Source organism: Paramisgurnus dabryanus, chromosome 22, assembly GCF_030506205.2.
Source record: "Paramisgurnus dabryanus chromosome 22, PD_genome_1.1, whole genome shotgun sequence".
Lineage (NCBI taxonomy): Eukaryota > Metazoa > Chordata > Actinopteri > Cypriniformes > Cobitidae > Paramisgurnus > Paramisgurnus dabryanus.
In genome coordinates, this window is record NC_133358.1 from 23,531,784 (window position 1) to 23,656,211 (window position 124,428).

Below are 124,428 nucleotides of genomic sequence, written 5' to 3' on the forward strand. Positions count from 1 at the left end.
TTTTCAGCAAGACCACCCTGCAATGAATTAAGATGCAGCTTTATCAGAGTCATCAGGAGCTGATCCCAAGCGTATATCTGGAAGCTGTTGGTGTATGTACTGGTGACGTGCTTAGCGACTGAATGTAATGCATGCAATATCAACCCTGTGTAAAGCTGACAAAGATGGTTGTTTCTCAGCAGAGATATGTACTTTTGTGACAGCTCAACACATGAAGCAGAAGCATTGAAGCAGTTTCTCGGACAGGGTTTACAGGACTAGGCCTTAATTATATTAGGACATTTTAGTTTTTACAAACAAACCACATCTTGTGACAAAACAATGGCACTCATATATGTTGAGGTATGACAGTACAAGGTGTTTTTAAATTATTGTAGCTCAAATAAGCATTTTAGCCTGGGACCAGGATAAGCCCTGTCCGGGAAACCGCACCAGTGTTTTCCCATATCAGATGTAGGTTGCTTCAGGTTGAGTTGTGATTTTAAAGTGTAGTTGTGGTCAGAGACGGATTGATCCTCCCATTGTGTTTCTGCATCACAGTTTAGGAACACGTTGATTGTATATCATCCTCACAGTTGTCCATTGCATCACTAAACATCAATGCATCTGTGAAAATAATTTAACCATAAACATTTTTATGTTAGTATTTAAAAGAAACTTGCATCATGAGAATTAATTTATAAATGACATCCATACTTAAACAGAACAGTGTGTGAGAGAGAGATGCATTAAAAAGAGACAGTAACATTATACACACAACCTCTAACTTCAGTGTTAAATAATATGTCGTTTAATAGGTCATTATCATCAATATCTGAATGAGAAATTAACTGACCTCCTAGCATCTGAAGTCTACGTAACTTGTAGGAATCACGTGGGCTACTGTAAGAATGTAATGTACTATAATATATTGCTGTCTTATCTTAAATATAAAAATACAGGTGGGCAATGAAAATCATTCAAAATAATTGCATTTTATAAACTAACGTTACTGATCTTAAGTTTATTCGTAGAACGGACATCACAAATCTAACGTTAGGCGAAAGAGCACATTAAGCTAAGATAGCTTACCTGAAACTGACCACCTTTTCAACACCCGGCGTGGTTTAAAGTTACCGGAACATCGTAGTCGAACCATTACTTGGGATTAGGGTGTTCCTCAGTCGGCTCCTCGTCCATTAAAATTGGTAAGAAACAAACATAAAAGCGCTTGAGTGAGCTTTTTAAGTTTAACGCGTCGCCTTCAGCCACTGCCTCAGCTGCTCATCATATGCACCCGGAAGTACGTTGACAAAATGAGCGCAATGGCGCCGCCCTTGTTGTCGTGGAAAATAAGGTGAATAGGCTACATTACTCGTTACTAATGTTAGTCTCATTATTCTGTTTCAAGTAACTGTTGCTTACATACAACACTTGCTTATTCCTCCATCATGGTTTTGTTTATGTGAATCAAACTTTTTCAACAGTAGTAGAGATAATTGTATGTATCTCACTTAAGAGATCACACATTTCTTAAGTGTGTATGCACTTTCAATTTACATTTAGTGTAATGAGACCTTCAGATAGCCATTTGCATTGTCTGTCCTGGTCTGTGTTGGCATTAGCATAATGCAAATAGATTCCATTTGACTTTCATTGGTGTCAAGGTTTGCATTTCTATAGTTTAGCTGCTAACATATTGTAGGTTCACACCCTGACAATTGCTTGATCAATCAAGAGGAAACCCCCTTTTGGTGGTTTTATTTCTGTAGGTCTTATTTAGAGCCAATATAAGGGGTATTAGAATTACCCAGAAAGCATTTCCTTTAGAAGAGTATTCCTTTGTGGGTCAGTATTACCAAACTTTTCTTTTAATATTTGTTATTAATATTAGCCACTGAGTGTATTTTTCATGAAGGCAATTTAGTGTCAAGAATCTGGGACTAATTTAATTTAATACAACGTAAAACAACTGTTTTGTTTAACGTATGGATCTCATCTCTCTGCTATTTGACAGGCTGAATTAAAAAGTTCCTGAAAGGGTTCAATTGTTTCTGAAAAGCAATAGGTCAGATACTGGAAGAAAAACAAGCATGTGAGTATACTCTGCTGTCTAACTGTGGGTATACAATTGCCACCAAAGCAACAAATTTATGAAAACTATTTAAAGCAATATTGTTAATGAATTATGTACTGCAGTCACATGTGTTTCTTAAAAACAAAAACTGTTCTGAAATGTCTTTGGAGTATAGATTGGCAATCTGTGCTACAACTGATAATGCAATAGATAACTGGAGGGACTGATTGAGAGAAATTTAAATCCAGTTAAATCACAATGGGAAAGAGGGAAGCGTCATAATGGCTAAGTTATTAATTTATTTGGTCTCCCTTCATGGTCTACCTCTCATTATGTAGTCTCGCTTTGCCAGGCAACAGAACCTGGTTTATATTTTTGGAAGCTTCAAAGCAGACAGCTCCCATACACAGAGGACAAAACAAAGAGAGAAAAATCCTTGTTGCTAAGAAACTGAGGGAAAACATGACACCAGAAGGACCGCTTCCATGAAATAATAGACCAAATTAAACCAAATTACTGCGCTGGGCATTGCAATTGTAACAACAAAATAGGTTTAAGACAACAATAATTTTATCAGTCTTCAAAACATTTTTAAACAAACGGAAGTTTGTGTGCACTGAATATTTTAAACACTTTCATTTCCACATTTTATATTTATATAATTATAAAAACTTTAGTTAACTATGATGGTCACCTATTAAATTATGCACATGGATTAAATCCTTATGCATTTTAATCTAAAGACTATACCTCAAAAAATAATTAATTTGATTTGGTAAATTGACATTTATGTATACATTTTTTGTGCATTTAGAATATTAGAAAATTATCTGAGATTAGAAGCAATTTTTAAATAAACCAGAGAGAAATGTAATATTTGTTTTTATATTATATTTGGAAATTTGGTATTATAACTATTATTAACTTTTATTCTTGAACAGGTGGAGAAGGTTGTAAAATATGTTTTTTAACCTGAAAGGGAGAAAAGAAAAGACATCATCATCATATTTAATGTAATGGAGACCTTTTTATTCACTGATTGTTATTCTGGTCCTACCTGTTTTTGTCTCCTCTTGATTTGCATTTCTTGTTGTTGTTTTGCCCTGACCTCCTCCAGAGTTGAACATCCACCTGGAAATAGACGAGCCATGGTTAAGGCAGGCTCTATTTTTAATCTATTTACTTATTTATTTAGGCATTCAGGTCCTGAGTCACATTTAAATAGTGTTGATTTAAGACCAGGAGCAAAATAAGGGAGGGGGGAAATTGGCTACAGTTCTCTTTCTGGGTTCTGCTGTTAAATATTAGTAAGAAATCATTGTTAGGGGGCGTAACCACATACACATAGTCGACCAATAGTCATTTTTAAAGGTTTATAAAATTTTGCCTATTCTTTATTATATCCCAATATTTATATATGTAGCTCCACCTTGCGGCCATAACACACAACAACACAGAGTTTTTTTCAAAGGAAAGTTATCTTGTCATATTAGTTTTTTGAATTTGAGTTACTAACCCACAGTGCTAGAGATGGAAATGTAACCCATGGCTCGACTCCTCCAGGGCCGCCAATTCTGCCGCTGCCGCTGTACAATTAAAAAAAAAACATAGCGACTAAAATACAGAAAATTAAAATAAAAACACTTTGATTGTGGACAAAATATGAAAATACTTACTTTGCTGAATTTCTTGTCTTTTCCTAGGGTTTGGTGCGAAGACAGTAAATGCTTTTTGACTATCACAAAACAAAAATCATAAAGAGTCTGGAATCCAAAGGAATTAAAAAATCTAGACTACGCTTTATAAAATAAATAACCATTGTTATATTATAGTGAAAATATATTAACACGTTTCTGGTTATTTATAAATCTGGTTAGTCTATTGTATGCTAAAAAAAATTTATTTGTTGTTAAATCAACTTCCCTTCACATATAGTGTTTTTATTTTATACAAATTACATAAGTTAACTATGGCTACTGGTTAATTTTGTTTTTATTACTAGCAACCACATAGTGTATTAATTATAGCTAGTTGTATTAAGATGTTTAAAATGTTTCAGGGGCAAATTGCGCATATTTATAATCTTCCTACCTATTCGTTTTACAAAGCGCACGAGCATATGTTTTTGTTTTTTGTTGTTCCTTCAGTGCAATAGTTGCAGTTGATTTTGTCTCAGACGGTTTCATGTTTTGGCTTGTCCTCTCCGTTGTCTTGGGTTGGGCAGATGGGCAGCTTGGTGCCCTTATTTTTCGGTGACCTGTATATTTTGTTCTGACTGTCGGTTTTTCGGCTGTTGGTTTCTTGCAGGTTTCTAGTCTTCGTATCAGCATTCGTTTCAAGTCTCGGTGGCATATTATACATTTAGCCTATAGATGGAGGCATTCAACTTCTACCTGTCTTCACCGATCTGCAAATTTCTTTATTCCTTGGTAAAATCTTAATGCGTTGAATTCAGTCAGAAAGAGCCAATAGTTTGCTTTATGTAAGAAACAAGTTTTTTAAATACGAGAAAAGTGCCAAATGAAGCGCGGCGCCTGTTGAGTTTGGTGGACAACACTAAACACCGCAACAAGGTGTGATCCGATTACTGAGCGCGCAAGGCACACTGGCAACTGTAACTCATTAACAATATCTGCTACTATAACTCCTAAAGCAGTAATATAATTAATAAAAATAATATTTATTATTATTATTCATCTGCGCGATTAGTAGATAAAGGAATTTTATTTATTGATATAAATCAATGTTTTCTAAATTTGGGATTTGTTTTGACACAATAAATTAAAAACCATCCCCTCGGCAGATTTTGACATTTTAATGTGTTAAATCGATGAGTATGGATCAAGAGGGCAAACTCAAATGACACAATTTGTTGACAGCACTTAATTTTACAAACATTAGCTGTTTTACAGATTTTTTTACTCTGCATCAATCAACCCCAATCCAACTGGCCTCCCCTAAATATCATATAGATATACGCGCAATTAATGGTCACTTATGTGTACATTTTCTTAACATTTCTAGTGACAGCAGCATACACATTTACGGTCCTCCTACACTGTAAGCGGTGCTGTAACGCTCATCGCCCTGATGCGTTGCCATCGGTCTCTACTTTTACCTTTGACGCATTACGACATGACGGGATTGTAGCCGAAAACGGTCAGTGTGTGATGGAAGAGCTACTCCGTTGACTTCGGACAGGTAGGATTACATCTAGCGGTCAATAATAAAGCGTTAAATAATGCATGTTTTGATATAAGTGCTTGAACCGGCTCGGTTGGAATGGAGGAGCGCGGATGAGGGTGAGATCGTGCGCGGAGCATCATCCTTTCCCTTATGACTTTCATTTTGTGCATTTCGATGTTACGGCGATTTATCACCACGCGCGTTTCCCGTGTCACCGTTTTGCTTGATAAATAGCTTACTGTATATCGCACGAGCGCCGTCATTTAGGGAAGTGCGGGTCTGTGGAGACGGACTTGCTGTCACTGCACGAACACACGCCCATTTTCAATGAACCGATCAAAATAATGACTCAGGGAATAAACATTAGACGTGCCGGACGATGCAAAATACGCCGTGGTATTGAAACCAAGCGCAGTGGGCTTTTGTGGGATGTGGATATTTCGAATGAGATTTCAACCCCTCCGGTACAGGCCGTCGAAATGTTATGACAAATACAGACGTGTTGTTGGGTGTTTTTCCAGAAATGAACGTCTCTCGAGCCTCGACGGCGGCTCGCGCATAAACATTGAAAACGCGCGTGGCATTCTGGCACCTGTGTGTGCGGATTCTCCGCGGTGCGCGGCGCTTCCTGGTATGTGTCTATTAATGTCGTTTTGATTTCACGCGCAGTGCAAAAGACGCGATGGTTATAACTGTCGTTATGCTTCTTTAATCTGCTTTCTGGATTTGTATTTCTGTGTCGTATGTTTGAAACAAAGGGGGACGCAAATCCTTTTTATCTTAACGATGTAGGGATGGCGCAATGTCGCGTTATTAATGTCTGTTGGTGTTATTTAGCAGAGACTGTTACTTGAACTGCAGGCCGAGTTGAAAGGTTGCGAGGTTTATAGAAATAATAAAAAAGTAGTATGCATTACTAGAGCTAATGATAATCAAATGTTTCATATAGGCTACTAGTTAACAGTTTTGCATTTGTTTTTGAAGATAACCTGTTTATTCCAGAATTCATCAAGTGGTTGTAAGTGTCCGATAAGTTTGAGTATTTTAGGTACTTTAAGTTTCCTACTACACATTTATGACTCTGTTCATAAATAGGAAACGATTTGGTTGACATTCCTGATGTGTTTTTATTGTGTGACCATTTTAATTTGTTTTATTCATGTTTTAATATTAATAATTAGTCGTTTCACGTGAAATAAATCTAGTTCAATTTCTAATATATGTGCTATGCTTTTATTTATTTGGAGTATTTTTATTGTTACGAAGTTTAAAAAAATCTTTATTTTTTTCTTAAAAAATGTATGTATAATTTGTAGTAATTTTATAATGATATACATGCACATTTAGCCTGTCTATCAAAACAATTATTTTTGATTAGTAATTTTCTCTTTACTCTGGTGCCATTTTTTAACCTTTAGTAACCAAGCAGTTTTTTGTGCATGACCTATATGTCCTTCATGTATGTGCAAACCTCTGAGACTCACCATATACGGCCATATAGAAGATTTTTATGCATTATATCCAAAACAACTTGCTTTCAAAGGCCACGTGTACTAATAATGTCTTTACTGGGAAGGCAAAAAATAATTTGCATGTACGCCTTTCTTAGACAAATAACCTATCTGTGTCAATGCCTATTCCTGGATGTGACAAATGGAAAGAATGTATATGAAGAGTAAATAATCAAAAATGTTACTACACAAACATCATTATGACCAACTTTGTTTTAGCCTCTTGTGTCCTGATTTCTGGGGAACAATGGACAAGGAGTCCCAAACTAAAGCAGAACCTCCAAAGAGCGCAGTCAACACCACAACCACAACAGCGGTGAACACTTCCCATCAGGCCAATGGTGCCCCCAAAACCCCCCCTGCTCTCACAACTGTGACCACCTTCCACAATCAACCCCCCTCCACCGACAGAAAAGTGGTTCAGGTGAATTAGCCTTTTATCTTTCTTTCTTTCTTTCTTTCAATTTTTTACAACTGTCAGTTTAGTTTCTTCCTTTTATATATTATACCGTTCATATGTGAACACTTTCCACTGTCTCCATAAATCATTTCCATCACTTCTACCAGGTCAATCTGTCTGGGGACCGACTGGCTCCTTCTTTCTCACCAAGTGAGAGAGCCAGCCAAGCTTCATCTTCCCAGCAGACCCCAAAAACGGTGTGTGCCAACATAGAAGCACAATATTTCTCTACGCTGTAATGATTGTTTTCATGACAGGTTTTGTGTCATTTCTATCCTCCACTGATTTTATTGATTTTTCCCGACCACTTTTTCTCTCAGGTTTCTCTGCCCAACACACCCGGATCGACGCCCCTTATCAGAGGAAGCCCAAGCACGGCTACAGCCATTCGTAAGATCTCCCCTCAAGCTCTGCTTTTGGGAAAGAGCCCGGGTACGAGCCAGGCCCAGATGCTGCTGAGGGCTCAGATGGTAAAACAACCCTCCTGTCTAACTCATATCCTGTTCTGCACAGGGCCATAACCACCATAGAAATTGCCCCTCCTTAGTATTCATATTAGTGGTTAATCAGTTTAGGCTTCCTGCCTCCCCATCATTTGGTTACTCGGTTCTGCAGTGTGCTAAAACTTCACAATGACAAATGTACACACATAGCTCTTTGAAGCAGAATGGTCATACCCCCATGCTCAGAGAAAAGCTATTCTGTGTTGTACTCATATCTTTATTGAAACTTCAGCTTCAAGTAAATTCACAACTACTGGTCTCTCCTGTGACCCCCTGCTCCGTTTACTTGCAATAGGCAACTTGGTAATATTGTAAGTACTGATCTAGCTGTAACTGTTTCAGAGTGACTTTCACTTTAGGCCTGCAGGTTTAATTTTGCCTTTGGCTCATGGTAAAGTGTGACCAGCAGGCATGTTTTAGTGTCTAGAGGCCTGCACCCTGTGCATGCTTGCATACTTCTGATGGGGACAGATTTTGCTCTGCCACATCAAAAGATCTTCGACTGTGAAGTACACCATCACACCTACACAAAAACAGCACAACAGGCAGGAAATAACAACCTTCTATGTTGCACCAGTGGGACTTTATCTTTATTTCCTTCTCTCTTCTCTTTTCTTTCTTTCATTTCTCTTTATCTTTACGCTTGCCACCTGGCAGTTGATTTTAACGTCTGCTGTACGGCCCGATGTACCTGCACTCTCCTCTGCCTCTTCCTCATACTCCTCTTCCTCCACTCCTTCCTCTTCCTCACCTCGATTTCCCTCAACGCAGGTGAGCTTGAGTATGTCTGTCATGTGAAAGTGACTTCTATTTATCTGAATTTATAGTAAATGTTTTAATTTTATATTGCAGGAAATGTTAAATAAAACGTTTTTTTTTAAGTCATGTATAATAAGTTATTGAATATATGCACATGGATTATAGATCAAGTCTTACAAATTACTTTTATGATCATTTTATGGTACTTTTTCTGTTAAACGTCTACCTTTGTGTCCACTGAAGTCACACATGAGAAGATTTGGCTTTCAATAAATGATGAAAAATCATAATTTTAGTATTAATTCAATCAATCAGGGTTCCCACGGGTCCTTGAAATCCTTGAAGGTTTGTGAATCTGGGGGGAAAAATTCAAGGCCCTGGGAAGTTTTTGAAAATCTACATACATAGATACAGGTCATTGAAAATGCTTGAATCTATTTTATGTAAGAAGTTTCTGGAAAAAAATAAATTTTATTCCCTGTGTAGTTTTTAAGCACACCTGCTAAACTTTGCTTTAAATGCTTATATCTTCTATATGCGAATGTTGATTCATACCAAAATGCTTTTTTGCATAATTGTGTTTGACACATGAGAACGTCTCGGGTTACGTATGTAACTGTTGTTCCCTCAGAAGGGAACGAGATGCCGTGTCCCCCTTGCCATACTTCCTATGTCCCTGTAACGCCAACTGTGGCAATATTTCAGATAGTGATATACTTCCTGGGTCCCGCGTCACCCTGTCTTTGTCGTTTAGCCTCACCATTGGTTGAATTTGATATACACATTCAGACGCACTTATCCCTGGAGGTGTCCCCAAAGTGTCACCGCAGTGACGCAGCGCGAGTTCCCTCGAAAGGGAACTGTAACAATGTATCTTAAAAGGTAACACGATGTAACCTTGCTCTCATCTGAAATGTGTCCCCACATTTGGTCCTTGAGGGTATTGGACCTGGAAAGTCCTTGAAAGGTACTTGAATTTGAAGTTAACTAAGGTGTGGGAACCCTGATCAATGCAAATGTATGGAAACCCATAACCACAAATGCAACATGCAAAAAAATATTGTTTCATTATTTAAAAAATTCATTTTTGAATCTATTCATATGGTTTCTGTTATGGTCTCTATCTCCATCAGCTCCAGAGTTTGACTCTTCGTCCACCTCCACCTGGCACCCTCACCATCCCTCCAAACCTACCGCTGAAGCCAACAACTTCAAGTCAACCCCCTCCGCTTTCTTGTCGATTACCAACTTTCCATCTGAGACCCAGCAAGCCGGCAAACGCTCCGGGGAATGAGGGACCTGCTAAGACAGAAGCCTCAACATCACCGACGACTCAGACAAAAGCACCACATGTGCGTCATCTCACGGTTCCACCTCCCTGTAAGTACCAATATACATAGACACGTCTCTAAAATCCACACTGGAATGCTGTCCCGTTTAAAACATACTACGAGTAACCAATGTGTCTGTTTATGTTTGTGTCTACAGCTCTGTATGCACCTGCACAGGCCCATGCCTTAGCCAAACAGAAGCTGAACAGCAGCAGTCTCAAAAGACCCCACAGTCAGATCAGCATCCCCCAGCACCCTTTCAATCAAAGACACACCCCGCCAAACTCTCCACCCTCCACACCAAAGAAGCCACTTCCAGAATTAAAGCGCTGCCCATCCACCCAGTCGTCCCAAAGTCCGTCTGGTTGTTCTGTACCCATCACGGTTCCCTCTCCCGTAAGATCCCATCTCACACCCCCAACTCTGACTTTACCCTTGAGGTCTCCATCAGCCGGTGGATCTCTACTGGCTACAAAACAGCTGCTGAGGATCGCTTTGTCCTCTGCATCTGCCAAGTGCACCAATGGCCAGTCAAAGGCAGCCACTGTGTCTCCATCCCATGATCCCCACCAATTAAAGCCACATCTCTCACCTGTTCTTGCTAAACCAGAGTGCCCCAACCAGCCAATACGGACTCCAAACCCCTGCCCGCAACTGGTGCAGCTGTCACCGTCCAGACAAACAACAGCAGCCACACCTCTGGTCACCACCCCTCCGCTGGCATCTCCACAAAGGGCATCGCCACCTTCTCCTGTGCTGCCTCTGGTGTCCACCAGCAGCATTCTCGCACCTCCACAGTCCCCGCTGACCGCGCAGAGTCCCACACGAGCAGCCGAGACATCAAAAGAGCAGAAAGACAGGAAGGCCGAGCGGAAGGAGAGCGAAGGATCAGAACAGACTCGTGATCTTAAATGTCCGACACTCCAGAAGAAAAATGCAGGACAAAACCAAATCACCCAGACTGCCACAGTGGATCAGCAGTCCAGCGAAGTTTTTGAGAAGTCAATGGTGAGTTTTTAAAACAACACAATCTGTGAATGCTTCAACTTGGCCTGGGAATGAAGTTTGAAACTTCACTGTTATTAGTGGTGGTTAATACAGGTAAAAGATGATTTCATAATGCTAAAAGAAATGCAAATTGCTAAAATGTTTTCAAAATTCCTGTAGTACAAATAGTAGAGCATTACATTAGCATTTTAAAGGTTGTGGGTTTGAATCACAATAAACATGCTTATTGATAAAATGTATAGCTTGAATACACTATAAGTTATTTTGGATAATAGCATCTGCCAAATACATTAAATGTAACTTTAATATCAAACAAACACCTGTTTACTTGTTAACTCAGTATTGAAAAAAGAAAATGTTTAGGCTGTTTTCTTCTCAACCATAATAAATCAGTCTTTAATTTATGTAATATAGTGATAATAATAAAGTAATTTACATTTATGCATTTGGCAGACGCATTTATCCAAAGCAACTTACAGTGCATTACAAGGAATACATTTTTATCAGTATGTTTGGCTTTTTGTGCTGCTAACTTAATGTAATATTTTATTAGATGTTGATGTTAGCAACCCCTGCATTTCAGGTCTTTAATAAGACGACAGTCTGCACAGACGATTTGAGAACTGACGGCCAGATAAAGACATCACAGAAGAGTGAGACACGCTTACCTTCAGCTCCATCATGGCAGGGTGAGAAAGACGACCAGTGTGAAGAAACATCAACACAGTCCGACAATCACTCAGGTACAGATAATCTCTGATGAATGAACTAAGATATTAGTCCACCTAGGACTGCACAATTAATCAAAAAAACTTATCGGATTACAATTACATAATCTCCAAAAGCATCAAATACAGCTGTGCTCATTTCTGTATGTTTCTGCAATATGTTTGGGCACCAAATACAGAGATTTTAAATTTGATAAGTTGATCTTTAGCCATTTGTTTCAGATTTTTAACTAACAACGTAACTCCCACGATTATTTGTTATTTACATTTATAGTATTTCTTTTTTGATGTTTAGAATTTAACATGCAGCTGCTTTACAGAAAGTTATAACACATTTCAAAACTTAAGTTCAGTTCTATTAATCGGCAAGAATAATTGCTATGCTCAGCTGCACTACTTCCTGAACTTCAGCCAGCTCCTTGTTTGCTGTCTGCCATTATTGGACAAACTGATTAATCCAGGTGTGCCTGACCTCAGTAGTCACAACAACAATAATCAGACACACCTGGATTTATCAGTTTGTCCAATAATCCTTCAGTTCTGTCTGCTGCAATTACCGACTTACCACCCACTGACCACATTACATCTCTGGAAAATTTGGTCTCTTTTTATAATTCTGAACTACAGCAGCTTCTTGACAATCTTGCACCTCTTAAAAATCGTACTGTATCATTCACTCATTCAGCGCCCTGGTACACTCCTGAACTTCGCCAGCTCAAAACTAAAGGCCGGCGTTTGGAACGCCTCTATAAACGAACTGGACTTATGATACACAAAGAGCTGTATAGCGAACATGTTCATCTTTACAAGGATGCTCTTTATGCTGCTAAAAATCTTTTCTACTCACAATTAATTGAGTCGAGAGATGGTAACACTAAAGCACTGTATTCAACTGTAAATCGTATTCTGAAACCTCCTGATGCACTTCCTGCGCACCTGTACTGCACTGCTCAATGTGATAAATTTATGTCTTTTTTCAATGACAAAATAACAATTATCCACAAACAATTGGATTCTTTGCCTACCCTTTATTGTAGTTCACTGGACAATGTCTCAATTAATTCCCCCCTCTCCCTCTTTTCTTCTTTTAATTTGCCATCTGAAGAAGAAATTTCTCAGTTAATTCATAAATCGAATTCTTCCACATGCTTACTTGATCCTATGCCAACTTACTTGGTAAAGGCCTGTTTTTCTCCTCTATCTTCCCTCATAACTCAGATTATTCACAATTCGCTTACCTCTGGCACTGTTCCTTTATCATTTAAAACAGCTGCTATTACACCAGCTCTCAAGAAACTTGGTGCTGACCCTAATAATTTAGATAATTTTCGTCCCATCTCAAATCTTCCATTTATTTCAAAAATCCTTGAAAAAGCAGTGGCAGCACAGGTCCATGCACATCTTAGTAACAATAACTTGTATGAGTGTTTCCAGTCAGGGTTTCGTTCACAGCATAGTACGGAAACTGCACTAATAAGAGTAACAAATGATTTGTTAATGGCTGCTGATGGCGGACTTTTATCTATTCTTGTTTTACTTGACTTGAGTGCAGCTTTTGACACAATTTCACATGGTATTCTTTTAAATCGTTTAACTGACATTGGTATCACTGATGTTCCTTATGCTTGGTTTTTATCATACCTTTCTGATCGCACACAGTTCGTACAACTAAAAAAATTTAACTCCCAACCTTCCCTTGTTAGCTGTGGTGTTCCCCAAGGCTCTGTCCTAGGACCCCTTTTGTTCCTAATTTACCTTCTCCCACTAGGCAATATTTTTTCAAAATTTGGTATTAGATTCCACTGTTACGCTGATGATACGCAGCTTTATATATCCACCAACCCTGACTCCATCCTTCCCCCTCCCTGTCTTACCAACTGCCTTCATGAAATAAATGTCTGGTTTTCTGCAAATTTCCTTAAACTTAATGGCAGTAAGACTGAAGTCCTTCTCATTGGTACTAATTCTACTCTCTCCAAGTCAAGCAGTTTTTCTTTACCTATTGACGGTTCCTCTATTTCTCCTTCTCACCAGATTAGGAACTTGGGGGTTATCTTTGACAGCACCCTTTCATTTGAAGCCCATATTAATAATATAACCAGGTCTTGTTATTTCCATCTCCGCAATATCACTCGTCTCCGGCCATTTCTCACTTCACATAGCTCTTCTATTCTTGTTCATTCGCTTGTAACTTCTCGTATTGATTACTGTAATTCTTTATTATTTGGTTTACCACACAAATCTCTTCGTAAACTTCAGTTGATTCAGAATTCTGCAGCTCGCATCATAACCCGGACCTCACTTACTCAACATATTACCCCATCACTCCAACAATTACACTGGCTTCCAATCAAATTCCGAATTGAATTTAAAATTCTCCTCCTCACGTACAAATCGCTTCATAGCCTCGCTCCACCTTACCTTTCCGACCTTCTGCAGCCCCACACCCCCTCTCGAACTCTGCGCTCCTCTTCATTGGGTCTCCTTCATACTCCTTCTGCTCGCCTAACCACCATGGGCCATAGGGCCTTTAGCCGTGTTTCTCCTCGTCTTTGGAATTCTCTCCCAGCTAACATCCGTATATCAGATTCATTAGACCAATTCAAAGTTAAACTTAAAACTCATTTATTTAGACTTGCTTATCTTTCTTGATTACTTTGTACACTCAAGTCTAGTATTTTTATTTTTATTTTTTATTTTTATTGATATTTTTGTTTGTTGGTACTTCTGATATTATTGTTACTGTTGCTTGTGTTGTACGGTGACCTTGAGTGGTTTGAAAGGCGCCTTAAATAAAATGCATTATTATTATTATTATTATTATAATGGCAGACAGGAAACAAGGAGCTGGCTGAAGTTCAGGAAGAAGTGCAGCTGGGCATAAAGCCTATTACAATTTCAAGGTGAATAAGTAAGGAATAATTGACTCCAGGCCGTTGAATTATTTGAAAAATAATGCAATAATTTTTCAATAATTCAATGGTAAGGAATAATTGACTCCGGGCCGTTGAATTATTCGAAAAATAATGCAATAATTTTTCAATAATTCAATGGCCCGGAGTCAATTATTCCGCTTATACTTCGGTTATTGCACCTCAAAACATGATATATTTATTTATCAAATATATCACATGAAATATTTAAAGGAATACTTCTGGTTTATGTACTTAAATCGCTATTGTGAGTAGGACTATTTCTTCCGCATCTCATCAAACTGCTATTTGCTTGTTCCAAAACGTCATTTTAAAGCTAGCAATGGAGGCTTGAGCATTCTAATGAAGTTATTAGAAAGAGGGCAAGAGCGACAGAAACACAGAGAGAAAAAGAAAGAAAGAGAGAGCGAGAGAGAAAGGGCGAGAGAGAGAGATAGTATGAACAAAGCTACCTCTATGCGTCTCTAAACAGCGCTGTTATTGCCTCGGAAAATCGTCTGTCATGGTGTTTTTGTTATTCCGTTATTACAGTTAACTATGCGGAGTGATATGAAACTGTAATGCGGTAAAGAGAGCTGCCTGGAACTACGTTCGCCATGCGTTTCCCAGAAAATAGTTGCACACCTCAGAACGTTCATCAGCCAATCAGATTCAAGCATTCAACGGACCCGTTGTATAATCGAAAATAATAATTTTTGTCATAATCGTGCAGCCCTGGTTCCACCTGTAGGAAAGAAAAATTATAATGAGGTCTTTTAAATATCTCAGTCACTTCTTTTAGATAGAAGTGAGAGTAAATGGAGACATATGCTTTTTTTAGATAAAACACTACAGTAATCTCACATGTGTCCCTTCAGATCTCACAGTGAGTGTGTTTACATGAACTGAAAAAGTTGATTACTTCACGCATTTACAGGCAAATCAATATACCAGCTATGCAGAAAACTCATTTGTCGGGTTGTATCTCTTCTCATGTTTGTCGGGTTGTATCTCTTCCCAAAGCTCAAGACTTCACCTCCTAAGTCTTGAGCTTTGGTTTTTCTTTTTTCAGATTTCTTCCAGCTATTTGGGATTAGGAAGAACCAAAAAATATAATAACCAAATATTTTTCTTTGAACATGAAGCGGTGTAATTGTCCAACAGCTTCCAGTTAACACAGAATTAAGTATAAAGGTGCAAACAACAAAAAAATAACCAGGTCTTAGGAGGTTAAAGCAATTTCTGAGCAATGAAATTGTCCTGTGAAACCACAGACATAATCACTGCTAAAACTTGTGACTTCCTTCATCTTTCTAGCAATCTCCAGCCTCTCTTCAGACATGTCACCCATCCAGACGTCCATCACTCAGCCACTAGACATGTCCCCCGTCGATAGTTGCTTTCCCCCAAAATTTCACCCAGTATTGGAAAGGCAACTGGTTCAACCTCCAACATTCAGCCAGACAAAGCCCACAGAGGTTCAGCAGACATCAGGAGCGCCCAAACCTGTGGTCCTGACACACCTTGTGGAAGGTTTCATTATACAGGAGGGACTGGAACCATTTCCGGTAAAAAAATGTCCACGCCTCCAAATCACATATGTGACCCGTCACGGAAACCAGGGACTCAAGTCGGCAGCACAAGTTTCGAGAAAATGAGAAACAAAGTTTTTTTTTCGAAATTTGTGATTTTCGTTTTATTGCAGAATCTGTTAGTTGAGATCACGAAGAAGCCTCTCCATGTTTGAGATAGCAGTTTTTGTATATTTAAAAGCGTACATTTTGCGGTTAAAATAGGCTTGTTTTTCCGGAGATTCTAGCGTGCAGCGGGGGGCGTCATTGTCTGTGTGTATATTTACATACTGTATAAGCTTGTGTTTTCGCCTCCGCCCCCAAAGGGAACAGCGTGACTACTAAATAAGGATAGTTCGCCCAAAAATGAAAATAATGTAAGTAATGACTCACCCTTATGTCGTTCTAAACTCGGAAGACCTCCGTTCATCTTCGGAACACAGTTTAAGATGTTTTATCGTTAGATTTAGTCCGAGAGCTTTCCCCTTCATTGAAAATCTATGTATGGTTTCCATGTCCAGAAAGTTAATAAAAACATCATCAAAGTAGTCCATGTGACATCAGTGGGTCAGTAAGATTGTGTTGATGCATCGAAAATACAGTTTGGTCCAAAAATAGCAGAATTACGACTTTATTCAGCATTGTCTTCTCTTCCGGCTCGAGTGTGAAGTCACGTGACTGTAGTGACGCGCTGCCCTGTTCCTCAAATATGTTTGCTAAGTTTTTTTTTTTTTTTTCAAACTTATAGCCTGCGTCTCCCCAGACTGTAAAGCTCGGGCGCACAAAACAAAAGAAAAATAAAAGAAGCTGGGGCGGAACAAATAACAGTCAGCCGCATCGTACGTCAGCCGCGTCACTGACTTTATGCGGCGCCGCAGTCGGAAGACGTCAAAGTACCGCGAGAGCTCTTCAAGAAATCTTACGGAGTAGTTTAATTTCGACTCGCTCTCGCGGTACTTTGACGTCATCTGTATGTCAGTTCTTGCAGCGCAGCATGAGTCCAAACACACAGAAGTTACACAGATATCGTTGTGTTCTTCATATAATTGGCTACATGTTTTGTCTATCAATATTTTCCATGAAGTCATTGGCTGATGGAGGAACGAGCGAGCCATTGGTAACATCTCTAAAGGATGTCACGTTTTCGACGGCGCTGTTTGGATGATCTATTATACTACTTCCCTATTTTAAATACAAACTTTGAAGGCGGGTTCATGTGTTTAACGGAGTGTAAGCTCATATAGCCTTACATGTTACGATTTAAATAGTCTTCAGATTATATATTATATTGTATTACCAGACATTCATGCGAAATCTGATGTAAACAATCTATATTTCACGGATTATACGCATTTGTGGACAAATATGGACATTGGATGATCTGAAACAGACTGGATTCGACTTGTGATCCCCACAAAGGTAAAAGAGTCATGTTTATTTTTGCGGGTTGTCATTTGGTCATAAAATACTACATATGATGCTAGAACATCTCAAAAAGGGTTTTACAGGGGGCATGGCTTAGCTAAATGAGATGTAAATGAGCCCTATTGTCTCCCCCAGCTGAAAAGAAGAGTCCCTTTCGTCTCGATTTTCTCGGTTTGAGTATTTCTGAGTTCCTATATTCAAATGGCCACAACTTCTCCAAATCTTATCAGATTTCCATGTGTTACACATCGTTGGAAAGCTTAGAAACTGCACTTTCAGAATCTGTGAATAACTCAAAATGCCCAGATCCGACTTGTGTCCCTACTTTCCGTGACTGGTCACATATTTGTTAAATGCAAATGGCCTGTTTGAGTCAGAGATCAATATGTCAGCGTGTATTTACTCACCTGTTTCCTTTTAAATCCCACAGGTGAGTAAATCATCTCTGATGGTGGGTCCCATTCGAGAGCCCGGGCTAAATGGGGTGAGAGAAGCAGAACTTATCCCATCCAGTTCAGAACCGCCCGACGACACCACAGACTCGGATGATGAGGATATGGTTACAAACAGTAAGTAGTACACATCAATGCCCTTAAAAAAGCCATCAAATATAAGCACACGTTAGACACCCTGGATACATTTAGGGGCGGTTTCCCGGACAGGGCTTATCCTAGTCCCAAACTGAAATCCATGTTTGAGCTGCCTTTATTTAACTCTTTCACCGCCAGCGTTTTTAAAAAAAAGTTGCCAGCCAGCGCCAGCGTTTTTCATGATTTTCACCAAAGTTTAATGCTTTCCAGAAAATGTTCTTCTTTAAATATATAAACATACAATATACCAAATGAAAGAACAGACCCTCTGCTTTCAAACAAAAAACCGTTTCATCCTACCTTGAGTGGTTCTTTTGCAATCAGCTTTTGAATATGGGTAGGTTTCTGCAAAAACACCACATTTTGAGCAAAAAGCTGAGATAATTCCATTTTTGTGACGGACTTTTCATAGAGATCCCATTCAGAGCGATCTTTAAAACAGACACGGACATGCAGCCGCTTGCCATAGAGCAATACTTCCGGGTTTAAAAAGTTGCGGAAGGGCCATTGTTTTGTTTTTAAAATGAACACCAGTATTGTTTTTGGTAGGGTTTGTTTGTAAAAACAAGGTTTATGTCTGGGAAACTGCCCCTTAGTGTATCATCTTTCTAAAAATATTAAATATGCATTATGCCTTTGTTTTTTCCACTAAAGATAGTGTTGGAGGGACTCGCAAGCTTGTTCTGCAGTGCCAGTTTTGCAAGAGGAAAGGCACTGCCCAAACTTTCCCACGGTCAAAACGTTTCTGCTCCAAATCGTGTGCCAAGAGGTAAAGCACACCATGTTGATACATACACCCATTAATGGGTGATGAATGGCTACCTAACTATGATATGTGAATACTACAGTATCAACTACCTGCATACTAAATACCATTTCCCGCACTTAAACCTCTTCATCTAGAATAATGTTTGAATTGTCTCATATACTTGTGAAAGATTATTTACATCTTCTAGTTTTAAGTCATGCTGTCACTTCTTGCATTGTCCTTCAAAGAGATGCATACTTACACACGTACATAGTGTGACAGGATGTGGTAATGGTTTGTGATAAACACCCCTGACACACATTTAACATAATGCCTTTCTATAAGCTGCAGGTATGGTTTTGGTCAGTGCGTCAGTTTGCCTTTAATGACAACTTTTGTTTGTATTTTCTCCATCTCTCTGCAGGTTCAGTTACACCAAACGTTTCCGCGCACTCAGGCGCTGTGTAAGTGAGGGTGGGCACCGGACTGAACTCAATGGTGCTGGGGACAATAGCGAAGGAAATTTCCACCAGGTTTGTGTGTGAATTATGTTGTTTACACAAAGTGCACTAATAGACATCTTTAAAACTGAGATTGACATATAACTATAAACAGAAGAAATATGAAAGAAGTACAAACAATATCCTTGTTTGCTTTGGACACTCGTTTTATAATGTATGTATCTCTTATTATTCGTTTATTTTATTTATATACATTTTGAGATCAAAGTTTGATTTTTAATCACTGATTTCACATTCATTTCAATCTTTGATATGTTCACAGAACGGTCTTTATATTTTGTAGTATGATTTTATGTTGAAAACCATAAATCACTAAAAATAAATTTTAGCTGCGTTTCCACTGGCAGGTACACCCCAATGTGGTTACTATTATTGTAGCATAAAGTTTTTTACATTTTTATTCCATCTATTTTTGTTGGTAATTTTTAAAAAACAAATGCAAAAAAATCCAGGCACGACATTTCATGTATCACCAGATTTTTGGTTTACATGTATTACTCATTCTCTTTTAACATGACTTCATCTAGATGAGACATGCGACCACAGAGCAGTGGAGAATCCTTCAACAGCCTCCACATGAAGGCGAAGATGGGACAGCCATTCCTATGAAGACGAGGCTTCGCAGGCACACGGAACAGGAACGCGAGCGAGAGATAAGAGCCAGACCAATGGTGGAACTGACAAGAAGTGCTCCTACTTCACCCATAGACCCTGTGTCACCTATCGATGTCTCTCCCTATCCCAAACCATCTCAGTGGTCTGTGGATCAAGTGTCAAGCTTTATATCCAACTTACCAGGTAAAAATAATCATTTACATCACATTTTTATCCAAAGTCGCATTACAAAGTATACATTTTAATCAGTGTGGTGTTTCTTTTTGCGTTGCTAACGCAATGCTCTGCCACTTAGCTATACAGGAGCATTAGGGTGGTCCTTATTTTTCAACTTTTAAAAGTTCATGCTCTCACCCCACCAATATGTTTGAATAAATAAATAAAAAAAATGGGCAAAATAAATATTTAGAGGTTGCTCAAGAACTTTGAAGTTTAACACATTTGCGTATTATGTGATACTTTGTGCTAGCATGTATAATTGTTTACTAATATATACTTATGCTAACAATGGACTTATTTGACCATGCTTCATGCAATTAAAACTCCTGTCTTAGTTGTGATATGTCTTTCAAAGCAAAAAACTTCAATGTGAATGAAGCACAATAGACAATATCACATGTTTTTGAGTTTTACACAATGCTTGATTCTGATTGGTCAGCTTTGAGCCAGACTGTAACAACTCAGCTAATTTTCATCAATGTTTAGGAAGCAAAGTTGTTTTTTGCAAAATAATAAAATGTGGTGTCAATTTCAATATTTTAAATCATTAATTTTAGTATAATAATAAATTTTTTTGTACTATATTCACCAAATGTATAATTTACAGCAGAAACATACACTACCTATTTTTACAATTTTTATGTTTATGACAACTTTGATACTCCTAATATCATAATTAGATTAACACTCTAGCCTAGATTTCACAGACAGATATTTTTGCCTAATAAACTGTATATTTCACCATAAAAAAGTTAACATTTTTCTACATAGTTGTCTCTGGCATCACTCAGTATCATATCAATATCACAAAACAATACAAAACCCTATACCCACATATTGTTATATAAAGAAATTACATTTACGCATTTGTTAGGCGCTTTTGTCCAAAGCAAGGTATACATTTTTTATCAGTGTGTGTGTTTCATGGGTTTCGAACCCATGACCTTTTTGCGCTACTAACACAATGCTCTTCCACTGAACACAAAATTAATACAGGAAATTAATTACTGTATTCATCATTTGAGTATATTTTTTGATAAAGATCAGATGACTGTACATTATCCCTTACATAAACAACCTTTTATACTTTATGACTTAATGTTTTATCTTATAGCTATTCAGTTTTAGTATTAACTGTTGTAACCCCTCAATTGTTTCAGGGTGTCAAGACATTGCAGAATCGTTCCGGGCCCAAGAGATAGACGGCCAGGCCCTGCTTCTATTGACCGAAGACCATCTGATGAGCGCCATGAACGTGAAACTCGGGCCCGCTCTCAAAATATGCGCCCGCATAAACTCCCTGAAAGAAGGCGGAAGATAAAATGAAACAGATAGAAAAAGAAGAGGTATATCTTTGTGGACCATAAGAGCACTTGCCAATAGAATAGAGCCATTTCGTGCACTTTAATCTTCAGAGATTTATGCGATAATTTCAATGTTATGAGAAAGCTTACATGTATTTGCTTGAACTAAACTAGCAAAATCTTACAGTACTTGTAAACTTAGCCTCTGTCTGAAAGCATGGTAGCAATATAATGGTCTCAGTCTGTGAGCGATTTATAGGTTGTTTATTTAATCGGAAACTGTTAGTCTCCTTTTTTTGTATGGGTAATTATGATCAGGGTCACTGATTTTATATTTTTGACTAAAAGCAAAGGAGATCACTTTCTCGCTCAGCGCGGAGAGGCTCGACAAATACGGAAGTGCTGTTATTGTGTGCATGTCCCATTGTATATATTTTCCTATTGTATTCCATATGTATACATGTATAACAATGCAGTGTTCTGTGTGTATAAATTAAAAAAAGAAAATGTTTTGTGAAGGATTTGTAATATTTAATATATTTGTCTTCTAAGGCTCTAGAACGTACAAACGCGAATCGTTTTTAAACATTTTTAAAGGACATTTGAGATACTGAGATAAATTTTGTGAAATCTTCGCAGTGGTACTGTGTAAATCAAACAGCAGAAGACAAAATGAAGGTACCTGAAGGCAATCAAGGCAGTGAAAAGGTGCCTTTTTTCTGAGACCCTATTAAACTACTGTAGGCATTTTGCTGAGGCAAACCATGTACTAGATAGTGTCATCATTAAAGTGTTGTTTCTCATTGTTACATTACTTTTCTTGTGCCACTTTGATTATTTAATTAAACCGACTACATTTTGTTACAGAACCCTGAATCAGTCATTTATTTATCATTTCATTTATCAGTCAGATTTTAGATACATACTCGAAATTGATTATTTAGTATCTGTGTATGATATTATTGATTATGCACCTCTGTTTCATCATATTTAACTTGTGTTTCTTATGTAAATTAAACTACCCATGGCATAAAGACCATGAATAAAATGTATTGAAGAGTATAGTAACTTGTAACCCACCAGATGGCATTCACACCTCAAAATTTATACTGAAAACTTTTAAAAATGATTGTGGTCTTTACTTTAGAATTTTATAAAGGTTCAATTACTTTCGTAATATAAATAGCAATAAAATAAACTTCAAGATGAAACAGAACTTACAAATACAGTCATAAATCAAAGCTGTTGTTTTTGAGGGTTCGAAGGACGACCATTGTGACGTTTATGGCAGGACTTTCCTCTGATTGGCTAAATGTTCTGGAGGGGTGCGAGCCTCTTCCATGTGTACTATAAAAACTAAATTGACCCAAATTGATTGTTGAAGACTCACAGTCCATACCCTGACCTTATACAAAATCTGTGTAGTTTTATTTAAGCTCAGTTTTTACTCATCAAACATTTATGCCTCTAATATCATAATAGTGCTATTTTCTAATTTTTGACTAATTTTTCTTTGCGCTTTTATTTTTAATACACCCTCAGCCACTAGCAGAATGTCACATAGCTGTCGTCTTCTCTGTGGTTTTTTAATGAGCTGCATCGGATGGACAGGTATTATTATAGCGACCTCGACAAACAACTGGGTGGTCACCTGTAAATTCGGGATGGACACGTGCAAGAAGATGGAAAAGCTCGAGACGAAGAGTCTGTGGACCGAGTGCATGATCTCTACTGCTGTCTATCACTGCGCCTCACTCAACCAGATCCTAGAATTACCTGGTGAGAAAACAATCAATTAATCAATGCAAATAAACATCATGCGTTAATTAACAGTGGTTTAGATATTTAATTTAGCTTGCATTAGCATTTTACATAGTTATTTTTTAATTAACAAGTCAAATAACACTGTACATTCATGAATGTAGGTTTGGTCAAAGTTTTAAACTTAAGTAAAAAAATGCCACACCAATTACCTTAAAATATTCCTTAAGTTAAACCGATTATTAAAAAAAACGTATTCTGTCAGGTAAGATTTTGTGGGTAATGTCAGTTTTGCACCGCTGCGCAGATCAGTTGGCGTATGACATTAAAGTACCGCGAGAGCGATTCGCTTCGTTACTCTGATGTCATACGCTACTCTGTCTGCGCAGGGTTGCATGAAGTCGAACACACCTGTTTGCAACTGCACCTGATCTGCTGTCAGCAATGGTATCATGTGTGCGTTTTTGTGTTCTTGTTTTACAAGCTTACATCCAGACGTCTCGTGCTCTGATGGTGACTGCCTCTCTGCTCGGTTTGCCCTCTCTGACGCTCGCGCTGCTTGCGATGCCATGCGTCAAACTGAATCAGGACACCGAAGACACTAAATACAAGCGTGCAGTCCTGGGTGGCATTCTTATACTGTTCATATGTGAGTAAAGGGTCGATCTTGATTTATTGTGAAATGTTATAAAGTAACTTTGAGAAAAGTTACACTCCCCCATCAGTTATTTTCAACATTTTATTATAAAATCTTGCACTCATCCAAACGCTTCGTAACTGTGGAATTACACAAACTTTTTAACATGTATTTAGCATTTTTTCCTAGGGTTTGGACAGAAAACATAAAACGCTTTAATGGTCGCTCAGGGCAGTTATGTGCGCGCGCGCCCGCCTGCTCTGTCGCGCAGAGTTTCTTTAACCAGAGTGCTTTTCTGAACAAAACATGACAACCAAATGCAGAGTTGAGAGTTTATGTACATTTTTTGCTTAAATATCTTGCTTTATTAGATCTAAAATGTGCTTATATATTCACTTAAAAAGTGTATCGTGTACGTCTCCAAGATTGTTTATGATATAAAATCCCTGAAATCAATTAACATGTTGCACAATTTTATATGTACAAAATTTATTTCAGAGATTTATTTAAGTGCAACACCTAGTTCGTAAACTCAAGAAAAACATTTCACTCAAAATCCAGATGTTATGCTTTGGTTACTCATATCCTGCTTTTAGTCTTGCTTTCAACATGTATTTCACCTTGGCTTAAAAAGCCCTTGACCGAAGTCATTTAAAAAGCATACAGAGATTTCCTATATCCTGTTGAATTAAGAGCTATCATGTGCAGCTGTCTGATAATTTTTTGTCAGTAGTTTTAATCAGTTTTCCCCCTTTGCTTTTCAGTTTTTCAAAGTTTGTTATTGACACAATTATATTTTTTATACACTCGGGTGGAGTATTAAATTGCATGCAGAAATGGTGTCTTGTGCTGATATTTGAAAGAAAACTATTATAGACACCATGACCAATCCTCCCTCTCTCTTTAGCTCTGTGTGGGATAGTATCAACCGTTTGGTTCCCCATTGGAGTCCTTCACGAGGATGGTCTGATGTCATTCGGGTTCTCCCTGTATGCTGGGTGGGTCGGCTCAGCCCTCTGTTTTTTCGGGGGATCTCTGATGACTTGTTGTTCAAAGAGCGATGGCCCTAGCCAGAGTCTTGAAAACCGCTATTACTACTCAAAACACAGTGGAGTTTCGTCCCCTCCCATTAACAGTCATGCCAAGAGTGCACATGTTTGAGAGTGAAGACAGACACACAAGGATAAGGACTCAGCTCGTATCTCAAGATGGGATTTGGGCACACACACATGAAAGCTCACACACTTATACCCTCTCCAATGAAATATGTGAAGAATTTGTTTTCCAATGCCATGGTTTGAGCGCAACCATGTGAAGATTTGGAGGGAACAGAGAATTGGTAACTTACTAAAGCTCGCAGACATCGAAGCATGAAATGTTTTGTTTGAACAGACGTTGCAATGAAACCAGGGGGAAACTATAAGCATATTTTTGATGTTTGGAAAGTCAATATTTTTACACAGTATTCAGTTTTGCTCCTGTAAATCTTTTTCTAGTGACAAGAAATCAAATATGTTAACATATTCTTTCATTTCAGAGTTGTTAGCTCTTGTATGCCTTCACTAATGTCAACATTTCGAAAAGCATGTATTACAAAATTGGACATTTTGTAATATCAGACAGACAGGAAAACCATCTGGCCAGATGTCATTTGCACTGTTTTCCTGGAGAGCTCCTCACAGTATCCTGCATTCAAATGTAATATAAGAAAAAATGTTTGGAAAAGGAAAACTGGTGATTTTTCAAGTCTCATTGTACTGATGATTGATTAATTTTAGTAACGAATGTTATTGTATCCTCCCTGTGCTTTCTTTTCCAATATGTTTTTAAATGTATGTCATTTTTTTGGCCCCAGCTGTAGTCTTTATAAAATGCAAAACAGTATTTTGTTAATGGCTGACAAAAAGACACCATTTGTGTTTGTAAAATATATTAATTTTAATATTTCATTTTAAATGCATTAGTATATTCTTCTTCAAGCAAATGTAACTTTAGATCTCTGTGTTTATTTACATGTGTTCTCAATCTAAATGAATTTACGCACAGCTGTAGGGAGGAAATATAAATATACTCACGCAAACCCACAAGAGTAACATATTTCTACAAAGCAGAAAGAATTTCATATCAATGTCCCAAAATGTTTTGAGAACTATTAAGCTGTCGCAGGAAGCCAATCATAATATTTCCCCCAAAATTCTAAGGAGAGCTTGAGATGTTAGATCAAATACAGCTTTGGAGATGGTGTAAGGTTAAAAGGCCACTAAATGCTTCTTTAAACGTAATAAACGGGCGGGCATCATAAAGGGTTTTTAGTTTTAAAACTATCAACATAAAAAGCGATAATGTAATGTTGTAGTTTTAGTGTACCGAAGATTGCATTTCACATACATTAACTGAAATAAAGCACCAGCAGCTAATTTTATGTGTTCTAATGAATATGTAACGATCGGTTTAGTCTTATTAAAATAACAATATGATGGGGTTAAAGGCTCTGTTAAAATCTTAGAAATAAAAGCCAAACGGCTCTAAAGCCAAAACATCACTTTAGATATGTTACATATCTATCACAAGGTTAATATACAGAGCTCAGATGCAAAAGCCGCTAAATGCCACCACCGTCAAAAACAAGAGAATGATATTGAGCAAATGCTCTTCTCACATATTATGTTTATCAAATACTTCACTTCAAATCTGCATTATCCTGGCTTCAGGCCATTCAGAAATAGCGGTTTGTTGGCAGAATCCATTAAACACCACAACTTTTTTAGCAAAGTCATCTAAGTGCATAAAAGAAGAATTGGATGGATGAACGGCGGCACCCGTATATCCAGGTGCAAAAAGTTTTTTACCTGGTTAAAGGTTTACTGAATATATATTGACTGAATTTTTTAGGCTTTTCCCCTTTATTCAGAAAGGACAGTAAAGAGTGACACTTTTTTCAACGAAAGACAGTGAAACTGGTTAAATACCACATTTGTGACCATAAAACACTTCAGCTACTGCCTACTGGCTAATAACCTTTTCATTGCCATTAAAGTGAAATTACTGAACCTGAACATAAGGACCTAAAAATGCTCATTTACAAAAAAACAAGTCAGACGCACTTGGCAGGGTTTTCATCTGAGCTCTTCATATGTATTTGACAAGTACCTGTTTAGAAATAAATAACATTTAAAATGTGTTCACAAAGAAATGCACTCCAAAAACTACTTAGTTTAGTTTAGTTCAATAACTATATAGGTAACCGTGACCATGTTTTGCCAAAGTAGGATATCAGAGATCTATATCACCAACTTATGTTTTTACTGGATCTGCATTTCTTTCAAACTCTACCAACTTCCCTCTGAAGAAATGCTGGGTTATTGCCAACCATGCAGCGTTGGGTCAAAAAGGGAGAAACCCAACCCATTGGATTGTAGTTTAAGCAATAGGTTGTTTGAACCTATGTTTCTTTTTTACTCGATGTTAGAGTTTTAAATCATAAAGATGAAGTATGTTGACGATAATGTTATTCAGTCCTTAACCCTAAACCTGCCTTTAAATCTAGTTGGTTGGTTGGTTGATAAGATTGTTGTCCTAGGATCGACAAGGATGTCCTACTTGGCAAAATCAAAATCATGGTCACCCAAATCTATCCTCCTCTCAGATTTTGTCTATAACGCTCACTCAGGTGAATATTCTTCATTGACCAGTTCTTCAAAGCCTCTATTGGTCCTGCCTTTGCTTCTAGAATGGTGACTGTTAGATGAAGATCTATGTTCATGATACTGCTGCTGGTTCTGGTATTGATACCCTTTATCCTCAGCTGCCCAGCCCTGATACTGTCCCTCCTGTCCATCATCCTGAGAATGAAGGTCTTCTTCCACAGTAAAGCTGTCGTCCACCTCTGTGTCATACCTTTGGTAAGAGCTGGCATGGGCCGCTTCTTCTCTAGCACTGAGTTCAAGGGAACTGTTCCACATCCCGTAACTAAAGTAAATCAGCAAACCTATAGGTCGAAGAAGAGACAGGGCTTGGTTAAAGAAATAGTTTGTCTTTGCTTACCGTCATGTTGTTCCAAACCCATATGCCTTAATTAAATTTATGCATGTGGTAGACGCATTCATCCAAAACAACTTTCAATGCATTCAAGATTTAAATTTTTATCAGTATGTTAGATTTATTATCACTTCACCTTAACAGAGATTTATCTACACTCTTAAACATGATGGCTCCCTACCCAGACAGCAGATGACTTTGGGCCGGATCCGCACCAGATCTGTGCCGAAGTTGGCAGATCGCAGTGCAGGTCCGGCCCAGAGTCGTCTACTATCTGGATAAAGGTTCTTTGTCGTGTTGTGCAGTTCCATAAATAACATTTTACATCTGAAGGACCTTCCTGTTTCACAAAAAATCCTTTGTGGACTCTTTAGACTATTAAAAGGTAAATTAATGGTTCTTCTATAGAACCTTTTGCAGCACCTTTATTTTTGGCTTACCTAGGGAGCACCACACTACGAAGCGCACCCAGGTGATGCTGGACAGCTTTAGCATAAGGTAGATGTTCACCAGCATTGCCGTTACTGGCACGAAAGGCACGCAGGGCGCCATGTAAGGCAGCTTTTTAGGATTTTCCGGCTGCCGAAGAATGGTAACGACAAGAGTTACCATGACAGCAATAATAGTCATTATAAAAGGCATTATTGCCCAGCGAACCCCTCCTGAGATCTGTTCAAAACCGTAGATGACAAGGATCCACAGAAAGAAGGTCAAGACAAAAAAAAGAAGAACGCAGGAAGTGACGGTGCGTCCTGTTGCAGGTGTCGGTCTATCACTCGGGTTCGGCAAGCCCAAACGCACCCGCAGGGTGTAATAGTGAGAGCCCAGGGTGCGTTTTAAGACACCCACCAGGGCGCTATCAGGGCCGTCTGCATCCATGCCGTTCTCTCCTACTCCATATCCAGAGCTTTCCGACTGGTAGCCCCCCGAATCCGACTTTCCGATCAGCGTTTCATCATCACCCTTCGATGGGAGGTTCTTGGCCCCACAGGGGTTGTCGTTGTACTCCTCCCCACCGACGTTGATCTGCATTTCCTTTCCACTAGCTGCCATCATCTCCTCTTTTCTTCTCCTTTCCTCTTCTTCCTCCTCAGTAAGGAAACTGGTAAAGCTGTCTCTATCTGGCTGATACCGCAAAAGCAACACGCACACTGAGACCAGCGTGTAAGCCAGCAGTGTCCCGATGGACATCATCTCAATCAGATCCCTCAGGCTCACCAGAAGGGCCAACAGAGCAGCCAGAGACCCTGATAGAACGCAGGCCACCACCGGGGTCTCCGTATGGGGGCTCACAAAAGACAGGAACCTGGCATATACACAGATACTTTAGTAGTAGACATGCAAAATTGATAAGCAGGAAATAAACGTATGGGCACATCTACCTGAAGAGCAGGCCATCTCCTGCCATGGCATAGATGACTCTGGGCATCGGGAACAGGGATCCTAGCAGGCTCACTGTGAGGCCTGCAACAGCTCCTACTGCTACAATATACTTCCCCGCCAGGAAGCCATGAACCGCAAACATCTCCATAAGGGGGGCATCTCCATCGATTAAGTTGTATGGCACCATCAAGGTCAAAATAAGACTCACCTAAGAGATATATATATATATAGACAGTTTCAGCAGTAACAACATAAACAACCGGCTGTCGTGGTCCGCACGTAACTTCCGGGAAACTCTGCTAAGAATAAATAACAACAAAGTTATTTAAACGTAGTTTATTTATATAACAAGCAAAAAAACAACACATAGATTACCCAGCAAACCAAAACATTTATTATTTTCGACGAGGCATTTGTTCAAGAGATTAGTTTAGCAACTGGTCAGACAATTAAAAAAAACGAAACCGGAAGTAAAGTTCGGATCCAGACGTGTATCGCGTCAGTGCACGTGCGTCAGATGAATATATATATATACCGCCCCTCCTTATGTTCTGAGAAAATAAACCAAAAAGTGCATATTATTTTCAAGGTTTGTATTTGGTTAGCCAGGAAGGTTTTTTTACAGAAATAAAACGTTATGTTTAGGTTAGTTTAATGTTCCCCTAAAGTTAGAATAACGTTATTATACCGTTAGGGTAACGTTAAACTAACCTAAAAAACACAGTTATTCTAACGTTATGAGAAGGGGAATGTTAGGGGAATGTTATTCTTACGTTAGGGGAACGTTATTCTAACGTAAAATAGCGTTCTATTTCTGTAAAGAAAACTTTCCTGGCTAACCAAAAACAAATCTTGGAAAATAACGTTATGGGAACCATAAACTAACGTTAGGGGAACGTCTTGGGAACCAAACATTTTTAGCTGGGCTATAGCATTGAATTTTTGTCAAAGAAAATAATAACAAGTCTTCAAAATCATAATTCCCTTTTCGCCAATGTCATTTGCAACTGACTGCAATTGCAAGATAACGATTTTGCCATTTGTACATTTATAAAATAAATAAAAAGCCCTTGCATAAAGTTTTGTTATTATAATCAGACGTTTTAAAGAGGACTTACAGAGACATATGCTGTGAGACAGGTGATGAGAGAGGCTGTTATTGCGTATGGAATTGAAGTGTCTGGGCTCTTGGCTTCTTCGCCTGTGGTGGCGATAATGTCAAAGCCAATGAAGGCATAAAAGCAGGTTGCAGCTCCCTGCATGACCTGCAATACACAAAGCATGTATGTACTGTTGCCACCCATACAGAAATGAGATGTATGACCATGATGCATGTCATTTAAATCTAGAGTAATGTAGCACAAATTTGACTTAAAGGGATAGTTCACCCAAAAATGTCAAATGAAAATTTCTCCATCTTTTACTCATCTTCATGTTGTCCTAAACCTGTAATAATTTCTTTTTTCTGAGGAATACAATAGAAGATATTTTGAGAAATGATGGTAAACAGACAGCAGATAGTGTCCATTGACTTCCATAGTAGGAATAAAAAAAATTATGGAATTTAATGGGTACCATCATGTGTGTGCTTTCCATCATTTATCAAAATATTTTCTTCATCAATTATCCCAATACGTCCAAATAATGTTTTTCTTACTATGGAAGTCAATGGTCACTACCTGCTGTGTGTTTACCATCATTTCTCAAAATATCTTCTTTTGTGTTCATCAGAAATAAGAAATTCATACAGGTTTAGAACAACATGAAGATAAGTAAATGAGAATTTTCATTTTTGGGTGAACTATCCCTTTAACCATGGAATAAACCAACCGACCAAATGTTAATTTAAACCCATATATATATAAATCACAGCACACCAAACAAACTACACAATCAGAACTCGATACGTATTTCTGAAGGAGGGACTTCATAGAACAAGGAAGACATCGGCCCATTTTGAAGACAGTGAAAACAGCGCTATACAGATAAGTAAATTGTGTGAAAAATACAGCGTGAAACATGTACACATGTTATATTGCGCACTGTAAACACAATCAAAGCTTCAAAAACACAGAAAGATCGGGACCTTTAATTTACTTTTACCCTGTATAATTCTTACCCCTGACCAACCGAAGGGCAAAAACCTCCCATCTTCCCAGTTGGCTCCACTGATAAAGAAAAGTCCGGCAACAACTATGAAGATCCACACTACAAGGTTCACCACATTGAGCACATTATTGAAGCTCACTGAGTTTTTTACCCCTAAACCCACAATTACTGTCACCATCAGTGCGATCAGCAAAGCCAGGAGGTCTGGATAAGATTCTTCTCCTTTACCTGATAGAGGAATCATGGAGTATATGATCAGAAACAACATATGAGATACAGTCGCCCATCCACAATTAAAAGTGAATATTTAATCAGCAATGTTATTTTGCATAAGACATTTTATATTTCCTAAAAACCAAGCTAAAGTCTCATAATCTAATAATGAGAAGCACAGGCCCGGCTCCAGATATGAGATGAAAGGTGGGCCGGGGGGGGGGGTCTTTTATGCTTTAATCTCACATGTCTATAGTTTTAATATCATCTATTTAAGACAATTGTTAGGGTTGTTTGTTATTGTTGTGTTTTCTTCATTTTTTTGAACATATTTTGTAACTATTTAGTAACTTTATATAAATGGTTAACATGTTTATTTTTACATTCTCTCTTTTTGCATTTGTAATATTTTTTTGACCCCTTACCAAATCTTGTTTCAATTAAGTAACTTTAGATTTGATAAAAAGGGGCAGTTCTTTTAAAATAACTATTAACATCAATTAAAACAAAAATGTTAATTTTATCTGCAATGCTGTTTTTCTTAAGAATTATTCTAACGTCTGTTAATATAGTATAACATTACAGATTTTTGGCCAAAAGATTGGCTGTTATGTGGTGATTGGGTGGGCCAGGCCCACTCTGGTCCCCCTTGGAGCCGGGCCTGGAGAAGCATCAAAATTTGATTATAATAATTGATTTCAGATTGACATGCTGTATATGTCAACATTAAAGATATAAAGTTTATATTTTCATATACATTATTTAGGATGTTTTTAAAACTGTAAATGACTTTAGCTGGGTTTTTACAGACAGGGTAACATTTAATTGCAGTGAGACACCCACCCAGACCATTCATTGTTCCAAGATGGTTAATCATGTAGCGGCTGATGGTGTGATTTGCTAAAGAGTCAAACATGCTGGAGAGAGCACTGGCTCCCGCTGCTGTGCCAATCAGATACTCCAGAATCAGATTCCAACCAATGAAAAAGGCCACAAATTCTCCCACTGTGACATAACTGTAGGTGTAGGCGGAGCCTGTTGTTTTGGGTACTCTGACACCAAACTCAGCATAGCAGACTCCTGTGTAAAAATCAGTTCTATGTTGATAAGTTTATAACTTTAGTTTATTAAAATGAATAACCTTTTTATTAGACATTGGTTTTAATCCGGCTCTAGACGACTCAGGGCTGGATCTGCACCGGAGCCGCAGACTTGTGCGCAGATCTGGTGCAGATCCAGCCTGGAGTCGTCTGCTGTCTGGGTAGGGATTAGGGAACCATCATTTTTAAGAGTGTAGAAAAATCTCTGTAATGATGTCATTTTTGTACACATCTAAAAGTTAAAGCATCAACACTGTGTAATTTCAACATAAAATGTCCATAAGCTTAATAACCTGATAGAATTGATGCCACAGCTGCAATGATGAAGGATAAGATCACGCCAGGTCCTGCCATTTCCTTAGCAACAAGCCCGGCAACCACATACATCCCAGTGCCCGCACAGCTGCCAACCCCAAGTGACACCAGATCCACTGAAGTGAGAATCCGGGCAAGTCTGGTGCCATGCAGGTCATCTGAACCCTCCTGCATAGAGTCCACAGGTTTGGTGCGCAGGATTCGCGAATGGAGCCCATACCAGGACGATTCCCATTCAATCCTCCTGGGGTCCAGTTTGGCAAAAACAGCACTCATCCTTCACCACAGGAAGACTGGATAAAAGAAGCGCGAGGTTTGTCCTCTCCTATGTAAGGGTTCCAGGTGTTTCCTGTAAACTTGTCTTGTGTGTCTGTCTCTTGATTTAATTCTCTCTCTATCTCTCTCTCTTCCCCAGAGTGTCTCAGTTTGGATCCATGACATGAGCAATCAGCAGCACTCGATCTGGAATCGACAAATTGTGGTCTTCACAAAAAAGAAGGCAAGCAGATCACATATAAGAGATTATTGTCATCTGTACTGCGTTAGTGTGTGAGTTGCCCGCCAAAGCACATTGTATTAATAGCCTGTATTTTAATATTTACTTATTACATATTTTACACAAGTTTCACTCTAAAAACAAATGGTGCTAAATAGCTCTAAAAGTGGTTCTTTGCTCGTAATCATAGAAGAACCATTTTAAGTGCCGTGAAGTACCTGTGTAGAACCATATTGTGCTATGTAGAACCATATGTGGTGCTATAGTGGTGCTATATGGCCCTCGTATGGTTCTTCATGGGTGCTTCACCAGTGCTATAGCACTTAAATGGTTCCTCTATGATTACGAGGCAAGAACCACTTTTAGTGCTATTGAGCACCGAGATTTGGCATCTTTTATGTATGTTAACATTTTTAAACGATGATAAAAAGAAATCAACAAGTAAAATAAAATAAAATCAACAAGTAAAACAAAAAAGTTTTGAGTAGACTATATCAAAAAAGTAGCCCTCCAGATTGTTTTATCCATTATGGTAGCCCTTGCTCACAAAAAGGGTGGAGATATATATATATATATATATATATATATATATATATATATATATATATATATTTAAAAAAGGACAAATCTTAAAATGAAAATAACATTAATAATTCACTGTTAAAGCAAAGCAATAATAAGGTGGGAAAAAACAGTTAACCAATGCATTTCCAATTTTTACTGTCTGGTCCTACCCACCATTCACCTCTCTACCTCCCCCTGTTGTTGCACCCTGCACTGATAACATCTCCACATCTTGCTATCTTGTTTCTTTCGGTCTAATGTAGGCCTGTCACTCACTCAGATAAGTTCCTGTTGTTGTCACAGATCTGTTAAATGTGCCTGTTGTTGGTAATTGGTAGTTCAGTCTGCAAAATCTCTGCTTTTATCAACAAACAACGGATGCATGACTGATGGCAAAATTATGTCAATAACAAAATTATATTCACATCATCTTTCAAAGTAGAAAGAGAGATAGAGAGACCAGACATCATGATTATGTTTCTCTTCTGTTACAGACATTAATGACATTGTGGTTTTAGTAATCCCCTCATTTTCTCATTCCCTCTTGTTATGCAGTAGGCTACCATTTGCAAATGATAGGACATGGGATGAGTTCAGGGCAAGGGTAAAGAAACGAGTAATGAGGACTGGACACATAAAACTGGTCAGAGACAATTAGAAGCAATGGAGCTCAATTTAGATTTTTTCACTAAAACACAATAAATAAAAATGTTTGCCTTTGTTTTATGTTAATTGCATATACGTACAGGATATAATTGGGTACATAAACAGGGGCATCATTTTTGGAGGTGATGAGGGGGAAGGCAATCCCTCAAAATTCAAAACTAGCAATTATAAGCCCTCACAATACACTTTTAGAAATAAAGGTACAAAAGTTGTCACTGGGACAGTACACCTTTGTACCTAAAGAGTGCATATTAGTACTTCAAAGGTACATATTGGCAGTTCAAAGATACATATTTGTACCTACATGGTACATATTAGGACCTTTTTTTAAAGGTACTGCCACAGTGACAGCTTTGTACCTTTATTTTTGACAGTGTACTTATATAATGATTACATAATCAAGACTTCAACCTCCCCCCAATGTTCAAACCAAATCTATGCCCTTGCCCATAAATGATTATAATGTTCATAGTGATCATTTTACCACAAAGGAGAAAAAAAATCAATTAATAACAATTAAAACCTTTGTGTTAAAGGAGACATATCATGAAAATCTGACTTTTTTCATGTTTAAGCGCTATTGGGTCCCAGTGCTGTTATCAATCTAGAAAATGTGATAAATAACAACCCAGTAACTTAGTTTTGGTAAACCATTCTTTGCAAGCATGAAAAAAAATAGGTAATTGAAATTTGGATCTTGTGATGTCAGAAGGGGATCTTGTTAAAATAATACCGCCCCTTAATTTGCACTATCCAACCACGGCACTGCCCTTTAGTGCAGAGATCAGCTGATTTGCATTTTAAAGGACACACCCCAAAACAGCAATTTTTTGCTCACACCTACATAGTAGCAATTTTAACATGTTATAATAAATGATTTATATATTATATTATAGGTATTTTGAGCTAGAACTTCACATATGTACTCTGGGGACATCAACGATTTATTTTACATCTTAAAAAAGTCTTGCGAAATGTCCCCTTTAAGGTAAAACAGCAGGCTTGTGCATGAATATCAGCACATAAGCACTGTATCTTGTAATTCAGTTTGCTAATAAATACAAGAAGATCAATTCCAGTTTAGTATATACCTTTCCATAAACATTTTAGTATACATTTTAGTATATTATAGTAAATTACTAAACTGTAATAATTGTTTACTGTATTATAGTAGCCTATAGACGGTTTCAGCAGTAACAACATAAACAAGCCGCTGTCGCGGTCCGCACGTAACTTCCGGTAAACTCCGCTAATAATAACAACAAAAAGTACTTTAAACGTAGTTTATTTATATAACAAGCAAAAAACAACACATAGATTACATAGGAGACCAAAACATGAAAAATTTGTTATTTTCGACGAGGAATTTGTTCAAGAGATCAGTTTAGCAACTAGTCAGACCATTAAAAAAACAAAACCGGAAGTTAAGTTCGGATCCAGACGTGTATCACATGCGTCCGATGAAACCGTCTATACACTTTTCATAAACTGTAGTAAATATTGTAGTATATTTTAATATTTACTTTGCATGGATTCAAAAACATTATAGTATCTACGAACTTTACTACAGTGTACACTCTAAAAATGGCTGGGTTAATCTTGACCCATAATGGGTAAATATTGGACAAATTGACCCAATGCTGGGTTGTTTTAATCCAGCTACTGGATTATTATACCCCATGCTTGCATAACAACAACCCAACATTTTTAACCCAGCATGTGTTCTGTACAATATTTACCCATTATGGGTAAAAAAATAACCCAGATATTTTAAACTGTACATAGTAATAAATACTACTGTAATTATTCATGTGGGTATGGCTAAAATTTTGCACAAGACAAAGTTTGGATGTTTGGATTTTTTTAAGCAATGATATGTTTCAAGAATAATTTGTGATAGAAAAGGCAAACAATAGATAGTTTGACTAATATAAGTACTGTGCTCAAGCACTGTAAGTAAATTTGTTTGTCATGTTTAGGAGTTCCTCAGGAGGGACGTTCAGCACCCTGGTCAGTTCCAATGTTTTACAACGCAAATGCGTAAGGATGCTCGTAAACAATCAAGAGTTGCTTACGTGCTTTTATTTATTGGAATTGCCAAAGTGTTATTTTTAAGTACAAAAAAACTTTTCACTTTCAACTTAAAATTCCCTTTTAATATTAAGACGTAATTTTTAACTAAATGTATGCTACATTTCATGTAATCCAAATAATCCGCAATTTAATCTGGTTTCAATAAATCATTTAAATTATGCAACCTGTACAACTTTTCCAGATAAAATATTGATGAGGGTCTTCTGAAATAGAGCTACACGAGACAGACATGAAAGTTTAGGTACGCGGTGCTAGTCAGAAATTCATTGCGCTCTTAAACAGACAAGCAAATACTGTAGTGTTTGCATCAACCTGAGCCAAAATCTCTTCTTCTAAGCAGTAAAACAAATAGCTTTGCGTTTTATCTTTCACTTACAAAAAAACTGACGGTCTGGTATTAAATTGAAAACAGCTTTCACTATCGGAAAAAGGCCAAAAACTCACCGATGGGGATTTTAAAGTGTATACTCCATTGTGTCCAGCAGTAAAGCAGGAATCCGGATAAAGCACGCTGAGACGGCAGGGGAGACAATGTGGAGGGATGTAAATTATTTAGGCGGTTCTCTGTGTGATCAGAGTTCATTATTAAAAGATAAGTCCACCATTCAACAGCTGCCTGCGTCAAAGCATCCCAAACTTGTTTTAGATTGCGTAGTCCACATTCCCTGAGTGGGAATGATGGTGTTAGATTTAAAAGGTATCTGGGTGATATTTTACTATTTTAGGATGCAGATAATAAATATTATATGCTCACATAATGCTCAAAATATCCAGAATGCTAAGAGTAAAACCTGTAAGTTGGTAAAACCCATAAAAAGAAGTTTTATTGAAAATGATAGCAAGATCATATACTGGAAAACAGTTCATGACCAAGCGAAACAAAGTCACAGTTATGCATCAGTCTGTTGCTTTCAATTTATTTTTAATCACCCTGTCACCGAACTTCATTTGCAGAGAGATAGTGTATCTCAGGTTTCACAGGAAACAAAAGTATCCATGGTGACTGAATGATGGGTTGCATCAGTAATGTTTGTAGTGGTGCGGCTACACATCTGCAAACATAACCAGCTTCAACAATAAATGGTCAACATTACAAATCAATTTTACCATCTGCAGTGCTTCTACGTTCATTCATGTCAGATAAGCATCTGTTGCTTGACCCAACCCTATAAATCGTGCTTAAACTTACCAACATTAGTCATCTCATTTAATGGATCTCTTTCAGAATCAAAATGATTATTTGAGAATATTTGTCACAGCTTGCAAACAAGGAGAGATTGAAGCAAAGTATATAGTGGGAAATGGTCCTTGACCACAGGTATTTGCAGTGCCTAGAACGTTGTGCCTATGAAAGTTGCAAACTGTGGTTTAGGTTTGACTATTATGTGCATGGCTCACAAGTTTCGAAAGATCAAAATCAGAAAAAGATGACTCACTGGTGTTTTCCTTAGGCTATAGCACAACTACATCATCTTTTTTGACTAACATCTTGTTCTAACATCACATCAACGCAATGTCAGAGAATAGTGTGCAGAGAATATTTACAATGAAAAGTACAAAAGGTCACATTTTTATGGCCAACATCTTCTCCTCATTTCAGTTTATCAAACAGCATGCATGTGGTAAAAAAAATCATGTAAGATAAAGATTTAAGGTCACTTCAGATGTGTGAAGTAGGTCAAGGGTCATAAAATTCGTAAAACAAAAAAGAGAGAAAATATCTCTATTATTTTCCTTCCAAAAATATTAGTTAAAAGAGACATGCTACAGTCCATCATAGGACATTAAGCTTGTTTAGATCAGTGATTTCACATTTTTTGGAGGGAATAATAATGTGTTTCAAACCTTTAATAAAATCGTGTAGTAAATCGGGTTTTCCCTGGCATGTGACCTGCTAAATGGAAATTTTATTAGTTGTAATGGAAAATATATGGAAAGTCTCTGTGGGTCTCTACTAGTGTACGTTGGGTTCTATTGGATTCGAAATGGTTTTATTGGTAAACGCTATTGGTTCCTAATCATATCTTAATGGAAACCATTAAACTTTCTGTAATGTTTCTATTGTTTTTTCAGCAGGTCAATCTCAGATTACAGGTCCCAACCGGATATGTTTTCCATATTTCTTATCTAAACAAAACAATATTCTAATTATTTTTAGTCTTTAAATCTTACAGACTTCAACATCCACCCCTTATCTTAAATAAAAAAATTTGAAAACACATTATTGTGGTGCTCTGTCCTGTTGACAGACAACATTCTGCCTATCACTTTACGATTTCTGTGAAAACTGCCGGATCCCACAGATGAGGTTTTCACAAGTATAAATCTTGTGTTTTATTTCTCTTTTAACTCTTGCTTCAAGCCAACATTTGCCACAAAGGAAAACATTTCAAAGCTGTATCTTTGCGTGTTTGACCTGGTCAGCGGAAAAATATTTTTGGCACTGAAGAGCAGAAAAATCTTTTGTCTGACCAACAGCACACATGGTTTTGTTAAAGTCTGTACGACTTTAAAAGACGACAAAATTATTCATTATTACAAAAATCCTATTTGTTAGACATCTTTAAAAAATGGGTAAATAAACTAAACCATGCAGTGATATGAAACTTCAAAAACTTTTAAAATAGCATGTTTATCCAAACCTCCATGTGCAACCATTAAGATCTCCGCTGACATCTTGTGGATAAAGTGAGCATTTGCAGGCAGTTTATTAACAAATCATACTATAGCGAAAACAATCAGGTTTTATTTAATTTTTTTTAGCAAACATACAGGTTTAAGTTAGCTTTTCTTGACAATAACAAAGAACCTAGACAGATGTTCTGAACATAAAACAATGAATGCACTACATTGACAAGAACAGCATTAACCTGAAATTATTGTAAGCAACAGTTCCTTTCCAATACAAAAAAAGTGTTTTAAACAAATGTTTAAGCATCTTCAAGGTGATGTTTATGTTAAACAGAATTCACTACAAGTAATATGCCCTTGACTGGTTCTACTGGAGATTGTGGATCATCTCTTCCTTGGCAATGAGATGAGTAGTTTTGTTGACAAGGGACATGAGAGAGTTTAGCTTGTGAGACCAGTCATTGAGAAGATTGTTAGGGTCTTTAGGCCGCTGGAAATTAATAACACCAGCCAGACGGTCCACTTTTGCATAGATCGTCTTATTGACCACCAGGTTTGACAAGAACTCTTCAGACTCATCAATGGAGAGGTCAAGCAGACCCGCCATTCTCTCCATTGTGATCCTTGTGTAATACTTTGCCATAATTCTGATGTTGTGTTCCACAACTCTGTTTTTCAGATTTTTCCACCTCTTCTTTCCCTCCTCGGTGTTGGTGAAGACATCAGTGTCAGGGGTTCCCATAGACCCCTCTCTCAGCTCCTTCCCATAATCGTTCACCACATTCGACCAGCTCATTAACTCCATGGTGGTAAATTTCTTTAGGAGATCTTTGTATTTAGGGATTTCCTCCAGTTTCTTGTCAGTGCTGATTCTTTGGACTAGATCGGACTGTTCGTTGTCATAAGGAGCCAAAATGACATACAGCACAACACTCTTCAGAGCCTGCTGCCATTTGACGCTGTCTTCCAGGATACTGGGAGTGTCGTAAATGGCTCGGTAATGCTTGCATATGGACAGATAGGAGCCCTCGTGCTGGTCAACTTCAATCATCAAATTATAGTATTTAAGCTTTAATTCCTCAGTGCCCTCTTCTTGGAAGAACTTCGTGTTTATCTTTTTGCTGATGATCTGTGTGCGGATGTAATCTTTCACGGCAATGCACAACCTCATCTGCTCCAGAATGAACTCTACCTTCTCCTTCTTTTCCATGGAGCCATACGTCTCTACCTGCAGTTCCTGCAGAATGGCTGCAGCCTCTTTCACGTCTCCGTTTTTTTCTTTGATTTGGGCCAGTGTTTTGGTCAGTCTGGCACGCTCAATTTCCACATATATCTTTCCAGCGGTGACCGTGCGTAGTGTGTCGATGAGTCGGAGTTTGATCGTCATGTCACTCAATGCATCAACGTATGTATAACATTCTTGGACCATCTTGGCAACAGCCTGTTTTAGCTGACTCCTTCTTTTAGCCAGTAGCATGATGTTTTCGTTCAAGGCATCCCAGTCTTTCGCTTCATAGCACATCTTGACTATTCCCACCAAGATTCTGGAAGTGGAGACCATATCTGAGGCGGTTCTCGTTTGCTTTTCCAAAGACAACAGACTTTCAACAGCCTCTTGTAGTCGGCCCGCCTTCGCCATTTTCTCACAATCAGGCAGACGCTGATCTACAGTGGCACTGTAGTCGACCTCCATCTTCACCATCCGTCCATCAGAACGTTCAGCTCTATCCTCAGACATTATTGTTGTTAATAAACGATAAAACGTATTAAGGACAGTCCAAACTGGTTGCTCGATCTGCTGAATTGACGACCTGAAAACAGTCAAGTCACGCTATAGGAAGTGACGTCGTTTTTTTCTTCTTCTTTAAAGTTTTATGGCGGGTTGTGAACCAAATTCATAGGTGCATACCGCCACCTACTGTGATGGAGTGTAAACGCTATTATAAATCCTATTATATAAACCAGCGTGTTCCTAATAAATGTTAATGCTGCATTTATTTGTATTCCTTATTTTAGGACTTCGTATATTATGCTGGTATTATTAAAAATTACTGGATACCTGTTACTTCTTACGCCACCTTTCGAACGCTGGTGAAAGCTAGAGGGGATACATCTACGCCCACATCTCGCGAGATGTTGGGTTTAGGGTAGGTACATCGATTATGGCTAGATAGTATACAGCTACGGCATAATCACGTTAAATTTTAGGTTTAGAGTTAGGTGTTTTTGGAGAGATTTTGGCCGTAGTTTTATCCCCTCTAGCCACAACTGTCTATCCCATAGTATATTTATTCCGGGAATATTGTAAATATGTATAAATAATGCATTTCAGTTAAGACATCAGAAGAATTATAAAAATGTGAAAAAATATTCCTTTTAGATTTTTTGCGAATAGTTTAAATCCTCCATGCTGCCTCTTTTTATTTTCTTTTTTTATTGAATCATTCATATTAAAAAAAATACATTAGCCAGGTTATAAAAGAAAAAAATGAAAAAAATAAATAAAAAAATGAAATGTTTAAATAAATTAATCCATTTAACAGCTTTCTTGTTTATCAGATTATAAATAGATTTTTAGGTATATAGCTAAATTTGGATTAATGGTTTATAATCACCATATTTACATTTATGTATACTAAACTTTGCCAATAAAAGTAACAAATTAATCAAATAATATTCCTTATGTAAAAAAACAAATAAAATATTTTCAAAACAAAGTTGAACGCTGGGAAAAATATGATCTCTAACAAAAGAGCACAAATCTAACAAATATATTTTTCTAATAAGGTCAACTCCAAAACAAACGAAAAAAGTTTCTGTTGACCACAAAAAGTAGGCTACAAAACATGTCAATTTCACAAGTAAATTTGTTTACAATAAATTTTTACTGGGGTAATATTTATAAATGAGTGTAAAAAGAGATTTATTAATTTTTTTCTTTTTTCTTAATAAATATTGAAGTATAAATATGAGGTAATTTCCAAATTCTATGCCATGTCAAACCATCAACACGGCTTTTTCAAAAATATTCCTTTTAGATTCTGTAGGTTGTAGTTTAGGAATGACATTTGAACAGTTGTCACCTACAAAAACATTATATTAACCTGCAGCTGTTTACCATTAAAACCACTAAATTCTTTTATGAAGTGTGTTTTATTCTAATTTAATTATGCTGGTTACCAGTAGAGACCCACAGAGACCATTATAGTTTCCATTAAAACCAATACAACTTAGTAAATTAGTAAATGTATTTTGTTTCTTTCTGCACAGTTTTGACAGGCATTGACTGTTTATGTGCATTTTAATTAATCTTACTTTGCACTGAAAATGTTTGATACAGGATCTGTTTGTGCACGTGTATGAATTTGTATCTTTTATTGCAAAATTGAATAATAGTTTTATCTACATTGGTACAGTTAGATTTTTAGGAATTCAAAATAATCAATGTTGCAGGCAAAACTTGAGTCTATATTTGTCCATTAAACTGCTTTCATATGTCTCTCCTTTGTACTGGTGGTACACGTTCAGTTTGCTCAAAGCAGCCGTTTGACTTTAAGCAACATTTCTATTTATTTATATGACTTTTCATAGCTAGGTTCAGTGAAGGTTCTTTGTTTTTCTGCAGACTTGTGGATTGAAATGAATAGACAGATGATTTGTTTCTTCCCAAAGAGTTGGTGCGGTGCATGTTTCTCTTTGACCGTGACTGTGTCCCTTTTTGTGCAGAAGAGCTTTGGTGTTGAACTTTGACCCGTTTCAAAATGACCTCCTCGCATCTGTGACTGTTCAGGTGCACATCCCTCCAGAGTAGTTTGGATGATAAGTAAGATTTTGCATGGCAGCAAGAACGTTCCAAAAACTTGCAGAAACGAGCAGGGTCCTGTCCTAGCAAAGAGCTTGAGTTAGCAACAGAGCTTTGTGAAAAATGCCTTCCATTCTTTCTCCTGTTGTTCTGGGGGCTGTGAGGAGCGTAAAGTGGACTTTGCAATGCCACAGCGTGCAGCGGGCTCGGGTAGCGATACACTTCCATGCCCTGGTGACTTGGTAGATCAGAACGGTAAGTAGGTTGCAAGACCATTTTAGGCTGAAGTACGTCTGAAACATCTGGCCAGTGTGAGTCAGGATACAGATCCGCCAAAGACAAGAAACCATCTTCAGGAATCACCTCATTTGAGAAATGGGATCGAATCTCACCTTCACTTCGCCTTCTACGTTCCTTGATGTTGTGCAATAAAATGGGTCGTTTTCTTGAAGTTCTCTCACCCATAAAACATTCCAGTTCTCCCAGGGAGTTCTTGGATGCTAAGGAGGCCATAGAGGTGGAGAGAGAGCTGACAGTATCATCACCAAGGGTAAAAACATCACTGTCACAGAAACCTGAACTAGACCTCGACTGACGACCCATATCCATGTGAAGTTCCTGGTGATGCCAGCTTCTTTCCTTAAAGCACTGATTGTAAAGAAGGTCCTCGGAAGAAAGACTAGAACATGACCAAAGCCCTCTGGCTTTAACTGTGTCATGGACAGTCTCCTCAGAAAAACTACGCCTCAAGGTGCCTTTATCCACCCAGTACTGATTCTGTCTTTCCTGGATATTTGTAGATGTATCTTCAAGATGGTCGGAATTTTTTTCAAGGGCTGTTTCTACCATCATTTTGTGCCTGACCCTCAAGACTTCCAGCTCTAGGAGCCCTGCCAAAGTAGCACGAAATCGCTCTCTAATACGTTTTCTTTCTGTGCCGGTCCATATCATTGGTTCGCTGTCTTCTTTTTGCTTATTAGTAGAAAACATCCTGGTTAGAAGCAGCGGTATACCTGATAGTGGAGGAGTTTATATAGTGATGTTATACCAATCAGTGCTAATCCATTTAACTCCTATCTCTACTGATCTACCACAGTATCTATTGGTAAGATTTTCACTAACCTTTGACCTTAGTTGAAGAATATGATGAAAGATAAAATTATCTATAGGAGATAACATTTTAAATGGGAACTATGTTAATACTTAATAGATCAATATTACTCAGGTTTATATTATTACATCAGTGTGATTTTACAATTCAGCTCTACATATTCAAATAAGCTCCTATTTTGACATTAAAGCGTGTACTTAAATATACCGGTATAACCAAAATTGCCTTGAGCAGCTTTAAAAAATTTTTAAATCCACAGCTATTAAATGTTTTTATTTTTGGGGAATTGGTTTTAAAATAACTTTTAGAAAAGGTTTCAAATGTTCAAATGTTGACTAGTGTATATTGCTAAACCAGAAAATGTATCATCACATTTAAAATTGTATTATTTTTCCAATCTAAAGACACATAACCTTACATTATTAGGACAGCCACTTTTATCAAACATTTCATAAATGAGTCATATTGCTGAAACTGTCCTATTATGAGAATTGTTTTAGTTTTTTTATTGGTTCAATTTCATTGCAACTGTGAAATAGACTTTAATGGATAGACATTTATTGATCCCACTTGGGAAATTGAGGAATTATTATTCACCCCTGGTTTCCTTCCCAACTACAACATTTTTATGTAATGTTTATTTGCATACATTTTGTGTTACAACACTAGGTTATTTACTTAAACCATACATGTAAAAAGTAAACTTGTATACAAACATTAAACTGATGACCATAACAGTTTAGAAACTGTGGTTCACCTATATTGGTACTGCCCACTTGTATAACCATTTTGGGAAAATGTCATTCATTTTATTAAGAATATTGATGTTGATTTTGTTTAATTTTGGAAACGTTTACCTTTTGGTGTTTTGAAGAATCATACTACCAATAGTATTTTCATAATAAATCGGATTCTTATGTTAGCAAAATTTCATACACACAAATGTACATTTTCTGGAAAAAAAGTTTCATATAATTTAAATACAAAATGGAACTTTATATTGATTCTATAAGATTCTCTTTAACCTCTTAGGTATCACCCCACCCTATTGAGTTAAATCTACACTCTTGGAGCTTTCAAACAATACAGTTTGTCATGATTAGATAAGAAGAATTCACATTGAAGTAAATGTAGGCGTTCTGCTGGTGGGACAGTGACATTTAGCAGAAAATAAATGTTTTGAGGCGCACTCTCTTCATAAATGAATCAATTACTCTCCCTACATAATTTATTTTATAAAACACTGTTGGAATGTCTATTCTGGAGGACTAGACCTTTCCAACGATATATAGTTTGTAGTGATAGATTAAAATTTACATCAATAATATTGATGCAAACGTAGATGTCCCGTATTCGGGATGGCTACGCTTAACAGTTTAAAGCAAAAGGCTCTGAAAACTTTAAAAATCTGTACTTTATTTAATACTTTATTGTAAATCCCCCCTAGCATACTTTGTATTGTTACTATCAACTTTTGTAATTGTTGTATGTTGCTAATTCAATTTAATAAAAAGATTTAACTGATGACCTACTCATGCACAGAAAGACACTTCATTTCAGTGTGTATCCTTTTATTAACAAAGAATATCAAAACACATGGTCCTGCTTTAGATGGTGACAGCTTATGCAGAACCTCACTACACACAAGCAATTCCAGACAAAGCCTTTACTCATCAGCATCAGACTCTTCATCATCTTGACTAATCTGGAAGTAGCGCAGCTCGTAGCTTTCCTTATCCGACGCCACCACCCTCAGCCAGTCTCGCAGGTTGTTCTTCTTCAAGTACTTCTTTGTGAGATACTTCAGATACCTGAGGAATAAAGTATTATTTTTTGAGCTAAAACATTCACAATGCAACAGAAGTTGTTTGATGAAACAAATCTTACCTTTTAGAGAACTGCTTCTCTGATGTGACGCTTATCTTGTTCTTCTGACGAAGAATTTGCACTACGTTTCCTAGATTCCCTGTTTTGCCATTAACCTTCACCTTCTCTTTCAGAAAGGTTTCCTGTTAGTGATAAAACAACATGACCACACTAGGGAAGATAGCCCTAGGCATTAAACTAGGGAAGGGAACCCTAGTTGTGAGGAACATTAGAGATCCGACTACCTGAATATTTCATGATAAACATTTAGACACTTATCTGAAGCCTCTAACATTGATTATAGGTAAAAAATGAATAAAAGCAGTTAATTTTTCTTTATCAAACTTACAAAATTGGCAGAGTCCAGGATTCCGTCTTCAACAGGGTGAGTACAGTCCAGGGTAAACTTCCAGGAAGCACCCTTCTTGCCTTTTTTCACGACAGGCTGCCTTTTCTGAAGAAACCATGTTACATTTGATTAGTATGTGAAATCCATTCGGTGAATAAAGGTTTTGAATGAAGTATCGCTAATATTTGAAAAGCATGTATGATAATGTTAAAAATGTATACATTTTATAAGAAACGGATATATTCCCGTTTGAACAGCTAATGGCTCTGGCGTGCTAAAATGTCTCTAGTCCACGTGTCTACCGAAAGTCAATGTAATGCATTAATACATTATTATATCCACAAATAAAGACACGGAGTATAACTTTACAATTAAATATCCCTATTCTGATATTTTATTGACACAAAAAAACGCATATTATGCATTTAAACACTAAGCCGGTCTCCGGCTCGATACATACCGGTGCCATCTTGGTGAGGTTAGTTTGAAAGAGGAAGTGACGTAGGACCGCGCGGGGTTAGTCTTCATTTGCTCGGGTATGATTGGCTAGTGATGGGCGATTTCGATGATGCCGCAAACATTTATGAATCTTTTGTTTCGAATCAATGGTTCCGAGCGTATTTAAAACTGGCCAATTCACGTGATATTAACAAATGGGGCTCTTTTACATTATAATTGTTTCGAAAATCCGATGGTTTAATACTATGGGGTGTTGATTACAGTGAAACCATTGACCAGTGGCGAACCACCAGTGTTTAGGTGTAGTCGGGTCAGTTTTATTATTCAAGTTCATAAGACAATCCTGATAACACTGCCATTTGCCTACTTTTTGTTTATAGACAGATTTTTAATCATTAACAGGGTGTTAATGATCTGTTTTGCCCTACATAAAACTAACAACATATAAAAGACTTTTACTTAATTGACTAATGCTGTCGGTGTATGAATGTGTGAGTGAATGTGAGGCAACTTGTAAAGCGCTTTAGATGGCCATAGGTCTGTTAAAAGCGCTATATAAATGCAGTCCATTTACCATAAATACTTTTAAATAACAATTTTTCTTAACATATATTTTTTTTTAGGAAAATCTTGCAATTATTTTGTAAAAAGTGTAAAATGTTTGGACTGAAATCTTGTAGCTTTTGTTTCCGCCAGCAGGAGCCGCCATATTTAGGTGTTTCGATTGCTTCGCTTGTTTCGAGTGAATCATTTTTCGAAGCAATTGATTCAAAGCTTCGAAAAGCTTCGTTTCTCCCATCATTATATGATTGGCTGCCGAGATTCAACGATGATTTTAATAGCCACCCTTTTATGCATATACTTTAAAAAATGCCAAGGTGTTTTGCATTTCTTTTATGAAAGTATACAATAGTTTAACAGTAACTGTTTGGTCGGGATGTTTACTCTTTGTATTACCACAAATCATGTTAAAACGTTGGTTCCTGCATTAAGATAATGAAAGATTTGTGGTTTGTGGGGTTTTCCTAATTTAATAGATACATTTGTTTATGTTAGTATGGTTTTACTGCGAAAAGCATAGTCAAACTATGGTTACTGTAGAGAATAGTTCATTTTCGTAAGAGGCTAACTTATTGTTTCACACACTTATTCATCTTTGCAAATGAGTTAATTTCCTAAATTCGCCATTACACATTTCGCGTACTGATTTAAATACTTTCTAATAATTAAAATTATAGAAAGCAACAGCAGTTTTCGACATCATAGTGCCTCGAGAAAGATTCGAGAACTAGCTCTCGCGGAACTTCATACGCTAAAACGTCATAATCCGATAGCTTTGCGCATCGCTGCGTATGTCACATGCATACGCCAGTATCATTTAACTAACTCTAAGTCCGTCTTTGTTTAAATAATTAACATGATTTATTGAAGCTTTCTAATACATTAATATAACAACAAATATGCAAACATTAATATGTAACAATACAGCCAGGCAGAAACTAAGTGCTGCATGCCTACTAAGGAAGCATGACTCACCCTGGCAGACATACCAAGCAAAATTGGGTGAGGCCTCAGCAGGCACATAAGCACAATTTGGTTTTGCCTGTTATGGGCAGTTTACCTGCAGCACATACACATTTCAACAGAAACCCATTTCTAATATGACTAGTGTCGTATTTAAATTTTGACAAAAGGGCTGTGTTAAAATTAAGTTGCACTGATGTATCAGCAATGATTTCTATATTACGGTTTAACAACACGAGTTAAAACTTTGCACTGTGGCTGATTTATAGTCTGAACAGATTGCAATGCCTCGTGTCAAGACACTGAACTGCACATTTGGAGTGAGCGTTGCCTGGGCACACAGCCATAAAAGGAAAATGAGTGTTGGTTTCAACCTATGCAGAAGATCAACAGCCCAACCCAAAGCTTTCCCTTTCTTTCCTAGTATGTGCCCTCTCTTTCTAAAATAATGATACATTTTTCCCATTAATTTTAGATCCCAATTTAAAAACTTGCATGTGATTGTTACAGGGATATACTCATGAGAGCGTGATACATTCATAGATGTCCTAATAGCTTAAACCTTAGTATCCCTTTCAATTTTTTTAAACATTTTTTTAATCATCATTTAAAACATATTTTCAAACACAACATCAGCTTGTACATTTTTGACCTTGAAGTCACACAAAGTGAATTTTTTTCATTCTTGATTGCTTTCATTAATATTTTTACTTGACCTAAACAGAATCCTTGGCATTGTACAGTGCACTACTGTTTGATATGCGAAAACATGTCCCATAAAACAATAAATATTACCAAGAATAATTGTCTGGCCCCAACTTACCACAGACAGGTTTAGACTAGGTAATCATCCATAAATCCAACCTAAGAGACATTTTCTCTTCTTTTCTAAGGGTGTGACAAAATACTGATGAAGTTTAAAAGAAACGCCTTAACCAGCATTCTAGAGCTTAAATTTTCATTTAAACACTGATCATGTGTTTCATAAAAACAAAAGGAACGGTCATCTATTAAGTTTTTATTTTGTTCTCTCCAGTCAGATGACAAAGGCCTCGAGTGAACAAAGGAAGATTGGAGCTCCCAAAGATTTAGTCCTTAGTGAGAGCCCGAGCTAATTCTGGGGCAGCACTGATAAGAGCCTACCTGGAGACAAATAACAGGCTTCAACACTTTATTTAAGGTTGTCAATGACAGCCAAAATCAAGCTGGCTGCTATTGTGTTACAGAGGTATTCGCACATGGCCATCACATCCTTTCCACTTCTGAACAATTTGTAACTGGCTTTTAAGAATTTCACTGGAGTTTATTTCTCGGTCATAGCGGTTTTACTTGAGAAGGTACTGCTAGTACAAGGAAGTGCCAACTACCAGTGTGCATCTCACTTTTGGGGGGAAAAAGGCATTCAATCAAAAGAAATGAATCAGTGCCAGTATGGCGTAGACAACAAAGACGGTCAAAGTATGGCACCCGGAAAGGGCAAAGTAAGTTCCTGTGTCAGTTGGGACTTTCCTCTCTTCGCAAAACACCTTGCATAAATTCTGCACGCTAATTACGATTGAAGAATACAAAAAGGAAAATGGATCCCATTTTTAAACATTCAGGAATGTAAGTGGTAAAAACTTGAAGGGGGAAAATAAAAACGCAGAGTGGGGCGTTTGGGGGTAAACACACTGACAATAATAAACCTCATCCGAGAGAATGCCAACTGACCCGACAAGTCCAGCACGGTATTGAAGGAGAAAAAGGAATACAATCACAACAAAAACTATTTGAGGTTGCTTGTGAAGGCCATAGCTTTGGTGACATTAAACCAAAAAACAAATACAAGAGATCTGTTAAAGTGTAGCATGTTGCAGCCTGAGCAGCCCAGTCTTTCTTCCTATTTGGTCATGGGTTTGACAGCCACAGCAGATTCTTCACCCATAGCTGAAAGCACAGTAACCTGGAAGACAAACAAGAAACGATTTTAAAAATACAATACTCAGCATTTCCAGAAACTGCTGAGCCAGGTGTGTATTAACGCAAATAGTTGCACTTACCAACATCTCTTCACCAGCTGCAAATTTGCTTTCAATTTCTTTGCCCAGGTCACCGTCTGGCACACGCAGGTCTTCACGCACATCACCGTTGTCCAACATAAGAGACAGGAATCCCTCGCTGATATCGACCAGCTAAAAAGCAAGTGCAAAGCAAAATTGAGAAAATCTTAAGCAAATTCTACATAAACTGGAACAGTTTAACACGAAAAATAATCACTCTTGATTCCCATCAGAAACTCATGTCGCCTTATACAGAATTTCATGTTAATAAACAATCAGCAGGTTAAACATACATAAGTCCAAATAGAGGACCTGGGTCAGCACTTCAATGCAACAGCTATGTTGGAATACTTTTCCTTTAATGTCAAAATTCATTCAATTTTTAGTACAGTACTTAAAGGTATTGGAGAATTTTCTTTTTCCGGCTGGATCATCAAGACTATTGGTCCTCCTAGTTGTCAATCAAGAGTGATGCGCAATTGCATTTTTTTAAAAACCGAAGAAGGCGGTTCTTTTCTAAAATTCAAGAAAATCCTCCGCTATACCTTTAATATGAATAGTTTCATTGCAAAACGAGATAACTCCGGTTTTTTATTTTTCAGAAATCTCATTTTTGGTTGTGCATTCCAATCAATCTCAATTCAACTGCAGTTGTTTTTTTAATTTAAACCTTCATAACTTAAAAATACAGCCAAGTAGCACCATAAAGAATAATAATAAACGTTTTGACAAAAATGTTAAAAACGGATTTCTCGTTTTGCAACAAAACTCTTCATATACAGTATCTTTTGCTACTGGACAGGGGTGATTCACATAATCGCGTCTTTTGCACGCTTAGGCGGGACATGTGAACTAAGTCTGCCAACCAACCGCTTCCTTTAACTTGTAATTTAAGTTTTTATTCCCATAAAATTTTATAATATAGTATTTAATATATAGTATGTTTTATTTAGCCTCTCGCTCTAGTGATTCTTTCTTCCTAGGAGTTTTTTCAACCCCTAGGGAGTCAGCTGACTTTACGCATCTGGTCTGAACTTTACTTCCGGTTTTATTTATTTTTTAAATTGTCTGACTAGTTGCTAAACTGAACTCTTGAACAAATACCTTGTCGAAAGTAACAAATGTTTTGGTTTCCTTGGTAATCGACATGTCGTTTATTTTGCTTGTTATATAAATAAACTACGTTTAAAGTACTTTGTTGTTATTTATTCTTAGCAGAGTTTACCGGAAGTTACGTGTTGACCACGAAAGCCACTTGTTTGTGTTGTTACTGCTGAAACCATCTATCTTATATTAATACTCACTAGTATGGTTTAATCTTAGCTGCTGTATTTGGCAACTTTTGTTGTCCTCAGATTTTTTTCTGCATTTTCTCTTGCTTTATTAATGTAAAGCTGCTTTGGAACAATTGTTAAAAAAAACACTATATAAATACTATTGAACTGAATTGCAATCTAAATGTATGAGTACATCCGTTTAAACACAGGTCAAATAATCAAGAACTGAAAAAGCTTGAAAAAGCTCGAAAAACATGCCAATTCCAACTAGTTAATAAATAAACTAACATATGCAATGCTTTCACACATCAGGGTCGTTTAAGTACAATTAGGGCAAGGACAGATATTTCAATCTTGAATAAACTGCAACAAGTCAACAAGTACTGGACACTCCCTCATTACACAAAACTGTGGCGACATATTAGAAATAATAATACTGACAAATTTAACCTAAACATTAACCCATAACAAAGAAATAAAAGTATACTACCTTGTTCTTTTAACCTATACTAACCCGTACGAAGATATAGGATACTGTAGTCGATTGTAAAAATACTTACTATACGCCAATGCAAAATATAGTATTTAAAGTACTGACTATAGTAAATTAATAAACGAAATATTGCAGTAATAAAAACCATGGTGTACAAGATACTAGTGTTTTTGAACCTTACCATGGTATGTTACGGTACAAGTATATTAAAGTACACTATATTAATTTCCACGTGGGTAAACCACAATCAGCTAATTTGATAAACGTGTCATCCACTCCCGTACAAGGCTATTAAAAGCCTTCTTGAAATGCATCAAGCCACACAGAACTCACCTGGTAATCGTTTCTTTTGATGTTAGGCACGTCCATGTTGTGGGTGGAGGGACAGATATCTTCATACTTCTTATTTGAGAAAATATCAATTCCAACCATGTGAACCTGTTGGGAGACACTTGATTTTAACAAAAATGCAAATACTATAACAGACATGGCACAGAAAAAGAATGTCAATGCTTACCTTTGCATGACCGTGCTTGCCAGTCTTAGAAGTAGACATTTCAACTATTTTGCAGGGGCGACCCTTAAGGACCACGAATCCGTTTTTGCGCAGGGCGCTGCACTGCATGGGATAGGTGGCAGAGGCCCCTGCATCACCGCTGGTGAAATCAAGATCTGGATCTGCCATGATGGGGTACTAATCAAGGGGCACTAAAAAAACAAGGCAATAAGAAGTTATTAGGAGTTTACACTTAAATAAAAACATAAGCTTGCATGTGAAAATTATGGTTACACAAAACAGACACGCGACGTTATAAGTGATCTGAAGTTTCCACTGTCTGCCACCCTATGAGTTTGCCGTAGTGACAACTTCAGTCTCGCAAATATCATGGTTAAGATACTTAAAACTAGTAAAACTGCATTAACCATTTACTAAACTATTTTAAAACCACCGATAGCCATAACGGTCTAGTATATTGGATTGGCTGCAAACCTGCCGCATCATGCTACTCCAATTTCACCACTTGGTTTTACCCAAAAGAAACGATATGACCTCGTAAAATTGTCAACAACAACTTTCATTGTACGCTAAAGTGTTGTTAAAACGCTTAATGTGCGTCAAATGACACCTTACAGTGGTTGGTTTACACACAATGACCACGCCGAGCCAGGCCAGATGGACTCACCGTAACTACGCGCAAATAACTTGCCGTAACAAGTTGGCCTTTAAACGCACATAAAAAGCTTGTTATTATAGTATAATCGTTTACTATTTAACTAGTTAATGGTGCGTAACGTTTCTGTAATAAGAGTTGGCGCGAGCACACCGAGTCAACGTGGTTTCGCCGCTAATCAATGACTAGGCTAGCATGCTAACGCCCATCCTTCCGAAAATAATTTTAAACAGACACAAACGTAAATTCCAACATCTGACGGAATAAGCGAAAAATTCAAAACTAACTGAAGCGATGGGGGAACGGGCCGGTATACGTCAAGTCAAAGTTTCTCACGTGCCTCTGTCTTATTAAATGACAAGTCACGGCGAGAGCGGGGAAAGGCCTCGCGCGTGCGGCACTGTTCGCTCGCGGCCTGCGACAACTCCACACACCGCCTTAAAGCAGCACCTTCACATACTTTCTAAAGACCTTCTGGCTACGTTCGACATTCAGACACACATATACAAGTCCGACATAGAGTTTGGGGAAGAACAATCGAGCGGTAAAGTTCTAGATAATATTTGAACAATTCAAACACGCTCCATGCAGCACTTACTTCCAAGAAAAAAAGGAACGTCAACGCGCAGGCGCGGCCAATTTTAACGCGGCACCCGTACAGTGGGCGGGACTTCTGTTCCTTTTGCGGACATGATGATGACGTGAGATAAATGTGTGTGCTTACTGCCGCTTAGCGCTTAGGATCGGTAGTGTGTTTAAAAATATCTAACTAGTGTGCTCCAAAAATTGTAAGAAATCAAAATTTTCACTCTCCCACGTTTCCCAATACGTATGAACAATTTGTATGACATCAAATTTAATGCTGAATGAAAGGTAAACTAAACCCTATTGGCTATTTAACAAATAAAGATGTCCCTTCTTCTTGTTTTAGTGGCAATTACATATATTGTAACTACATAAGGTTTTGAGTCTTAAGTCACATTTGCAAAATGCATTTTAAATCCCAATCAGAAATAAAAAAACAAACATACAAGATTCAACATTTAAAAACAATATAAACTTTTTTTTTTTTTACAAAAAAAGACAGCACACATGGTTTTGATGTGTCAATTTATTTTCAAAAAAGGTAACGAAAAAATTAAGTTGTTTTAGGAGTGAACACATTGGGTGATTTTGTGAAATGGATTTCACTTTCCATGTCCTCATTCAGAAACTTTTAACTTAATTTGAATAAGATCAAAAACTACTCAGAGATTTCAGCTATATTGTTATACAGCCAAAATAGACATGAAGTCTGACAAAATCCAACATTTTTATTATTGCTAATAGGTTTTTTATAATGATCCACCAGCCTGCTTTACCATCACATTTGATATGCAATTTTCCTCTGTCGATTTAAACAAACAAAAGACCAGAATAATTTTACAAACAAATCTATTTTAAAATATTTTGCAATAATAACAAAGTTGCATTAAAAAATTAAACAAACCAACAACTTAAAACGAAAAAACAAAACAGTTAAAACTATTGTATAATGATGCAGTCTTTAAATGATTTTTGACATTGTAATAGCTCTCGTAGTTCTTTCAGACAAACTAATTCAGAATACAATTCAGGAAAACTTTTTTGAAAAAAAAAAAAAACTGCAATAATTGCTATTTTCTAAACACAATGTCATACCAGCACTGTACAAAACAATAAATAACATGAATCAAAATATTAAGTAAAGCTGTGTTTAAAAAAAAGTTTCAATCCATAAAATATTTCATAGAAGATTCAGTTCTTTTGTGGGTTGGATGACAGGAGATTTTGCTGTTGGTTTGATTCACATCATAAATTGAAAGCAATAAACTACTATGGACTAGGCACAGATTAAATGAGATCAAAGTCTCTTAAAAGTCCGAGCTACATTTACAGTTATGCGGGATAACCACCCATTTTAGTTTCTTAGCCTTAAATATGTTGTTAAAATTACCATAGCCTATCACTTAATATTATCATCATGGAAACATATTTTGAACAAACAAAAATGATATGTTCAGTTTAAGATGAAAAACCCTCACCATTCCTACTCTTAGTGTGAATATTTCCGTTTTGGCTTCTCTATTGGTAGTTTTACAGGCTTCTAAAATGTTTAACACACACATTCTCCCAAACACAAACAGAGGAGCAACCATAAAAAAAAAAAATCCAGAATACTCATTGTGCTATAAATCATAGTTTAATGCACAAAATAATAAAAGAATTATATCAACAACTGATTTAACCTGAATATTAAAGGATGTACTTACTGTATCAACGTCCAGTCAATGTATAACACATTTAAAAAAAAAGATACAATGCAACCACATTGGAGATGGTGCATGAAAGAATGAAATCAACCAACCTCACAGTTAACATGTGTTGATAAATTGGAAAAGATCTGATAACGAATAGGGGAGACAGAAATCCTGCACATACAACCATATGGAGTTCAATTTGCAGGGCAAGTTTCCAGTTAAGTAAATTTTACACACTATTGGCATTCCAAAACGGCAATGAAAATGTATACAAATGCAAGTATACTGAAGAATTTTTTGTTATTTATTTATTCCATATATTTTAATAGAATGCTGTCATTTTAAAAGACATCAAGTCTATTATTGTGAAGTGTAGGCTCGTATTGGGTGTTCATTGAAAAAGATATAGGCTATTGCACCATGATTTAAAAAGATTTAACCTTTTTAATGAAATTTTCACATAGTCCATACTTGAATCACCTCTGCATAAAAAACTTTTTTTTACGTTTACTAATAAGTACGTTTAAAGCCAATTGTTGTATTGATGTAAAATACCTATTCAGATTTGACAAAAAATTTCAAAAAGAAAAAAAACAATGTACTGGTCTATCAGTTGAATTTTAAAAAGATATAATAAACCCCCATAGAAGAAATACTTCCCCCTTAAACCTACGGTCTTGACTATTGCCTTATACTGTGTCACATATAGAGGTTTTATGTACGGCATCAATGTTCATCATCCACATAAAAAACTGAACCGATTCAACCGGTGAACAGAAACGAGGTAGCCAAAAGGGAAGCTCTACTTACAAAACACTACCGTTTGTTCACCGATTCGGATGTGAATCGCACATAATCTTCAAATTGAGTCCACATCTGTGATACATTTGGAGGAAGAGGATCTTATACAGAGCCACGAATAACATCACACAAGACTGTCACACCCTCACAGTTTCAAATGCATTCATTTCAGAGGCAGGATATTTACAGAGAGTGTTGTTGAACGCCCCTCTATATATATATATATATATATATATATATATATATATATAGGAGGAGATTAAAGATCCTTAATTTGAGGAAAAGTGAGGGCTTTACTCACCACGTCTCTATTCCCTTGGCCTTTATTGCACTTTGCTGAGAGTTGTGCGAACATAAACGTCAAAACCGCAGCACATTCTTATCTAAATGACACGTGGAGGGGCGTTTCACCCCCTTCCTCAACAATTACAGACTGCTGGTATGTTGATGATAACACAACTACACTTTTTTGTAATGTTGGTGGAAAGCTTTACATGATTCATTCATTCATATGCACATATCTACACATACATAGTGCACACACTCTAACACAGCTATTGTGAGATATTATAATGTACTTTACTTTTTGATGTTTCAGTACAAAACTCTGTAGTATTTAAAGATCAAGTGCTCGGTCTGCGTTACGCTGCACTGTGGTTTTGATAAAAAGTCATTCCTGCAGTTTAGATTCACTCCAACATCAAAAATGTCTTTTGATGCACGTATAGGATCAATAAAGAGGTTAACCTGCAATACACAACAATGCATTTTGCAACTCTTAAACGCTAAGAGTGCCCCACGAAGTTTCATTGTGTAAGGTCTGAGAAGCACCATTTCCCTGAGCACAAAAAACAGTGCCTGATCACACACTGTAAAAAGTTGGATCTTAACTTAAAAAATTATTTTAATGGGTAACACCTTCAATTTTTCACTTACAGTATTTTTCACTTAAAAAAACTAAATTTTTTAGGTGTTACCTAATTTAGGTGTTACCAATTGAAGTAGATCTAACACTTTTTACAGTGCAGGTTGATCTTAAATACTACAGACCTTTGAAAATGAACTAGGAATGCACATTATTAATGTTTAGGATCAGAGTAGACCATGCATATTTCCATTATACGTCCATATCAATTACCATATTTCCCTTTTTTTACAGAAATACGCACAAACATCAAAATAAAATCGAGCAGCATTTAAATTCATATTTAAGGCATTTTGTGTACAGCCCAAGGTGTGTCTGCTCCAATATAATGTAGTCATGAATCAAGTATCATACAAGTCTTAAATATCATTTAAATTCACACATTAGGCCGGTATCACAAACATCCGTGTGCATTCCGAGCTGAAACATGAAAAAGATTGTGTTTTGTTTTAAAAAGCAAAGTGTGGATGAAATATGCCCACAAAAGTCTGGGGTGTAAATATTCGAACACACAAATCACACCCCACTGGGGAAGTCTCACCGGCGTTGACGGCCACGGTGATAAATTGTGTCAAAAGTGTCTTAACAGTACAAATCGCTTGCTTTAATATTCACTCTTCTGAATCCCATAATTTCAGTCTTTTACTAATCGTCTCCAGAAGAATCTAGATACATATTTGCAATGACAAAAACATTACAACCCCACGTACATCAACGAAAGAGCCATAAAAAATAACCGGTTGTTCTTCTCTGGAGCCTCTTTGCTGTTTGTGGAGGCGTCCAGATTTTGGCTGTGGAGTTGGGTTTGATCCGTCTTTGACTCTTCTGGGAAGGACCCGGGAAAGTTTTGTTCTGCTTGCCGTATTGTGTCTGGCACACCTGGATTTTCTGCCTGTCTTTCCTTTTTTCACACTTTTCAATAAAGCAGAAAAGGTCCACGGATACAATGCAGGGAAGGGCGTGGATGAATTACCAATTCATCATGGAGTTTCTGTTTAAGGTCATGAAGAAAACTTGGCTGCTGCCTCCTGATCTGACCGAGGCAAAGAACACCTGCAACAAAAAGAAAAGAGTCCAGATGGAGCAAGGTCATTATTTAAAGTTTCTTTGTTATATCAAAAACCTGTAGACTATTATAATCTATTGCTTTTTGTTATAGACAATTTTGGATTTTCTATAGCTTTTCATGTAAACTAAGAACATTCTCAATTTTTTACCGATTTAAACTTCCAAAAAACTTTTTTTATGTGCCAACAGTAAAAAAAAAACAATAAAATCACTGAATAAAAACAACAATTAATAAGTAATAATATTGCTTTAGTGCTGAATAGCTTTCGCCTTTGGTACTAATGTTTTAATTTATTAATAATACATGTTTAAATAACTATCTGCACTAGATATTGTTTTTTATTACACATTCGTTTAAAGAGTGCACCATTTTTCTTCAATATTTTACTATGTTCTTACCTCAACTTAGACAAATTAATACATCCGTATCTTTGTACAGCGCTTCTTGAATGTGTTAGCGTTTAGCCTAGCCCCATTCATTCCTATGGCTCCAAACAGATGAATTTAAAAGCCAATTAATACTTCCATGTTTTCCCTATTTAAAGACTGTCACATGAGTAGTTACACGAGTAAGTATGGTGGCACAAAATAAAACTTTTGTTTGGAGCCATAGGAATGAATGGGGCTAGGCTAAATGCTAACACATTCAAGAAGGCTGTACAAAGATTAAAAGTGCACGCATTGAAAAAAGATAGGTATGTATTAATTCATCTAAGTTGAGGTAAGAACAGAGTAAAATATTGAAAAACGGTGGTGTGATCCTTTAAGGTTTTGTGGTCCAGGGTCACATATTCATTAGTAATATTCAATGACATATTTATTTATAATCTGTAACATCCCCTGGTCTCCCATACCCCAGCTCCCAAATACTGTAAGCACTGTCACGCAAACGTACTTTATCGTTTCTCTCTGAAAGGAACTTTAGTCGCTGAGCTCGCTTGTGCATGAAAACTCCGTCGAGGTGTCCCGTTTCCACGGAGCGGATCTCAATGGCTTTCTCTCCCCAGCCCATGATCTGGTTGGAGTGGATGTAAGCTGCAGGAGGGGTGGGGGTGATAAACAAAAAAAGAAAAAACACGTGACAGGAAAGCGTTGACACTCACTGGAATGAAAAGTGCATTGTTATAACACCCCGTTCCTCAACGACTTCTGACGTCCAACAGCAACTTAAAAGCAGCCCAGGTTTATTTAAGAAAAGACCTGCTAAAGCCGCCCCACATCATCAGGAGGCCATTATTGCAGCAGTTTCTGAGCATATTTTTGTTTTTCATGTTATATTTGATGGATAAGGGTATAGTAGCATCTCAATGAATACAATACACGGTCTCCTACGACTTTCTGCGTCTGGAAATGATATGATGTCCTTTATCGAGATACTGATGGTACTGGGTTGTTTTGACTTTCTTTGCTACTGAAATTTATTCTTGTTATGAGCGAAGAATTGACAATTTAGATGAAATTATTATTCAATAAGAACAAAAAGTTGGGCGCCTCTCTACATTTCAATCCCTGTAATTCTTGCAAACACACACAACAGTGACAAAACTAAATCGTAACACATTGTTCGCTGATGAGTAAACAAACAAATTCAGCAAAGCCAAAAACTAACAAATGGCGCACATGATGATTATAAAACATTTCAAAATAATAATGTTGAAAAACAACAATATTACAGTTAAACTGATGGACTCTCAAATCAACATGAAATGGTTTTTGCATCCTACTTTACTTGGGTAAGATGACATTTCTATGTTACAAAATATCCAATGAAAACAAAGACATAGGCCTGGACGTGATTTGGACGTGAACGCTATGGGCCAAATTGGCTATCAAAGATCTACGGTTTCCAATCCATTGTTACTTGTTTATTATCACCTTAACTTTTGTTTTAGGTTACGGTTTTTAAGTAATTTAGCCTTTATAACATCTTGCCAAATCTTGTGCTCGATAACTTTGGCTTAACAGCTATTGGCTGACATATTTATTACGTAATGACCAGAAACTGTATCAGGAAAGTAAATAGGGGCAATCAATTTCATGTTGACTTTAAATGTAAAAACATTTACTTCATGAAGAATCAAAAGGAACTTATTTTACTAAATTATACATGCTTACATTTTATAAATGGGTTATTACCAGGCCCAGGCAGAATCGGTGAATGTTTTTATTTGAACATTTACCACATTGTTAAAAGGCAACCAGAAACTATTGGCATTCTCAAATTAACCAAAACATTTTATGAGCCAAACACCCAAAGGGGAGAATATATATATATGCGATTTTATGAATGGCATATCATGTTTTAAAGAAATGTGAGATGTGTTTGCGAGCACAGATTCGGTGTGGGCCTGGTTGGTTTTATCAACAAAACATCATACAGGAAAATGTAAATGTGAGACATACAGACAAACACAAAGGTTTAGGCAGATAGGAAAGTGTGGAAAGGTTTTCCGTGAGAAGCTTCACTAAAGGTTTTTAGGGATTTCGGGAAAGGTCAAGCGCAATTGCACGGACCAGCATCAGTGCTCTACAAGAAGAAGAGGAGCTTTTGTGTGAAATAAACAACCAAACCTACCAACAGAGGTGGGCATCTCTCCCCACTGGAGCACCACGTCTTTAGTGATTCTGCCGTATGTGTTCACATAGACCCCCTCATCTTCATAGCACAGAAGCATCTCCATACCGTCGGTCTTGGGAAGCACCACAATGGCGTGAGGGGAAACACTGCCCTGAATCTGGGGAGGGAGGGTTGGGCGTACATGAGCCTTGGGGTGACAAAAACGAGGCGTAGTGCAAAACAATCCCCACCAGGTGACGCTTTCTTTCCCACCCCCCTTCCCGGTCCAGCCCTGACATTTATGTTTCTGCTCCACTGTCTCTGCTGTGGGTGGCCAGAGTTTGGGGTGGAAACTGCTGCAACAATCAAGACTCCTGCCCTCCACTCGACCACACCGACACACCTGGGCAACCTGACCCAAAACCGCCCACTAACACTATTGGGGCACTGGAACACATAGGTTCGACTTTTTGCATAGAAGTTTGGTTTGTCAAAGGTCGTAGATCGGGGAGAGGTTTTCCCTCTTACAGTGGAGATATTTTTCGATCACATTTAATAATATAATGTAACAACAACATCAGTTACTTGCAGTACAGTGAGACCTTGTCTTATGAAAATTTATTCACCATTCATACACACTGCACATTCACACACACTGCACTTAAATAATCAGGGTCCAAACAATTTGACCAAAACCTCAAATAGTGAGTGAATTACACTGAATTAGAAATTAAACTATTTAGGTAGTTTTGTAAAGGTGACATAGAATGATTGAACGAGGTATTTATCCTTGTTCTGTGATGTGACAAGTGGACAAAAAAATGTTTGTTTGGGTCTGTAATGCCTTAGAAGCTTCCTAAAAACCTCTCTCAGATAGCTCTATTAGGGTGGTGGATTTTAAACAAGTGGTTTTGCACCTATTTGGCTCCCCCTACTGGCTTAACTTGCAATCTCATTACTGATTGGCTGACTTTGCTGCCACTCAAAAATGTAACCAATTATTTTAAAGTGGGGGAGCAGTTAGATGCCTGTGATGTCATAAGCATCAGTTTTTCAGATTGGGCCGTTTTCTGGCCAACATTTCTAAAAGAGGAATTTCTGAGACTGAGATGTTTAGCATGTCTAGCACTTTTTGTACGTTTGTGAATGCGGGTAGACTACCAATATTTAACAAAGACAAGGTAAAAATGGTTTTTCATTCTCTGTCCCCTTTAAGGTCATTCTAAGCTCAAAGTATAGTCTGTTTTTTAAATGTACGCAAACGTAAGCACACGGTCAAACGCAAAGCCTTTTATTTCATTCGTACGTGTATACATATAGTAGTCGCATGCGCATTGCGACAAAATGCAATGCATCTCCTGGGCCACATCACATGCGTGACCCTCGCATAAACATAAAAATGGACCGTACTTTGACCTTTAGTCTGCAAGTACGCAGTTATGCATTATGCTGAGTTCACACCAGCTGCGGTAGAGGCGTCAAGTGAGTGATTTCAATGTTAAGCATCAACGCGTCTCGAGGTCTCACACGTCTGGAGGTCTCACGGCGTGAATGAGGCGTTTAGCACGAATTGAGTTTAAAATATTGAACTTTGGCGGAAAACGCACCGCGTTAACCAATCAGGAGCTTGCTCTAGTATGTGACGTGATTAAAGGAAGCAAGCGTATAAGTCGCAGAAGCCCCTCCCATGACGCGAATTTCCGTGTCAATGTCTCGATGACTAGAATTTCACACATGAATGAAGCGAGTAAACTCAAAATGTTCAAACCGCAAACTAGACGCGGTAGACGCGAATTTGACGCCTCAAACACGGCTGGTGTGAACCCACATTCACACCAGCCGCAGTAGAGGCGAAAAAAAACGCGCTATTTGTGCGTAGTTTTGGGTTTACTCGCTTCATTCGCGCGTGAAATTCTTGTCATTCAAGACATTCACGTGGAAATTTGCATCATGGGAGGGGCTTCTGCGACTCCGCTCGCTCCCTGTAACCACGTCACTACTAGGATTGGTTAACGTGGTTGAATATCCGCCAAAGTTCACATTTTCAACGCTGCTCGCTCCGCGCCTTTGGCCTCATTTGCACTGCGCCATTCGTGCGTCACAGGATGCCTATTCACGTATTTGCATTGACTTAACATGCAAATCACTTTTCCGCATCTGGTGTGAATGCCACATAAGAACTTGTGGCTCTTTAAAAAAATTTTAATAAACAATTTTACTGCAATTATTAATCAGGTTTATGGTCATTTAATCTAGTTAATTTATGGTCACATATAATTTTGTTTATTGTTAATTTATGTTAGTATAATGTAAATTTATACTTAACATTTGGACCCCAGCTGTAATTAGAAGACATACACGATACAAGCATAAGCGCTATGTGCTGTGTCCCCGGGGAAGAAATGGTCTTACTAAAAAGTCCAATGGAATCAGGGTAAGGACTAGGAGGGAAGGGCTGCCTCCGCCCTGCGCATCTTCACTTACGTGGGACGGAATGTAGATATCATACGGGTTCCCGGAATCGACGTCTATCACGTGAAAACCGACGCTGGAGCCGTAGATGACCTTTAACCTCTGCCCCTCTTCCACTGTGAGGTCAACCAGCTGGGGCTTGTGCTGTAGATCTGTGAAAGACTTTGGAAAGATGCAGATGCTGACAAATTGAACGATAGTGTTGTACGTAAATGTAATGATGTTAACCAAGATATATTCTCCTTGCAGGTGTTATAATTCTCTGAACACTCACGGCGGAAGGACAAAAATAGCTACTTAATTTGCACATTTTGTGCCAGCCTGCCAGGTTGAAGTCTACAACCTACTTTCTTTTAAACTAATGCAATTTAATACAAAAAGATTGCACAGCTGCTCTTCCTAAAAGGGGGTAAAAGGGGTCTATCTGGACCAGACCTCTCTCTTACCTTGAAAGCCATAAATTTGTGGTAGGGTTTTGGAGCCCAGGCGTAAATCTCCACTGAATTTTTCAAAGCAATCACCAAGAACTTAATCCTCTCATATTTGACTGTTAAATAAAAAAAAATGTAGATATATTATGCTTTAAAACAGAAGGCATTTTCAGTATCACTATTAGTCGTAGATTAATATATTGGGCCAAGCAAATAGTTGAGGTTAGTAATGTCTAAAAAAAGCAAAAATAATGACTCGTCTCCCATTTGTCATGAGAATTTTTTTTTTTTGGATAGCTGACCAAATAAATACAGCAATGCTAAAAAAGTGCTTAATTTAACTGGGATATCAGTATTTTAACCATAACCAACCAACCATATTGCCTGAAAATGTTTATATAAATTTTTTGTGCATATTTTACTAATGTTTCGACAGCTTTGTATATTTATTATATAACCCATATCGGTTAACCCTTAATAAATACACATTTTAGTGTTTGTTTTGTTTTTCATAAAATTGCATCAATTATTGTAGTATTAAAAAGAGTAATTAGTTAAATGGCCTAAGGTGACATACCGACTTTATAGTGGACACACCCCTCGAGGTCCCCAACCGTAATCCAGCCTTGTTTTTTCTCAACCTCGGGGTCATTGTGAAGTATCCTGTTTCTGAGCCATGACAGGTAATAGACCCTCAGTTTATTCTTTTTACCTGTGAAAGAACAAGAGGAAGAGTGATGATCCGATACCAAATCTGTATGTGACACACAATTAGATTTATTGCAAATGAATTTACCTGATATCGTGACCAGGACATTGAGACCCTCAAGCACATCCATCTGCTGAAAGCGTCGACGGCTGATCAGATTGTAGACTTTCCCCTGTCCACTGCGATCTAATAACATAAGTCCATTCTCCGTTCCTACCAGCAAATTTACACCTACGGGAAACAAACACAGGCATGTGTGATCCAGTCTGTAAAAACCCAGCTACAGTCGTGACGTTTCTACATAAAACCAATGAAAAGAATGAAAATATAACCTTAATATCTTTAATATTGACTTGAGTAGGTTAATGTCAAAAATTGAAATTATTGTTGTTATTATTGCCATGGCTATAAGAACTTTGATAAAAAGGTCACATAAGTATTTGTATCTTAAAAATATGTATGCAAGGTCCGTAAAGCAGCATAACGTGTTTAGACTCACCCCACAATGCCGCACATAGGATCTCGGAGTTGAAACGCTTCTTGTACTTGCGAATTTCCGGGGTGTCAGTGTGGGGCCGGATATTGGTGGGATTGACATTGACGACGGAAATTTTCCGTGCCTCGTTCAGCCGAGCTTGTTCCTGTTCCTGCTCGTGCCGCAGGAGTTCATCCGCAAAATGAGCTGCATACAATAAATGGGACAGCCAAACGTTCGTATGAAATAACGAACAGAAAAAAAGACCACACATGTAAAAGGTACAAAATCTTATATGTTCTTAACTCTTTCTCCGCCATTGACGGGAAAAGTAAACTCTCTCATCAATTATGTAAAATGCTTCCCTGCCAATAAAGAGTTTTTACAGCAATCCATATTTCCGCTATTATCGACTAGGTGGCGCTCTTATCCTACTTATAAAACACTAAAGCATTCATTGGTTTTTCATCATTCGAAATCTGATGTAACCTTTAGTGAAAATTATAAAAAATGGCGCTGGCTGGCAACTTAAAAAAAAAGTGGCAAAAGAGTAAAAACAAGTTTATGGGCAGGTCTACAGTTTGCACGTCATTATTGAAGCAAAGGTAAATAGCAGTGGCACATTGTTAAAAAAAATTTGTTGGTTCAACTTAAAGTAAGTTACTTGGTTTCCTTAAAAATTTTTGTTAATTCAACCTAAAAATATTAGTTAACTCAAAAAAGTTGTGTTAAAATAGTTGGCAACTAATATTTTTCTCAATTAAATAGACACTCCACTTTTTAAAAACTATGCTAATTTTCCAGCTCCCCTTGGGTTAAACATTAGATTTTTACCATTTTGTAATCCATTCAGATGATCTCCGGGTCTGGCGCTAGCACTTTTAGCATAGCTTAGCATAATCCATTGAATCTGATTAGACCATTAACATCATGCTCAAAAAGTTTAAATATTTTTCCCATTTTCCCAATTTTCTAGGCCGATATGGCTATGAACTATACTCTCATTCTGGCGTAATAATCAAGGACTTTGCTGCCGTAACATGGCTGCAGGAGGCGCAATATTACGCAGTGCCTGAAAATAGTCCCCTGCTATTGAACATTACCAAGGCGACTATTTTCGGCTGCTGCGTAATATCATTTCGCTGCTACACCCATGGCTATGCTAAAAGTGGTAATGCCAAACCTGGAGATCAGTTGAATGGATTCCAAAATGGTAAGAATCAAACGTTTAACTCTGGGGAGCCGGAAAATTTGCATATTTTCAAAAAAGTGGAGTGTCCCTTTAATGCAACAAGGTAACTTGCTTTTTAAAGTTTATATTTTTTTCAAAAGTGTAGGTATATAAGTTAGCCTACCTGAGGCAGGGTTATCTTCATCATCTGGGGATGTCTGATACACTCTTGGGTCCACAAAAGGAGTGAAGGAGGCTTTGGATCCGCTCCCCATCCCAAACTGCCAATATCGAAAAATCAGCATTTTGGAGAAACAAGCATCCACACAGCATGCAAACTTAGAGGTCCATTATATCTTTAAACGCTCACGCTGATTGACTATGTTAGGAACAGCGTACTAGCCTACAACTATTACTATTACCATTTCTGCATTATAGTATGCATTAGGGCTGGGCGATATTCGCCTAAATTCATATGAGATGTCAAGATCACCTTTATTAAAACAGCATATGAAAAAACTTAAATCATAGATGAGGGCTTTCTCCCTTTTTGAAAATGTACACCTGCACAACATGGACGGTTCTTATGTCTGACCACAGTGTTTTTCGGTTGCAAATGAGGGTCAGACCATAGATGGTTTTGTCTTTTCCATATCGCTACGGGAAAAGACAAATATTTCCAAAACTCGAAATATTGCCCAGCCCTATTGTGTGTACTGCGCAAACTGTGCCAATATGACTTTGTATTTGCAAATCTGTGTAGTATACGACAGAGCACAGTGGATAAAAGCCTGTATCCCACAATGCAATGTGCTTGACCTTTCAATTTCCACATCGTGAAGAACTAACAGACTAGAGACATACTTTATATCTTCTTTTTAAGCATTTTACAATTTGAAACTATAAAACAACACGTTAATCTGGATAAAATTAAAGTATATGCATACTGTGCAGTCTATAGATTAAGATGTAAGCCAGTGCTTTATACCAAACATAGCCATTTGTACTAAATATATTTCTAGCATTAACTAATCAAACATGCACGCATGTCTACAGTTGATACGTGTGTTAGCAGAAAAAGCAATTAAGCAGCAAAAGACGGACATTTAAAAGGGCAAAATGTTACATAGTGAAAAGCATCTTATTTAAAGGGTACTCTGTTCGAATATCTCATATATGTAAGCTTAAATGACAGCAAATTAAATACTAAAAGCATGAGAACAAAGTGGCAAAAATGGAAAACAAACTTAAAATAAATGTGAGTTTTTGGGCTTTTTGAAATTACAGCCATAGGACACAGCCAGAAAAATTGAACAGGGATTGATTAGATGTTTCAGGTTAGAAATTTTAAGGTTTGGGGTGCAAAGTGGCTCCACCAGGCTTTTTCGTCACCTACTTCAGCCACAGAGTCCAGGTCCTGCCCACTAGATTGCCGCCCAGTGTCAGGCGTGGCCGAGGGGGAGTGGCTTTGCCGTACTAGATCAGGCAGATTGAAGTTACCGGGGAAACCATTGCGCTCGGCATGACCGAGCTTTCTTTCCCCAAGCTTCTGCAGAGAGGAACAGAGAGAAGAGTAGGGGCTACACTACTGCAATGCCCTTGAACCCAAACCCACGTCTATGCCGCCTTGCAGAGACTTTTGGAAAAACGCACAGCAAGTGCCTCTGTCGGCGAGCGTTTAGCAAATTTTTGGGGAAAATTCAGAAGCAAGGATGATGATGATAAAAATATAAGCAAAATATCTAGCTAATCAAAAAAATAAAAACATGAATCAGTAAACTGAAAAGAGAAACAAAATCATGGCACAATAAATGAATGAGTTTAAGAGGTTTGGCTAACAGAAGAGGAACCTGACGAGTATACCTCTCGCATCATCAGGGAGCTGTCTTGTGAATTTTTGCCAAATGAATCATTGGGATGAAAATCTTCCTGGTTGCCCAATGAGTCATTGCCACTCTGGCCAGCAGAAGGCCTGTTGGGAAAAAAGGAAAATGGTAACACATTACCTGGTTTTGATTAAACTTCTGTAAAAAAAGATCTTAATTTTCTTTTCTGTGTTGACCTTACTATCGAAAGAAGAGTTTGGGACAGTACTGTTTTAAAAAAAATATACAATAACCTTTAGTCAACGTCACACCCACCTAATATATAAAATATTTACATATTTTTTTAAACTTAAAGACTGTGAACACTGTATTGTTTCTTAAAAATGCAATGTACGATTTTTATTTAAAAAAAAAATCGTACAAGATTCATGGCAATTGTTTAATTTGGAGTTAACATCCCGATTCCTGACCACTAGATAGCATTCATCTTATCTCATCTTAGCGCTGCAAACCAAGTGCTCTTTCGCCATACAATATACTTCTCATTTTTTATCCGCTTAAAAAAAAAACGCCACATTTTGTTTTGTGTCACCATACTTGTATAACTACTCTTGTAACAGTCTTTAAATTGGGAAACATGGAAGTGTATGGTGGCTTCTTAATTTATCCCTGTTTGGATCCTAAGGAAATGAATGGGGCTAGGCTAAATGCTAACACATTCACGGTGCGCTGTACAAAGATTAAGTGCACGCATTGAATAAAGATAGGTATGTATTAATTTGTCTAAATTGAGGTAAGAACACAGTAAAATATTGAAAAACTGTGGTGTTTTCCTTTAAACAGTGACAGGAGGTACTCGCATAGGAGTGCGCCACAAATAGTTTTTGCTACGATTTGCATATGGTGGTGCGTTCTCAATAGCAGCATTCCTAAAATTATATCCTATTATATTATGAAAATAGAAAATATCCATATATATTGCTAAGCTTTACAGTATTAGAAAGTAGCGCAACACAGTGTATTGTAACCCATGTATTGTGATATTCTTACCAATACAAAGGCCTAAACTTGTTCAATATACCCCTGAACTGAATCTAAATTGTATAACAGGATCTTTTAAGATCTCTGATCATTTAAGATCTTATCAATATTGTTGGTCTACATTTTAGAAAGATATTTTAAATATAAATATTAGCACAACTTCTAACAACATAACTGCATTGGCGCAAACAGCAATGACTGACACATACACCTCAAAGCTAACAAACTCTTTTTGTAAACACTTTGGCATTTAACTCACAAAATTAAAGAGCATATATGTTTTGCGAGAACATGCATTTTGCATAAATTGAGGCAACCAAATTAATTAAAAGGTCGCGTTTAATGACGTCAGTTTTTTGACTAAACTCAGCCCACATGAATACGTCCTATCGAATCACAACATACTAAACTAGCTACACAATCAGAACAAGGAAGACATCAGCCTGTTTTGAGCACACTGAAAACAGCGCTTTAAGTAAATTATGTGAAAAATAACGTTTTTTTACACGTGAAACATGAATGCATGTTATATTGCGCACTGTAAATACAAACAAAGCTTCAAAAACACAGAAAGAATGGGACCTTTAAAACTGAAATGCTTACATGATACGAGGAATATCGCTAACTGGCACTGTCCCATCGTGGGCCCCGCCTTCTCCATCCTCTTCCTCGCTGCTCTCAGAATCTTCACTGGACGACGAGTAATCAGTCACCTTCCTGGGTGGGCGATTGGTGTCTTCATTGGTTCGAAGCTCTCGGAGTTCTTTGGCCAGAGCAGTGAGGTCCTTCAGGGAGCGGCAGGGGGAGAAAGATACAAAAAACCTGTGTGAGGTTTCATTCATTCCTTCATATTAAACAAACAATTCACCCGATATAAAGTATTTTACTTCAGTTTTAAACTTAAAGGGATAGTTCACCCAAAAATGAAAATTCTGTCATCATTTTCTCATCCTCATGAGAAAAAAATAAGAAGACATTTTAATAAATGATGGTAAGCACAGGGCTAATTGTAACAATTGACTTCTATATTAGATGGGTACCGTCAACTGTGCGCTTACAATCATTTATCAAAATATCTTCTTTATCATTTATCACAATACTTCCAAAATATTTGTTTTCCTACTATGGAAGTCAGTAGTTACAATCAGCTGTGTGCTTACAATCATTTATCAAAATATATCTTATTTTGTGTTCATCAGAAAAAAGAAATTCATACAGGATGAAAAAATGATGGCCAAATTTTCATTTTTGGGTAAACTATCCCATTAAAAACTGAAAAGCATACACTACATTGAATTGTTAGTAATGGATTAAATTTTGCTCTGAGCAATAAGGTCACGTAAAGGCACCGCTGAGGCTTCAAGGCTTGTTACGAACAAAATAAGTAAGCAATACATTCCAAAATTAACTTTTAAAATGTCTGCCATCATTTCAAAGAAATGATGCACATCTGCATAAACCAGCACGTGCACAGGAGAACAGAAAAAGAATTAGGGGTCGTTCCCGAGGCCTGTGCCCTGCATGCAGGAGGGTTAGTAGGAATCGAGTATTTCAGCTCTTTGTCCGTCTTACCAGCTCCTCCTGTCGGCAGACCACCAGGCAGCCAAATAGAGAGACAATGACACTGAGCAACCAGAATTCAACTACTACAATCTGCTATAGTTACTACTGCATGAGTAAATCAACTTGCTAATCCCTTAAAAATTATGGTGTTAATATGGTCAACTACTTGGTTTGTCCCTTAATATCTGTAAACTATGCAATTGAATGACTATTAAACTCTCAAAGTACATTCACAAGCAACCATCAGGCATCCCCTTTTTCAGACCTAGACCAGCTGTTGCTTAGGTAACGGTGAAAACTCTGAATGGCGTGAAGGATTTCTGACACTGTGAAGACTGTGACAAATTGGTGTGATGGAGAAATATGTGGCTAATGACGGTGACTGACACGACGTCTGAAGCTTTGAAAGAGAGCGACAGACAGAAAGATCAGAAGAGAGTTTAGGAATGAGAGGCGGCGCGAAATATTGATGAGAGAGACTGAAGACATGAGAAGTGTTTGACAGAAATAGATGAGACAGAGACAGTAAATGAGTAAGAACATAGGCAGAGAGGGATGAAGTGGGCAGATGTCACTAACCTCATCTATGGCTTTTTTATAACCCTGGAGAAGGGGGAATCGAAAACGAAGCGAGCGAATGAATAATTGAGCGGATTAAACAAGATGTTCAATGAAGAAATGGTTATTAAAAAAGCAACTTCCGGTCAAGAAGAGTGAATAATCCATCAAACCAGTGTTGTAGTCGAGTCCAACTCGAGTCCACATCCAGCTTTATCTGGACTCGGTTTTGACTTGGACTTAAAGACCACCTATTTCATTTCTAAAAACAACGTTATTTTGTGTATTTGGATTGATACAATGCGTTTGTGTGGTTTATGGTTCAAAAAACACATTATTTTCCACATACTGTACATTGTTGTAGCTCCAGATTTCACACTTCCTGAAACGTGCAGATTTGAAAAGCTCTGAGTCCCTGATTGGCCAGCTAATCTGTACGTTGTGATTGGCCTGAATATCTCTGGTTTCAGCAGGAAATGTGACACTCCTTACCATGTTTTAAAGATTCGCTCACAATGCAATGCTAACAGGAGTTAACTTACAGGCTGTGAGTCCAAGCGGGAGGAATTATGATAATGTCGGTCTTGTCTACATCACCAATCCGAGGAAGTAAACTGTTGCCTACGATCCGTGTGTTTGTTGTCGTCCAAGAAAGAGATTTACGTTGGAGACGATAACTTGCGTCATCGTTTCCTTTGGGGTTTGTGCCTTTTGCATTTTGTTAACATGTACTAACACACACTTACACGCCAAAAGAAATGTAAAAACGTGAATCGGACAATAGGTGCGCTTTTACACTCTATGTCTATGGTCTTGATTTGGACTCAAGTACAACACTGCATCTAACCTGCTAAAAGGACTAGTACATAGCTGTTTACCCAGCATACTGCATATTGAGCTTTGAATGCTGGTCCTCGGTGTGGGTGGCTTGACCCCACCAACTAAACTTTCTTCGGCTGACCAGCGTCTCCAGAAAGACTGATGGTCAACTGGCTTTATTGCCATTACAGTATGGCACAGTATGTTGGTAAATCCATTTAGATCAGATTGGTTTTATCCTGATCTCAGAAAACAGTTCTTTAAGAGTTAAAAAATAACTGTAGTACAGTTAAGACTTTGACCATCCCAATTTTGGGAAATAAGTCACTGCTTACCGCTGGTCGGCTGGGTCTGGTCACCTCCCTGTTCTCCTCTTGGGCTTTAGGCTTGGACTCCTGGGACACCGCTGGAGATCCTTCAGGCTTTCCAGACCCTGTCAACCAAATACAGAGTTTGTTTTTTCTGCAGTTCATAGACTAGGGCTGTAATTACAGATAGCACGTTTCAGGTTTATTGTCTCTAGAGGTCTCTCACCTCCCAACCGGTTCCTCTCACTGGAGCCACCCTGAGAACTGGGCGTACTGGAGCTGGATGAACTCCCACTGCTGGTTCTCGGGAGGGCCGACTCGATGGGAATCCGCAGGTCTGGGTTACTATAGAAACATTAGGACACGTGGAAGATGTGGAAATGTTCGTATAAATCACAGTAAGACTTATTAGAAATATGAGACATCAAAACTTTTGGATTGTCAAAAGTCAACTCAAAAGTCTCTCGTTAGTCCATTTATCATCGTGTCTATAAAGTATAGTTGTGACATTACAACTGTGGACTAGTGACACCCATTTATTTAGCTACCTGTTTTACCAAGTTACAGTAAAGCAATTTACAGTATAACTTTTTATAGGATAGATGCTAGCAATACTAACGCCATGACATAATATGCTTTTCCACTTGACAACAGATCAGAATAAAAAGTAAAGAAATCATACATTTATAAAATATCTCAAATTCTAGAAGAGGGACTAGTAAATGTACGTACCTAGCTCGGATCAGATGTGCGCCGGTTCTTGGCCCCAGTCCACCAGGCCCATTACCTGGGGAATTTTTCCTCACCAGCGCAGGTGATATGGAGGTGGTCCTTTGAGGGACCTGAGGATGTAAAATGCAAACCAGATATAACAATACCCCACTATAATTAAGTACTATTTACACATCAATTAATGGACGAAATCAATTTTCATTATATGACACCACCTTTGGTGGGACATCATCTTCTTGTCTCAGCCAGGAGCTGCGGTCAAACTTATCATCTCGACTGGTGATGCGAGGCGGTGGAGCTGGGGTTTCTGACGTGGGGTCAGAGTTCTGACGGGGCATCGGGGGACGGTGTGGAGACACACCCTCCTGGAAGGCTGAGACGCCCTGAGATGACTGATCGTGGAGCGATTGAGATCCAGTCATTGAGGAGCCATGAGACTTCACCGAAACAAGGTGTGCCATCTGAGAGATAGATATGAGGTCAGTTACTAATCGATACATCTGTACTTAGCTGAGATTAGAAGGAAATACCTGAGGTATATCGGATACCTGAGGTTCTACCGTGCGGTGCATTGGGGGCGTTCGGGCCTGCTGTATGCCTCCACTGCTAAAGGACTCGGACCGTGGGGGTAGGGATGGATCGGAAATCCGATTGGCTACTTTGTGCTGAAGAGCTGGAGAACTCTGTCGGTTCATCTTGGAACGCTCTTCAACCTGACAGACAGACAGACTGAGTGTTAGTAGCCATATGACAACAAATCTGTTTCCTCTTTGCTTGAGTATCATAATAATTGAATAATTGGATTAACATGTAATATTGTCAGGTCTACAATATATTTTTGGGTCAAAGTGAATAATCTTTGATTTTGCTAGTTCATTAAAATGACTTAAGCAAAGATTAAACATATTTTGATAATTTAACTCTTAAATATTTTTGAGGTTAAACACCAAAGGGAAAGATTTAGACATATGTTAAATAAGACACAGACTGCGCAGAAGTCCAATTCTGAAATCCCAACATTGAAGAGGCTGAAAATCATGCACCACGTGCGAGCATGTTCAAATATGAAAACATTACAACCATTCCTGAAGTGACAAAACAAGCCTTGTTAGTGAGAAAAAACATGTTCCTCTGAAAATAAAAAAAAAAGATTGGAGAAAGGTTTGGATCTGAAACGACACATCTGCGCCTACTGTGTAAAATACAACCCATTACGCCTCACCATTACAGAGATGTCTGAAGCTACAACACATCCAAACCTCTCCCACCTACCCACAAACCCATGCTTCTCAGTCATAATCTTTTGTTAGGAGAAAAGAAATGACGGGTGAGATCAGAGAGAAGATAACTCAACATTACAGAAAATTAGAGCAAGACGACAGGAAAGGAAGAAGCTGCCGGACGGAAATCCATTTAGATCCCACAAACAAACCTAGACGACGAAACCTGTGAGAATTCATTCACATGAAGAACAAGAGGAGAACAGAAACAAGGCAGCATCCGAAATACGGAGAGTTTTCCACATTCATTTACGGAGTAGAGAGCATGACCAGATCAGGCATCTAGGTCATGACTGAAATGAGATTTAAATCCAGAAAAAGTTCATGCTAACGTAAGCAGACCTTTGAGACAATACTATCTCTTTCTTTTTCAAGCCCTTTGTTGGGGCGGCCAGGACTGTTGCCTCTGGACTCTTTGTCGTGGAGCTGCTGGGCCATCCGAGCTAGCTCGGACGGGTCTGGTTCACAGGAAAGGCGGATTCTGGGAATATTAGGCCCGCTTTTCAGCCTGAGCTGAACCCCAGCCATCTCCATGTCTCGGGATTGAGAAGAAGATGCTGCTGGAAAGGAGGGAGGCCTGGAGGGCTGATAAGGGGGGATCTGGTCAAGTTGGGGGAGCTGGTCGACACGCTTATCTCCGGGCTGGTTAAATGAATGGTGCTTCTTGGGAGGGATTCGAGGGGAGTTACCCTCAGCTCTCTTCATGACCTGCGTTCAGATAAGCATAACAAAAGTATTTATGACCCACAAATCCAAGAATGCAAAGAGGGACGAGTTAAACTGGGGGGCTGATATCCGAAAAGCCTCCGGTGGACAGAAGCTTGTGTTCCAACCTGAAAAATGCTAATGAAACATGAACATAGCATTATATAATGTCTGGTAGAGCTGGTTTAGTTAACTGCAAAGTCTAGTTTGATTTGTGGAGCACTTATTGAATATTTGAATTGTTTGTTAAAGTCCATCCTCAACTTGACTGATGCTTTATTTTAGGATGGACTTGAAAGTCATCCAAGTTATCAAAGACATCTTGCAGTTGACTAACATAACTCTTCTAGACAAATACATGATAAACCTCCACAGATAATACTGACTAACATGGCATTCATGTCTCTCTCTGTACCTCTTTGGCCCAAGCTGGTTTGTCACTGGGATTGACTGAGTCTTTGTAGTGGTACAGTTGTTTTTTGTCACCGGGCCGTGGCTCTTGCTGCTGTTGTTGTTGTTGTTGCAGTGAAACAAGGTACGCCCGCTCCTGCTGCAACTGTCGCTGCAACCGCTCGGCCTGTCGCTGCTCCTCCAACTGCTTCCGCTTATATTCCTACACATAACAGAGATTAAGATGTGAGAAAAATCTGAAAAAGAAAGAGTTTGAGGGATAAAAAGCAGATAATTATGCGGAAAGACTAATTAATATGGAAAAACAAAAGTGGAAGTGAAGGTTTGTGTGTTTTGTTCTTATAAAAATAACCAGAGACTATCAGAAGTTTAAAAGATCAAGTTTCAAACCCTACAGCTGTCTTTGAATATCTGTGAAACTTGGTTCTAATTTTGGTGAACAAAAAACAAACAGAGCTGCTACAGAAATGCCCAAAATCAACATGGTACACCGCAGATGGTACACGAGAGATGCCACGAGAGGAAAGATGAAAAGAATGGATGATGTGAGGTCAGGACTGAAAGGTGAAATTTTAGTTTACCAGGAGGAGAGCCTGTTCTTGGAGGAGCTGCTGTTGTAGGATCTCTAGCTGCCTCTGTTCCTCCTCTAATTGCCGACGGATATACTCCTAACCCCAAAACGCAGCACATCAAGAGAAAAACAAGAAAGATACCAAAGAGAGAAAGAGATACAGTCAGAAGAAAAAGACAAAGCCTTTAAAGTGAGTGGTTACAAGCAAAGCAGAAAGGAAGAAAACCTGATGATCTTACTGTAAAAGTCTACATATTTTCACATACAAATTACCGGAAATGACGATAATCTGAGATTTTGTGTGACTACATCAACACTAATATAGAAGAAATAAAGCAAAAAGACCCAACAGAAAAGATATCTAGACTAGGGCTAGACTAGGATTAATCGTTTTTTTTACGTGGTCGATTTAAAATCGATTCTCAAAGGCCAAGAATCGTTTTTTTAATGAAATAACCTGATCCTGTTTAATTAAGAAATGCAATTGTTCTGACTTTTTCAGAATAAATTTTTCATCTTGCATCAAAATTGTGTTGTATTTAACATAATTGTATGCATTTAAAATTAGAGATGGGTTCTGTTTAAATGTACCCAAGTGTACCTAAAATAAAAGAGTTTAATATTCAGGCTCTTAATTTCTTTCTATTAATTACCCACTTGTAAACTTATGTTCACTGTTCTTTTTTATAAATATAGTATTTGTATTAAATCTATATTCATTGAGTCGAATCGAGAATCGAGCATAAAAATCGATCAGAGAATCCGAATCGATTTGATAGCTTGTGAATCGAAATCGAATCGATCTGGAACATCTGAATCGATACCCAGCCCTAATCTAGACAGATAAAGGGTATGTTAGAAGAAAAATCCCGATTATTGATAGATCATATGCATTTACTAACCCCAGTGTAAAAAGGAAAATTGCCCCACACAACCAAGGAGACAAAGAGAAAAAAAGCAAATGTTTTAATACCAAGTGACAAACTGGGTGTGAATGGCTCATCCATCATTTGGGTCTCAATCATTTCCCTAGCTCCCTAGGTCGTGAATCAGTATATCGTGTACAGGCGCTCGGGCACTGGTAAGGACACTGGCTCACTATACATAGGGACACTTGATGGCTTATTTTCCGGTGACATGCTTATTAAAACAAGAAATCACAACTGATATTTATAAGCATTACGCAAAATGGAAATCTCTCTGATTAATTCTTAAAAAACCTGATTAAAGGAAAGTTTAAAAAAACTTTAATTATTCTGCTTCATGTACAGACATAATAAGTCCAGTAAAAAGGTTGTGCTAGTACAGTATTAAGATTAAATAGATAAAAAAGGAATCTATTTAGTATATAAATATATTAGTAATGGAATTGATGCTTTATTTGATGTTTATTGTACTGTGTTGATTTGCTTTTGGTGAAAAGGACAAGGGTGAAAGAGTAGGGGAGGAGATTGCATGAGGACAGAAATTTGCAATTTAGATTTTATAGTAAACTATAATAAAATGTTTAATAAATGTGATATAGTTAATTTGTTTTTTTTTGGCTAATAGAAGTTCTAAATGGCCAGTAACTTAATTTAGTAACCTAATTGGCTGGTGGGTGAAAAAGTTAATTTCAAACCCTGTTTATGATGAAAAGCACATCATGTTTAGGTATCTCTTATTTATATAAACTGCTAGAAACCATAACCTAAGTTATTAATGGGACATTCCTTATTCGGCACCGACATGCACACACACACACATTCAAGAGACATCCCCCTTCAGTACTGAACAATATTGGGTGTGTTTTAAGTATGCATACTATCCTGCAAAAGATTTCCCACTTGGAGGAAGTGAGTCATAGACTGGAGTGAACGCTTTAATGAAGTATTCAGGCATGTAAGAGTGTGATATGCATATCTGAGTGGACAGATAAACCGGACTGCTTGAAGTGCACATCACATTACACGTATGATTAACAGTAGGGTGCAAAATGATTCAGATTCCCTTGTATTAAGTGAAATGAATTATGGGCTTATTTATAATCACAGAGCCAACTGTGGTGCTCATGCAGGCTATATGATTGACTCCCTGTTCATTTTATTTATACAGACAATTATAGATGCTATCATCTGTCTTTTTTGTGGTTGTGTCCATGCGTACCTGCTCTCTCTCGGCATGCCTTCGCTCCTCCTCCCTCCTTAGCTGCTCCATTTCTTCATAACGCCTCCTCTGCTCTCTCTCCTGCTGTTTTCGGAGCTCCCTATCCCGTCGCTGTTGCTGTGAAAACACAAGCAAAAGTTTTGAGTATAAAACATTTTAGCTACAGCTTCACTTTAACACATGCAGTTCTTCTCGTAACCATTAGGTGGCGGTATAACTAGCATTGTTTTTTAGCTTCCAGTTATGCTGAAGGGCCTTTCAGACAGAAGCGATAGGGAAATGAGACAGCTGACAGTGGAACATCAGGGGGTTGATGTACTGAATGAGAGGTTGACGACCAACCGGGCGACCCGATTCATCACTGCAGGTCCTCTGCTTCCTCCCCTACTGAGAAAACCCTACATCACAAAACGCAAGACTATCTATGCTAGCGTTTGAAGAATTCCCAACAGCCATTCCAAAGATATTGGCTATCCTTGCCGTAGAATGATCATAGGCTTTTTTAAGGGACATTTAAAGGCGGCACTCATCTCTCGGGCCATTACACACACAAAAGAGTACAGGAAGTTTTTTTTTTTTCAAGTGTGACTGAAATTATATACTAAAGCATTCTTTGCCACTTGCACTTTGTACAAGAAAGAAGATCAGTGGGTAAAAGTTTAGTTTAGTGCTAAGTGTTAACCAAAAATGGGTCATAGGTTTGTTTTAATGATGTTGAACCCCCCCCCCCAAAAAAAACTGTTAGTTAGGATTAAAAAATGAAATTTTTTTAAAAGTTATTAAAAAAAAATCGACTTTTCTTGGGCTTATACAATTCATGTTACTATTAATAAAACCTATAAATGTTTAATTTTTATTAACAGTTATTTTACTATAACAATAAACAATTTTGGTACGGTGTCTCAAAATCCATTTGAAAAAAGACATGTCAGGAATAGAAATACTGGAACACACTAAACCGTATAAAAAAAAAATTGAATTGTCTTGTACGTGTACTCAAACCATTAACGAATGCGGATTGCAACAAAATGCAATGCATCTCATGGGTTACATACTACACTCTCCAGTAGGCGCATGTGTGACCCACGTGAACAAAAATCCAGCGGTGCGTGTACAGATTGTACAGATTGTACAAATTGTCGTCACCCGCACTGTTTGCAGACCCTCGCATGTGCGTAAAAACAGAACTAGCTTAACCAACAAAGAACAAGTTGCGGATTACTGCAGTTTTTCTGTAATCAATTATACTATCAATTATTAACGGGTTAATAATCACATGTCTGTTTTACACGCAGCTCATCCATTTATCATCCAGTCTTCTTGCACTTTAATATTCTCCTTTCTCTCACCTCCTCCAGTCTTCTCCTTTGCTCCTTTTGCTCCTCGATTCGTTTCTGTCTCTCTGCCAAAAGTTGCCGCTTGTGTTCCTCATTCTGTTGCTGTTCTAGCTGTTGTCTCCTCAGTGCCTCCGAACGCTCCTTATTGGCCAGTTGCAGGCGCAGGAAGTCCCGCCTCAGGGTCGACTCACCCGGGATGTTTATAATGGAGCTGTGAGGAAGACACGAGCTATCTGTTATATATTTCCTTAAAAAAATACAAACGTGTATGCGAGTTTGCGTGTCCACGTACCTTGGCTCTCCTATATCTCGCTCTTCTTCCTCCTCTTCACTTCCACTGTATTCGTATTCAGTCTCATCTGAAAGAAAGACGACCAGTGAGGAGCATGTACTTAAAATCAAAGATTAAAAGATTATGGGGCACTTTCCCAGGACAGGGTTTAGATTAATCCAGGACTAGGCCTTAATTATATCAGGACTTTTAAGTAGTTTTTACAAACATACCTTACAATAAACATCACTGGTGTGCAACTCGAGACAAAACAATGAGACTAATACATGTTAATATATAGGGGTGTAACAATACATTTATATGGATCGATTTTATTTCTAACAATCTGATGCATCAGTGCCACACGTAAAAAATCGATGAGGTACCTTTATTTTGACACTCTCCACATTCCATCTACGCATTTCCGCAAAAGCGTGCATTTTTGTTTATTTTCATCTGCTAGTGTCCACTTTATTTTTTTAGATTAATTTATTTTTTTAAATTTAATTTATTTTTCTAAAACTACCTCAGTGATTTTCACTATTGCACATTTTGGCACAAAATACTGAAAGACTCTGACTGTTGCCATCATAAGCTTGATTTTATGTGTCCTCAAAATTTTTTTTTTATTATTTAAAAAAAGTGTATTTTTGTTAGTTTTGAAATTAAACAAAGCTGTTGCGTGATGTGATGTTTGCAAATTCTAGGGTCTCCCACTGATTGACAGGTGGGCGGGGTTTTCTGGGGTGATACGTATAAAAACCCTTGAAACCTCAGCTGGACCTGTAATCGGAAAAAACTTTCCGAAACTTGTACGAACCCTGGCGAAGTGCATTCGGCATAGAAATACTATGTAACATGCCCAACTGCTATTTTGACACTTTGCCTACGTTTAGCATGAGGAAACAACTCTATAACTGTGTTAATAAGTCATAATGCATGAAATACCATTGAACCACCCCTTAAATATTCTAATTGGGGCAGAGATTGTGCAATTTTCAAAGAGTTTAATAAAATTTTCATGTTATACATTTTGGTTGCATTTGTAAGAAAAATGTAACTGCATAACTAGGCACGCAAGATTAAAATATCGTTAAATCAATCAAATCAAATCGTGATCGCATCGAATAAAGTAGAATCGCAATTAACCGTCTAATTTACACCCCTATTAATATATGTTGGTGCAAGATGTTTTTAGCTCTCGTCTGGGACTATGATAAGCCCTGTCCGGTTGATGTCCCCAAAAGATGTATCGTTTAGTATGCCAATATGCTAAAACCACTGATCTGAGATCAGCTCCCAACCTACCGCCCATGTTCTTCACAGAACACCAGCAGCAGAAACTGATCCTAAAACAGCAGGCGCCAAAACAGAAATCTGTAAAAACCCACCTCTCTCTCCCCTCTTCTTCTTGGTCCTGTCGATGTGATCTTTAAGCTGAATTCGGACCTGTCTCTCATTGGGGAGGTCTTTGATGAAGGGATGTTTCATGAGCTGTTCAGTACTCGGTCTCTGATTGTGATTCTTCAACAAACAGCTCTCAATAAACGACTGGAACTTTTTGGACCTGCAAAACGACAATAGGTTTTTTCAACCTGTATCAAAATCTACTGAATGCATCTTTATTGCTTTTACCTAAAGCAAGTCACTGTGCCACTGTATATTATAGCATACAATAAATGTTCTGTGAAGTCCAAAAAAGGATTTTCATGAAACACTTTTCCTAAACCCTACCATATAAAACCCTTGTTCTAGCTAAATATATCACTAATAGATAAGCAGGCCATCCTTCACTACATTTAGGTATTATATTACATTTATGCATCCATCCACTGTCCACTCACAGTGCATTTAATGTATACATTTTATAAGTATGTCTTGAAATCAAACCCACAACTTTTTGTTCTGCTAATGCAATGCTCTAAAAATTGAGCTACAGCAACCATCAGGGTGGGTTTATATTTGCAATGCTATAATACCAGGTGCTTTGATGTAGATGCTTTGTCTATTTATTTAACTTTGAATGCAGAAGGAAACCTCAAACTGCTCTCACAGCAACCAAGCCATAAAGCTAAATCAGGCTGCAAAATATCACATGCAGGTGCTACTTCGCAGCTTTATAAGCGATAGGTGCTGACTGAGCTCTGAAACACCATTTTAAGCAGGGTTAATCTCCCTTTTCACTGTTTTACAAAGCTAAAACCACATTACATTGCACAACACACATTCAAACTTAGCCTCAAATACAACATAATGGGCAGCCACCAAAATATTCATGTAATTTACCGAAATCTGATTAAGATGGGAAAAAAAAAGTGAACAGATTTCCAGTGAATACATTTATTTAAGTGGCCAGACTAAAGGGTCTGATATCTGATGACAAATTGATCTGCATTGGACAGCCATTGTCTGGTGCGCTAATATAACTGTATAATGATGAGGGATTGTGCCTTTATAAATAAATTACAATGAGGGATGTTTGACTCTCACCATTTCTTGGACTTGAGTCGGGGCGCTGGGTTTCTGGGTATGAGGAAGAGAGCACGCATGGGATGCATGTCACACAGTGCTAAGAGGAAAGATTAGCATTGGTCAATCACTGTGTTCATGAGATTAATCGTTTGTTATACATCTGTAGTGGACTTACGAGGGGCTCCTTCTGCCATTTCAATGGCCGTAATTCCTAGAGACCACAGGTCGCTCTGTAACAAAATGAACAGAAGTGTATACGGTAATATTTTTCCACCCAAACAAAGATTTTTGTATTGGGATTTGTAATCCAGGTTCAATTCAAGTAAAACTCAACAGCCCAACACAAATGCTATGGTGTGAGCTTAACTTGCACTGAACCCAGAACATTCATTTGAACCAAACGAAAAAAGCAATCAGCAGTTGTGACAAGAAAAGTAACTGTGCAATTGAGCGACACTTGATATACCTTAAAGTCATAAGTGGCATCAGGGTTCTCATCACAGGCTATAACCTCTGGAGCCATCCAATATGGCGTGCCAATAAACGTGTTTCTTCTGCCAACGGTGCGGTCCAACTGTGCACTCACGCCGAAATCAACTGTTGAAAACACACACAGACCGGGATGACTTGGCTTTAATGCATCTGCGTGCTGTAAGGAGTGAAGAGGTCTTTGATGAAGCACACGCTGCCATCTGCCTCTATGCCACCCTTCCCTCACCACCCGCAGGCAATGTTGTCATAGCAACCGACCCGAACCATCTCTCGAACTCATTGACAAGCCCTAATAACTACGAGCAGGACCGCAGGAGCCCTGACAAGAGCCACTTTGAAACTGTTGGTTACTAGCTCAAAGCTACATTGCACAGGATATGTTGAGTAAGGTTTATTTGGGGTGCTGTCTCTTTAAGACCGAATGCAGGCAAGATCCAATACACTGAACTCTCTTCTAACATTTAGGCTACTTTAGACATAACTGACTATATTTATGAAGATAATCGCGGCACTTTGAGAATTTTCAAGGGCAAGAGAAGTATCAAGGGCAAGAAAAAATTAAAGGATTAGTCAATTTTCTTAAAAAAAAAAAAAATCCAGATAATTTACTTACCACCATGTCATCCAAAATGTTGATGTCTTTCTTTGTTCAGTCGAGAAGAAATTATGTTTTTTGAGGAAAACTTTACAGGATTTTTCTCTTTTAATTGGACTTCAATGGACACCTACACGTAACAGTTTTAATGCAGTTTAAAATTTTAGTTTCAAAGGACTCTAAACGATCCCAAACGAGGCATAAGGGTCTTATCTAGTGAAACGATTGTCATTTTTGACAAGAAAAATAAAAAATATGCACTTTTTTTAAACCACAACTTTTCTTCTTCCTCCGGCTCTGTGACGAGTCAGCGCGACCTCACGTAATTGCGTAATGAAGTCTAAAGGTCACGTGTTACATACATGAAACGTACATTTGCAGACAATTTTAAACAATAAACTGACACAAAGACATTAATTAATATCATTCCACATACAACAACGTCAGAGCAGTCTTTTTTCTCCACACTTGTAAACATTGGGGCGTAGTTGCGCATACATCATCCGTGACCTCTTGACGTGATGACGTATTGCGTGAGGTCGAGATGGCATGTCACAGGACCGGAGATAGACGAGAAGTTGTGGTTTAAAAGTAAATTTTTTTTCTTTTTCTTTTCAAAAATGACAATCGTTTCGCTAGATAAGACCCTTATGCCTCGTTTGGGATCGTTTAGAGTCCTTTGAAACTAAAATTTTAAACTGCATTAAAACTGTTAAGTGTTGGGCTCCATTAAAGTCCATTAAAATTAGAAAAATCCTGGAATGTTTTCCTCAAAAAAAGGAAGTTTTCCTCTTCTCGACTGAACAAAGAAAGACATCAACATTTTGGATGACATGGTGGTGAGTAAATTATCTGGATTTATTTGTTTTTCTTCTTGACTAATCCTTTAACTCTGTATTTTTGCAATGTCTGAACCATTTGCATGAATACGAGATGTCTTGAGATACGGCTTTGTGCTTTGAATCTACTCATACACACATTTTCTCAAACAGCATGTGTAACAATTTCGATCAACATCAAGTCACAACCTCGAACTTTGAATAAAATTTTTTTTATCTTCGCCACGCCCCCCTGTCACGTCCGGTCGGCTTGCCAAGTGGGAAAAAAACATGTGTTGAGTGCTGCGAGTCAACCTTCTCTAACTTCGCTAACTACAGCCAGTTAAAAGATAACATGGCAGATGCAGGAGACACCACGCCAGCTGCTCTTTACCATTACATGGGAAACAAAAAAGCACGCATCTCCCGCCTTCAGCTGAACTCAGAGTGTGCGACCGCGCTTGCACAACAGAACGGCGTCTGACAAAACCGGTCGTTACTCTGAACTGAGACCCGTTTAACTTCACAACAACTAATTTCAGTTGCTTACAGCAATGCTAAAGAGTTTTTGCTCTTTGCTCCCCCGACAGGTTGGAAGCGGAATTGTCTATTACCACTGTCGTAAATAATTTAGCCTACTGAAGCAAAGCTGGCTCTGATTGGATTGTAGGTCTGCCATAAAGCATGTTTTTGTAGTTTTCACTCAAACTACAGGACCGCGACCCAGCGGTTGGAAACTACCTTGGTGCGGTTTTGGCCAATAGAGGGCTGCAAAGCGAAAGTGCTGTTCACCCTATTTCGAGAACTGAAACTTTTTTGGAAACGTTATTTTAAGGTAAAAAAACTCTTTGGTGTTGCTTTAAGAGTTATGAAAATAGCATTTAAACATGACTTATTGGGGTATAGTCTCACAATCTCATCTGACAGTAATAAAAGCGCGTTTTTTAGGTGCAAAATACTCACAGGAATGTTTATCTGACAGGAAGTTTCGTTTTATCAGGTATGTGCGGTTACCATATTTTTCCACTGGCAGCACGACTAACATGGCAGGGCATCTCTGGGTTCAAGGTCAGATATTATATTTCATAAGTCTAGTCTAAAAATGGCATAGCATTTTTTTGTGCTTTAAAAAAAAAGTGAAAACCAAAGATCGAATCGAATCGTGAACCTAGATCGAAATCAAAGATTTGGAGAATCGTGACACCCCTAGTGGAGTAGTGAGTTGTCATCCTTTTTGCGTTGTCTTTTATTGAATATTTAAATTGGCAAAGCCTCAAAACACATGCAAATTATGAACTTTTGTGACTGTGCCAAAGTTGGACCAAAATCCTTCTATATTCTTGTTTATTAATCACAATATTGACTTAATCAAGTTAATACTGAATTATTGTTGTCCATGTAAATGTACTGATTTGTCTACTTGAGAGAAATGCATGTTACTGGAAAAGCTACACTATTTTAAAAACAGCTGAGACATTGTCACACGAGTGGAAAAACATAGTTCAGATTTTAGTATCTCTACTTTTAGTTACTCATTTCTCCCTTGCTAAAAAGACATACATAACATGACTTTCAGGCCAGTTGGGTAAATGCTGTTTAGCGCTTATTGATGCTAATCTACCATCATATCCATGCAACTCACAAACCAAAAAATGAACCGGTGACCAAAAAGCCACTACAAGTATCAGTTGATCAAGGAAATCGGTTTCTGGTTAAACTAGTTAAGAAGCCTGGTAGGTACATCAGCATCCTATGCAGGTCAAAACTCATTCAAAATACAAGCTTCTAAAATCATACCGTTATGACACTACAATTTTTTATTTATATTAGTCAAAGGGTGTGAACTCACCTAGTTTGACCTCCGCATTTTCAGTGAGCAATACGTTCTGACCTTTGATATCACGGTGGATGACCTTATGCTGATGCAAATGGGTCAGGCCCTATAAGAAATAGATCATTCAATGGTTATGCTCATCAATGATGCTAAAATGACACCATCTTATGACCTCTACCACACATATACTCACCCTGAGGATCTCTCTGCAGATGTATGCTGTCCACTCTTCCTTCAGAGAGTTCCCTTTTGTGTTTTTGATCAGGTCTGTCACTGAACCAGCACCACAAAACTCCATCACCAACTATAGACACATACAGGAAACTTAATCAAGCACATGCATGATGAAAATGTTGTTCGCGTCGGGTCCTGATCACACTGTCGGGGCTTATTTCCCGATAACTACCGGCTGCCTCTACATTATCCCTTACTTAATCTTTTTGCATCCCTAATTCAAGGTAACGAAACTCTAAATGTACAAAAAATTTTGGTTGTGTGTGTATGCAGCATTACAAAACACAAAAGGTGCTGCTTATGCAGACAATTTCACACCATGTGACTGTTATAACACCAGAAATGTTTATTCTGCAATTATGCAGCAATTTGCAGCGTTTCACACTTCTGTCCTAATGGCTAATAGACCAGAAGACAGCTACCAGGCTCTACTGTATCTATTTGTAGACACTGTGCTGTTACGCAAGGACAAGGAAACCCATAAATGTGCTATTCAACCAATTAGTGTAAGGAACACAGAGTGCTGCAGAAGTTCAAGTATATTAACAAAAAAACATGCATGCAAGTTTGTTGGTTTTTGAATTACAGTCACTGTGGAAAATCGTTGTTGTGGAAGGAAATATTTGTATAATTTTTTAACACATTTTTGTGCATTTTTCTGTCTTTCTTTTAAATATTCTACAAAGTCATATTTTAAGGTAAATGCATGTATCTTTCCTTAAAGGAACACACAGACTTTTTGGGACTTTAGCTTATTCACCGTATCCACCAGATTTAGATAAATCCATACATGCCATTTTCATCTCCATGCGTGCCTTTACTCTGTCTGACGCACCCACCGCTAGCCTAGCTTAGCACAAAGACTGGAAGTAAGTGGCTCCAGCTAGCATACTGCTCCCAATAAGTGACAAAATAACGCCAACATTTTCCCATTTATGTGTTGTGATTTGTATAGTTAAATAACAAGGTCATATTAGACAGACATCTTTAAACCTTATACATACTGGGAACTATATTCTCTCAAAAAGATGGCTGTTGTTATTTGCATACACTGTGACTATACAAATCACAACACATAAATAGGAAAACGTTGGCGTTATTTTGACACTTATTGGGAGCAGTATGCTAGCTGGAGACATTTACTTCCAGTCTTTGTGCTAAGCTAGGCTAGCGGTGGGTGTGTCAGACAGAGTTAAGGCACGCACAGAGATGAAAAAGGTATGTATGGACATATCTAACTCTGGGGGTACGGTCCCCAAAAAAAGTCCCAAAAAGTCGACGTGTTCCTTTAACAACCAATCTTAGTTCTGCTTTCAATAGGTTTTTATTTGCTCCCAAGACACTCATATAAAAGCGACTCGATTCGCATCAAGAACGCCACTAGCAAAATAAACCTCAATAAATGCATTGCATTTATGTGCAGAACATGATATGTGATTGTCTAGAGGCCCAAAGGAGTATAAATATATCTAGCGTGTTACGACTGCTGAGTTGGCAACACTGTTTTTCCTCTGAAGGAAATTCTTCTCACATGCCCTAGAGTCTAAAATGGGTTGCGCTGACCGCATGTTCTAGTGTGTGTTAGTATATGGTGACAGCACCGCAGTGTCTTAAGCATGTCGCATAGCTTTACATTACAGGGCAAAAACAACAACAAGAGCTCACCACAGAGGAAATGAGATGCTAACATTCAGTGCACAGAGTTGGAAACAATAGGGCCTGGGCAATTTTGTACAATGTGAGCCGTGAGTATCGGATCGGTAATTGCTACTATTTGCCTATATGTAAAGCTACAAGCTATTCATAATTTACAGTAATTAAGCTATATTCATGTAGTCACACTTTAAAAAAAATATTGTGTTATTCTCAAAGCGTAGGGTTAAAAAGGGACAAACCCGACGGGTTGTAGTTCAATCTATGCTGGGTTGTTTTAACCCATTGTTGGTTCAAATATAAACACTTTCTAGGTGAAGTTATCACAATGACTGAGTTTGTCCCTTTAAGACCCAATGCTGGGTTGAAAATAACCCAGCATTTATGAGAATGTAACTAGAAACACAAAAGTACCCATCAATATGTTACTTAAGATAAAGACCTGGGCCCGGTTCCCCAAAACGTTCTTATCGCTAAGTAGTTCTTAACCTATTCCTTAACCACTCTCTTAACTCTATGGCACGATTCCCAAAACGTTCATACGCTAAGTATATCTTCTGTAAGTCACACTTTCGTAAGGTTGGTCTGGACCATTCGTAAGCTCTCTCTTAGCGTTGTTTGAGCGCAAAACGCTATCGCCGCAGTCTTTAGAAATCAGCGCAGCACAAGTCAAACTATGGTATGCTGACAATGATTTTATGTTATGGACATTTTTAAGACTTATAATAAAATATGTTTGCAATGGATACAGGACTATTTATGCAGTTGACTTTATTTGGTATCAGAACTAATGAATCAAAGACGGCGCCGGTGTTTGTTCCTCATTGAAGTCTGTTCCCTCTATGTTTATAGCGTTTTTATCACGTTACATTCATAATTTATTTAGAAAGATTAAAGATTTCAATTGGTTATACTAAAAAGCAATAATATCATGTATTCTATTATACAATTTATTAAATATTTCATATTTGACAGTTTTATGTCTTTTAACATATAGCCTGTATTTTACTTTTCTTTTTTTCTCTACTGTTTGTTTTAAAACTGTTATGTTTCCAAACATAATAAATATATATTATACATATAATATGATTCATACTGTAAAAATAATTGACTTACAATTAAGAACAGTCAAGATACATTACATAAATGCACACATACACATCTCAGTAGCCATTAAAACTGTCAATGTATATAAAGAATAAACGTATAATGTGATAAAAATGCTATAAAAACACTACACTAAAGGGAAACATAGGGGGAACAGACTTCCACACAACACCGGCCGCGTCAACCCTTAAACCTTTTGAAATTTTGCCTGACGTGGCTAAATAAAAAAATCGCCTTCCAAGACAACTCATTATGGAGCTGCTAGATCTTCTCAGACCATATTCTCTATCAAACTAGGTTGCTTTTTATTGAAAACATTAATGTTAAGCAATATTGCATTTAACAGAAATACTGCAGCTGCTTGCCAATCAATTCTGATTGTTAAGTACCTTAACATTCGTATAAAAGTGTATTACATTTTTTTTTTAAAGTCAAAACCCATGTCAAGAAGCCGCACAAGTGGCACAACGGGATAAGGAGGGTGGATAAATAGCGAGGGATACCCGGTTCGTCTATCGGCCCGTATTACTGACAATTTGATCATTTAATTAATAGTCTATATTTTACGGATAACTTAACTCTTTCCCCGCCATTGACGAGATATCTCGTCAATTAAGAGAAAACGCTTCCCCGCCAATGACGAGATTTTTCGTCTTTCCGCAATACCGCTATTATCCACCAGGTGGCGCCCTTCCGCAACTTTTTAAAACCGGAAGTATTGCCCTATGGCAAGCTGCTGCATGTCCGTGTCTGTTTTAAAGATCGCTCTGAATGGGATCTCTATGAAAAATCCGTCATAAAAATGGAATTATCTCTGCTTTTTGCTCAAAATATGGTGTTTTTGCAAAAACCTACCCATATTCAAAAGCTGATTGCAAAAGAACCACTCAAGGTAGGATGAAACGGTTTTTTTTGTTTGAAAGCAGAGGGTCTGTTCTTTCATTTGGTATATTGTATGTTTATATATTTAAAGAAGAACATTTTCTGGGAGGCATTAAACTTTGGTGAAAATCATGAAAAACGCTGGCGCTGGCTGGCAACTTTTTTTAAAAATGCTGGCGGTAAAAGAGTTAAACTATGTTAAAATAAATGTGACTGGAATAATTTGAGTAATGTTCCATTTGTATATAACGTGTTGTCTTTCTTAACGTCGTAATGCACCTTCGCGTGAAGTGGAAAATCGATCCCTGAGTGATCGATCGCAAATAATTCAGCACCTTCACTTGGGATAGCGCCATTGTACGTCGAACTTAGAGGCAGCGTGTTAAGAAGCTTCCTAAGAGACAATTCGGGGAACACACTTAGGAACATCAACAACTTTGGTAAGATATATCTTTTTGAGCCTTTTTAGCACGCTAAGAGTGAACGTTATCGGGGAACCGGGCCCAGTTTGGTCAGGCATGCTTTAAACCATCTAAAGGGATAGTTTGTCCAAAAATGAAATAAAACCCATGATTTACTCACCACCAAGCTGTCCGAGATGCATATGTCCATTTTTCAGACGAACACAGTTTCAGTTATTTTAGAAAATATTTTAGATCTTTCAGTTAATCAAATTTAAAGTTACGTGGTCTACGTCCTTCAAGTCCAAAAATGTGCATCCATCCTTCATAAAATAAATCCAAACGGCTCCACGATGATAAACAAAGGCCTTCTGAGAGTAATCCATGCCGTTTTGAATCCAAATTTAAAACTTTATACGAAAATAACCATCTTCCGGTAACACCGCCATCTTAAACTCCTCTGTATTTATGAGAGAGTATCAGCGTAGTGTACGCACTTTTCTTAGTGACGTATGACAAATTCGGAGGACGGGGGCACAGAGCAGCAGCACAGAAACCTCTGTAAACTGCATACGCTCTCATCTTGAAAGCGGACGCGACCCAGCTGGCGGCGTTACCGGAAGATTTATTTCAGTTTATAAAGTTTTAAATGTTGATTTTCTACAACAAAACGGCACGTATAATCAATCAGAAGGCCTTTGTTTATCATCGTGGAGCCATTTGGATTTATTTTGTGAAGGATGGATGCACATTTTTTGGACTTGAAGGACGTAGACCCCGTAACTTTACATTTAATAAACTGAAAGATCTAAAACATTTTCTAAAATATCTGAAAATGTGTTTGTCTGAAAAATGATGGACATGTGCACCTCAGACAGCTTGGGGGTGTGTAAATTATGGATTTAATATAAATTTTGTCCGAACTATCCCTTAAAGGGACACTTCACCCATTTGCATTAAGCTTTGTATAGTTAGAACCCCAGTCATGTTTTTGAATGGTCGTGCATCATTTCCTCAGTTGCCGCTGAGACAGGAGAAATACAGATTTCAGTGTTGCACTTCCTTCTTTCAATGATGTAAAAATCATCATTTTGCATCATTGAAAGAAGGAAGTGCTATATCTTTGTTGAGGGGGTGAGACTACAAACACCCCTTTTCTTGGTCAAATAGGCACCAAATTCAAAATGTATGTTACATTTCAACTACAAATATGACAAACTTTCAATAAAGATTAATGTTTCTACGGGTGAAATGCTCCTTTAAGCAAACCCTCTCAAGCTGGTTTATTGCGAGCAAGGGAAATATTTTTTTTACAATCTGATCAATACTTATCAAGCACAAATAATGTAGTGAGGGCGTTTGACAATCACTTTAGTTCACCTTTTGAATGATAAAACGTGACCTTTGTAAAAACAGAAACTTTGTAATTCTTCCCTGCTAGTCAGTGCTAAAAGGAAGCTTGTTACTGTAAAACCTAATATATTTTCAAAATACACACACAGTATATAACCCATATAACTCTTTTCCAAGACTGACCCAGAGTTGGTCATCCACACCCGGTGGATTCTTCTTGATGAAGGCACCGTAGTAGGTGGCAATGTTTCGATGATGGGAATATTTTTTGAGCATGTTGATCTCAGCTTTGATCTCCTCTTCCTCATCCTGTCAAAAAAAAAAACACTCAGGACAAAGCCGGAAGATATTGTGTATCCTGGTCCGAGTGTGTAAGGAGATTATTCCCAGGAAACTGTGTCATGTGTGCCATGTGTGGCCTCATGACTTACTTTTGCTATCATTTACAGTATACTGAATTTAGACACATTATTTGAGATATATAATGTAAAAAATGTGTAAATATTATAAAATTGCAGCTAACTTGGATCATAATTTGCAAATAATTAGATTTTCACCACAGTTGTATATTAATAGGTAACAGAAAAAAAACTAAAAAAATCTAAATTAAGCTTAGTTAATAAAACATAAAAAAATCTGACAGTGTTAATATAATGCACTACATTAAGTGGTCCCTAAATGTCTATGCTGGATTCAGGCCGAGAAATTATGGGCCTGAGGTGAGAAGTTATGATTTCCGATTCAACCATACCATTTTTCGAACAAAATGCTGAACGGACGTGAACAGCAGAGTTTCCTGTGAACGACCCACGCGTGTTGTGACTGATATCACACAAATGAAGGGAAAGTGAGACAGTGAAACTGACAAAACCAGAAAGAGTGGGAGTGAAACAGGAAATTGAAATGGGCCGATTGCTCTCTTACCCCAGTGACATCCATGACCTTGATAGCAGCGAGCTGGCCCGTCTTGACGTGGCGCCCCTGTGGAGACAGAAACCATCATTCATGTGTATCATGCATATATCATGCTAGCATTTTTGAACATGCGGTGATGACATGCATCTGTGTCAGAAGAATAAATAGACTTAAGCCACTCTGGCCGGCCGTCGACATAATTATATAACAGCAGAGAGGAAGAAAACACTTCCTAGTACGGTTGAAACTTACTGTTACAGGGGAACTGAATGACTGGGAAAGGAATGAAGGAATGTGGCAATGGAAATTTAGATCTCAGGTCTTCCCATTCAGGGTTTGGCTGGTTAGGGTCGGTTAACCCCTGCTGATATATGCACCACCATCTCAAGTACTGTTTCTCTAATGAAAACCAGTATTCTAAGAATTATACTAGTTAAAGTCTCTACCTCAGATGTCTGAAAGTCTGATGCATCAGACACACAAAATTGGAAACACTTGGAAGTCATCATCTGATTGGTTGAATTAAACAAGATTTCTTGGAGATGCGTGTGCCATGTCTTTTAACAATCAGCCTGAAATGAAAGCCATCATGAAGCCTGACATGACTGTTGCATATATAGCTATAACAATGAACTATAGTGAATGAAGTTCACGGCTTTAACTCTTTAAAAGACATCCAGTAGTTTAAAATGATCTGTAGTTGCACACCTCCATGATACTTCCATTTCTATGCCCCTAAACATTGATGGTGAACAAACCAAACTGTGATTGGTTGCTTTACATGTCAGTCAAACATCCGCTTGGGCAATCCTTGACCAATGAAAGCTGCTATAGAGTCCGGATCTTCTGCCATCAGTGAAGCTCTGGCTACCCAAGACTGCTCAACTACTATCAATTTTACATTGTACTATACCAGATACTAGTTAACCCAGGTTGCTGGCTTTTACATCACACATCAGAGGTAGTAAATGGCTTGGGAGTGTTGGCATTCTTGCATTGCCATCAGCCAATAAGCATTGTTGTGACATCATTTACTCGACTCCAAAACAATTTGTCTAATGACATCTACATCTCAGATGACAAAAAAAATCCACCTAGAATAAAATTTCAAACTGCAAAGATGGAAAAATTCACATACTCATAGGTGGAGCGAATACCATTGAGATGAATCAGCTAGATAGCACAGTTTGCAGTCCTCCTTGCCCCAAACTTCCCTTTGTTTACCTATTAGGCTCCTCGCTGCCCCTGAGCTCCAATCCAGACAAAAACAGACTCATAACAATAAAGAAACTCTGAACAAATGAGGGAAACGGCCATCGTGGACACTGATCATCTCCGCACATGGCAGCCGTGCATCTGGACAATAGCGGGAGACACTAAAACACATCCAAGCGGGAGGAAGTGCATTCATCTGAAGGACAGATATCACCCCATGTGTGTTCTGCACAGTTTATCTCCTCACCCGACACACTCCCACAACTTTGATTTGGAGCAGAGATGGAGGCCGAGAAACACAGAGGGAAAACATGAGGAGAGAGATTCCCATCAGTCCTCATTAACAGCTTTTCAATCATCGGAAAGCATAAGTGAGCGAAAAAGCTTTTGACAAACCACACACTTTATAAAATCGCCAATAGTCAATGCTTAGTGAAAGAGCATTGCGAGAGATCTTCGTCATGTAATTTTAAACAGTGATACTTGTAGGGGACTATCAGTCCAATGAGATGTGCCGTCTATATGTAAGTGATGTTAGCAAGTGATGCCGCAAGAACCTGAGCTTGTGCACTAATCTAAAGATTTCTTTCACAAAACACATAGGCCAATCACGATAATAATGCAATTTACTACTACTAATAATAAATTACGCTGACGTGTTCCTGAATCACAGATGTGGAAATGGAAACTGTGGGCAAGTGTGATGGATTTACAGCCTGAAGGTCCATGTCTCCCGTAATGAGAAGATTCACAGAGCTGAGCGCTAACTGAAAAACCATCTGGGGTCTTTGACAAAGATTAACAGAAAAGTTTTGGAGCGCTGACGTATAAGATAAGAGTCTGTCCACAGCTGCCATATGAATCTAAAAAAGCTGGACAAAGATATAGGAAATATACATTGAAGAAACCCAAGGCTACATTGTCAGAAAAAAATTATCCATTGCTGTCACTGGGGCAGTAGCTAGTGTTGGGGCGATATGCCCCATTTTGAGATTGAGTAGTTTACTCATTTATTTGTTCATTTTTACTTATTGATGACAAGTCACTTGATTGATGGACAAAAAAGAAGCAAGAGTAACACTGTCATGACCGCAACCACCTGAAAACCTGCACATCATTAAGTCCAGACACTCTAAAATTTCCTGCGTGCCAGGGAGTGGGAACAGAAAACTCGCTGGTTTAAACCCTCTGCCCGCCTAACAACCTATCTAGTGCAAGGAAATATTAGAGCCATGCGTATTACAAGTTCAGGTCCGAGCAGAGTCCAAGACACGTGTATTGAGTCCATGTACGTGCGATAAGGAATCTGCGCGCATTAAGTTACAAGCTCTCTTGCGCAAAATGAAGCCCACAACCCTCTCATGCAAGGAAAAGAACCTAATGCGAATGTTAATGTAAAACTATGATGATAATAATAATAATAATAATAACAACAACAAATCGCTAACTATCGTCATGAAAGCCTGCTATTACACTCTAACGGTACTAAATAGCACTAAAAGTGGTTCTTGGCTCGTAATCATATAGGAACCATTTTAAGTGCCATATATCATCGGTGAAGTACCTGTGTAGAACCATATAGTAGAGATCGACCGATACTCATTTTTTCAAACCGATGCCGATAACAAATATTTGGAGGCTTATGTGCCCGATATCCGATATGCTGAACCGATTTTTATTTACTGTTATACTTCTGTTTTTGACATAATAATTACTACTCTACTGAACTGAACAAACCCTTATAATAATAATCATCATTATAACAATCACTCCCTCTTTGCATACAAAGTCATAAATAGAGGGGTCTGAAAGAGTGAAGAATAATATTAATTTAATGAATAATGTAGAAACTATATTCCCAATACATGGACTATTCCAAACACCCCTATCATTTCGTCAGAAATGGACTGATCCAAAGTTCGCGCTGCGGTTTCCAGGTAACGGAGCGGGAGAGAGAGAAAAGTATAGCGGAGTTGGCTGCTTGTTATACATAGTTTATAGAGTAAAACAGGTGGATTAAGTGCCTTTTTTGGGATATAATATCGTTGTTTTGACCAGCAACCTGAGCCTTCAGCAATCCAACCAGTAGTTAGCAAAGAGATTATCAAATAATATCACTGACTGGAATACTACATTCAGGAAAGTCACAAACAAAACGGCTTATATATCATCAAATTTCTTAACTGGTAACATTATTTGATTTCAGAATAATTAATATTTAGTTGTTTTAGCTTATGAAATGGCTGTAGACAGCGCTGTTTATCTATGCATTTACTCGCGCATTAACTGTATCAAACTGTGACCACTTGCGGAGGTAATAAATAATTAATTAATATCCACAGACATTTATTTAGATATTTTAGCAAAATAATGTTTATCTGGTAAATGTTAATAGGGTAAATCTTGTTAAAAGTGGTAGATGTGCCTCCGGTAAGTGATCAGCAATATGAACGTGAATTTACGATGCTAATGATAAGCATAAATAACAGAAAAAAAAATTTAATTTAGCGTTTTTAATTCCACAAAGCATTAATTCATGGCTGTTTTATTCATGCAAAGCTACGTCGTTATTGGGACCGGATTTTATGGATCAGCCAGCGTGACTCTGTGAGTTCGTCTCTATTCTTGGACAAGCTGCATACATTGCTTTTAATATATCAACTTATTTAACATAACATACATTAATGCACAAATAAGCTGTGCTATAAATGCCTCATATGCAAAGTAAGTATACTCAAAGTCCTTTTAATAAAGTCGCGTCACTCCGCCGTCATATTTGCTGTGCACGCTGCTGCTGCTGTGAGCTCCTCTCCTCAGATGCGTCCAGCGCGCAATTTTCTTGTTTATCGGGCAATCCGATATTACAAAACAGATCATCAATACACGATACTAGTGTCTATAGCAGGAGTGGGGAACCCTGGGTCCTGGAGGGCCACTGTCCTGCAGAGTTTAGTTCCAACCCTAATCAAACACACCTGAATATCATTTCCAAGTGATTCTAAAGACTTTAATTAGATTTTTCAGGTGTGTTTATTTAGGGTTGGAACTAAACTCTGCAGGACAGTGGCCCTCCAGGACCAGGGTTCCCCACCCCTGGTCTATAGGCACAACCCTAGCAGTAAAGTACCTTTTAGGTACAGATATGTACACATTTGGTACCAAAATATGCAACTTTTGGTACTAATGTGACCTGTTTAGGTGCAGAGGTGTACTTTTTGAAAGGGTATCGGCCCAGTGACAGCTAGGGACTGTTTTTTGACAGTTTTATCTACAATAAAAATATGGTATATTATCTACTTGAAAAAAACTCGTACTGTATACACAAAAATATATATGCACATTTATTAACACTTACGCATTTGGCAGACACTTAATGATACACAATAAACATTTCAAATAGTATGCGAAATTGTTGTCGGATGACCTCTTATCACTGCTGATAGAGAGACCTTTGCTACAAATATTGAATTTATCAAACAGGAAGGGGAAAATTACAGGACATTACATTGTGGGGTACCACCCTATATAATGCACATTTTCCCAAATGTGGTAATCGGGGCATCCCATGGGTATATAGAGAATTTGCATAGACGATTTGCATACTGTACACACAGTGCATACTGTACAAAAATAGCACAAGTAAAATGGTTGTGTGCTATTACAAGCAATAGCATAAAATGCATGCAATTACTCAAAAATGTTTACCAACAATGCCATGTTTATGAATTTATTTCTATTTCACAAATTTTAGATAAAACTCCAGGCATTATTTAAGGAAGAGCTCTGCCACTGATCTAAACTGGCTACATTGTATGGATTTGTTTCTCTTATGTCTGAAATTACTGTAAATGGCTTTCTGAGCACTTGCGGTATTGCCGTATTGTAACGGTAGCTGCAAAATGCTGTCAGGAAAACATTGCCACACTGTTTCATCATCACAGCTGTTACCAGCCAAATTCGACATCTCTACCCAATCTTATGTTCCTGAGACGGTTTCAGCCAGAGGGTAGGGAAGCTGTACAACAATATAAATATAAATACATATGTACACACAGTATGTCGTCTGCGTAGGCACATCTATTATTGTGCGATCAGGAAGTCTTGTGTCACTGCGAGACTGGTGTATGTTTGTAACGTTTAACGGTAGACGCAGGGTGCCAGCGCAAAAACGCTCAACGCACCACTTCCTCCCCGTAACCTAGCAACAGTCCTGGAAGGCGGAGGAGGTTCGTGATTTTCACACTTCGTAGAGACAGCTCCTCTTGTTCCTGAGACATGACCTAGTGTGACCCCCTCGGCTCAGCCTCGAAGTGCGCTTTGAGGGCCAGAAGCTCCTTACTCATCTTCCATTCAATGGTCTTCACATGGAATGCAGGAAGTTGGCGTTTCATTTAGAGACTCATTGTGAAGACTTCCTAAATTTAACCGTATGATCTGTGTTTTACTGATGATGCATGGATGAAAAGTTACAAATAATCACTGAAAAGCTGGCACTGACAAAATGAGGTCGCTAGGGGGTTGTGGGTGGTTGCTTAGTGGCCCAAGTCAAGAGAGTCAACCACCCCGCACCAAACTCGATATAGATGATAATGATAACTATAAAAAAAAATTGTTCTTAATTCGCGAAAGAGAACAGTGGAGTCCACACCACAATTACAACTATAAAGATCCACAGCAACTCATGCAGTGGATCAGTTTCAGAGATTTTTTTGCCAGATGTTGTTTTGCTCTTGCTAATCTCCTCCTCACAATGATTTCAGGATGCTTTATAACTGATACTGACTTATACATAATTATGAATAAATTGAATTTAATGAATAAAAGATGACTTCCACAACAGAGTGACGGCATCTCCCAACTCCTTTTGTCTTTAAAGAGTTTTACGTACACAAAAAGCATCTGGTTTTCTTTGTAAAATATAAACTAACATCAGGTTGTCTGCATCCATTTTCATGACTGTAACACTGAAGCATGCACTCTTATAATTATCATAACATTTTGTTATCATTCATTTTTTTGAAAATATGCTCATTTTCCAGCTACCCTATAGTTAAACATTTGATTTTTACCGTTTTGGAATCCATACAGCCGATCTTCGGGTCTGGCGGTACCACTTTTAGCATAGCTTAGCATAATTCATTGAATCGGATTAGACCATTAGCATCGCCCTCAAAAATAACCAAAACGTTTCGATATTTTTCCTATTTAAAACTTGATAATGATATTACGCAGTGCCCAAAAATATTGCTGCTACTGAAAGTTACCAAGGGGACTACTTTGAGGCGCTGTGTAATATTGCGCCTTCTATAGCCATGGTACGACAACAAAGTCCTTGATTATTACGCCAGAATGAGTGTATAGTTCCTTGCCTATTGGCCTAACAAAATCGCAACTTTTAATTTTCCATCGGTCTTAGTACACGATGTGACTACAGAAGAGTCAAGTTTTAAATAGGAAAAATATCGAAACTCTTTGGATATTTTTTGAGCGCAATGCTAATGGTCTAATCAGATTCAATGGATTGTGCTAAGCTATGCTAAAAGTGGTACCGCCAGACCCGGAGGTCAGCTGAATGGATTCCAAAATGGTAAAAATCAAATGTTTAACTCCAGGGGAGCTGGAAAATGAGCATATTTTCAAGAAAAGTGGAGTGTCCCTTTAAGTCTAAAGGCTTATAAAAGTAACAGCCACATTATTTCAGATATCATTCATGTCCAATCTTGCAGGGTGAGTTTGGGCGGAAGTTCAATACTTATGTCTTCAGGTTCACTCAACCTCAAACTTTATGACGCTGGACCACAAAACCAGACATAATTTTTTGAAATTGAGATTTATACATCACATGAAACCGAACAAAAAAGCACTGTATTGATGTATGGTTTGTTAGGATAGGACAATATTTGGCCGAGATGCAACTTTTTAATTTAGATATAACTCTTTGAAAACTTGGAATCTTAGTCAGTGGCGGTTCTAGACAAATTTCACTAGGGGGGCCAAGGAGGGGCCAGTGTTTTACCAGAGGGGCACATAAAAAATGGCAAGAAATTATATTTAAAGATTATAGGGGTGGTTACAGGAATTAGTTTAAGACAGGACTAGGCCTTAGTTTAATTAGGAAATATAACTAGTTTTAACAAACATGCCTTACTAAAAACATTACTTGTGTGCATTTTGAAGCAAAACAAAGGGCTCTGATGTATTTTAAGATATGTCAGTACAAGTTGTTTTCAGTTTGGACAGATCTTACATTTATTTTAGTCGAGGACTAGTCTAATCCCCTTCCGGGAAACCACCCCTTAAACTTTATTTTACTTTACAAATTACAATCATATAAATATTTATTTAATACAAGAGTAAGTGCAGATGGAAAAGAGGAGCTGGAATCTTTTCTAAAGCCCTCCAACCGAAGATCATGCGAGCCTACTCAAACTTTATGAAATGCAAACTTTTATAAAGACAAACGTTTGTTTTAGTTTACATATAAACACACATTGCTAGACAGTTAGGGACCACAATCTTATCAATATTTAATATAATATTTATTTTAAATTGTAAACATTTTTCTATGTAACATTTTATTATATTCCTCCAATTTTATGCACGTATATGTAAGAGCATAATAACAGCGCTTTTTACAATGTACTATGTAAAAAGTTAGCGAGATGTTGGTTTTGCCGGTTGTTGATGAGAAACAGCTCTAAATGATCACAACACGCAGCCACGTCACAGGAGAACAAGTGAACACTGTCCCAATGTGAAGTGAGCTAGAGTCCTTACCAGTGCCCAAACCTGCATACACATTCACAACATCGGGAGATTGGGAACGAATTAAGACACTCGCCGAGCAGCACCCGCAGGGTGGCTACAGTGGTTGGGTGCGCCGCTCTAATTTGCCCGTGTAGAATGTTGCGTCGCATTAGTTCCGCTTTTGGCACTCGCCTGTAAAATCAAAATAAATGTATACTTTTTTATTTGGTCAGCACGGGGTGGCCACAGGGGTGGCCAGGGACATGTCTACAGAGGCACGGGCCACCCTTGGCCTCCGTGTAGAACCGCCACTGATCTTAGTAGGGGGAAAATCTAAAAATCTTTAAAATCGCCTTTAAAGTTGTCCAAATGAAGTCTTTAGCAACACATATTACTAATGAAAAATACAGTTTTTAGATATTTACGACAGGAAATGTACAAAATATCTTTATGAAACATGATGGCATAAGAAATGAATAATTTTGACCCATACAATGTATTGTTGGCTATTGCTGCAAATATACCTGTGCTACTTATGACTGGTTTTGTGGTCCAGGGTCACATATATAAGCAATAGCATAAAGCGCACCTAAAAACCTTTTAAAGTGTCTATTGTGAAAAAAAAATCAACCTCACAAGCTATGATAAAAGCTTCTTCGTAGCAGATTACTCTCAAAAGGAGTTTCATATGAATGGGAGATGAGTGGTCCCATCGCAGCACATCCTGACCCAGAATCTATTTCCTCCCAACACAGGGCACATTTTTAATGGCTTTCTGGATCTCCCAAGATGGTGCACCATCGGGAAAAGAGCTGTGTGGGATTGTCTGCAAGGACGTGGAGAGCGAATACAAACCCTGCTGTTCCTGTACCGATCGGCCCATCTAGATTTAGCCGTCAAGACTTCTCAAACGCTCATCTCTTCATGAAGGCCAGCAAGGCCGTAACCTCTGACCCCTGGACTAATTAAAACAGCTTGCGGCAAAGGGGCAAACCAAGAGACCCATAAGATCAAAAACCCCATGTCAATAATAATAAGGCCTGTCACAATCTCCTCTTTCCCCAACAGTGAGGGTGACCCAAACAGACAGGTTCAGATATTGAGGCATGCTGTCAAAATACGCTTTAATTATTAACTTTGATAAGCTGTACTGGAATTGACTGACATGAGACACTTAGAAACTTATTTTAAGGAAGTTCCTACTTGCAAACATAGAATTGGTTTTGAATTCAGTATGATTTTATATTAACAAGACAACAAACAGGAATAAGAGACTGAAGAATTATCATGATGAGGCAATTCAGATCAAAAGTCTGACTCAAAAGAGAAGCTCATAAGTAATCTCACGGAGTCTATCAATTTAACCTTTCTTTATCACAGAAAAATGCCTCATCAATGCAAAAATAACACAGTTATGAATTTCTCTGAATTTTCTTTCACAGCAAGCATTTAGCCAATCATGACTGGTTGTGATCTGAATGCAGCTTCACCAAAGCCACCAGAAAGACATCTGAAAAATCACATTCGGTTTAGAAACTACTACATATATATGGTAATAAACCATGGAGAATGCGCTTGTGTTATCTGCTTTGAAAAACTCCTACACGGAAATAAGCAAGTCTGTTTTATATTCCTTTATATATATTTATATTTGGGTCGATCAGCCCACACAAATCCGGAGCAGAAAACATGACAGGCTGTGCTTGTTCTGTTCCTCACTAACAAAGACACTAAAAATGTACCTTTAAAATGTACATTGAGTCATTTGTTGTTGTTGTTATTAAATAAAGTACTTCCTACTACTGTACTTCAGTATAAACAATGAATATTTTGACTTCCCCAAAAATTGTGGCCCAAAAGCTGTCAACACTATTTGATTGAGAAGATTTGTGCAATGTCAACTTGTTTTACAGTATAAATATAAAAACATCTAGAAAACAGCATACATTGTGAATCGGTCACAAATTCAATTCGATTACAATTATTACGTCAATGATTTAATCAGATATATCTGATGGGGTGTGAATTTTTACTGGTCGCACAATTTGATTAGATTACAATAACCATTATTATGTTGACAATTCAATCCGACATTTTCAAACTGAATCGTTGCAGCGTATTTGTGACTTTTAAAAGTTGAAATAAACAAAACATTATATTTTATAAAGTAGTACTGTTGGTTAGAAGCCTTATTTAGCAGGAGATTTATTTACACAAAATTTACAACGAATTAATGTATTTTAAAAAAAGTGCGCTTTGGCGGAAATGCGTAGATGGACGTTACGTCAAGGAATGAGGACGTGGAGAGTGTCAAAATAAGGGTACCTCAAATCGATTTTTTATGTGCCATCAATGCATCGAATCGATTTGTTAGAAATAAAATCGATGTATCGATCCACATCGATGTATTGTTACCTCTGCACTGTCTTACATACATTTGTAACTGCAGTAAATTGATAACATAAAAATTTTAAAAATAAGGAAGATTGTTTTGTTGTACAAAGCAAGATCTGACCACTTCAAGACCTTTCAAAATGAATACTACATCTAAATAGCACCTTCTTCTTGTTTTCTTTGTAATACTGACTGATGACACTCACAGTTAACCTCATTAGGTTTTGCAATGGCTCTAAACAATACAACCACATCCTCTTTCATTCTTCAAGAATATACAGTATATTCCAATAAATCGTCATGCAGTGAGTGGTTAAACGTGTCGGATTATGACATGTGTTAAGACTGCTACATAGCTACTTGAGAATCAGATCAGAGACTCAGAGATTTATAATGTTTTAAAAAATAGATAACAGATTAATACAATTCTTCTTTTAGCACCTGATCGGTCAGACCAGAAATGACTGATGTGATTGTTGTGGGTACGCAGGAGTGATGTGTGCTTATCATCAAACCAAAAACTGCAATAAACCACAGCCGAATCTTCAGTGGCACAGTAAAAGATTATTTGATAACGTTTGCAGTCTGAATTAAATGTGATAAAAACGCGACAGTATAACAGAAAATAAGTGTCATTCTAATTCATCTCGTTCACTGGCGCATTTACTGTATAAACAGGTACAACCAGCACAGTTTGATTCATGATTCAAGGACTCTTGCGAGTTAATTATTTTAATAAATTGGTGAGCGTGGTAAATAAATTAACTTATGACTGCCTTAATGAATATAGTGTCTCTGTGTGCGTACAGAGTTTGTATAAGTAAAGTTTATTTGCTACTTTTGATGAAGCATCTTCCACAAAAATGGCAAGAGATATGGGAAAACACATGTGTCTTGACACGCCTAAACATACCACACGCATTGCGAAAGAGCTCTGCTGGGACTTTAACAGGTAGGTACAGATCTCAGGGCTAACAGAGAGGGAAACATCTCACCAGAAGAAAACTTTGGAGCAGACAGTTGAGGCAAATGCAAAACAACTCAATGAATCGTCTGTACAAAACTGACACCAAACTGGTTGCACCTGCCTGATGACACAAACCTGAGCCTTCAGAAAACCCTCTCACAAGTGCATCAATTTGAAAAGGGTGTCTAGTTTTTGCATTGCGGTTTGAAAACGATTATGAATTTGTATAGTCGTGACAGTCATGTGATCAATATGGCAGCCCCAAGTTACCACCTTTGCTAGCTAGAAATTACAACAAATCTCTAATAAAAAAGTAATAGTTATAGTGATAGCACATGCTATAGTGGGAATATGGACCTCTAATGAAAAAGAATAACAAATTCTATTGGTTACCAACAAAAAAAATTCAAAACAGATGTTTATTATTTATAGAGCAATAAACCTTTACGTACCTTATACACTTGTCCATAAGTTCCATTTCCAACAAGCTCCACCAGCTCAAATATCCCAGCAGGATCCTGCGAGAGGGAAACATACAAGAGATGATGAGCTTTCCTGTCATTGGAAATAAAATCTATATGCTGAGGTCATCAATTCTCTCACACAAAGAATTTTACAGCTAGTCATTGGGTCTAACAAAGTGTGTCAATGATGGCACATTACATAATAGTTAATTGTTAAACCGGATGTGTTCAATAAGGGCGCTGCCTGGGACACTTTACTGTTTTGAATCACTCTCATAATAACGGCTGATATGATACTGCAAAAAATTTAATTTCATCAATGGACACATCACATATAATTAGTGATGCACCGAAATGAAAATTCTTGGCCGAAACCGAAAACCGAAAAAAGGAAACCAAGGCCGAAAAACCGAAACCGAAACACCGAAATAAATTATTATGCCAATTATTAGTACAATTGCATTTATGGCCATCACTGTGTACTAACTTTACTAGGGGTTTGTGACGGATAAAAAAAAACTCACAGTTCGGATCACATTACAGTTTTTGAGGCACAGATCAGATTATTTTTCGGATCAGCAAAAAGCAGGTGGCAAAAATCTAATAAACAATAAAGAAATTGCAAACATTTATAAAAGAGAACAAAGTTGTACATTAATAAGGTCTGAAATTAGCATTAGGTACAGAAATCAAATTAAATGAATCATAACACAATCAATTAAATATATAATTATTTTTTAGAGCTATTTGGCTCTTTGTCATGGGTTGTTTGATTAACATTAATGACACAGACTTAAGTAGGTTAATCTGACTGTAATCTAAACAAATGTTTTTATTAGAAAAAGAATACTGTGGAGAGAATTTTGTTTATATGTGCCCTGTCAATAACAGCGAGATTTTATGTTTGCTTGTTTTTTTTTAAACGCGTTTCTCTCGTATGTGCACTACCGAGGGCACTTAAACGCATGCACATACAGAGACCGAGGGTGAATCCCAAACAGCGCAACAGTCGCTCCACATAAAAACGTTACGTTGTGTTTCATTGCTTTATTCGCCAAATGTATGTTAATGGATTACAGTATGAGACACATTAGCGCGACTCTCTCTAAAGTTTACACATCAAGACATGCTTAATCTTTGCAGACGCGTGCAAACAGCTCGACCGTGAGTGAAACCTGCTTGAGCACGAAGGGGAGGGGTGGGAGACGACTGATCACCGTGAGTGAAACCCAAGCGCTAGCGCACAGATGGGAGGGGCGCGGTTGACATTCATTTTCGGTTTACATTTTCGGCTGGATTTTTTATTTCGGCCCGAAACCGATAATGCCATTTTCGGCCGAAATTTTCGGAGACCGAAATTTCGGTGCACCCCTACATATAATCATTGGAATCTGCTTTAATATCCGTTTGCACACTGCACATTAAAAGCACAATATGTAATATTTCAGCATTACAATATCCAAAAATCACTACCACAGTGATATACATTTTGTTCACAAGGCACTGCACAGAACGACATAAAAAACCAAGAGTGCTTTAAAACAGGGCTGCATAATATTAATGAAAAATACAATGTGTGAAAACTTGTTAAAAAATGCAGCATACAAAACGCAATGCGATAATGCTTCTGTTTGTATTGGAGATGCTCCGATCAGCATTTTTGGGGCCGATGACCGATTACCAAGATCATAATTTGCCGATCAGTGCCGATCACAGAATGGCAGTGGAATGGGAATCTTTTATCTAAAATCTAGTAGAGTTTGCACCATTTGTAAATTAGGTATATTTTTGGTTTAATAGAGAATCAAATAAATAAGCACAACAAATATTTCTTCTTCCAAAGAGAAATGTAATATGCCTTTAAAAAGGTTTATGTCTGTTAAAAGTAATTAAAATAAAACACTTCACAGTCTTTACTGTATGAATTAAATATACACGCATTCGTATGAAGTACAACAGTTCTTCACTGATGAGCAGAGAGTAATTTTATTGAGAGATGAATTAGGATACTGTAGCTTTAAGACGTGGGAGAGATCGTTCTCTTCACGTGCACTGATGACAGGCTTCTGTGTGTGTGTGTGTGTGTGTGTGTGTGTGTGTGTGTGTGTGTGTGTGTGTGTGTGTGTGTGTGTGTGTGTGTGTGTGTGGCGAGTGTCCGCAAACAAGAGCTGTGAGGAAAATGGAAGTTTAAACCTTCAAAACTTTAAAATGAATGCAAGTAATAAACTTTCGGCATGACGATGCAATTGTCCGCGATAGATATATGTTGTATATGCTGTTTGATGTGAAGATGCATCGCGCTGAGGACCGGAGCGCGTCCTCATAAAAAATACGCACATCTCTGTACAGGCAGAGAGAGAAATCCAAATCTGCATGTCACACATGAGCAACGGGTTACAAAATGCTCGCACTGTGTAAAATGGTCTCTAATTGCAGCCGCATCAGGAACGCTATGATGACTAAATGAGATCGGCAAATTTAGCGAGTGTCGATCGCGTCATTTAATGCCGCTATCGGCCGATTACGATCGACGGCCAATCGATCGGAGCATCCATAGTTTGTAAAATCTATTTAAATTATATTAGAATGAGTGTTTTCGGGTATTGGTCTATCAAGACGTACTAAAAAAGAACTCCACTTTTTTTAAATAGGCTAATTTTCCAGCTTCCCTAGAATTAAACATATAAGTTTTACCAATTTGGGATTCATTCAGCCGTTGTGATTTTCTAGGCAGATATGGCTAGGAACTATACTCTCATTCCGGCGTAATAATCAAGGACTTTGCTGCCGTAACATGGCTGCAGGAGGTGCAATGATATTACGCAGTGCCCGAAAATAGTCCCCTGCCATTGAAAGATGCTAAGGGGACTATTTTCGGGCACTGCGTAATATCACTGCGCCTGCTGAAGTCATGGTACGGCAGCAAAGTCCTTTTGTATTACGCCAGAATGAGAGTATAGTTCCTAGCCATATTGGCCTAGAAAATCGCAACTTTATATTATCAGTTGGTTTTAGTAGACTATGTAATAGGGTTGTGCCGATAGACGATAGTATCGTGTATCGACGATCTTCAGACATATCGGCAATGGCAGGCTTTCATGGCGATAGTCATGACGATAGTTGGCGAATGGTTATTATTATTATTATTATCATCATAGTTTTATATTAACACCCACAATTCATGCTTTTCCTCACATGAGGGTTTGTGGGCTTCACTTTACGTGGAGAGCTTGTAAAGAGAGAATTCCTTCTTGCACGTACCTGCACTTAATGCGCGCGTCTTGGTCTCCTTCTTCCACTAAATCCAGCGCGCCCCGTCATTAGCAGCTGGGCTTCTCTCTGTCTTACGTGCACGCACTCTCGCGTCTGTCCGAAGTCTAAACATAAACTAAAGTAGTAATCCTTATGTATTTGTTCAGTTTAATGCGTTTCATGCGAGCTGAGGCAAACTTTACTTTTTGTTTAAAATATGACCCGCTGCATATTAGCGCCTCTCTCTCGCTCTCGCGTACGTGCTGAAAGCTGCGCTCTGTCCGAAGTCAGATCACTAGGTATTAATCCTGTTTATGATATGCATTTCAAGGAGTTGTAGCAACACGTCCCTCGTGTTTAATATATGATTGTGTTTAAGATATGATCGCGTTCCGCTGGACCGATGCGTTTAAAAGGCACCTCATGAGAGCACCACTGCTTCACACGTGTAGTCTTCTGCAACAGCACTAAACCAATGCATTGAATTGTTTGTATGTGCGCGCACATGTGTGTGTGTGTGTGTGTGTGTGTGTGTGTGTGTGCGCGCAGATGCATGTTTTTACAGTTAAGTAATCATGATAGGGTTTTAATGACGCGCTCGCATTAATGGCATCAGGTTTAAGAAGGTTGCGGTCATGACGCTGTTGCTCTTGTTTTTTTTGTCCACCCATCAAGTGACTTGTTATGAGTAAAAAATTAACAAATAAAAAAATGAGTAAACGTCTGCCCCGCCCCCCGATAATATCGTGTATCGCCGATCTCACAGGCTGACGATCGGACGATCTGAAAATAGGGCATATCGCCCAACACTACTATGTAACTACAGAAGAGTCAAGTTTTAAATAGGGAAAAATACCAAACATTATTGTGCGCGATGCTAATGGTCTAATCAGATTCAATGGATTATGCTAAGATATGCTAAAAGTGGTAGCGGTTGAATGGATTCCAAATCAAATGTTTACCTCTAGGGGAGCTGGAAAATGAGCATATTATCAAAAAAGTGGAGTTTCCCTTTAAGTACCAGAATAACCGCAGAACCAGCTCCACCCTGAACTGATGCACTGTTTGACAGGTAGTCAGTCAAAGATGTAATAGTTTCAAACTTTTCATAGCTCAAAAGAGACGTCTGTATTTGGTTCAAATACTCCATGCTGCAAAAAAGTGTATCAAGAAATATTTGACGCAATGTGAGCAAATCTATCCGTATAATGCTGTAATCATTACGTTTTGTTCATTTTCACAATTCATGACATCTCGAGAGTCCTAAAAGGACTGGATTGGAACTTGGGTGGCAATTTTGTTGATCTTTCCAATCCCGCTTGCCACCAATTACGAAAACTGCTCATATTCCTTTACATGACTAACCTCCAAATATCAATATTGGTTGTAAAATGTTTAGGGTGCTTTTCGCGTTGTGGGATTTCCTTGGTACAAACATTGCACATTGCAGAACTGTCCTGCAAACCGGTGTATGTAGTCTGGTCAGTAGGCGTGTTTGACTTCATGCAGCGCTGCGCAGACAGACAGGAGTACGACAAAATCACAGAGAGAGCAATGCAAGAGCACACGTCACCATATGCATAGGAATCAATCTTGCAAAACATTGCTGTCATACGCCTGTCAATCTGCACGGTGCATCTGATGGGTCTATACAGAGACCCCCATTAAAATAAACCTCCATTTGTGAATTAATGGTTAGTACACTACCAGCGGGGCTAGGAGCGTAGCTCCAAATTTTTAACCCTAAGCAAAGACGATGTGTGGGGGCCCCCATCATCTCCCAAATATGATTTTCAGCATACAATAAAAAAAACACAATGCAACTCATTCCTGTTCTCAATCATCAAGCAAATCTTTCAATAATGTTCTGTTCCTCATGAACAAATTCTCAGCTTGTGCCATTGTGCAAAACACCCTGCAGTTTTGAAAAAGTCAGCATGGTCTGTGTTGAAATCACTTATCTACAAATATCGTTAGCAAAGGTACTAATATTTCAATTTCAAAAATAATAGCACATCACATGGCAGTATGAAGACCTACGATTGTGTATGAGACCTACACAAAACACAAGACTGAAGTCAAATCAGTCTGCTGTGATTCATTTAATAAAACTCATGCAGTTATCGAACCCATCAGAGTAAAATTTGTCCCAGACGAGTATGATGTTCATGAAAATGAGCACAACCAAAAACCAATAAATAATGCAACACACCTGGAACAATAAGCAAGACGTGTTGCTATGGCAATACAACAATAGCTGCCATTTATGTCACCAGAGGGGTAATTTATGAAATATTGTTACTCCAAAAATTACAAAACAGCTCGAAATGAGAGGATGGGGTGAGGATGATGGAACATGGGAGGGGAACAGGTTAAGTAAAATGTGTTAAATGTACAATTACTAAATGGACGTGCATGATGTGCATTTGACTATGAATTCACATAAGACCTCTGCGCTGTTAACTCAATGCTCTACCTGTGGTTAAACTGGTAGAGCATTGCATTAGCGGCGCAAAAGTTCATAGGTTCAATCCCAGAGAACACTAGCAATATGGTAAAACATATGTAAAATGACACAGCGAGAGCCCAGCTTAACCAGATTCTTAAGACCAAGCATGATTTCCAGATCCAAGTAATGTGGAAGAATTAGGTCAAGCTGACCACAGCGCTTTATGTTCAGACAGAGACCTCGAGTCGCTTTGTTTCCAAGTGGAAATCCCATCGATCTCTCCTCTCCGAGACCCCACTGAATACTAATTTGACTAATGAGTTTCACCAAATTACACACCTGCTCCATCACATACCTGCGGGGACAGCTTCCTCCTGTGCTTTTTAAAAATAAACACATCTTACGTAACTTTGTTTGTGTGTGTGCCCGAACCTGCATGAACCTGAAAATAATACGGTGAACGAGTACAGTATTCACACACTTGGGAATATATAATTGATGCAGCGAACAAAGGAAGGGGGCCCAGAATTGTGCAAGTCTATCTATTTTGGGAGCACCGAGATGGGAAGTTTACACTCCCAAACAGACTGTTTCACCAACAAAACACATCCTTACAGATGGAAAAGCATGCATGAAAAATGCTGACCCAAAAGAAAGAGACCACCACAATCTGCTTGCTGCCAGCAAGAACATCGAGAGAGAGATGCTGTAAGTGTAGCATGTTTTCCCTGAGCTACGTGGAATGGTGTTAAATAGTTTAAAATGATACACCATTACCTCGGTTTCTTCAACTGTTACAGGCAAATAACACAACTGAGTCAGACTGTTTCTTGAAGAAGCAAGTTCACGTCCTTCATGGGAACACCACCTCAGGCTTCAGCACAATAACCCCCAGATGACAACACTGCTGTACCACGTCAATTACCGTAATTTGATAGGTTCATTCAAGCCTTTACTTGCTCTCACGTCATCCAAAACCTATGACTTTTCTTAACGAAAAACAAAAGGAGAATGTTTGTCATACACACTACATTAAAGTTGAAAAACGTAATTTTTTGGAATATTATGGAATTCTTAACAAATTACTTATCTGTGAGCGTCATTATTTAAAAAAAAGAAAGAAACACATGTGCCCTCATAATTTTTAATCAAAAATGCTAATCCCATTCTTTGAAACGATCTATCTTCAGTTTCGGTTACGAGGAATGACTCGTGGGTGGGGCCTGGGAAAAGATTGCAGCGATTAGCAACAATTAGCAACATGACTCAATTTCAACAATCCAATCAGTTCTCGATGGATAGATTCGAGTCCCACCTACCTTTTTCTCATTTCATGAGTTTTACTTGGATATATATTAGTGATACACCGATACCGATACTGGTATCGGCCTCGATACCACATTTTATATAGTACTCATACTCGATACCAGGGATCGATACCACAGTCTGAGAAATGTCTATGTTTGAGCGGCGTGTAAGGGGTTAATGCCTCGTGTTGTCCAAAGAGGCAGTGTTTACAACAAACTGGAAAACTAGTCCCTTGTTTTTTTGTTAAATTATATGACTAAAGCTGTTACCTGTAAATTTAAATCATGTTTTTTATTAAGTACTCGGTATCGGTATGGGCAAGTACTGAATTGCAAGTACTCGTACTCGTATTCCAAATAAGTGGTATCGGTGCATCCCTAATATATATTACGATAGGGAAAATAAGACAATCGCTACTTCCATTTCATGACCACTTTAAAGTAGGGATGTCAATTTATGCAATTTTCAATATTTGATGATCGTTTAAATGAACGATCAATCAATCAAATAATCGTTAACAGTATAAGTGTAATAAGCCTTTTCTGCAGTGGCATATAGCCGATGACAAAAAAGTGTGCATAAAACGCCAGCTTCCTCAAGGAAACTGAAAGATTTCATTTAGTCTAAATAACATGCTAGTGGGATAGTAAAATGAGTCAATGTAGTTGGTGTTTTGATAAAAACCATCATTTTAATCTCGTAATGAAATCTAATGACTAACTTAATAGACACAGTATAACTCCCCTTCATATGGGCACTCTGGCACAGTCATATGGAAGTCTGTGTGTCCGTGACAAAATAAAAGTTTCATTATCATCAAGTGTTATTTTTTTAGTTATTCACCTCGCTTTTCGAGTCGTTGATATACCATTTGTTGTAATTATATCCAAGAAGTAACGAAGGGCACTTTTCCAGTCCTCACCTCAGCTTATACCTGTGGCATACTTTTAGCAAAGATGCTTATATTTTGGATATGGCAACCTTCCATTAGAAAACACGCAACAGTCAACTTGGCTAGTGTCTAGCACCTAAGACAGTCAATAATGATCAGTGATATCTGTTGTGGGCATTCTGAGTGTGCCAAGCGTCATGTACAGTTTAAATTTTACAGTTTCTTACCAGAATTTAAGATTACACTTTAATCTGTTCTATTAAAAATGTCTCCTTCCCTGTGTATAGCAGCATTAGCAGCGTTGCTATGCTAATCTTGCAGGCTTCCCTGAAAAGGGTCTTTGCTTTCAGTACCTTAACCGTATTTGCATTTTCTGTATCGGACCCTCTCATATCCAGCCTCGTCTTTCACATGACGTTAAAAAGCCCAGGTTTGACATCGAGCATCGTTGTGATCATGGCTAGTTTAACTTCTGCACGCTCGCTTCATTTTTTTTCTCCAGCTGTATGTGCGTATGTGTCTTGCACAAGCATGATCTTGCTTATTCAACAATCGTTAAGTTTTATCGATTTAATCCTTATCGACAATTAATCGAAGATTTATTCATTGATAACATTCCTACTTTAAATGAATAGTTCACTCAAAAATACTTAATGCCATCCTGGGCGTAAAAAACATTATCTGGATTAAAAATGGCGGCACACTGGCTCCACGTCGGTACGCAAGACAACCACTGGTTCTTGCGTGTCTCATTACTGTGTGTTTTGTTTATGACGCATATGATGAGTAGACACAAGACTTGCGAGAGCTAATAATCAACTTGTGTAACGCCATCATGTTGAACTGCTATTTCTTATCTAAATGTGCTTACAAAAAAAAAAACGATGTACAACATTCGCTAAATTTGCTTAAAATATAAATATCTTTCTCTAACAAGCATAGAGTTGAATTTTAAAAGAAATAAATTAACCCACCCAGTTATATCAGTTCCTTTCTCTGATGAAGGGTGGGCTTCAAAAACTGTCACTATTCAATGCCATTACAAAGATAGGAAGCTTTATATTATTTAATATAACTTGTAATGTATTCAGCTGATTAAAAAGGTCATCTAAACCTGAGATTGCATTATGGTCAGTCAATTATAGACACATTTTAATTATTTGATGAACTATACCTTTAATATTTTGTATACATTCTGCTAAAACTTCTCTTAAGTGTTTCATAAAATGGCTGCACTTCTGGTAACTATAAATAAGATGGTATTATTATCTAGGAGAGTAGTTTAATAGGCATTTCAGAAGGTTGGATTCAATCACACTGTAGCTTCAAAACCCACAAAAACATGTCGTTGGGGTCAATCACATAAGGGCAATAAGTTAAGCGTTGCCATTTTTCGGGTGGCTGAAATCCACTTGTTCTCTTAAAAACAAACAATAAAAAAAGAGCGTATCTGCAAAGCACTTTTTAAGTGCTGAATGTTAAGTACTTGACTTGTACTGTTTGGCTTAAAAGTGCAATAAGCATTCGTGTGATGCAAGTTTCAAATAGTTCATCTGGACGGTAAGGTGTGTTTTCTTTATTGCTAGTATACTGTGAGCTTTGTAGGTTGAGATTCATAAAACTGAGCTCTCCGATGCAAAACAGCATGTAAACAATTGCCTATACAGTAGCAGAGTCATGTGACCCGGCTGACTCAAAACCTGTCTTCAAAAGGTCTTTTAAAAGAACCGTAGAGACCAAAGCTTGTTTAGACATGCCATGCTGAATGACAGTACTCAGAATGTCTGATAAACAATACACCTGTGAGAGGAAGTTGATCCCCTGTTGACCGGGGGAATACGTAATGTAAAACTAGAAAAATACTTTTTTGTTTTCCTCACCCTGTTTATTAGCATGTTGGGCATCAGCTGTAAGTAAATTCAGATTTAAAGAATTGGTTCACCCAAAAATATACATTTTATCATTCACTTTTGTGTTGCTTCAAACCTGTATAACTTTCTTTGTACTGTGCAACACAAAAGATGTTGGACACATACAGCAATCACGGTTGTAGAGCTTCAAAACAGATAAAAATGCACAAAAACGTACCATTGAAGTACTCAAAAGTAATCTCAAGTAATTTCAGTCTGCGTAATTCAATAGATCTCGCAGAGATGACGTATTTTTGTGGGCAAAACCCGGTAGCGAGTTTGCTTTTTAGCATTTCCAGTTCCATTGTCTTGAAGTCAATGGGTTTTTTCAATGTTTTGGTTAAACGCTTTAGATAAGATCTTGGGTTAACATAAGCCCAATATATTTTTAAGTTTTATTCTACGACATAAAAACACACCAGTAATGCCCCCACATTTTAAAGCTTTTTAAAACGAGATGCTACATGGGACTAAAAACTTTGTCAGGAGTTTAAACGTCATCATGCACGAATCTCCCCAAAACAACGCAACATGGGCACAATACCCAAAAATATTCATCCACAGAGTATTTTCTTATCAGGAAACATGTTTTAAATAAAGTTTGAAAGAGCTGTTGCAAGCTTGGTGGTGATGACGTTGACTGGGTCCGAAAGCTCTAAAATGGTGCCTTCTGAGGCAGCATTCCAATGCAGGAAAGGAATCAAGACATGTCCCAATCCAAGTTTGCTTTACTTCCTTCCTTCCTTCAATTCCATGCATTGGCGAGCATGGAGAATGTTATTGGTCGAGCTCGAAAAAAAATTGCGGCCAAGGAGCACAAATTAAGTGTAAATGTGGATTCACACCAGCAGCGTTTGAGGCGTCAATTTCGCGTCTACTGCATCAAGGGAGGGGCTTCTGCGACTCTGCTCGCTTGGTGTAATCACGTCACTACTAGAGCAAGCTCCTGATTGGTTAACACGGCGCGTTTTTCAGCCAAAGTTCACATTTTTTAGCCTGCGCGCTTCCCGCAGCAACGCTCAATTTGCGCCATTCATGCGACCTAGATGTGCAAATGAGACGGAATTGCGTCTACCGCGCCACGCTAAACGTCTCATTCGTGCTGCGAAACCTCCAGACGCGCGTTACCGCGTCTTCTCATTGACTTAACTCGTGCTTGACGCCTCTACCGCGGCTGGTCTGAACACAGCATAAGTAAAGTTAGATTTCACTTTTTACACAATAATCACATCTCTAGCGAGAATTTAGTACTGTAGTTTTCAAATATGGGGTTAGTTATCACAAAGGTCTTCTCTGTTTATATTTCAAACAGAATTTCGTAATGCTGTCTATAAAACCTGTTCTCGGATCTACCTTCATGCTCCCGTAGTCATTGCCTCATGAGGCAGCAAGGCAACAAGTCAGCTGCCTTAGCTTTCGGACGCAGCCGCTGATGTCGAGAGGCTGTGATGTAGCTAGCTTGTAGTCTAAGGTTAGCTTTTAATTTCTAGTAAACGCGATTAGACTTTCACAAAGTTCATGAATGGTGTTTTCTTGTGAGAAAATTATCTTTTTGGACAAAATGTGTACTTAAACACAGAACTTATTTTCTGCGTTAATCCAAAAATCTATGGAAAAAATAAATACGCTTTTTGGCGAGGGAACCAGTGTCCAGCTATCTTTCGGGGTGGCCTAAAAAAATTATACTTCATTCTGCGGCACTCTATTATGACAGAAGGTTCATTTTGTGGTCAAAGTTTCCTTTAAGATAACACAGACAAATGGTAAGGAGTGGCTAACAAGAAACATAAGTTTTAGCTTTTCCAAAAAAAACTATTATGATGGAAAAATAATACAATGAATAATAAATGACAAAAGATTAACTGATTTCGGGACAAACATAGCAAAGACTTTACAAAGACCATTAAAGTCAAATTCTCTCGCTTAAAAATTACCACCATATCTAACAAGACCTTCAATGCCACACTAAATCAAAGTAACCTCATTAGTGTTCCCCTTTAGTCATTCATTATTTTTAATGGATCTTGCACAGAAATCCAAAATGCAACTGTTTGCCAACTTGTCTGGAGTATTTTATTAAAGCAGACATCCGGCGATCATTAAAAGCGTCCTCAAAACTGCATGTCATGTCTCTTACGTTTACTTAGAGATGAGTTTACGATAAACGTTTGTTCTTGCTGATAACAGCAGAGAAAATCCAGATAATCCTTCGAGGTGCAGGAGGGTAAGTATTAGCTTTTCATCTGTGCTTTCATTTTAGCAACACGACTCCGAGGCCCCGGACCCCTGAAGTAACTGACCAAAATCATAAGATAACAAAAACCCTGACTGGCATCCACAGCTGGGAGTCCTCCTCTCACCCTTGACATGACTTTGGGATGTAACAATCTTTTACTCATTAATTAACACGCATTAACAACAATAGAGTAATATAACTATATGCTTGCTCTTATATGTAGATGTCCTTCTATGGCTATATCAGGAAAATGCAAATAAAAAACAAAGAATGTTCCCATAATGCATTGCTCTGGGAACCACCACCAATGGCAAGAGAAAAGCCAGCCCAACAATAGAATGCAAGACACATTTGTAACATAATGTAATGTTAAAACACAAACAAAATCATTTGCAGTTACAAATCTGATTGTTGATTTGACATTTAATTAATTCAGGGAATCCCACAAGTGTGCAAATAAAGGCTCATGAGAAAACATGATGCAAATCCTTTCAGCTGGGATGTGCCCTATATGTGTGTAACACATTGTTCATATCAGTCTGAGCAAAACATACGGTTTCCCTATGTGGCTATGCATGCGCACTGTACTGGGTGACCTAATTTTTAAGCACAAAAGATCCTGAGAGAGCACAGATCTCTTGACAGAGCCACTGTACCGTTTCTGGTTTAAAGACTCTCTCAAATGCCAAACGCCTACTCTGTGATGTAAACCCAGACATGGTCGTTCAGTGCCGAGTGTTTTTTACGGGGCGACCGAACTGAACGTGACAGATAAGAGACTGACAAAGTCTGAAAGGAAACTTAGTAATGCATGATGTGACATGAGCCATGACTTGCCCATCTTGCTTCAGACACTATTCGTTTGATGCTAAATAGCTAAAGACTGCTCAATATAACGGGAACAACATCAAAGTCAGGTGATCAGATCCTCATCTTATGAGGAACGAAGGTTTGCTGTATTCAAAATGACAATACAAGATATTAATATAGTAAAAATCTCTTAACTTCCCTCTATCAACTGATTACCTCACAAATCATGTCTAGGCATGACCAAAGCAAAGCAGGTAGGATCATGTTGCATAACTAACATGCCTTCAATCAGGGTCTGTCATATCCTTCGATGAATCTGATACAAACCCAAAATAAGGCAGAAGTTGCCCAACACACGCTGTCTGTCCATCCAGACAAACACCTTTCAAACTGAACAAACAAACGACAGATGCTGCAATGCAACACAAAATATACTTTACAATAAGGTTTCATTCATTTACATTCAGCTGCACTAGATGACATGAACTAACAATGATTTTCATGCAGAATTTTTACCACATTTTTAATCTGTATGGTTAGTTCACTAACGTAGTTATCTCATAGTTAAATGACACCTTGCTGTTAAGTGTTACCAATATAATAAGTTCACATCTTCTGCACTAACGTAAAACATCTTGATATTGTTATCCTATTATAGCGAATTTCCAATAGGAAACAAAGCTGTCTGCATTGCACATGCTGTTACTTATTATAGTCCTCCTGTCATATGGGATTTCAGTCCGATAAATAACCGATAATTACAGTAGACACGTTAAAGACAGGCCTGTATACAATATCGGTGTAAAATATCGAGCTCTGATTTACGTCAGAGTGTAAACGATAAAAAAACACATCATTGGGACGACGCAAAAAAGACAAACTGGAATAATAAATCGATTAAAAAAAAATTCACCAAATTACAGTATCATGTTCGGTGCCGCTGTAAAGTAACATATTAACGATATTACAAAACCATACGGTGGCCTGTGTGTCAAAAAGGAGATTTATGAGCACCTAAGTGACTAATGGTTATTGAATAGGTTTCTTTATTGTAACTGTGTTGTATATTTACACACCCTTCCTTCATTGCTATAAAACCCAAACGAGCTGTGTAATAATACCAGTACAATTTTCGCGCTATTCCCTTATCACACACTCGAGGACTTGCATTGTGTTTAAAATAAACCCTGACATTAAAGTAATGTGATTTGTGTGCTGATAAACCCCGTTTACGTGCATACACAAAGCACATTTCTGTGCAATAGATGTCAGGTGCGCGCATTTCAGCTCGTGCATTTGCCCCACACCACCACCATTGATGGCGAGATGCTGAACATATTTCAAGCACTGAAAGTCATTTCAATCGCATCCGTCCACTCACCCGCAAAGCAGACAGGTCGATTTCATCCAGACCCCTCGCGGGAGAGTCACTCGCCATGATTATCTTTGCGTGAACCGAAAATTCAACAATATAATGTCCGTATTAGCATGTATACAGAAGCCAAAGGCAGCCGTTTTATGAACCAAACAGGTCTGGATTCGCTTCAATCGGACCAGATAAAGCTCCCGGATGAAGCCCAAGCCTCGGGCGGATTATGATCCACGGTTTCGGATGTATGGAGCCGTCCTCTGCGGTGATTTTGGCGCTATATGATCGCGGGTGAACGAAACATCTCGCGCTCGTACCGACGGTTTGCTGCTGCACGAGTCCAAAGCACCAGCGCGCGAGTGGACGCGTGAATTAGGGATCGTCGGGGAAGGCGTGTCAATCACTGGGGTTTCTAGGGAGTGGTCAGAATGGGGGCGGGGCTAAGTTGCCTTAGATATACGCATACGTTGTTATCGCAGAATTTATGCAATTGTTTACAATCACACGGTGACATTTTATACATTTTAGAGTAATATTTCAGTCACTGATATATGATAGAGTCATTTTTTTGTGTATAGTATGTGTTTGTGAATTTTTTTTCTTCGTTTGTATAAATATTGAATTTAAATCCATTCATAATTTTTGTTATTTCCTTGAAAAAAAACACTATTACTGCTTTTACTTGTGGATATTACATAAATTATAAAAATTAACTTATAAAAAAATTAAACCCACACCACATAAAGGGAGAAATTTTATATATTTTTTATGTATGGTTCATAAAGGTATTTGTAATGAGAACCATAAGTAATTCTCACTACGTATTTGGTTGTTATTGCTACTGTTATGTTAACATTTATGCATTTGGCAGACGCTTTTATCCAAATATCCATACATTTTTTGTACATTCATTGTATGTGTTTCCTGGGATCAACTCCATGACCTTTGCATTGCAATGTTCTACCAACTGAGCCACGGGACACATGTGTCTGTTTTGCACAGCTAATATGTTCAACACCAGCCAGAAACAGGAAGCCACATTTCAGACAGTGAGACACAAACAACACACTTCCTCTCACCTTCCGTCTATATAAGCAGCATATTGAAAAACACAACTTTCCTCTCTGCATGTGCCTTGGCAGAAAACATACCCTCTTTAACAGACACGGCCTATTGAATGCTGCTATTGAATGTCATGAACACACCTTTAATTCACAATAGGTTTTGAAATGGTAAATGAAATGTTTTCCTAGAGCCCATGATTGTGGAAATGAACTAATCTAAATGATATGTGAGGAATTTAGTACATACAAGCATCCAAACTGGAATGACCTCTTTGAAATTATAGCAATGACATTTAATTAGATTCATTAAGAAAGTTCATGTGCTGTGTCTGTCTATCAGTGGCCATACAGAATGCAAGCACGTTACGTCATAATGAATGAAACTCCACTAAGGTGAATTCGTGCTCCATCTAGTGGTGAATGGTCAGTATTATTCAACAGAAAAATGAGATTTACTGTACGGATAGTTTTCCGGAGAGGGTTTATCCTAATCCCAGACTAAAATGCATGTTTGAGCTGCCTTAAATTAAAAACACTTTGTATTGAGATATCTTAACATATATCAGTGCCATTGTTTTGTCTCAAGATGCACACTAGTATTGCTTTTTGTAAGGTTTGTTTGAAAAAAAACAAACCCTTAAATGTTCAAATATAACTAAGGTCTAGTCCTGGATTAATCTAAACCCTGTCTGGGAAACCGTCCCATAGAGTATCTTGCAAATCTCTGCAATTACAAACTGAATGTCTATGGTTCTTTGTCAGGCTGTATGGTTCCATAAAGAACCCTCAACATTTACAGAACCTTTCTCATGCTCAACAGGTTCTTAGTAGAAAAAGGGTCTGGACTCTATACAAAAACAAGAAAGAAATAGTTCTTTTCAAGTATTTAATAGTTCTTTGGAGAACCAAAAATAGTTCCTCTATGGCATTGCGACTTCAGTAATGAAGCTCTCCTGTTGTTAAAGGAACAGTTTACCCCAACATGAAAAGTCTGTCATCATTTAGTCACACACCTGTCATTTCTAACCCACATGACTAAGAACAGATGCATATGAGAATGTTGACAATCTCAGAATCATTTCACATTCACTAAATGAAAAACAATTTCACAATTTTACCATCAACTGATGAAAGAAAAGTTTGAAACAACAAGAGAGTGATCCGTTTTCGAAATTTAGACATTACTTTTTAGTTACTAAGTGTATTCTTACCTTATCCTACACACATATTTTTTACATGTATTATCTCCTGAATCATGTTAATTCAAAGTATATGTTTTAAGAAGGTTGTTTTGTTCGAATTACATTTGGACTTGACAGTTATAAATTTTTTAATTAAATTAAAGGTTAGCAGTAAGACTGACATGGTTATTAGATGAACCCTATATGTAAATATCCCTTTCTTAATAATACAACACTTATATAATTTATAACAAATTTCATGGACCCCTAGCTAAGCATTGAGGGCCACCAGGGGTCCCCTGACCCCACATCGAGAACCACTGCGATACCATACCATTTTTGGATGCTCAAAGAACCATTTAATCAAGTTTTTTTTTAAACTATTTCTTTCTTAGCTGTTTATAATCTGGAGAACCTTTTTACCACAGATGTTAAAGGTTCTTTGGAACATTTATCAAAAAAAAGTTCTTCTATGGCATCAATAAGCACCTTTAAGAGTGTATCGACACATGTAACAAGAATATGTTTTGACGTCATGCTAACTTTTTAAAGCTTTTCCCGTAACATCTTGTATAGAATTCTCTGCTTGTAAAATCCCACGTTTTCCTTGTCAAGCATACAGGCAGTGTAAAGAGTTTCTTACGCAATAGCTTTCATCTTTTCAGAAGACTGTGGTATGTGTGTGCTACATTACTATCATACCCATCTTTCAGTAGGTATATAGCTGAGTCACTTTAACCTGTAAATAAAAAAACAAACAAAACAGATCATACTCCATTCTTACTGACTTCAAAACCTGCTTGAGCTCAAGCATTAAAGCAACACTATGTAGTTTTTTTACCTTTAAATAATGTCTCTAAAATTATTTCAGTGATAGAACAACTTTTAACTGGACAAATTGTACTGTTGCTGCAACCTGAGCAGCCTCCTAGCTGCTACAAGCACACTCTGAAAGTGGCGGTGGAGGGTAGGAAACACAGCCCCGCCCCTCCCCCTGCCTGTAGAAGAGTGTCTGATACCAGGCACTGTTGCGCTTTTCAACCACATGGGGGAGCTGTAAGTCATTTTTACATGGAAACTACATAGTGTTGCTTTAAGCTGCTTCAATGTGTTATCTGTTGCAATAACATTAGCATTGGTTTTGTTTAAGAGAGAGAGAAAGGGTTTCTGCTGACAGTGCGGTTTAGTTTCAGCAATAGCTTCCTTCATTATAAGATCCTTTGTACTTGTGTGGCTTAGCTTGATCACGTTTCAGGCTTTGAGAATTGATTCGATCCTGTTCATCTTGATCACTTATGTTTACATTTGTTGTATAGATTCAAGGATCTATCAAATGCAGATACTGTCTAAGCATCATTGTAGTTTCTGAGCAATTTATCAGGAAAAACCTGTGTTATGCAACATTTCAAAATCAAGCATTTTCATATTGCAAATAATATATATGTAATTTTCCTTCTTTTTCCATCAATATTGTGCAGCCTATTACTCCTGCACCTTATAATATGTATGTTGCTCTAATATTGAGGATACAATTAGGATTCAGTTTGGGTCGTTGTCAGATGTAAATACTGATTTGACTAATGATTAAATTTACAATAAATACATGGTCAGATCTATTGTGTAAGTATGAGTAAATTGTTATCAGTCTTTAGGTGTCTAGACCACACCTAATATTGTGAACCTTTTTATATAAGTGAGAAAGCAAACAACACTTTTACAATTTCCTTTTTTCATCATGACAAGGGACGTGCATAAGTGCACACACACTCGTCTGAGAGTTTTATGCAACGTTCAGACACACAAACCTGAGCATTGGACAACATGCATGAAATCCTACTCTTGATCCTTTTCAGTTTTCAAAAGAAATAAAGCTTTGTGCATGAGCTTTGTCTTTAAAGGAAAACACACTTCAAACAAACTCTAGGCCGTTATTTTAATGAGAGAACTGTTATATTTAAAACCAGCGGGCAATTTGACACAGCAAGTGTGCATTTGTTTGCACTCATTTCCTGCTCCCATGAGACGACCACAGCTACAGCCATTAATACATCAGTGAGAAGTAGGTCAAAAGTCTGGAGACTTTATCAGCGACAATTGTTCAGCTGTAGTTTATACAGACTGCGGTCTGGAGGGAACATGACAGCTGTACATCCCCCAAAGATATACACACACACTGACCACAGACACAGTAAGACACTGTTCACACAGTCAGTCATTGTAAGTGCCCCTAAAGACATACATTCATAGAAGAAATATAATCTTTTATTAAATCATTTGTTTAACAAACCCCAGCAAATCTGAATAACTACACAGACAGACATGTACAGTAAGTGCTTTTTGGCTTTGGCTCTATCGTTCAAAAAAATATTAAAGTTAGATGAATATTTTTTTACACAATCAACACACACACATCTCTGCAACAAATGGACACTTAAAGTTTGTTTGCTGGACCTGCCGTTATCGTATAATTACATTTAAAGTTACAGTGCAAACGTTACAACTTACCCCATAGGTGGGGTTCATTGTAACAAACAGGGGGTTTGTTGTAACACCTGCTAGAATTTTTTTGTAAACACAATTCAATACAATTCTGTCTATATAGGCTATTAAATTTGGATTTTGTTTATATGTCTGCCTATAATATCCACACATTCATCCATCCATGATACTTCATCTAGCTATCATTGTATTATGCATCAATGCATATAAATATTGTTGTTGTTTTTTTCAAAAAGCTGCACAATTAAGACAAAAAAAAAATCATAATTGTGAGTTATATCCCCTGATATTAAAGTTATCATTTTGATTAATAGTATACATTTTTTCAATTCATTATCGTTGTATACTGGAGGGTTTGTTGTAACGCTGCGTTACAACTAACCCCGCTGAGTAAAAATGTTTTCAATCCCAGCTATCAGTTACTAGTAGTCGCTGACATGTTTTAAAACGCTGTTATGTTTAGGTAAAAAGTGATTGAAATAATATAAGGTTGAATTTGGTGAATTACACACCCAACTCAGAAATCGGAAAAAAAAAAACGTAAGATGAAGAAATTTACTTCTATTCTTCCAAAACACTCTGTTCAATTTCTTAACCAAAACACGTCAAAACTTTTCACAAATTCACAGAAGATCATCCTCTGACATTAAGAGGAAAAAGACCAAAAGCACAGATTGCTCGGCCCTGTATAAATATGTAAAGTATAGCCTTGTTACAATTAACCCAGTGTTAGTTTGTGCCCCGCTCAGCCCTAGATGTCAAAAGTTTAGGGTCACCTACTAATCTTTTTTTCGCATTTCAGAGTAATAGGCGTTCAACAAAACTATGAACAACACAAATACAAATATGTGACCCTGGACTACAAAACATAAGTCACATATATTTATATATGAAATAGCCAACATATATCTTTT

The 124,428-nt window shown here is 37.9% G+C and overlaps 7 protein-coding genes across 14 annotated transcripts; 2 read left to right on the forward strand and 5 right to left on the reverse strand.

Moving 5' to 3' along the window:
- The first annotated feature begins 5,107 nt into the window (after positions 1-5,107).
- Positions 5,108-22,316, forward strand: LOC135740240 (uncharacterized). Of its 3 annotated transcripts, none has more exons than XM_065258413.1 (14): positions 5,108-5,257; positions 6,973-7,177; positions 7,321-7,410; positions 7,534-7,683; positions 8,374-8,487; positions 9,609-9,855; positions 9,964-10,814; positions 11,398-11,557; positions 15,772-16,022; positions 17,881-18,019; positions 18,695-18,809; positions 19,213-19,321; positions 19,837-20,107; positions 21,304-22,316. In XM_065258413.1, the coding sequence occupies exons 2-14, from the start codon at positions 7,001-7,003 to the stop codon at positions 21,462-21,464; spliced, it is 2,835 nt and encodes a 944-aa protein (XP_065114485.1). In that variant the 5' UTR covers positions 5,108-5,257; positions 6,973-7,000; the 3' UTR covers positions 21,465-22,316. The 3 variants fall into 3 exon arrangements, with proteins under 3 accessions (XP_065114485.1, XP_065114487.1, XP_065114486.1); XM_065258414.2 differs by lacking the exon at positions 5,108-5,257 and adding an exon at positions 5,357-5,873; XM_065258415.1 differs by lacking the exon at positions 8,374-8,487.
- A 522-nt stretch (positions 22,317-22,838) lies between these two features.
- Positions 22,839-26,353, forward strand: cldn11b (claudin 11b). The gene is made up of 3 exons (XM_065258416.2): positions 22,839-23,226; positions 23,693-23,857; positions 24,753-26,353. Exons 1-3 carry the CDS (start codon positions 23,001-23,003, stop codon positions 25,004-25,006), a joined length of 645 nt encoding a protein of 214 aa, XP_065114488.1. The 5' UTR covers positions 22,839-23,000; the 3' UTR covers positions 25,007-26,353.
- A 200-nt stretch (positions 26,354-26,553) lies between these two features.
- slc7a14b (solute carrier family 7 member 14b) lies at positions 26,554-33,332 on the reverse strand. The gene is made up of 7 exons (XM_065258417.1): positions 32,982-33,332; positions 32,432-32,668; positions 31,386-31,603; positions 30,385-30,531; positions 29,266-29,474; positions 28,324-29,189; positions 26,554-27,833 (listed from the first exon to the last, which is right to left on the reverse strand). The coding sequence occupies exons 1-7, from the start codon at positions 33,277-33,279 to the stop codon at positions 27,508-27,510; spliced, it is 2,301 nt and encodes a 766-aa protein (XP_065114489.1). The 5' UTR covers positions 33,280-33,332; the 3' UTR covers positions 26,554-27,507.
- Positions 33,333-39,547: 6,215 nt separating this feature from the next.
- On the reverse strand, positions 39,548-41,323 carry psmd12 (proteasome 26S subunit, non-ATPase 12). Its single transcript, XM_065258418.1, has one exon. The coding sequence runs from the start codon at positions 41,190-41,192 to the stop codon at positions 39,822-39,824; it is 1,371 nt and encodes a 456-aa protein (XP_065114490.1). The 5' UTR covers positions 41,193-41,323; the 3' UTR covers positions 39,548-39,821.
- Positions 41,324-45,921: 4,598 nt separating this feature from the next.
- On the reverse strand, positions 45,922-47,120 carry rpl22l1 (ribosomal protein L22-like 1). Its single transcript, XM_065258419.2, has 4 exons — positions 47,043-47,120; positions 46,583-46,687; positions 46,255-46,376; positions 45,922-46,178 (listed from the first exon to the last, which is right to left on the reverse strand). The coding sequence occupies exons 1-4, from the start codon at positions 47,049-47,051 to the stop codon at positions 46,034-46,036; spliced, it is 381 nt and encodes a 126-aa protein (XP_065114491.1). The 5' UTR covers positions 47,052-47,120; the 3' UTR covers positions 45,922-46,033.
- A 2,448-nt stretch (positions 47,121-49,568) lies between these two features.
- eif5a (eukaryotic translation initiation factor 5A) lies at positions 49,569-54,163 on the reverse strand. Its single transcript, XM_065258420.1, has 5 exons — positions 54,145-54,163; positions 52,892-53,082; positions 52,708-52,812; positions 50,605-50,736; positions 49,569-50,507 (listed from the first exon to the last, which is right to left on the reverse strand). Exons 2-5 carry the CDS (start codon positions 53,057-53,059, stop codon positions 50,445-50,447), a joined length of 468 nt encoding a protein of 155 aa, XP_065114492.1. The 5' UTR covers positions 53,060-53,082; positions 54,145-54,163; the 3' UTR covers positions 49,569-50,444.
- Positions 54,164-58,243: 4,080 nt separating this feature from the next.
- On the reverse strand, positions 58,244-119,169 carry tnikb (TRAF2 and NCK interacting kinase b). Of its 6 annotated transcripts, XM_065258421.1 has the most exons (33): positions 118,783-119,168; positions 104,533-104,598; positions 92,767-92,823; positions 92,026-92,151; positions 86,406-86,516; positions 86,228-86,318; positions 82,940-83,070; positions 82,649-82,703; positions 82,492-82,570; positions 81,393-81,568; positions 80,023-80,089; positions 79,743-79,941; positions 78,394-78,510; positions 76,259-76,345; positions 75,682-75,879; positions 74,904-75,269; positions 73,830-73,994; positions 73,497-73,742; positions 73,282-73,391; positions 72,776-72,894; positions 72,577-72,674; positions 69,905-70,086; positions 68,298-68,406; positions 67,831-67,983; positions 66,619-66,715; positions 65,288-65,470; positions 64,876-65,019; positions 64,657-64,791; positions 64,095-64,195; positions 63,661-63,810; positions 61,195-61,354; positions 59,515-59,654; positions 58,244-58,604 (listed from the first exon to the last, which is right to left on the reverse strand). In XM_065258421.1, exons 1-33 carry the CDS (start codon positions 118,837-118,839, stop codon positions 58,521-58,523), a joined length of 4,359 nt encoding a protein of 1,452 aa, XP_065114493.1. In that variant the 5' UTR covers positions 118,840-119,168; the 3' UTR covers positions 58,244-58,520. The 6 variants fall into 6 exon arrangements, with proteins under 6 accessions (XP_065114493.1, XP_065114496.1, XP_065114494.1 ...); XM_065258424.1 differs by lacking the exon at positions 61,195-61,354 and having other exon boundaries at positions 118,783-119,169; XM_065258422.1 differs by lacking the exon at positions 76,259-76,345.
- Between the last annotated feature and the right edge of the window lie 5,259 nt (positions 119,170-124,428).

Coding starts and splice junctions, on each gene's coding strand:
- tnikb (XM_065258421.1), bottom strand. CDS start 118,839: ATGGCGAGTGACTCTCCCGCGAGGGGTCTGGATGAAATCGACCTGTCT. Junction 78,511..79,742: donor AAAGGAGAAGACTGGAGGAG/GTGAGAGAAAGG, acceptor GTGTTTTCACAG/CAACAGCGACGGGATAGGGA. Junction 66,716..67,830: donor ACCTGGACTCTGTGGCTGAA/GTAGGTGACGAA, acceptor CGATATTGGCAG/TTTGGGATGGGGAGCGGATC.
- slc7a14b (XM_065258417.1), bottom strand. CDS start 33,279: ATGAGTGCTGTTTTTGCCAAACTGGACCCCAGGAGGATTGAATGGGAA. Junction 30,532..31,385: donor TGCCCTTCGGTTGGTCAGGG/GTAAGAATTATA, acceptor TGTGTATTGCAG/GTCATGCAGGGAGCTGCAAC. Junction 29,475..30,384: donor GTCTCACAGCATATGTCTCT/GTAAGTCCTCTT, acceptor TATATCTCTTAG/GTGAGTCTTATTTTGACCTT.
- psmd12 (XM_065258418.1), bottom strand. CDS start 41,192: ATGTCTGAGGATAGAGCTGAACGTTCTGATGGACGGATGGTGAAGATG.
- rpl22l1 (XM_065258419.2), bottom strand. Junction 46,377..46,582: donor TCCTGGACTCTGCCAATTTT/GTAAGTTTGATA, acceptor TATCACTAACAG/GAAACCTTTCTGAAAGAGAA. Junction 46,179..46,254: donor GAGAAGCAGTTCTCTAAAAG/GTAAGATTTGTT, acceptor TTTATTCCTCAG/GTATCTGAAGTATCTCACAA.
- cldn11b (XM_065258416.2), top strand. CDS start 23,001: ATGTCACATAGCTGTCGTCTTCTCTGTGGTTTTTTAATGAGCTGCATC. Junction 23,227..23,692: donor CCAGATCCTAGAATTACCTG/GTGAGAAAACAA, acceptor TTGTTTTACAAG/CTTACATCCAGACGTCTCGT. Junction 23,858..24,752: donor CATTCTTATACTGTTCATAT/GTGAGTAAAGGG, acceptor CTCTCTCTTTAG/CTCTGTGTGGGATAGTATCA.
- eif5a (XM_065258420.1), bottom strand. CDS start 53,059: ATGGCAGATCCAGATCTTGATTTCACCAGCGGTGATGCAGGGGCCTCT. Junction 50,737..52,707: donor TCAAAAGAAACGATTACCAG/GTGAGTTCTGTG, acceptor CTTGCTTTTTAG/CTGGTCGATATCAGCGAGGG. Junction 50,508..50,604: donor CAGCTGGTGAAGAGATGTTG/GTAAGTGCAACT, acceptor TTTGTCTTCCAG/GTTACTGTGCTTTCAGCTAT.
- LOC135740240 (XM_065258413.1), top strand. CDS start 7,001: ATGGACAAGGAGTCCCAAACTAAAGCAGAACCTCCAAAGAGCGCAGTC. Junction 7,411..7,533: donor CCCAGCAGACCCCAAAAACG/GTGTGTGCCAAC, acceptor TTTTTCTCTCAG/GTTTCTCTGCCCAACACACC. Junction 19,322..19,836: donor GCGAAGGAAATTTCCACCAG/GTTTGTGTGTGA, acceptor GACTTCATCTAG/ATGAGACATGCGACCACAGA.